A 119,042-nucleotide genomic window follows, 5' to 3' on the forward strand; every position below is an offset into this window, starting at 1 on the left:
GAAACAGCATAGAACCTTGATGGCTAACTGACACTCCAGCTGTTGTTGAACTACACATCCCAGCATTCTCTGCATCAGATTTAGCACTCGACACATCAAAAAAGGAGGACATGGTCAAGAGGATGGCAAAAAGGTGTATACGGAGAAAGGTCAACATGAGTTTTTCATTATTTTGTGTCTATGTGGACACAGGTCAACCAAGACACAGTATAAGTGTAACAGAACCACTCTGCATGCTTTGGGTACGGTGCCTTGCTGCACTTGGCACACTATTTTATTCTTCCTCTATGCACACAGGGATAGTAACGTATGAACATGTCATTAAAAAACAAACAAAAAAAAGAATGAAAAACTCATGTCGACCTTTTCATTCGTTGCCCAACAGCGGTCTTCCTTTTGACTAGCCAGAGTTGACCTGGCCAGCTTTTGGTGCAATCCCTTTATGGACGTTTATCCCCCCAAAGCCCGTGAAGCCCTGCGGTGGAAATATCACTATCTCCCCACTTGGGAAGCCCTGTCATCAGCTTGTGGAAGATCACAACCAGGGGCTAGGCAATGGAGAGCAGATTGTGTCAGCACGGTCTGGCTGATTACAAACGGACACATCTCGTGAGTAACGCTGCCAGAGGGAATATGAGCCTTAGTACTTAGCACCTGTACCGACTAGTACCCTACTGCACCACTTATATATATTCATCTGCCTATTGTAACCTTTGAGGCATCTTACTGCCATGTATAGTGGTCCTAAATGGTCAAGCTATTTACACAGATATAGCCTTTGGAGCCTATTTTTCCTCTTATCCCGGATTAATCACATTCTGTGCTATTTTCTGAACAAATTATTAAATAGCGGTACATATATCAATCTGGACATTATTCGCTCACTGTTCCGCATAATTCTTAAAGGGAAAGGGTCTATCTTTAAACTTTGCTTTTATAAATGATATTCATGATACTGTATATATGTTGACTGTCACTTTATTTAACCCCCAGGAGTTTTTTCTGTATATAAATGTTATGTTTCTCTTTCAATGGTCCTGGTGACACAGCTCAACATTGGGATGTAGGAGGGTCCGTAGGAGCCAGGCACCTATCCTAAAGCTTTTGGAGGGTAGGCTCCTCCATCTGCATCCCAGACTCTTCAGTTCGTGTTAGGTGCCCACTGGAGTGGGTGCTATTCTAAAGGGCTGCAGGAGCAGCCGAAGGATTAGAGTTAGTTAGGAGTTTTTATTTTATTAACTTTTACACTAGCTAGGTAGGCACAGTGTAAGGATTCTCATTGAATCCTCACACTGAAAGCGCAGCAGGAGCTGACAGAAGCGCGTCCTGTCAGCTCACTGCGCACAGGGGAGAAACTGTCTGGTCTCCCTGTGCGGCGCTTACAGCTTCTATTAAGCTGCCTGGGCTCCGGAGCGCTCTGAAACCGGCTTCACACTAGGTGGGGATCATGGGGGACAGGTGCTCCGTGATGGCAGCAGCCATTTTCTGCGGAGCTTACACACTGAGCTCCTGTGTGAGAGGACAGCAGTGGTCCCCAGCAGATGGGGAGACACTGGAACTTGGAAATCCTGCAGTGGGAGCGGCTGTCTGGGGGTGGTTGGCACCAAGAAGCTCTGGACCCCGCAGCAGCGACTTGGTCTCTTCCCTCACTCTGTTTGGCGCCATTCGGAAGACGCTTGTAGCGGAGCTGAACTGGCTGACAGATCCTGGCAGTGTGATTGGATTTCCTGGGCATTGTTTTCCCCACTACTGAAAGCTTCAGACAGATAAGTGACTGTTGTGCATTGGCTCTGTATTTAACGCCTGTACATCTTGCACTGTGACTGTGTTACCTTTTGCATCATGTCTGAGCAGCAGTCTGTGGCTTTGGGGGAGGGAGCCCTTATTGCATTGTGCGCTTGTAGTGTGTGTACACTAAAATTTGCCCCTGAACAGATGGCCAAGGGGGGCTTGTGTATTACTTGCGCTGGTGTGAGACCCATGGGCAGTGAACCCCAGAGGGTAGAGCAATTGGAACCTGCGTGGGCCAGTGCCCTGGGCAGGTCTGTAAATGCCTTAGTGCAATTGCTGGACAGGCAGAGTGATGTGTTGGTATCTTCCCCTAGACCTAGGTCATCATCTCAGCAGTCCTCTGGCTCCTTGCCTCTGACCTAAGCAGATCCTGGGCTCTTTCAGGTCATGCAGGGTACTGCAAAAGGGATCAGCAGATTTAATGATTTACTTGACAGATTTGATAGTGATACTGTGGGGACCCCTAAAAGGTCTTATTCAGTGCCTTTGCTTGCTGTTGAATCTGGTGAGAAGGGAGAGTGCACAGACATCCCCTAGGATCAGGGTGATGATTCTGAGGATTCCTCGGCCTCAGGGGTGGAGGATTTGATTACTGCTGTAAAACAGGCTTTGAATTTGTCTGTGGAGGATAAGACTCCTGCAAAAGGAGTATTTAAACGGCAGCGTAAGGAAACTGTTACCTTCCCTGCTGATGAAGGTTTACAGGATTTGCTGGAAGGGGCTTGGAAAACGCCCGATAAAAGGCTTCAGATGCCTAAGAGATATTTAAGTCTGTACCCCATGCCTGAGGCTCATGCGGACCTCTGGGAAAAAGTTCCAGTGGTGGATGCTTCCGTGGCATGGCTTTCTAAAGCCACTGTGCTACCTGTCCAGGGGGTGCAGCCTTTAAGGACCCCGTAGACAAGAAGCTTGAGGGTAACCTTAAGGCAATTTTTGAAGGGGTGGGTTTCACTTTACGCCCTCTTATAGCATCAGCATGAGTCTCCAAGGCCATGATTGTTTGGGCCAGTGACTTATGTACTATTTTACATGCTGACCCAGGTGTGTTACTGCTAGCTGAGAAATTGAAAGCAGCTGCAGAGTATGTGCTTGAGGCTGAGGAGGAAGCACTTAAGATGGCTTCCAGAGTATCCACGATGTCCGTCAATGCCAGGAGAGTGCTTTGGCTTAAAGCCTGGGAGGCGGATAACAAATCTAAAAAGGCCTTAGAGGCATTGGCTTTTAAAGGAAAGCGGTTGTTTGGTTCCGAGCTAGAAGAGATTATTAAGCAGGCCACAGGAGGCAAAAGTACTTTCCTGCCGGCTCCTGCAGCAAAACAGGCCTCAAGATTTTCTGCTTTTAGACCGTCCTTTCGGCCCTCCCCTAGAAGGGGTGCGTCCTTTCGAGTACACTCATTCAGGGGAAACTTCCAGTCCTCTAGGGGCAAGGCAAAATTTGGTTCTTTCCACAAGAAACCGAGCACCAAAGGTGAGGACAAGCCCTCATCATTACTACCTGGGGAGTCCCCCAGCGGTGGTCAAGGGGGGGGGCGCGTCTAAGAAGGTCTTCCTCCGAGAAGATTTCTACCCACACCAATGCCAAAGGAGTCACAGCTCCATTCTGTTCTTTTGGGGGCGGCTCAATCCCTGTTAAAAAAAGGAGTGGTGATCCCGGTCCCTCGAGTGGAAGAAAGGCTTTTATTCCACTCTGTTTTTGGTGCCCAAGCCAGACGGTTTCTGACCAATTCAGACCAATCTTAAATTTAAAGTCTTTGAATCTCCATCTGTGGGTAGACCATTTCAAGATGGAATCTCTGCGGCCTGTGCTGCTAAGCTTGGACCAGGGAGAATTTTTGGCATCCATGGATGTCCAGGACGCATATCTGCATGTTCCTATCCACCCGGAACATCAGGTTCTCCTGAGGTTTGCCATAGGAAACCTGCATCTGCAATTTCAGGCGTTGCCCTTTCGTCTGGCCACAGCTCCAAGGGTATTCACCAAAATTATGTCAGTGATGGCGGCTGCTCTCCGACTGAGGAGAATCACTGTGATTCCGTATCTGGACGACCTGCTGTTCAAAGCAGAGTCGGCAGGGATCTTGCAGAAACACTTGGAAGAAGCCATCAGGTTTTTGAAAGTTCACTGTTGGCTTTTAAATTTACAAAAGTCTCAGCTCTTGCCATCTCAGAGAATCCAGTTCCTGGGGGTTATCCTGGATACCCATCTACATCGGGTATTTTTACCAGAGACAAAGGCCAGGGACATGTCCATCTTGGTTCGGGATATTCTGGGGACTCGGAGTCCATTGGTTTGGAGGTGTCTCAAGCTGCTGGGGAAAATGGTGGCGACTTTCGAGACGCTACAGTTTGCCAGGTTCCACTCTCGAGTATTCCAGTGGAACATTCTGACATCCTGGCCAGGGAATACTCAGACCATGAGGTCAGAGCAGATAGTGTTGTCTCCAGAAACCCGGTCTTCCCTGGAATGGTGGATGGAGGTGGATTCCCTTCAGTGGGGTCGGTCTCTGCAGTCCTGGGACTGGCTGGTAGTCACTACCGACGCCAGTCTCAGTGGCTGGGGGGCAGTTGCTCTGGACCTACGGCTTCAGGGTTTGTGGACCTCGGAAGAGTCAGCCTTGCCGATCAATATTCTGGAACTGCGGGCTGTGTGGAAGGTGATATCCTTTTCAGGAGAAAGATTGCAGGGTCTCCCATTGCGGATTCAGACGGACAATGCCACGGCTGTGACATACTTGAATCATCAGGGAGGCACACGCAGCAGGCTGGCCATGTGGGAAATTTCCCGGATCTTATTGTGGGCGGAGCAGAAGGTTCCAGCATTATCGGCGATATTCATCCCCGGGGTGGAGACTGTCGAGGCAGATTTCCTGAGCAGGGAGGAGCTGCTCGAAGGAGAATGGAGTCTGAACTCACAGGTGTTTCACCAGATTGCAGTGAGGTGGGGAACTCCGGATGTGGACCTTATGGCATTCAGGTTCAATCATCAAGTACCCAGGTTTTATGCCAGGACAAGAGATCCATTGGCTGAAGCAGTGGATGCAATGACGATCCCCTGGGAGGGGAATCTGCTTTGTTTTTCCGCCATTCCCAATGCTGGCAAGGGTTCTGAAAAGAATCCAATCCCAAGGAATCCCGGTGATTCCAATAGCCCCATATTGGCCAAGGAGGTCCTGGTACTCAAGGGTTCAGAGATTGTCTGTGGACTCGTGGCGTCTACCTCTGAGGTCAGATCTGTTAAAGGCAAGGGCCGTTCTTCCACCTGGATTTAGCTCGGCTAAATTTGATGGCTTGGCTATTGAGACCGCCATCTTAAAGAACAAGGGTTTCTCAGAGGCTGTGGTAAATACCATGATAAAGGCTAGGAAGTCGGTGTCTTCGGCTAACTATTATAGGGACTGGAAGACCTATATTAGGTGGTTTGAAAGGCAGAAGTCGCATACATCTCGATTTCGACTTTCAAAGTTACTTGAGTTTTTGCAGGATGGTTTCTCGTCTGGTCTAAGCCTTCAGTCTCTCAAGGTACAGATCTCGGCTCTATCAATCTATTTTCAGAAGAGGATAGCGTTGCTACCGGAGGTGCAGACTTTCCTGCAAGGGGTTTCCAGATTGAAACCTCCCTACAAGCAACCAGTGGCTCCTTGGGATTTATCACTGGTACTGGAGTGTCTCCAAAGGGCGCCTTTTGAGCCGTTCCTTACATGGAAACTTGTCTTTCTGTTGGCTGTTGCCTCTGCAAAGAGAGTATCGGAATTGGGAGCATTGTCCTGCAAGTCTCCTTTTCTTATTTTTCATGACAGGGCTGTTCTTCGAACAGTACCCCAATTTTTGCCAAAAGTAGTCTCTGCTTTTCATTGAATCAAGAGATAGTTTTGCCTGTGTTTCAACCCCCAGAGGGTTCCAGGAAAAGGGACAAATTGAGGAATTTGGACGTTGTGCGCGCCTTGCGCATTTATGTGGACAGGGTGAAAGGTGTCAGGAAGACTGATACTTTGTTAGTCTTGTATGATGTGCACAAGATTGGTTGGCCTGCGTCTAAGCAGACCATTGCTAGGTGGTTGCGTTCTGTCATTGCCTTTGCATATACTAAGGTTGGTAGGCCTGTTCCGGCCAGGATCAACGCGCATACCACCAGGTCGGTCGCCACCTCTTGGGCGGTTTGAAATGGGGCCACAGCTGAGCAGGGCCGCCACTTGGTCATCTGTTCACACTTTTGCCAAATTCTATAGGTTCCATGAGTTCGCGTCGGAGGACGCATCATCCGGGCGAGCAGTGATGAGGGCTGCAAACCTCAGCGTACCCTCCCAAAGGACCGGCTCTTGAACGTCCCAATGTTGAGCTGTGTCACCAGGACCATTGAAAGAGAAAAAGGGATTTTTGTAAGAACTTACCATTCAAATCCCTTTCTCTGATATGGTCCTGGTGACACAGCAATCCCTCCCTTATGCTCAGTAAGTATGCCATTGTTCATGATGTTTCATGTTATATATGGTTGAAAAGTTAAAATTTTAAATTGTGCATATAATATGTGCAGGCGTTTGTACTGAGTTAATGTATTCCAGTGGCTTTGCAAGATTGAGCTGAAGAGTCTGGGATGCAAAGAGAGGAGCCTACCCTCCAAAAGCTTTAGGATAGGTGCCTGGCTCCTACGGACCCTCCTACATCCCAATGTTGAGCTGTGTCACCAGGACCATATCAGAGAAAGGGATTTGAACGGTAAGTTCTTACAAAAATCCCTTTTTAGTAAATATTCGGTACTTCTTTACTTCGCTCGCCCACGCTGCGGGCTCGGTGGCTCGCCACGCTATTTAAAATCAACTCCATGCCAACATGGATAGTGGAGGTATGAACTATCCATGTTGGCATGGCGTTAAGTTCCTTTATTTTACATAGTTTGTGGCGAGCGTAGAAGCCGGAAGTAGCACGGCGCCATGCTGGCGCCGTGAAAGTAAAGAAGTACCAAATATTCTTATTATTTACATACCTGTTTTATGTATCAATTGCCATCTGGATTGTTTTACAGTTGACCTAATGGCCACATTCCCTTGATGGAATGGTGGCAGCATGAAACCACTGTTCACTACTAGAGAAGAATATGATACGGAGAGTAGGAAGCAAAACTAAGCACAGCTTTCAATACCCAAGAAAGTTCTTAAAATTTAAATGTGGTGGGTGTTGCTCATAGCAACCAATCCATTTCTAGACATCATTTCTTCATTGCGCTTATTTAGTCAACCCTTAACTATGTATTTAGTCCTTTTTGTATTGCATTCCTTATTTCTCTGCAGAACGGCTTTAGAGAACAGGGCTGAGGGAAGCAAATATTTTTTTTTATTATTATTTTCTTAAACTATACCAAAAACTTATAAGTTATAGTACTTTTTGAAAAAAAAAAAAACAAACATTTTGCAATCCCAATTGATTACTGACAGATTTCCAATAAAATGGCAAAGAAAATAACAAAATTAAGAGAATCTTTATTGATCTTTAATTCCAAAAGGAAAGCATCAAGGAACATACATACAGTACTAGTTTGTGCTTTTTTTTTGTGGGGAAACTAAAAAAACTTGAAACTATGATAATTTTAGGAGACACAAGAAGTTTCCCATATAAACAGACAGATTTATGAAGCCAAATCATTTACTGGGACCAAACTTGTAAATCAGATAACACCAAAAGACACACACAAAGTGAACACGTTTCATAGTACATTTATATGTTACAAACAGAAACAAACATGACAAATATTTACATTTCTACAGGGTATTGATCATTGGATAGACAGCAACTAGGTCAACATGCAGGAAGGTTGACATGACTGAAGGTCTTACAAGCATTAGGTCGACATGGGTTTTTTCACTTTTTTTTGTCCTGAATTTCGACACTTACGACATGGACACTCGCTACGCTCGGCACACTATTTCATTCTCCCACCACGACCTAGTGAATGGTAGGGCATGAAATACAGCCTGTCGGCACATGTCAGTTCAAAAAAAAAAAAAAAGAAGTGAAAAACCTCATGTCAACCTAACCTAATATCGAACTTCCTGCATGTCAACCTTAATGCATGTCGACCTAGTGAATGTATCCCTTTCTACATCATTTCAGAAAAGCTGCCAGCAATATGCTTATAAAAAAAAAAAAAAAACTTACAATAGATACAATGTCAATACAATCTTAGTTATAGAAACTGACATATAAAAATAGTAAAGGCTTTATATACTATTATAGGGTAGCAATTTGCTAAAACATTTTAATTCTAAAGTTAACCAAATACAGATGGATGCCCCCACTGGCGAACGCCGGTGGAGAGGCGCTCCATCTGATTGGGACACGCGAGCGTCCCAGTTTCTGGGGCGGCGATCGACAGGGACTGGTGGGGAGCTCCTTCGGAAGGGGACGTGCGCGCGTCCCCCTCCGGCATCTGGCGATCTGACTACCAGACCCCTGACTGAATGACAGCAGCTCCATCTGAATATATATTTTTGAAATATATGTCTGTATGTTTACCAGCCTCTAAATGTACTACAAGGAAGTTAGTAGTACAATTTCACATTGTGGATTTGAGCCTAAATTGCTTTTTGTCTTAATGTCATAATGTCAAAGAAAAAATGTATGTAAATAAAGTTGAAGGCAAGGAAAATATGACATGTTTTAATTCAAATAATTGCTCCAACCACCACTATATTATAGCAACTTTGGGTGATGTTTTAACACTATTAGAATTATCTCAATCAACATCAAATATAGCTATATTTTAATTTTGGGTGGAGATCTTCTTTAATCGCCTGCTAATGCACCTTTATGATTAAAACACAATTTAAAAAAACAAACAAATATTTGTAGACGAGACCGTTAGTTAATAAATCACTCAACAAAATGCTAAATAGTACAGAGATGAGGCATTACAGAAACACTGCAATTGTTCCTTTAAAATGGTGTCTCCTCCTTTCCACATATTCAGAGTTTCTTTGCTTTAAAATTACTCTTCTCAACTAACAATTGTCAGTACAGGGTTCAAGGGTTCTCTGAGTATCTTATTCTCGGCTTTCAGCTTGCTAATCTCCTACAACGAAAAAGAAAAAGCCACATTACAACATGCAACAGAAGTACAGTGCTCACATATCACTACCCTTAAACCAATAATAACCACCAAAAGTTGGTATTATCAACATTATGGGGAAAACAGTTTTTTTTAAGATCTCTCATAAGAAGTCCTTTAATTTATAATCTGTATTTGTACACATATTTCAAGTACACAAATTATAATTAAAGACTGTTTCCACATTTAAAGAATTTAGGGGCAGATTTATTAAGCTCAGTGAAGTGTTTAAGTGTCTGGTTTTTATCACCGGCCAATCAGCTCCTAACTGTGAAGTTACAGGCTTGGTTTGGAAAATGGCAGGCAGGAGCTGATTGGCCGTGATTAAAACCAGACACTTCACCAAGCTTACTGAATCTACCCCTTAAACCCTTATAACATGTGTAATGTTTTTAAAAAAGCAATAGAAAGTTCTTATTTATTATAATGTCTTTTCAAAAGGTGAAGCTAATGGTCTGCAGTCTATGGAGGGGTATTCAATCCCGGACGCTATTTCCGCCGACAGTATTCAATCCCGGGCCATACTCGCCTGCAACAGGTTCACCTCCCAACAGAGGCGAATCTGTATTGTTGGAAACAGCCGCTGGTTTGTAAACTACACGGCCATTTTCGCCAATACCGGGACTTTCCGACTGGTGGAATATATCAGGAGAACAGAGCCCACATTGAATAGGCCAATGACATTCAACCTAATAATGTCGTAAACTAACGCTATTTCCACCTGGCGAAAAAAAGCCTTGTGGCTGCTGCAGAAGGGCACAGACTAAGTGGGGAAAGGCTATTCTGTCAAATTCTACTTTATCCTTATTTTAAGAGAGAGTTAAAAGCAGAAATACTAATCTATTCTCAAGAATGTTTGCAGCATAAAGTATTACATACAGATTGTTCTTTGTATTTGGCAATGAGGTGTGAAATTTTTATACTTTATGCCTTTTTTTTTTAATTGTATGTATTATAATTTCTTTTTTTTTTTATTTCATTATAAAATTGTTACATTTATAGCAGTGTGTCCGAACTCATTTCTTCTCGGTAGATACAATAAGCATTTACTCTCCCAGCAGAGCAATAGCATCCAATTGTGTCATTTTTAGTGTTAAAAACAGTCCCTAGAACAGCGGTTCCCAAACTAGGCTCAATTGAACCCTGGGGCGCTTTGGGGTACTTGCAGGGCTCACTTGGTTGGTGGTACAGGATTAATTCAATTTATTTATTGTCACTGTACTAGGATTTGCTTCTGTTTGTCCACAAGCACTGGTTTTGCCTCTCTCTCTCACCACATAGCTGGACCTAAGCATGACAAATAATTTGCTTCATTTAACAGTTTTTTTTTAATTTCTCAATAAGAAACTTTTGGTCTGGGGGCGCCCTGATATTGTAGATATTGTAGAGTGGCGTTATTCAAAAATGTTTGGGATCTTCTAGAATAAACAGCCATCAACATGGCTAAAGATATAATCCAATGAAAAAGCAGAGCAGATGGTCTTGTTGTAGCCGGTAGAAGGTTGCACAAAGTTAGCACAGCAGTCACTAGCATTGAAGATATTTGGCCATCATCAATGTGAAGTACATCCCCAGCTTAAGTATAGGTTATACCTCCACTAGTTTGTTGTTCTCCTTTTTAAGCTTCACTATATACTGTATTTTCTGCTGTGGGTTTTGGTGGCCCAGTAGTTTCCCATTCTCTTCCACAAGAAATGCAATGTGCTTTCTCTGCAGCTCTGCCTCCTACAGGAAATAATCAGGAAAAACAAAAAATTGATTTCATGAATCTGATAAAAAAAAACACAACTCTAATTAAATATTTTAAAGTTCAGAAAAACGTATTACAAAAATATTAGCAAAAATATTTAATGTCTTAAACCGGTAAGAAACCTAGTGGGGCACTTAATTTCCAAGCAGACAAAAAAAATGCATTTAACACAGAACAGATGATTTATGTGGTTTCTGTGAAAAGCAAAAACCTGTGGTTTTAATTCCCACAGAAGAGAAAGCTTCACATCTGGCACATGAAAAAAATTGATTGTGTGTTATCTCATCTGCCAGAGCAGTTTATATTGAAAAGATGCAGTTCATAGAAAATATGGTTTTAACTGACCAAGTTATGTGCTAAACAAACATGGAGGCTGGTAGTAGTAGGTATCTCTTATACTGACTGCATACATGCACATACGGTTTTGTGAAGATAGAGAAGGAGGCATCTTGCATAAGCCCTGTCCCCGATCTGGGCAAACCGCACCACCACCCCAATACTCGAGTCGCCACTCCCAGGCTCAACTGGTCGACCAAGGTGAGGTAGAAGTTATGTTTAAAAGGGTCAAATCCAGGAAAGCTGCAGGCCTGGAGGCAGTGTCACCAATTGCCTTAAAGACCTGCTCTGTTCAGCTCGCCCCCATCTTTACCAGGATCTTTAACACCTTACTGGAGACGTGTAAGTTTCCCCCCCTGCTTCAAATGCTCAAAATTTGGCCCGGTTCCCAAGAAATCTACCGCAAAAGAAAAGAAGGACTACTGGAGTTCACCTACTGAGCAAATAGAAGTGTTGAGGATGCAGTCAACCTAGGGCTGCACCACATCCCGCAGCACCTGGACTGCCAAGGAACTTATGCGAGGGTCCTATTTGTTGATTTTAGCTCAGCATTCAACACAATCGCCCCCTGCATCCCAAACTTTTCTCTGTGGGGGTCCCAGAATCTACATGTTCTGGATCACTGATTTCCTGACTGCAAGGAAGCAAGTGGTAAAAGCTGGGTCATTCTCATTCAGCGTGTGCACAACCAGTATGGGTGCCCCTCAAGGATATGTCCTCTCGCCCCTGCTCTTCTCAATATACACTAATGACTGCTCCTCGGCTGAGCAATCAGTCAAAACCATAACATTTGCAGATGATATCCAAGTCATTGGCCTAATCAAGGATGAAGACAAGTCTGCATATGGACGCGAAGTTGTCCGGCAAAAAGAATGGTGGGCCAGGAACAACTTGACCTTAACCCCCCTCAAAACGGTCATTATAGAAGACAGTGTGGTGTCGTGGGTCGACTCATTCAAATTTCTCGGGTCAAAAATCTCCCGAGACCTCAAATGGGGACCCAATGTAAGCGCCATTGTTAAGAAGGCTCAGCAGTGGATGTTCTTCAACTCAGAAAATTCAACATGCCCCAGGAACTGCTACTTTTCTTCTACACCACCAGCATAGAGACAGACAGTCCTATGCTCCTCGATCAGTCTGGTACGGAGCCGAATGCTTTGGCCACAGTACCTCGCTATGCTCGGCAGACAATTTTATTCTCCCATCATGCCCTAGTGCAGTGGTAGCCAACCCTAGCCCTCGAGAGCTACCAACAGTTCACATCTTCCAGACAACCTAGCTGCTGCACAGCTGCACTCATTAATCACTGACACATTTTAAAAGATACACAGATGGAGCTAATTAGCTCACTTGTGATTCTGTGAGGAGACCTGCAAAACATGCACTGTTGGTAGCTCTCGAGAACTAGGGTTGGCTACCCCAGCCCTAGTGGATGGTAGGGCATGAAATACCGCCATGTCAACCTTCTGTTGACCTAGTGACCGTATCCCATAAAATGCAACTGGGCTTGGTTCAATTATGACCGTTGCCATTTACTATTACCTGTAACTTTTTTTCAATCTCTTCATTTTTTGCTTCCAATAATGAACGAAATTCCTCTTTTTCTTTGAAGGTCTTGGACTCTAAAGTTCTTGAACGCTCATTTTCATTATGTAACTCACTCAGGCAATGTTCTTTACTCTTGAGCAAGTTTCTCACCTCCTCTAACCTATGCAGAAATACAATGCATGAGATGCAAGAAATTGCCATCTCCCTTAATCCAGCCCAATACACAATGTCAGAGACTAATTCTAGCCATAGAAAAACACATTAAGATGACGTTTGGGTCAGCGTGTCTAAATTCAGTTAAAAGTGTTCCAAATTCATAGTGTATTACTTCTCACTTTCCAAATAACATTACCAAGTACCTGACATAATGCAAAATATTGGATTTGTTCAATCAATAATTTGATCCACCTTTTAAATAGTGATGTTACATAATTGATAATTTTGCCACTTTTAAAAAAGAAAACTAATATAAAACTTACTCTGACTGTACTTTCAGGAGTTGCTCAGTTGCTTTACCCTATTAAAAAACACAATACTTTAAAGTGGAGTCTATTTAAACAAACAATTATTTTATTTATAGTGTGTTCTATTTCTCCAACAGGACTTAATTGGTGTTCTATTTCTCCAACAGGACTTAATGTGCTTTTAAAAACTCAATCTTTCAGCAACGGATACTAATTGTCAAATATTGACAACCCCAAGCACCGATCAAGAAGCTTATTTAGAGATTTCCTCAATGAGCTGAAATATCAAAATCACAAAGTTAAAATAAAACACCTTGCACAATAAAATTATTTAACTTTTAAAGAGTGTGCACTCGCTGGGTGAGACATGAGAAGTTTAAATACATAATTTATTTAAGGTGTGAAAATGTATCAAGTTTATATAGCTGTAACAGGACTGTATCAGGTTTCACTAAAATTATAAATAAAAGCTTTACAGAAAATGTATATACACATTACTATATACTGTAGTCTGTTTATATTAAAAACAATACACATATATAGTTAATGTTTTATAACTTTACAAGAGAAATAGGGGGGTATGCAATGTGCCGCTGCTATTTCAGACGTGGGAAATAGCGGCGGCTCCATATTCAATGCTGTCATTAACAACAGCATTAATGCGGGATCACAGCAGAACGGGCCCGACTTCAGAAGCTGTCAGGCCCGTTCTGCCGATAACGGCCGTGGATTGTCGTGATCCAGGCCGCAGATCGACAATCCACGGCCATTTTCGCGGCCGCGCCCCCCTTGCACCCATCGGTGCATTGAATCTTATCTGTCATGCGGTCGATCTGACCGCAAACAGGCCAGGATCACTGCTGTCGGCGGGGATCGACAGCCGTGATCCCAGATTGCATACCCCTTAGAGAGAAAATTGGTAAGTAAGTTCTTACAAAGTCAGTGTACACCAATTAGAGAAGGACAGTAGAGACCACTTAGAAATGGACTACTACTGTTCTTCCTACTAACATTATAATTGAAAGTGAAGATATAGATCTAATGGCACATAAAATTTGCATACTTAACATTATACAGTTCTATACGGTCTAATGTTAGACATTTATCACATAGAACTGAAAGAAAAAAGCCTTGGAATCTTGCCTTGATGATGGACAATTTTAAAGGTCTCCACAGTGTGAAGCCTCTATGGAAAAAATACATCCCAAGGGCTAGAATGGGGATTTTTTCCTAATGCATGAAATGATTGTTTGCATGCCAACCTTCTGAAAGCAAAACATTTTCATATACATTTTTTTGTTACAATTAATAGCCTCTCTTTGCCGGAGATTGCTATTATTAACATTGTGCTTGGGAGGTGACATGCCCAAAGTAGCAATTTGTTTGCCTGTGCATATGATGAAAAGAACCAAAGTGCTGCCTACACGATCAGTGTTCTAATACATTTATATATAAACACACCATGCTTGTATCAGTGAACAATTTTGTTCTGTAAGTGTTCAGTGATCAATTGGTTCCAGAAGTAGAATAGACATCCAAGGGTGCAATTATTAACGTGAACAAGCCCATTAGCTATGACAATACTTTGGTTAGTCACAATACAAATAAATTACCTTTTCCATTCGTTCACAAACTTCCTTTTCTATTTCTCTTTTCAGCTCCAGCATATCAGATTGTTTCTGTTCTTTGCTGGGAAAAATAGTAGCAATATCATGTGAGATTACAGCAACCTGTATTTCGTACCTTGGTCTCGGATCAATCTACATCAATATACACAAGGTCTTGAAATACATAGGGAACACATCTTTTTAGTCTGGTTATTTTATCACTGTGGCACAGTAATTAGTATTGCAACCTCTCAGCATTGAGACCATGGGTAAAATACACCTAGGGTACTATCTGTCTTGTTTGCAGGGAGGCCCAATTAGAATGACTAATTATTCTCAGTAAAGGGGCAGTGTAGTTTATTAAGATTAGCCACAGTGCATGTAAATTAGGTTTTAAACATGGCATAGAGTCATTAACAATTTTGAGCCAGTAGACACATTAGAATAACTGAATTTTGGTCTGACCTGTAAAATCCTTCAGTTTTTTCAACAGCTAGCCATAAAGGAAGAGGAAGAGAAAGAAAGGAAGCCATGCAACCGGAAGGAAGGATAAAGTTTCAAAGAACCCCCCCTCATTGTCAGAACACTGCGAGAGGGTGGGTGCCCAGTGTCCACCATGGATTCAGAAAAAAGGATTTTACAGGTAAGACCAAAATCCAGTTTTTTCTTTCATGGCTACTGGGACGTCCCATAGCTGTCCCTTTATGGGAGGGAACGCACCTGAGCTGCACTGAGGACATGGCGCCCAAAAGCAGATTTTGCCATGGCGACTGTGTCAAATAGGTAAATACGAAGGAAAGTATGCGACGAGGACCAAGTGGCCGCACGACACAACTGCTCTGCAGAGGCTCCCCCTGACGAGCTGCCCAACTGGGTCCCACTGAGTGGAATGGGCCCGAAATGAAAAGGGAACCACCGTATTTGATGACAAAAAACCTGTCTAATTGTTAGGCACAGCCAGCGGGCCAGAGTCACATCATATAAGACAAATAACGCATCCGATTCGCGAATGTCTCTTGTTCGAGTAACAGAGCTGCAGGATCTAACATCATCAAGAGAACACCACTCTTGATAATCCTCTGATGGAGAAAAGCAGGAACAATGATTTCCTGATTAATATAAAACCGGGAAACAACTTTGGGGAGAAAATCTTTAGGGGTATGGAGGATTGCCCTGTCTGGATGGAACACCAGGTACTGGGAAACGTGAGACAAGTCGGACAGCCAACACGCGAAGCCACTGCCAACAAAATAATTGTTATTCCATGTGAGCCACCTGACATCTACAGATCCAGGTGGCTCACTGGAACCCTAGGTCTGCCACTTCAGATCCACTGGAGAATGGTTCCATCGGCCTGTGACTGAAGGTCTGCGACTTCAGACCCACTGGAGAATGGTTCCATCGGCGGAGCATCTCCAATTGTAAGTGTCTGGAGTGTAGGGTCTCCTATACGTATTCCTGGGTATGCGTTTCCTGGGTCAACCACAACTGGTTGACATTGAAAGGTGAACACAAGCTCAAGTTCCATACACACAAGGTCGACACAAGTTTTTCATGTTTTTTTTTTTTTTTTGGTGTAGACCAACTTAGTTCATGCGTTACTATCCAAGTGGGCATAGAACGAGAATTTAATAGTGTGCCGAGTGCAGCGAGGATCCATGCGCAAAGAATGGCGAGCCACGCGGTAACACTTATATGGTGTCCATGTCGACAGAAACAAAACGGAAAACTTGTGCAGACCATGTCTGTGTCAACCTATGGTATGTCGACCATTTCAGGCGTTGACCTAGTCATCTGGATCCAGTCAAGCCACATCCATATAAAATGTGCCTGTATATTTGCTATAACGCTGTGGAGTGGGGAGAGGGGGGGAATCACCACTAGCCAGGAAGACACTTTTAATTTATCTCAATAATCAGATATGGTTTTTCCTTTCAGGGCTATCCTATTCGATCGCCTTAGGTATAATTGAATAGACACCACCCCCTATATTTCATTTGTTTCTGTGCAAGCTCAAAATGGAATTACATTTTAGTCTTAGCTCTTTAGAAAAATTGTATTAATAGTTCACAATTATTTCTAAAAGCTCAAAATCTCACCAAATCTGCTCTCCTTTTTTCCTGTTGTCCAGCTGCATTTTTAAGTCCCTGCACTGTTCCTGCAAGTTCTGGATCTCAAGGCGTAGATTTTCTGTTTCACATAACTGGGTCTGTAACAATTTAGCAATAATAAGAATAAAAAAAGATATAAAAAAAATCATAGGAAATTGGCTCATTTAGTAATGGAGCAGGAATGGCAGTTTAGAGCTTACCTTAAGCCTGATTATTTCTTCATTTTTGGTTATTCGTTCATTGCTTAGCTCAGATACAAGGTGTTCCAGTAGCAAATTTTTATTTAAGCAATGTGACAGCTCAGATTCAAATGGATTTGCCATTGGTGTTTTAGGGGTCTACAAATAGAGCAAAACATGCACAAAACAATACTTTTACACCGAGTTCTCAAATACCAGTGTACCAAGATTCCAAAAATGTAAAATGTAATCAGACATTGATAAGCGCAAAATTGAACAGCATTTACAATCAGAATCATGTCAGTATTAGCACTTCCTGGCAAAAGGATAACAGATTTATGGTGACATCACTGGAACACTGCTTTGTACAATCGGCTTTCAGCTTCCACAGATTGTGGGCCAGAACATATATGATCTGGTCACTGTATATACTGACTCATTAGCAACTGCAGGGAAGTTACACTTTGCTAGATATTGGTAGCAGGCTTAGCAATTTGCAGTGTCAAAATATTAAAAAAGTTGCAATGAAAGCTCAAATATGGCACAATAAATGCAAGACAGATGTATAATTTACTGATTGAATTCACAGCAACATGTTCATTGGTAAGGCGGTACTGTACCTGAAGAAGCATAGCAGGAGAACCCATGTTGCTGTTGGTCATCTTTCCTCCTTCATCCTCAGTATTCGTTATGTCAAGGTCCTGTTTTAACTTGAGACGAAATACAGTAATTTTTCTGCTTTTTTATTATTCACCACATAAAACCATAATAAGCGGTATAAATAGGATAGACCAAAGCCAAGCAGTTGTTTTAGTTTAGAAATTAAGCTATTAGGTTTTTTACATTTGAACACAACACCCAAAAATAGTTATTGATAGCAACTTGTATGACTCAAGAGGTGTACACATGGTGCGATTTCAGCTAATCGATTTTAACTATATAGTAAAAAAATTGATAGCAGGTAAGTGCAAATCGTAAGGTATTTTTCTGCACTCGATCCCGATGTGCGTGGGCCATTAGTCACAATGCAACATGGCCCCCACGCCGTCCCTCCCTGCATCACCGATATCGAATAGATATCAGCGGGCACCGGATGGAACTGTGTGTGCACACCATTACTTTATTACTTACACAACTATTTCAGAACATTTTTTCAAAATGATGTTAAGATTTTCAGATTTCAAGAAGGAAATATCCAATATAAAAAAACTGCTACTTTCTCCAGAAGGCCTACTAGATTAGTTTATGGTGTGTAGTTTAGTATTTTTGTGTGTAAAAAAAAAAACCCGAACACAAATCAATTTCTAAAGAGATTGGGACCACATTACAGCACTGGAAGAAACTAGTTACCTGGTTAGTCAGGCCTGCAATAAATTGTTCCTTTTTGAGCAACTCTTCCTTCTGGTCTTTAAGCAAAGCCTCTTGCTTGTTAAAGTCTTCCGTTAACTTGCCAAGCTGTTCAGTTGCATGAGCCAAATCATCGCATAAGAGCTCTCTCTGTTATTAAAATAAAAGCAATACTATAATGCTGCAGCAGTTCGTGCTAAAGTGCGGTTCTAGGTTTACATGTGTAGGCTAAAGGCTAACCATTCAGAATGGTGCAGTGAAAGAACCGTATACCTCAATGGTGTCAGCAGACCGCTTCCTTTCCAAGTTCTCTTTCAGATCTTCAATTAGTTTGTCTTGTTGTTCTAAAAGTGTTTTGCTTTCTTCTTTTGCAGTTATTAAAGAATTGTATTTACTCTGTATGCACAAAGAAGAAAATATTCAGGCATCAACCACAGGTTAAATGAGGTACATGAGGACTAGTTTTCGACTACAGCTTGCAAGGAGAAGCCAGCAAATGAGTGTCCACTCTTCAACACAGAATAGGTTTGAGACCATATACAGGTTACTTTGCCTCCTTGGAATACACATTACAGTTTAAATGGCACAGATGTGAGACAAAGACTGGTGCACATACATTTAGATCTTCCAGCTCCCTTGTAAGTACATCTATAGACTCCGTTTTGTGCATGATTGTTGTTCTCAAACCTTGAATTTGGTTCATAAGGTCACTCATAATCTCCTAATGTACAGAAGAAAAAAAGTTTAAATACCTCAGAAGTCATGACCAGTTTTATATACATACATATACACACACACACAAATTTTTCTGATTACACTTTGCTAAAATTGCTGCTAAGACTTCATGTAAATAGCACTTATTTTCCCATTACTTTAGATCTTCACAATTTTGCCAATAGGCAGAACTCTGAAATAACGACTCGCGTAACAAATCTGCAGAGATGGTACTGTGCCATTACCTGTACTGTGTTAAAACTCCCTGATGATGTGACTTTATAGACCAAAATATGAATCCTACCTTATCCAAAGAACTTTTCTTTTCCAATTCAGATATAGTCTCTTTGGAAGAAGTTAAATTGAGTTTAAGTGACTGAAGCTCCGTGACCTAGAGAAGATTAAACTTTACTAACAATATCGTGTTAAGGTACAAGACGATAACACTCATGTACTAAGAAATCATGGCAATACCTGCAGGTCACACTCGGACACTAGATCTGAGCACTGTTTCTTCAGATTCATATTCTCCTCTAGAACTTTCAGAAGCTGTCTAGAAAAAAAAAAAGGAATATTCCATGAATCATCTTCTGCTAACTACCAATGTGCCAAATTACTATGACCAATAATCTATGCTGGTGACTGGTTTACAAAACCAGTGTCCCGCTAAACTACATAACCTGGTAACATACTTGGAATTGTTCTCTTTGTCTTCATCCAGCTGAAACTTCAGGTTTTGTCTGTGCTCCTTTTCTGTTTCTAAAAGCTCCAAAAGATTCTGTTAAAGAATAAAGTTGGTTTTAAACAAATATGTTCTGTATGCCTGTATAATCATAACTATTCCTCAGGGAAAAAGCTACAGAAGAGAATTATGTACATTCCTTATAAAATGTATAATATAAAGCACATCTTACACCAAGTTCAGCTTTCACAGTCTCACTCTCCTGCTTGCTGCCAAAAAGTTCTTGTTTTAATTGATCAGTCTCAAATTTCGTCACCTCTTCCAGGTTATCGTAGGCATCTTGGAGCGATCGCTTCTCCTCTAATAAAGTTTCATGCTCCAGCCTAAAGTATTAAACAGGTTTATACAGTGCAAGATAATTGGAACAGCAATTTTATCATTGAATGTGTTTGCAACTGAAAGTATTTCAGTGAAACGTTAATATTAAATAAATATAAATTCACTTTAATATTCTTTCTTTCATTTAACATACAGAAACCATCAAAAGAAGCCATTTCATTAAATTCTTGGTCTTATATTAGTAGTGTTGAGAGTATGTAAAATGTTAAGTAATCGGTGTTACCATTAGCGGGAGAGGATTGAACATAATCAATATCGCATCAAGTAATCACTAAAGCTAGCAGAAAGGTTGAATGCTTACATATTTCATTAATTAATTCTAGTTTTTGTAAAGTTGCAAAATATTAGAAACAAACACAACAACTTAAAGTAAAGTAAAAAAAACAGTATATCATTAGTGTAGAAATTACCTAACATTATCTAGTTGTAGCTGCAGATTAATATGCCTGTCGGACAGTGCAGTCATCTCCTTGTCTTGTTTGTCCTTGAACAAGCCATACTCATTCTTCACTGTCCGAAGTTCACGGTCTGCAGACTGAAGAACCACTCGCAGATCATGGACTTCACTCTTTAAAACTTAAAATAGAAATGTGAATACAAATAAAGTTTGGCAAAACTAAATCTGCACAGTACAAGGATACATGCCAAACGTTTGTAGAAAAAGGACTCCTACATTTGAGCTTTTCCTTAATGCAACAGTGTCAAGTTTTAGGGCAAAACAATGGCTCAATCTTCAGTAAAACATGAGGATGCAAACCAATGGCAGCAGGCTGAGGAAGGGCCACTGTTTTGCACCTAAACAACCATTTTTTGTAAAATTTAAACAGTGTGTAGTCACTAATTTTGGACAAAACATACTAAGGTTTAAGGAGACCTAGATATAAGAGCACCACCCTCCACAAGGTTCATGCCACCATATCTTCTTTAAAACTAAAGCTATTCCATAGTTATGGCCTTTGTTTGCACAGTGTGTCTGAAAGGCTGTAAAAAAAGCAGATAAACTTTTATATTCTTATTTTCTCTACAGCTTTTGGGGACTCAGGACAAATTGTTCTCAGCAGGAAGTGGATTCTTAGTGGTTTCTGGCAAATAAAGAGCTGGGGATCAGTGGCGAGACAAGAGTTGGTGGCAGCTTACCATCCTCCCTACTCTTAAAGTCTTGTTGATGTTTTTCATAAGTATTGATTTGTTCAAGAAGCTCCTGGTGCTTGATATTCCAACTGGCCCTTTCTGAAGAGAAAAGCTGTGGGAACATACATAGATATGGTTAAGTTGCGAGAAAAGTCCGATGCACCAGTGCAAGTGCCTGCAAACAAAACAAAAGCTTAATACAGCAAAGTTTGAACCAAAGCAAACCGCACCCTAAATATAAATAAAGCAGCTACACTAATAATATTAATTTTTACCATTACACGTCAAAAGGACAACATTTGTGCATTTGGAAACCATTTTGCTTCACAATATACATGTGTAAAGCTGGATACATAATGAGATGGCGTCTACCAGGACGATATGGCGGCTAACATATCCTTAACGCAGTACACATTAGAATGATCTAATAAAGGGCGGAAAAAGGGCCATTGCTTTCTTGGTTAGCAAACACCATGTCACTAGTGTTATTGGAGTACCCTTTGTAGCGGGACCGACCAGGCGTCGTTGCTACGACAACGCATATCTGGCATACTCACTGAGCAATATGCCCGATATTTCATTACGATTTGGCTGGATACAACAGCACATACCAAGCTTAGGAGTTCTAAGCATGACCTCACCTCTTGCATCTGAGCTGAATGATGCTCCATCTTGTTCACTTTCTGTTGGAGCTTCAAGTTTTTACTCTCTTCTTCATCAAGTTTTGCTTGCAGAGCTATGACTTGGTCCTGTAATAGTTAAGCATATAAATCGGTTACAAAACTCAAATTCATATTCGTCCCAAAGGGTTATCACCTTTTTCTTCAAACATGCCTAACCAACCAAAATTTAAAGATTTACCACTGAACAAAAGGCTGAATACAGCTGGCCTAGCGTGGATTATATTCGCTCATGTGCACAGAACTAGATGTAAAACCCCAAAACATTCTAAAATACATCTCAACCTAAGCTCCGTGCTACTGGAGGCACCTTACCTGGAAAGCCTTCCATTGGACTGTTAGGGCCATTATTTTACTGGCATCATAATGGCCATATAGGGTGAGCTCTAGGTCATGTAAGGCTCCACACAATATATCTGCAGTACATCAAATTGATTCTGACCCCAAAGTGATACTATTTGCATCTGGATCTTGAATGTCATGTGTCTGAACTGTTAATACAAGTGCAGTCGGCAGAGCCAACATAGGGTACTTCTAGAAGCCAATATGCATCTAGTGTCAATTTTACATATGCATTGTTGTGTTGCTGCTGACTTCATGCATGGATGCCTTGCATTTATCGAATACAAAATGTATTCCTAAATGTAAGTTATGAGTCACTGAGTTCAAATACATTATGGGGAGTATTCAATGTTGGGTCACAGCTGTCGGGCTGGCACGACAGCCGTGACCCTGTCCTGTTCTCGGTCTACTCGACTGAATACCACTTGCAAATTCTCAATGTCCCGCCTGCTGTGGGTCAAGAAGGGGGGCGTGGTCGCGAGCTGCGGCCGGGAGATTGTCAATTCCCAGCAGAACGAGCCCGACTGCTTTTGAAGTTGGGCTCGTTTTGCCGAGATCCCCTGTTCAATGTTGTTGGGGAAGACAGCATTGAATAGGGCCCCGTAGCCATCTCCCACTTCAGGAATGGCTGCGGGAGGACTAAATATACCCCTAAGTATTGAGTCCGGATTTAGCTCCTGCCCACCAACTAAGTGAATTGCAGCTCACGTTCTATCCTTCATGAAAACATATCAAATTCTTCAAAATCCTCATGGGAATGGAGTTAGTCATTTTGATTTTTTATCCATATGAGCAGCTTGGTAGTAAAAGATTTTCAATTTACCTGCACCATTTGTAGTTCCTCAGCAATAGCTTCATAAGCTTGCTCACTCATCTCTGGAGGAATGGGTTCATTAATTAAATTGACATGTTGCTCCCTTGACTTAGGGGTTTCAGGAAACTCACTTTGCTCACAATCTGGGCTGGGGTGCGGCACAAGTCGAGATCTCAAGTTGTATGCTCTTGTCGGAGTAGTCATGTTCTGGGGAGAGAGAAAATCCTTGACTATGAAAGTCTGTTGCAAAATACTTGATTAACAAGGCTTGTGGCTGTGCAGTTTTTAGCATTTACATCCTAGGTACTTAAGCAACATGAATTTGGCAGCCTTTTTAGATTTGAACCAACCAAATACTAAATATTCTGTGATTCTATCATGAACATTACAATATTTTCATCTCGAAAGCTAGAGAGAGAGAAAATAAATATTAATTCTTATAATAAAGCAAAGAATGGACACTTTGAATCTGTGGGAAAAAACCTGCTGGCCACACAGTTAAGTGGGTGTGGTATGACTGGCCGATGATCCTGATCCAGACATTCAGTATACAGACAACAGAATCCCAGCTGCCGGTAATTCGACAGGGGGGTGAGCGCAAAAAAGCCCCTCGCTGCACTTGCCACAAGTTCTATTCTTCCTCTATAGGGGATGGACAATAGCCCTCTTAGATTTAAACGTTTGTATACTGGATACCAACTGGCACCCAGTTAAGTGTAGTATACCAACGGTCTTGCCCAGGAAAGCAAACTTGTCTATAATAAACAATGTGTACACATACACACAATGATTTTGGATTTCATCTAGATTTAAATGGTCAGTGAACCAATTGGACAAAGATTATGAACTATAGCTTCCCACTCAGAAAAAAAGTATTACAACACAGCAGAAATTTCTGAGTTAGGAGCTGATAAATAAGGGTTTATTTCACTACTGTTCAGAACCCAAATAAATCAGAAGAGGTGCTTGATCAGTCAAGTACACTATGCCTGGGTTAAGGGTTTATTTATTAATAGCTATCACTGCTATGTTATGACTAGTAATTCAAGTTGCAGATGAAGTATAAACTGCAAATGAGAACTGCCAATTGCAGTGTTCTAGAAAGTTTGAAAAAGTAGAGGGAAAGGGTATAAAACAGCAGAGGCACAGCAAGGAGGTGGTAAAGGGTGAAAGGGACAGCTATAAAATTTCAGGATTAAGTTATTAAACAGAAGATATTTTGCAAAATGTAACCATCTTTTAATGCGTTCTGAGCAAATATATGGTAATTTAATGACAAGCATAGTGTTTGGTCTTAACTGTGGCAGTATGCTAAAAAGGAACCAGGGGTGTTTAGCTAGGAAGCCCAGGAAAGTCATACACGTGAAAGATAAAATTCTACCTACTTGTTGATTTGAGGGCATCTTTCCTTACAGCCTGACTTATGTAAGCAGAACATGTATTTAAAGGCAAGGTGGGAGTGGGGTTTAACAGTCTGGGATGAAGAATCTAGCGTATACACAGTCTGTTTGGGACATTTGCCTGTAGGACCGGAGCCAGAACAGCCAGCTGGTGGCTAGAGAGAAGGTCTATGACAGCTAGTGAAAGGGCCATGTACAATTTACTCTAAAATGATTTCTGGTCTGCAGTCACCTTGACAAAATAAAACCACTGTGAATAAGTACAGAGTTTATGAAAAAAGGAATGATGCAAAGACGTAATGTGTATTGTTAAAGTATTAGTATGAACAGTGAAAGATATTTGAGGGATTTTGAATGCTCATTGATTAGACAAAGTGATGCTCAACTCTTTAGGCCGTGTGGTTTCTTAAAGGGAAAAAAAAACAAAAAAACAGGCCAATCATACAATTTTCTACTGATATGTCAGAGTTGTGTGCAAAGCTTAAACTTGCCACAATAGTTAAATATATTTATACAAGACAAAAGATCAGCATATTCTTTTGCCAACACTTTGATACATTTTGTTCCAATTGTAAGCGCAACAGAATATGCTGCACTATAGAAGAAACTGTAAATAAATGAATTACCATTATGTCCAGTAACCTTTATTTGAATATATGTACCTTTATTGTTTCCACGTGCATTTTATTCAACTGAGACACTTCATGCCTCGTGTGAGCTTGAATAGCCTCCAAAATATTTTCAAGATGATTGTTGGATTTGCGCAAAGACTGAAGTTCTGACTCCTGCTCAACTTGCTTCTTTCTGAGAAAAATGAATACAATTACAGTTATGTAGAATTGCATTACATGTGCCACTACCAAAAGAAGGAACCACAAGTATTCACTTTTTCCACATTTTGTTATGTTACAGCCTTATTTCAAAATTCTACACACAATACACCATAATGACAACATTAAAAAAAAAAGAAGTTTTGAGAGTTTTGCTAATTTATTAAAAATAAAAAACTAAGAAATCACATGTACAGCATTCACAACCTTTGCTCAATACTTTGTTGATGCAACTTAGGCAGCAATTACAGCCTCAAGTCTTTCTGAATATGTCATCAAAAGTGCGGCAGGTTGGGATTGTTTGGTCTACAGCAAGTTGGTCGACAGGTTAATACAAGTATTAGGTCGACAGTCAAAATGTCGACATGGGGTTTTTCACTGTTTTTTTAACCCGAATGTCAACACATGTGACATGGACACAGTTTACAGTGTACTGCTTTGCTTGCAATGCTTGAGGCACAGTGCCTCGCTGTGCTCGGCACACTATTTTATTCTACTACCATGCCCTAGTGGATGGTAGGGCAAGAAATACCGCCTGTCGGCACATGTCTGCTCAAAAAAAAAAACAGTGAAAAACCCCATGTTGACCTTTTGACTGTCGACCTAATAACTGTCGACTAACTTGCTGTAGACCCAATGACCGTATCCCAGTGCGGCACACCTATCTTTGTGCAATTTTGACAATTCCTCTTTGCAGCACTTCTCAAGCTCCATCAGTGTAGATTGGAAGCGTCGGTGCACAGCCATTTTCAGATCTCTCCAGAAATGTTAATTGGGATTAAAATCTAGGCTCTTGCTGGGCCACTCAAGGACATTCACAGAGTTGTACTGGAGCCACTCCTTTGATACATTGGCTGAGTGCTTAGCATCGTTGTCCTGCTGAAAACGCTCCAGTCTGAGGTCAAGAGTGCTCTGGAGCAGGTTTTTGTCCAGGATATATCTGTACATTGCTACATTTATCTTTCCCTGCTCTATCCTGACTAGTCTCCCAGTTCCTGCTGCTGATAAACATCCCAACAGCATGAAGCTGCCTCCATCATGCTTCACTGCATGGATGGTATTGGCCTGGTGATGAGCGGTGCCTGGTTTCCTTCAAACATGATGTCTACATTCACGTCAAAGGGTTAAGTCTTTGTCTCACTAGACCAGATAATTTTGTTTCTCATGGACTGAGACTCCTTCAGGTGCATTTTGGCAAACTCCATGCAGGCTATCATGTGTTTTTTTTTGTTTTAACTAAAGAGAGGCTTCCGTCTGGCTACTACCATACAGGCCTGATTGGTGGATTGCGGCAGAGAGGGTTGTCCATCTGGAACATTCTTCTCTCTCAACAAAGGAATGCTGTAGCTCTCCCATCAGGTTCTTGGTCGCCTCTCTGACTAGGTCCCTTCCTCCCATGTTCACTCAGATTAGACGGCTGGCCAACTCTTGGAAGAGTCCTGATGGTTCCGAACTTCTTCCATTTATGGATGATGGAGGCCACTGTGCTCATTGGGACCATCAAAACAGCATATATTTTCCACTTGTTTTCTTTTATAATATATTTTTCTGTACCCTTCCCCAGATTTGTGCCGCGAGACAATCCTGTATCAGAGGTCTATAGACAATTCCTTTGACTTCATGCTTCGTTTGTTCTCGGACATGCACTGTCAAGTGTGGGACCTTATAAAGACAGGTGTGTGCATTTCCAAATCATGTCCAATCAATTGAATTTAAAAGGTGGACTCCAATTAAGCTGTAGGAACATCAAGGATGATTATTGGAAACAGGATGCACCTAAGCTCAATTTTGGGGTTCATGGCAAAGATTGTGAATACTTATGCACATGTGATTTCTTAGGTTTTTTTTGTTATACATTAAAAAAAATCTCCCAAAACCTTTTTTCACCATGGTACATTGTGTGCATATTTTTGTGGGAAAAAAATAATTTATTCTATTTTGGAATAAGGCTGTAACATATCAAAATGTGGAAAAAAAGTGAAGCACTGAATACTTTCTGGATGCACTGTACTTGGATCATTTAAAGTTAATATTTGAGGAATTTTTTATTTTTTTACAATGATATTTCAGCTTTAATGGTTTAATTATATTGAGATTTTTAACTAACTTTGTTAGCTCTTTGAATTCCTCATATTCTTGCATTGCAGTGGCGAGCTCACTTTGAACCTGTAACAGCTTATCCTGCAGCTTTTCGGTAGAAACCAAATGGTTATCTGGATGTATTGGTGTGGAGTGCATTGGGAGAACTGGGGAACAAAGAAAACAAAAATAAAACTACATACCTAGAATACAATATAAAAAGAACAAAATTAAGTAGTACAGAACTAATCCTGTATGTGCTTAATTTTATTTTATTTTTTTTATAAATCCTAGTAAACAAAATTAAGCTCAATAACCTTCCAGCAGAGATAAAAACAAAAAGGAAATATAGACTCAATTAAAAAACGTGTTGTGTTTTTGGGAGCCCATTAATATAGCTTGCACCTTGTAAATGCCTACTTCACATTCGCTCAAAAGTCAGTATACCACACAATTCAGCAAAACTAAGGAGGAGTGTACGGATCAGTCCACAAGTGAGAGGTCTTGGTATATGCCGCGTCTTTCAGGTATTGTGGAACAGGAAGTTTTTTCTAGCTATAGAAACATGGCATTTAGAATCTCTCAAAGCCCATAACAAGCACAACTTGCAATAAAAGAACAGAAAACAAATAATTCAATTGCCCACAGAGCTGAAGTTTACATGAGAATGTCATATTTTACAACTCAAATTGAAACCATGTATTAAGGTAAAAAAAAAAAAAAAAAAAAAAAGCAGTTCCAAATGTGATAGCAGCCTGAACAGTGTCAAACCTCTAAATAAATTTACAAAAATGTATGCACAAAGTTAACCTAATGTTTTAGAATCTGACTCCATAAACATAGAAACCAAGTGGTAGTATGAAGCAGTGATAAAGGAGTGGTAGTGATAAAGTGCGTGGTACTTTATCACCGGCAATCAGCTCCTGACTGTTAAGTTACAGGCTCGGTTTAAAAAGGGACAGTTAGGAGCTGATTGGCTTGTGATAAAGTACCAGGCACTTTATCACTTCTTCATACATCTACTCCTAAATGTAGTCTCAATCCAGTATCTTAAAACAAAAAAACTTTGAAATCGAATTAAATTTAAAAACGTAAATGTACAATGAAACTTTAAGCAAACAATTTCATTTTGTGTTTTACGACAGTTTAAAATTTAAATACTATAATACAGTACTATTAAATATATCTGAAGTTACTCCATCGTCTTTTAGACAGTATAAAAAAAACAAGATAATTAAAAGAGATTCACTAAACAAAGTTACATTGCAAATGAAAATAATTAAAAAACGGAATGCATTAGGTCTATTACACAGAACCTAGAAAGCAATCAACACCCTTCGAGTGCCAATGCTGCTGTGACATGTGCAACCATGGCATTCTTACCGGATATTTTCCAAATCCCTCACAGCAGCATTGGCACTCAAAGGGTTAAATCAATAAAAGTGTATAAAAGAATATCTACAATACAGTCGGAGTTGCTCTGAGATCACCGGTTGCCAGTCATCCAATCCACAAAACCTATCTGCAGACTTGCAGTGCATAAATTCAGTCGTTCCTGCCTACTAACGTGGAAACAGTGATAACACAGTATTCCGGTGTTATTACAAGGTTTCGACTTATTAAGTATTAACAATTCAGGGGAGATGTATGAAACAGTGATCAGGTAGGAGAAGTGAGCCAGAGGAGAAGTGGCCCATGGCAACCAATCAGCTGTCCTGTATAAATTTTATATTATTCAAATTATAGATGTTACTTCAGGGTTGATTGGTTGCTTTGAGCACCTTCTCCTCTGGCTCACTTATCACTGCTTCATACATCTACCTCTCAGTTTAATATACAGCTCCATAAAAGGCTTACATACAGAGGATTTACTTGCTCTAAAATTCAAATGTTAGAATTGGTTTTTGGCATATTACCTCCATTTTTCTTCAACGAGGCAGTGGCTTCAATGAAAGCTCGCTCAAGGTCGGCCATCATAGAATTATTCATTTCATGGGCTCGTTTCACTGACTGAAGGGAGAGGAGGCGTTTATTCTCCTCTCTGAGTCCATGGTTTTCCAGTGCATACTTCGCTACACGAGGGTGATGCTCAACCTGACAAATTAGTATAGGGGAGCAATCAATCAAATATTCAGCAATAACAGATCTCATTCCAAACCATGCCCAGTTCTCTGTGGGAATACCCCAAGGAATTTTAAGCTGCAAAGGGAAATATATTTATTTTCTGGCTACAATAATCAAATGTAACATCATGGTTGACAGAGCTACCTTTAAGGAAGGAGCAGCTTGCTTAATACCACATTTATGTTAAAATCTCTACTTAAAAATATATATATATTACACACAGACACAAAAATGCTTTATTTACTAGCTTTGTACAGAGAGACATTTGTACCTGTTCTTTTAGAACAAGCAGCTCTTCCTTTAGCTCTGCTATGAGGTCATCTTGTTCGTTATTTAACAATGAATGTCGACCTTCTTTTTGAGCCTTCTCAAGACGGGCAATGTGATCTTCTCTGAATTTCACAATCATTTTGTTTGACTGGATAAATTTTTCTTTCTTGTTGCAGAGATCGTCAAATTGGGCTACTTTTTGCAACAGCGTCTACAGATTATTATTTAAATACATGGTTAATAAGGGCCAATATTTATTTAATTCACATATGGAAAACAAACAGTCAAGAACAGTGTGTAAAAAAAGGATCCCCTAACTATACAGGTTGAAACAGATGTTATATATATGCATAATCATTAGCTTTTCTCTTTGCATATAGAAATAAGTGCCGTCTTGTGTTACCCTGACCCGTAATCCTGAAATCAGTACTATGCCTACCCAATCAAGTGATAATAGTCGTTCACTTGCAGAAAGAATGGTACACTTAACATGTCATATTACCTTTTTCTCAGTGTCTGATTTTTCCAAAAGCATCATTGCCTCTAAAAAGTTATTCATGTAGTCTGTAAAGTTGTCATCGACAGACGGTGCTGGATTTTAAGATGAAAAAAATATAATAAAATATAGCAGAGGATTATATCTACATATTATATCCACATATTCAGAGTCATGTATTTGTATTAACTATAAAGAGCTTATACACAAGGAGTAGCAAATTTCCTTTGTATGCCCTTTCAATGCCGCTCAGGCTTCCCCAAATTTCATAAGACCCGATACAGTTAGGTCCATATATATTTGTACATTGAATCAATGTTGTCCTTTTAGCTCATTACCAAAAACACCAATTTCATTTAGCAATATTTTATTATGTAAAAATAATACAAAACTCCAGCCAAGTCACATATTGTACTCATTATAAAGATTTTATTTCCTATCTTATAAGTGTTCAATGTGGCCACCACCTGAAGCACGGCCAACATCAAGGCGATAAGAGAAATACTGCCAGACACGTATCAGCATATCATGATCCACGGAGTCGATCGCTGTTGTTATTTGATGTTTAAGGCAGTGGTTCCCAAACTGTGTGCCGTGGCTCCCTGGGGTGCCTCGGGACACTTGCAAGGGTGCCCTGGGTTGGTGGGACAGGACTAATTCAAATTTATTTATGGTTAATTATTTATGGACAAAACCAGTGCTAGTGGCTACCGATCATAAAATGTGTACAAACAGAAGCAAATCCTGCCTTTTTACGGCATAACTGACCCTACGCATCTCATATAAACCGAATCTACTTAATGTTATATTTATTCTTTGTGTGTGTGTGTGTGTTTGTGTGTGTGTGTGGGGCTGTGAAAAAAATTCTGATACTCTAGGGTGCCATGATTCAAAAAAGATTGGTTTAAGGTCATCGAGGTTAGTAGGTAGCGATGGAACAAATACCATCTTTTACATATCCCCACAAGAAAAAATAAAAATCACACACTGTGCTTGGCCTGCCAGATCCCCAGAGCTCAAAGAGCCACCTTTCCAACCAATCCATTACTGTGGCACTTTTCCATTCAGAAAAGCTTGAACCATCAGGTGCCAATGGGACAGGTGCTCCATCTTGTTGAAAATGAAGTCATGTGCTTGTAGTGAAGTGAAGAGTTTTGCACCATATTGAGATCGGTTTTCCCTGTAACAAGGTTTTCCTTGAAGAATAAGGGACCATAAACCTTGTTGAGACACAGCACAGAAGATGATGTTCAACTTAGCGGAATCTCTTTTGTTTCATGTGGGTGCCCTGTTCCCCAAATAAGCACATTGTAACGATTGACTTTGCCGCTCAAGTGAAGTCGCTTCATCAATCATGTCCAGTAGAATTGCAGAATTCCATCCACTTCCTCTTGTCATCATTGGTAAGCGCCTGAACGAGGTGCAGTCTGTATGGTTTCAAATGCAGGTACAGTCCTTTCCAGTATAAGGACTTTTGGGTTTATGACCAAGAATTCCTGCACATGAAGAAGCTATGGACAATACTTGGAGGGATCCATCATAGCTCCACCCATCCCCTATTGTGCAGGGCCAGTAACTAGTGGGATTAGTCACTGTTCAGTGTAATTGTGAACATCTAGTTGAGTGAGAAGTAGAACTTAATGTCTGACTGTGCATTTTTCCACACTGACATGCACTGCCCATCACAGGATGTGGGGATAGAAAATATATATATAATCTATTTATATCTTACCCCCTCGCAGAAAGGATTGGAGCCGGCACATGGTAGTAGGTGAAGAAAAAAAGGGTTTATTGCAATTACATCATTGCACAAAGAGACAGCTGCCGACCTGACAGCCGTTTCAACTGCATGTGAGCAGTTTTCATCAGAGGTTCACATGCAGTTGAAACGGCTGTCAGGTCGGCAGCTGTCTCTTTGTGCAATGATGTAATTGCAATAAACCCTTTTTTTCTTCACCTACTACCGTGTGCCGGCTCCAATCCTTTCTGCGAGGGGGTAAGTGCTTTCTATTAACCACATTATGTGCCTGGCACCGGAACAGTTTTATCTTTAACCAGAGTGCCAACCTGAGAACCCAACTGTCTATATCTATATCTATCTATCTATCTATAGTATAGGAGTGCGCTGATAGGAGTTTCACCAAGAATAATTTCACATCAGTATAAAAAATATAAAATGTATTTCATACAACAATAAAAACCGATGGTGTTACATACAAGATTTTCATATTGAATGGTCCTGTGCTTGATACCGTTTAGAGCCAATTTTCCTGAAATCACCCTACGCGTTTCGTCCCTTACGGGACTTCTTCAGGGGTATAAGGGTATCAGTATGTTACTAGCATTTCATAAGTTAAGGACCCAAGATGGGAAAAAAACAACGGATGAATATGGCCGGTGATCCGAAGAACAATCAGAGCATCATGTTCTCGGGGCAACTATATAGATCGCTTTCAAACTGATGTTATTTTTTAAACGGAGTTGATCTCATGTGATCTGTCCCCTTCCTGTAGATCAGGTGCAGCCTCAGCCCCACAACAAGCAGTAGCAGGCAGTATCGCCAGGTATACTGCCTGCTACTGCTTGTTGTGGGGCTGAGGCTGCACCTGATCTGCAGGTAGGGGACAGATCACATGAGATCAACTCCGTTTAAAAAAAATAAAATAAAAATAACATCAGTTGGAAAGGGATATATAGTTGCCTCGAGAACACGATGCTCTGATTGTTCTTCGGATCACTGGCCATATTCATCCGATGGCTTTTTCCCATCTTGGGTCCTTAAACTTATGAAATGCTAGTAACATACTGATACCCTTATACCCCTGAAGTCCCGTAAGGGACGAAACGCCAGGGTGATTTCAGGAAAATTGGCTCTAAACGGTATCAAGCACAGGACCTTTCAATATGAAAATCTTGTATGCAACACCATCGGTTTTTATTGTTGTATGAAATAAATTTTATATTTTTTATACTGATGTGAAATTATTCTTGGTGAAACTCCTATCAGCGCACTCCTATACCCTTTCTTCTTCATCCCTACTCTGTACCTCTAATAACTGCGAGGTACCTAGACTAGAAGTGCAGCTACCACAGCACAGTCACAACCCCTTCTGTTTGATATATATATATATATATATATATATATATATATATATATATATATATATATATATATATATATATATATATATATATATATATATATATATATATATATATATGTAGAGTCCTGAATAGTACAGAACAACCGGCACCAGGAAATAAGGAAGTCCAATTGAAATTTCTTAATGCATATTTAATGCAAGCAAATCTTCAAGCTCAGATCAAAAGATAAATGTTGGTATACATCACCCATCAGGCATTTCAGAGATATAAGGTAAATTCTCCCGTCTCCTCGACGGCCGTTTCGGTGCAACAGCACCTTTTTCAAGAGGGTTTGACAATAAACTGAGCAAAAGACCTGTGTAATATAGGGCATACAAGACACACTCACCTGCTCCCACTTGCGCTAATCACAGGGATCACGGGCGCCCACTCCATGTAACTCCTACACACCGCTGCTGACAGTATCCTTCAACGCCGCGCACCGGAAGTGCACCCGGCGTTGTGGAACAAATCTTCAGCCAATGTTGCAGGAGGACAGTAGAGAGGTTCCCCCGTCCCCGGAAGTGACGCAGGTGTACAGCAGTAACCATGGACGCCCAACAACACCATTCGTTTACACAAATAAGAACAGATCTGGAACACAAAACCGTATTCCACAAAATTACACATGCACATAATACAAAAAAGACATTAAAAAAGACAAAAAAGAGAGAAAAATGCCATATGTGAAAAACGGGATCGCATAGCTATCAACTGACATGTCACTCGCAAACAGCATGTCACGTGACCCACGTCAGAATATCATATAGCTTACCAAATACAAAACACATTAATCAAATATAACATTTATAGCAAAGGGGATTATTAGGAGCGGTGCAGCTATCTACCAACACAGTATATTAATGAATAAATGGAGAAAATGAAAACTCTTCATTTAAGCCCAGTGGTCGCATACAATTTAACTCATATATCCAATAACATTCCTTTTTCATGAGTATGGCATGTCTGTCGCCACCTCGCCTCAAAGGGGGCACATGTTCCAGTGGCATAAAGGCAAAGTCTCTAATCGAGTGTCCACTGTTCACAAAATGCCTTGCCACTGGGGGCGTGTTTGTGTCCATCTTGATAAAGGCTTTGTTTATAGAGGACCTGTGTACCCCTATTCTTTCTTTGAGCATTCGCATGGTTTTGCCCACGTACAGCTTGTTACATGGGCATTTTATCAAGTAAACAACATATCTGGTCTCACAGTCCATTGTATGTTTGAGATTATATCTCTTGCCTGTGATGGGGTGTATAAATGTATTTGTTTTTATCATGTGTCGACAGTTGACACAACCGGAACATTTTTGTGAGCCCTGTGATTAGCGCAAGTGGGAGCAGGTGAGTGTGTCTTGTATGCCCTATATTACACAGGTCTTTTGCTCAGTTTATTGTCAAACCCTCTTGAAAAAGGTGCTGTTGCACCGAAACGGCCGTCGAGGAGACGGGAGAATTTACCTTATATCTCTGAAATGCCTGATGGGTGATGTATACCAACATTTATCTTTTGATCTGAGCTTGAAGATTTGCTTGCATTAAATATGCATTAAGAAATTTCAATTGGACTTCCTTATTTCCTGGTGCCGGTTGTTCTGTACTATTCAGGACTCTACTTCTATACAATTGTTACCTGGCACAGAATCTCAAATACATGTCAGCGTGTGCGTTTGCTCTGTGGACTATATATATATATATATATATATATATATATATATATATATATATATATATATATATATATATATATATATATATATATATATATATATATATATATATATATATATATATATAAATAAAAAAAAAAAAACGCACAAAAGATGGGGGGTTGTTGTGACCTTTTCCTGCGCTGTTGGGGTAGCTGCACTTCTGTAGAACCTCGCTGTTAATAGAGGTACTGAGGATAGATAAGAAAAAGGAAGGTATAGAGGTGCATTTCTAAAGGTTTCACCAGAAAGTACACAATGGTAAATAATAAAATCTGTTTATTCTGAACAGCAATATAAAATATATCTTCCAACCGGTGGTATCACATAAAATTCAGTTACTTGATTCAATGTTTGACCAACGTTGCCCGAAATAACACTACGCGTTTTCAGGGGTAACTAAGGATCAATTTAGAATAAACCACTAGGTCTTCTTAGTGGTATAAAATGGTATAGGGATGCATCAAATTAGGACAGTATCAAAGCAATAGGCCATACGGCCTGATGTGGCTTCAATATTGATCAATTTGGGATAAACAACTGGGTCTCCTTGGTGGCTGAAAAAGGTATAGGAAATACCCTGGGGTACATCAAATTAGAGCGGAATCAATGCAGTAGGCTGTAAAGCCTAATGTGGCTTCAATATTGATTGGCAATTAAGAACATAATTTAGACAGCTGTCTAGAATTTAATATATCATAGAATTCTAATTTTGTGAGGATATCAGTTAAGGTGCCCACACACGCACCGATCCCGGCGTGCGTTGTGGGCTTAACTAGCACACATAGCATCGCATCGTTGTGCATGCGATGCGATGCTATGCTCGAAAAAGCTAGTACAAAAAGTATGTGCAGCACATACTTTTTGTACTGTACGATGAGGTGCCGCGGGAGCGCGCACCCCATCGTACAGCATCGCACCGCCGGCAACGGTGCGTGTGTGGGCTCCTTTAGAGTTGTGAGAGGTGTCAGTCACCAAGGAGACCCAGATGTTTATCCCAAGTTGATCAATAGTGAAGCCACATCAGGCCTTATGGCCTATTGCTTTGATACTGTCCTAATTTGACGCATCCCGATACCGTTTTCTACCACTAAGAAGACCTAGTGGTTTATTCTAAATTGATCCTTTGTTACCCTTGAAGAAGTCCCTATGGGACGAAACGCATATGGTTATTTCGGGCAACGGTGGTCAAACATTGGATCAAGTAACTGAATTTTTATGTGATACCACCGATTGGAAGATATATTTTATATTGCTGTTCAGAATATATGCATATATGTTTGTCTGGCAGCTCGGTTTCCCTACAGCGGCACAGTGCGCATGTCCCCGCTGGCTCGGATGTCAGCAACCCTGCTGTCCCCTTATTACCCACCAATACTTCTCTCCAATGTCACAGACGCATCCATTCATACAACTATCACTTTGCATTCCCTCTTGACCCCTCCATTCCCATCACTACCTTCCTGACCCTCTCCATACCAGCCACATTCTATTTGCACTACATTTGACCCCATCATGCCTACTGCCCTTATAGTGCTGCGGGACCCTGCATGACGTGGCGGCGGGCCCAAAGTATTTTCCTACAAAACTGGCAGCAGACGTCACGCACAATGGCTGTCGTTTCCCTTTTCAAAAGTGGCACCGCTATGCAACCCTAAAAATTCAAAATGGTTGCAACAAGTCAGTGGTGGCATATTGCATCATTACCCAGCCTCCTTATGTCAACTGATTACAGCCAGGTCCGAGGCAGGTGCAAGCAGTCCAACTGAGGAGGTGCTGACAAGACTTCCTGAAGAAGCTATAGTAGTCCTGGTGGGCAGTGCCCTCCAGATGAAGATCAAAGACGACGACTTGAGTCCCAGAGGAGTCAGCAGCCACGCAGAAAACTTCACATGCAGCCACCAACCAACTGAAGATGGAAGAAGAGGGCAATGCAAGCCCTGGGGAGGTAGCAGCCAGCATAAGGTTCAAAGGTTAACCAATAAGCCCTGATTAAGCCAAGGACACCCCCACAAGTGTTTATACATGCTACATATTGTACACATTAGATACAGGTTTATTTTCTTTCAGATATTTTTGAAAGAACAAAGGAACTTCCATTGATAATTAACCAGGCTGTCCTTGTTAATGGGACTCAAAAGGGAACAATAAAAATAAATAAAAAAAACTGAACAAACAAATACAAACTGGAACAAAGTAAATTAAGTTTTAGTAGACAATGTATAAGTTTAAAACATAAACTTAAATCCTACTTAATTAAAAAGTCAAATAAAAAGTCAGTTCCTAGGAATCTGACATTTACCGCTGTGACAAATTATTTATGCAGTGACAGCTAGAAGCCATCATTACCATGCCATGCACAGTGTGAAGGTGAAGGAGTTAAGCAGGTAATAGGAAATGCTTTTGATTTTTCAGCTCACCTCTGGCAATAGAAATATCCTGTGGCATCTGTCCGGAAAGAAGCTGAGAAAGCTGTTCCTTCAGCTTCTTCACCTCTGCTTGCAGCTGACTCACATTCCCTTGGGTGTCTTCATTAACTACAGCCTGGAGGTGTTTAATGATGAGAAAATTAGAATTAACTCTACAGAAGGAATGGACATAAATTTGCAGTTTGCAGGAATTCTTAGCTGTCTATATATATTTTGTACACATAACATTACTGAGCGAGATTACTATTTAAGCATATAATTGTGATGTACAGGTGAGGTAAGACATTAGAATATTGCATCCAGGTAGATATTCCTTATACATAAATTTAATTAACATCTCTGAAAGTTTTAAGACTAAAGTTATACAAATAAATGTTCTGAAATAGGTAAATATCACCTAATGGGGGAATGTAAATTAGAATAATTTTCTGCAATAATTTTACAATTTTGTGACCTGTACCGGGTGAATTACATATGCACGAGCGGGACCAATGCAACGGCTCCCTCCACAGCGCCCCTGCCCGCTCCCCCGGGAGGGAGGTCGGATACAGCTTGTTCTGCCTTTGTCCCCAGGGGTTGGGATCGTTGGGTCGACCACAACTAGGTTGACAAGCATTGGGTCGACATTTGTCAAGGTCGACATGGGGTTTTTCACAGTTTTTTTGACCCGAATGTCAACACAGTCGACATGGACACAGTTTGAAGTGCTACGCTCGGCACACTATTTTAGTCTCCCACCATGCCTTAGTGGATGGTAGGGCGTGAAATATCGCCTGTCATCACGTCAGCTCAAAAAACAGTGAAAAACCATGTCGACTTTTTGACTGTCGATCTAAAGCTTGTGTCGACCTAATGTCATGTCGATCTAGACCTATGTCGACCTAGTGGTGTCGAGCCAATGCTTGTCGACCTAGTTACTGTAGACCTAATGACTGTATCCCGTCCCTGGGAGTCCTCCCCCCACACATTCTGGGGCTGGCAGGGAGGCTACAATCTCCCTGCCTGCCGCTGTCCCCCAGCTGAAAGCCACAGAGGTTAAAAATCGCCGTCAGGGGCAGCGAGCCCCTGCGGCATTGAATAGGGTGACAAGGAGGGCTGGCAGTGAATGCTCCAGCACTCCGGAACGTGGTGAATCAAACAGGATTCACTGTACATGCCGAAAAAGGGCATTGAATACTTCCCTAAGAATTACCGATACCAATTCAAAATTTTTAATGTACATTTAATGAATAAAACATCACATACAATAATTCAAAAAAAGAATAAATTTCATGAAGAGAATTCTCTTGAGAATAAAAAATGTGTATAAATAGAAGAAAATTAAAAAAAAAATGCAAATTTGTTCCAGCTAGCATGAAAATTTCATGGAGAGTGTTATGGTGTGTACACACTTGTACAATGTGCATGAGATTTTGACTATATAATCAAAATCTCATCTGGATCTCATGCAGATTGTATGGGTTTTAACCCTTACGATCCAGATGCGATCTCCCGTATTGCAGCCAGAAAGTCTTGGCTGCATAGACTATATAGTGCAGATCTGCACTATATAGTCTAAATTGTATGCAGATAGTCTAAATTGTATATATTGAATGCAGATAGTCTAAACTGTAATATAGTCTAAATTGTACAAGTGTGTACACACCTTTAGTGTCGTGTCCATAGCACCTATGAATGTATAATTACCAGGTAATTGAAGTCTCCTTGCTGGAGATAGATTGAAAAAGTCATGGCAATTACCCAGTAAAGGATCCAAAGTCACTCAATCTGTGAATATATGCAGGCTTGGTGGTATATCAATACCTAGCTTTATTACTGCAGAGTGATCCTGAATTGTGGTATCCAATGATGAAGTTAGAACTGGTCCGGATAGAGTCTACAGGTTGAGTATCCCGTATCCGAGTATCCGTTATCCGAATTATTCCGAAAACCATACATTCCAGAAAGTGAATAAAAAATATTTTTTTTGCTAAAAACTCACTGGGGACATTTGTAACAGCACTCCTGGTGTCATGATATGTAACTGGCACTATATATGTGCAAGAAAATGATTGCTTGGCATTCAAATTCAATATCTGAGATAGTACACACATTTTGTTTCATGTTTTGAAACCTTGTTTTTTGAACAAATAAAATATATTTGTGTGTATTTTATGTGGTAATAAAATATATTTGTGTGTATTTTATGTGTTTATACAGCATACATGCAAGATACTTCAAAATACATAATTGAAATATTAAAATATCCTGAAATACAGAATAATCCGTTATCCAAAATTCTCCTGGTCCCGAGCATTTTGGATACGGGATACTCAACCTGTAGTATAATTTCTCAATGGAGCAGGCTGGAAGAATGAGGAGTATGGCTTCTCTCCAAGTGAAAGCTGGAACAGAGTTGATGTGGCTCAACACGTTTCGGCATGTTCACACGCCTTTATCAGGAGCTGAGATGAGGTGTCATTCATAGGTGCTATGGACATGACACTAACTCTCTCCATTTAATTTTCATACTAGCTGGAACAAATTTGCATTTTTCAAATGTTCTTATATTTATACCCATTTTTTACTTTCAAGAGAATGCTCTATTCATTAAATTTCTTCTTTTTTTTTGCATTATTGTATGTGAGGTTTTATTCATTAAATGTACATTAATTTTTTTTTTTTATTGGTATTGGTTTAATTCTTTCAGTCAAAACCAAGCACTGTATCATATATATCTTTATCTTTCAAAATAACACCTCATATAATAGAGGAAGAGAGAGGTTTCCAAAGTCGAAATTTTGCCCATTTAGGGGGTATTCAATGTCTGGGCATGACTGTCGGGCTGGCTTGACAGCCGTGCCCCTGTCCCATTCTCTGTCTGCTAGACTGAGATTTTGCAGGCGGGATTCAATGTCCCATCTGCCGCAGGTCGAGAAGAGGGTGTGGCTGCGAGAAGCGTCCGGGAGCTGGTCAATTCCCGGCAGAACAAGTCCGACTGCTTGTGAAGTTGGGCTCGTTCTGTTGAGATCCCCTGTTCAATGCTTTTGAGGAAGACAGCACTGAATAGGGCCCCGCACCCATCTCCCCCGTCGGTAATGGCTGCAGGAGATTGAATACCCTCTTATTGCATAAGAATAACAATTTTTGTAAAAACAATCTTTATAGACAATATCTTTAATGGTTTTCAATAAAGTTGATACTTGAAATCCCTACGTGTTTCATCTTCATGTCTTCACCAGGGGCAGATTCAAAGCAAATGACCGATTAGACTTTATGACTCCTTTTGAACAGGTTCATTAATATAGAAAAGAGGTTTTGTCTACTTATTGCGCTTCACTTATAGGTTGCAGCTTTTTAGAAACACCCGGAACTTTCACCAAGTACCAAGAAATATTCCCAAACAGTTTTACAATGTGTTCTAAATTTAAGCGCCACCCAACAGTTAATCAAACAGTGTAAAAATGAAAAAAACAAAACACTTTCCTCCCAAGAATCTCAATTTCTTTTTGTTCCTTTGTCCTTATCCTGAAATAACTTTTAGAGAAACAAAAAATAGTGCAATACTGTCTGTATCTGATGGAATTTTTTATTATTTAGTCAAGTTCACACTCACATGTGCCTTCACTTAAACAAGCATATCATTCCATCCATATGTAATTCAGATATTTTTCAATTCCTGGAATCCTTCACGATCCCACTGTAAAGAGCTCCAAATGCAGACAAATAGTGCAATAACGTTTTTATACCACACATAAAATGTATTCTTAAATGCACTCACAATTTAAAAGAAATGAAATCGCATATCACCATAACAATATGGTATCCAGGGGAAGCCAGAGTTCCAAGGTAGAGTTCCAGGTGATGTAAAATAGGGGGCACTTGTTTAGGGGGCACTTGTTCAGTTACTGTCCATGTGTTCCCCCGCCTGGTCTTACCTATAAGAGTCCTCTGGGCATCCAATGTTAGCAGTCTCCTGTGCCTGAGCGCTTTTGGACTTTCAGTAGTCCTTCTACTGAAAGTCCGAAAGCGCTCAGGCACAGGAGACTGCTAACATTGGATGCCCAGAGGACTCTTATTGGTGAGACCAGGCGGGGGAACACATGGACAGTAACCGGGACTGAACGAGTGCCCCCTATTTTACATCACCTGGAACTCTACCTTGGAACTCTGGCTTCCCCTGGATACCATACTGTTAAGGTGATATGCGATTTTATTTCTTTTAAATTGTGAGTGCATTTATGAATACATTTTATGTGTAGTATAAAAACTTTATTGCACTATTTGTCTGCATTTGGAGCTCTTTACAGTGGGATCGTGAAGGATTCCAAGAATTGAAAAATATCTGAATTCCATATGGATGGAATGATATGCTTGTTTAAGTGAAGGCACATGTGAGTGTGAACTTGACTAAATAATAAAAAATTCCATCAGATACAGACAGTATTGCACTATTTTTGTTTCTCTAAAAGAGATTTCATGATAAGGACAAAGGAACAAAAAAAATTGAGATTCTTGGGAGGAAAGTGCCTTTTTTTTTCATTTTTACACTGTTTGATTAACTGTTGGGTGGCGCTTAAATTTAGAACACATTGTAAAAGGTTCATTAATATGAAAATCAGGAAAAATCCCAGAAAATTGGTGAAAAAAAAGCTCTGAAACACTCCAGACAGCTTTTCTGTAGTCATGGAATAACAACCTTAAACAGGGTGGTACCAAAACTGTGGTCCTACATGCAAGTCAGGATAGATAGATAGGATAGATAGAGATATATATATATATATATATATATATATATATATATATATATATATAAATAAAAGACGTGGGTAACTGGCACTCCTTCGCTGAATGTGCAGTAAAGTGCCCTGGTGCCTTCCTGAGATGGAGACAGAGTTTGCTTAACACATGGAGGGAGATGAGGCAGCACTCAGGGATAATAAAGTTTAAAAAATCGTGAAAAATGTATTGCCAATAATACATTTTTCACAATTTTTTATTATTGGCAATACATTTTTCACGATTTTTTAAACTTTATTATCGTCTCTGCATGCCGCCTCCTCTCCCTCCAAACATATATATATATTTTTATCATATACCAGCATTATAAAAAATTACAATGTTTACAATTGAAACATGATGATATTTTACTGAATTTTCCACAGAAGGTTCTTTCACAGTCATGTGCTTTCTTCCATAGATTTATACAGATAGACAGAAGTATAACCCTACAGGTTTCGTCCTTAGGACTTCATCAGGGGTATGCTTTCAATCATAGGTGAATTATGATCTTAGAGACATTTCTTCTTTTTGTATAACTAATTTTCAACAATAAAAACGGACCATAACCAGAATCAATTATAGGTGATAATCTCATAAATTACATTGATGTAGGTCAGGGCTGGCCAAACCAGTCCTTGAGATCTACCAACGGTCCACGTTTTCCAAATCACCTTTCTGGTGCACAGCTGTAGTCATAACTAACTGTAACATTTTTAAACATGCTGCATTCATTCCTACTATACATCTACAGGTCGCCTGAAAAACATGCACTGTTGGTAGATCTTGAGGACAGGTTTGACCACCCCTGATGTAGGTCTTTGTTTATATACTGCAGATTTCGTTAAAAGGAAAATAAACCATGCCAAAAATCAATTGTAGAAACACACAATGTTATGGTATAGCGCAACCTCCTCAAAAATGTTCTGTACACAATTGAATGACAAATATGTATTTAATTGCAATATCAGAACAATGTGAAAAACAAACATGGATAAAAAAAAAGTACTGTTTTAGCACCAATGGGAACACCAATAGGATCGCATAGCATGTTATTTCATCTCTGGGTTGATCAATCAAGAGTGTAACACACAGGTGTATTAAAGCAAAGGACACCCACCCCTTAGATTACAAACTTTGGTTCCATCACTGTGCCCGGACCAGCCTCCGCAATTATCCCAGCAACCACAAACCATCGGGACACCATCTTCTCCCCTGCACCAGGTAGTACCCCTCACCTATAGGTGGTCCCTGGATAAGGAGATTTACATCCACTACATTGGTCCCTGCAATAGCATTTGGTTTCTTCAATTTGGGATACATCAAAAAAGGAAGCAATATAGGAACGGACACTGAACACCACCTTCCGGGACTTTGGGTGACTATCCTTGCTTACAAAGCTCTTCTTGGTACCAACCATTTTAAAATTGCTATTGAGCTCATTAATTTACCCTTTTCTAATTTTATTGTGTCTTTGTGGTACTTGTGAGTTATCTGGGCGCCCGATTTTTTGATTGTATGCCTTAAGTTAAGGCATACAATCAGATGCGATGCGATATCGCATCGCATCGCATGCGACCATCGGATGCGATGACCCGATTTTTCCATAGGAATCAATGTTAAAATGATTCCTATGGAAAAAGGGGTCCTTTTCATACCCCTACTATCCAAGTGGGCATGGAGTTGGATATAAACCTGTGGCGAGCGTAGCGAGCCACCGAGCCCGAAGCGTGGCGAGCGTAGCGAGCCCCGCGAGGGGACGGTATTCCGTGTCCCCTCGCGGGGCTTGCTACGCTCGCCACAGGTTTATATCCAACTCCATGCCCACTTGGATAGTAGGGGTATGAAAAGAACCCCTTTTTCCCATTGAATTCCATGTTAAAATGGACTCAGTCCATTTTAACATTGATTCCTATGGAAAAATCGGGTCATCGCATCGCATCCGATGGTCGCATGCGATGCGATGTGCCCGATCCGACCCGATTTCGAAATCGGGCGCCCAGATAACTCACAAGTACCGTCTTTTTTATTGCATTTATTAACTTTTCTTTCCATATATTCTACACCTGTTGCATGTGTATATATAGAGCGCAGTTTCAAAACCCCCTTTTTCTTTGTATACTTTATTCATTTTGGGCCTGACCCCCAGAATAAATTGAAACTGCAGCCACAGCAAACCCACTCTCCCTAGGCGCCTTCTCGGGACACTTGGTGTCCTAACCCCCCTGCTTGTTGGCAGAGGAAAATATATGATATAGAGGGAATATTTAAAAAGGAGCACTTGCGAAAAGTCCCGCTCGAACGGAGGTGTGGAAGTAGCGATATGCCCGGTGGAACGCAAACCGGAAGTGCCGTGTGGAATGCACGACATATCCGGTCCGCGAAAAACATGGAATTCTGATTGGATACAGCTTTAGAGAAGACCAAGGAAGTGGGTTTAAAAGGGACTTAGGCAGCAGTATGTGTATATATTCAGCTTGAAAAAGAAGACCTGTGTGTCTTCGAAACGCGTTGCTGCTACAGATTGGGACGAATACCGATTGACTGCCCATGTACTGTTTGCACTTTTCCAGCACTTGGACGCACCTCTGCACTTTATCCTGGGAAACTTCACCTTAAACAAGCCATCTGCGGTGGTGCCGCAGATCTTCATTTGAAGCCTAGCCCACACTATTCATTGATCAACCCAGAGATTAACTTACATGCTATGCGATCCTATTGGTGTTCCCATTGGTGCTAAAACAGTACTTTTTTTAATCCATGTTTGTTTTTCACATTGTTCTGATATTGCAATTAAATACATATTTGTCATTCAATTGTGTACAGAACATTTTTGAGGAGGTTGCGCTATACCATAACATTGTGTGTTTCTAGTAAATTTCTGTAGAGGTGGTGTACCTCTTGTGTTTTGGTAAGCAGCACCTCCCCAATTAATTGCGCCGAAAAATCAATTGTAGCCAATATTGATCTCTAATGATAGGACTTTATTTTAAAGGTAAAAAAATAAACATGCCAAAAATCATGTGCTTCAGTAAAAACAGTAAAAAGATATGCAGGCCCAAGTAATTTTAGCTGTAGATATTTTTCTGCCAGTGTAAAAATTCTCACAGTGGCTCTCTGATCCCAATAGGCTACTGGGATCAGAGAGCCACAGGGAGGATTTCACCTATGAATGAAAGCATACCCCTGATAAAGTCCTAAGGACGAAACGCATAGGGTTAGCCTGCCTATCTGTATACATCTATGGAAGAAAGCACATGGCTGTGAAAAAATCTTCTTTGGGAAAATTCTGTGAAATACCATGTGAAATCATATTTCAATTGTATTTAATGTAAAAAATAAACACACTGAATTTCTAAACATTATGATTTTTTAATGTTGTCACATGGTATATAATAGGTAAGCGCACTAATAACTCTGAAAGCCTGAGCTCAGACATGATTCACTTACACATGGACAGAACAGAGACCTCCTATCGCCTCATATGGGAACCAAAAACTACAGTTGAGCCAATGTTAAACAGGACAATGCAGTGATGCATAAGGGACCTAATAGTCCAATTGTACACAAGTCCAATACTATAAACACTGAGTGGGGGAAATTTAATAGGATGAGAGATTCAGAAAGTGAGAGATTAGGTTAGAAATCTCCAGGTTTTTTTAAAGCGGCAATCATATACACTGCAAAACCAGTTTGATTTTGAAGTGTAAACGATTGCCGCTTTAAAAAAAAAAACAAAAAAAACAAAAAAACCCATATGGAGATTTCTATTCAAATCTCTCACTTTCTGAATCTTTCATCCTATTACATTTCACCCTAAGTGTCTTTAAATACATAAATATATATAAGTGTACAACAGAAATAAACTGAATTTGTCACAAACTAAGAAAATTAAAGATAAAGTGCTACAGACAGATGCACAGTGCCCATGTTGTTGTGGCATGGCTGCTTTCCAGTCGCTCATGTCTGAGCCAAAATTAATGTGGTCTTATATTGTAAAAGGCGGCAAAATGATATGTTTAAGTCATGAATTGTTTACATTTTTTGAAGCATTTTATACATTACCTTGTTTTTAATTAACTTTGCCCGCTGTGCAAACTGAAGTGTGGATAATGTTTCCCCAAAACTCCTGGATCCAGGGTGAACATTTGCGATGATAAATGTTTTTGCATTACCTCCAAGTGAATCCTGTAAATGAGAGGTTAGTAGTGACTGAAAGCAGAAGTCTTCACAGAAACATTTATACTCAAACTTAAAACAGGTTTCTTTAATTCTTCAGAGAATAATGTGGGGTGAACTGTGCGCAGGGCACTAGTCAGTGAGGTGCGAACTTCTGTGCACGCTCCTGTAAAAAGTGTGTGCGCCAGCTCTAGGAGGGGGCGTGGTCACATTACATGTGCCCCCTGTTCATCAATAACCAAGGTGTGCTCACGGCACTTACTTACACACGCTGGGCTGCCCACCAAACTATCTCCTCACTGTAAATGGATGCCTTGCACCCACGCACAGCATCTATTCGCCAGTGGTGAGCGCTACACCTAAACTGTTGCCCTTAGGGTGGGGACTTAGAAAGGGCAGGCTGCTTTAGCGGGGTCCCACCTTAACCTTTCAGGTCCAACGTCTAGTCAGGCTCAACTACCCTAGCGATAGTAGCAGATCGAATGGTGAGCCACTTTAAAATAAGAACATTAACATCGTTCAACATTCAATGTAGACCATTTTTGAATAATAATAATAAAAAATTACAATTAATTACAAAAAAATTTGGACTGCAAACGTTTAAGAGCAGGATGCATTTTACAACTAAAATAGGGAAGGGTGTAGCGGATCCACTAAAAAAAATAAAAAAAAAATCTAATTTTAAATAAATGCTATTGTCCTTTTGAGATTAAGCTTTTTATTTCTCTAATTACATTCAGAGAGTGAAGAGATAACTCTTCCTTTGCAGCCAGAATAACAATATCTTAACTTAAAATGAAATTTTGGCACCACCTTAAGTTGAAAAGAACGAAAAGTATGAAAGTTATATACTAACAGTGTATCACCGGTATGGCAACATATTAAAGTAACAATTAATTTGATACAAGTATGCAGTACTATACTGGTGACTGCTGCTATTCAGATTGTCTGTATGAATCTTAATAACACATGAAAAGGTAATTACATATATATATATACACGTGGTCCACAATCTATGGATTGATTACATAATATAGTGATCACTTAATTGAAAAGGTGAGAAATAAGGCTTGCTTAAATTCAGGTCCTAATGGTGGCAACAAGTTCTTATTTGTCTCTGCTTAATATTCCCATTATGAAGCAGAGACTAATACAAACCACGTATATGTGTAATCACCTTTTCATGTGTTCATTATGATTCATACAGACAATCTGAATAGCAGCAAAATGCCCCCCTGGGCAATGAGCCGTAGAGGGCTGTCAACACTCTGCCCTGGCTCTGTCCAGCGGCTGTCAGCACTCTGCAGCAGCGGCCACAGGATCCCTGGCGAGATGCCAGCCGCCGCCCCAGATCCAATTTTTTTTTAAAGTGGTCAAAATTGAAAGCCTTTAATGCTGTATATAGATCTATAAATATATTTACATACCCGTAACAAGAACGTAAGTTTGGAGTCTCGGTAACAGATGTGTCTTTGTCTGCCATTAGCCACGTCCACCAAGGCCATTATTACCTGACCCAGGCAACTCAATGATCTGTTTATGCTGCCAGCTTCCTACATAACATCAACACATTTATATTACAATGCATATAGTATTTGAGTGTTCACCTAGGCTACATAATTAAGTTAATCACATCAGCATCTAAGTAAAAAAAAAAAAAAAAAAAATATATATATATATGTAGAAAGAAATTGGAGAAAAAGCGCAGATATGAGCAAAGTGTAAAACAAATTTTACTAAAAGTGCAGGCTCACATACATCATAGATAACAGCAAACAGCTTGCCACAGTGATATCCAACACGGTGCACCAACGACTTGAATAGCCGGGACCAGCCTTTTCGCCGCCGCCAGGGCCTCCGTGGTCAGGAACTCCAAAAGCACAACGTTGTCAGTTTAGGCCAGGGGCATGGCCTAAACTGACAACGTTGTGCTTTTGGAGTTCCTGACCACGGAGGCCCTGGCGCCGGCGAAAAGGCTGGTCCCGGCTATTCAAGTTGTTGGTGCACCGTGTTGGATATCACTGTGGCAAGCTGTTTGCTGTTATCTATGATGTATGTGAGCCTGCACTTTTAGTAAAATTTGTTTTACACTTTGCTCATATCTGCGCTTTTTCTCCAATTTCTTTCTACACGTGATTGGGACAATTAAAGCTAAGGTCTGGCTTTATTTGGAGAGAGCTGCACTACATCCTGACCCAAGGACGCACTCCTATTTTCTGAAGCTTGTGGCTGTGCGCAGTCTGGATCTACATTTTGTGTATATATATATATATATATATATATATATATATATATATATATATATATATATATATATATATATATATATATATATATATATATATATATATATATATATATATATATATATATATATATATATTTTTTTTTATTAAAAAAGTCAGGTTACCGCTTAGACTCACTGTCACCTAAACATTCATTTCCATATTAAAATTTTAAAGCCTATAAAATAAAAAATTATACTCTGCAGTTTACAACTCTTAACTATGGTGAATTGGAAAAAGTGCTCAATCCCGGGATTGGCAGAGCTGCACAGTTGGAGATGGGAGGAGCCAGACAGGGTCTGAGCAAACACCAATTTTGAACCAGGGATTGGCTACCCTAAGTATAGGATACATTCACCAAAAAAGTGAGTATTTACAAAAATGCTTAGCATATTTTCTTGTATACTGTATATGCGTCCTCAAATATTTCAATTTCTTTGCCGATATTGCATTCTAGTAGCAATGAAACTAGGACTCACGAGGAGACAGTGTTGGGTACTCGGCAGTTACGTAGTCAGCGTAATGTCCCTGTCAGAATCAGCAGTGTTCCCGCAGCCAGCTTGTGTCTGCAACTGTGTAGGTTCGCGCCTAACCGGAGCTTACAGTAAGCGTTGCGTCAACGCTTATTACATTGTGTGGGAACCATTGACAATTTCTCACCTGCCTGACATGACAGGTGTGAATGTGTTCCCCGGATCACCCTCAGTATCCACATCAGCCCAAAGCGTGGCGAGCCCCTTAAAGGGACGCAGACTACTTGACGTGTATTCCGTGTCCACTCGCCAAGCTTCGGGCTCGTTTTACGCGTCCCCTCGCTGCGCTCACCACGCTTCGGGCTCGCCTCACTTTATAAAATCAACTCCATGCTGACGTGGATAGTGGGGGTATTAACAGGTAGGGAGGACGCGTAATGCATCCGCTCGCCACGCTTCGGGCAGACGTGGATAGTGGGGGTTTGAAATGGAGGCACTTGCCAGTATATAATATGGAGCACTGGCAAATGCGTCTTTTATTATGCATGAGACGCACTCATCTGAAGCGGACACGGGCAGGGTTGCCGTACAAATTACTGAGATGCACAAGCGTACGAGAAGCTTGTGCGCCTCAGGCAGATGAAGTGCCTCTCTGCCGGCATCCGCCAGCACAGGGGATCTGGCAGTTATGCTGACAGCGTAGCCTATCCTGCTGCCGTGAAACTACACAAGTACCATTTTTTGATATGCAACACTTGTATATTGTGTGTGACCAAGTCTGTATATGGAGCATAATAGAATTAGTATTAGAAAAAGCTTTTGGTACATTGTAGCAGTAATGTTTGCAGACTCAAGACCTGTACACACTAGCCGCTATAATTAGCGATATTGTTCATTATATCGCCTAGTGTGTACATCTCCAACAACGCACAATGCGTGATCATGTGGGTCGTTAAGAACCCAACCCCATCGTCTGCATGTACAAAAGAGAGACCACACCGTTAATGAGGGCCATGCTGCAGAAAGGACATATTTGTATGTAAAAGGTGGCCGTATCAACACATAGCTTTTCAAACGGTCCCCAGGTCTCCTCACAGAATCAAGGGACATTTCTTAAAACGTGTCAGTTAGTAAAACTGAGTGCACCTGCTGAATGACTTGGGAAAATGTGATAATTTGGGGCGGAGGACAAAATTTGAGAACCATTACATTATAAGATAAAACTCAGTCAAACCAAACACCTGACATGTTGAAAAACATACAATATCTTTGCCATATACGGCCAGACACTTGGTATATCTGTGTCTGCAAGTATATCCAATGTCAAATCCGAGAACAAACAGAAGCATCAGTCGAGCATGTGAAAGATTTTTCATGTCTAACAAAGCAATAATTGGGGCTCTTTTATGGCCAAACACTGTACAAATAACAGGCAGATCAGCTGATAATTGCACAGTATATGGAAACTTCAGTGTGTCAATGTCAACAAGAGCATGAAAATGCTCTTGTTGACATTAAGGAACACTTTGTTCCAGTTGATAGGTCTACAGCATGGGTCTTCAACCTGTGGCCCTCCACATCTTGTGAAACTGCAAATCCCGGCATGACTTGCCACAGTTTTAACACTCCCTTATAGCAAAACTGTGGCAAGGCATGCTGGGATTTGTAGTTTTACAACATCTGGAGGGCTGCAGTTTGAAGACCCATTTTACAGTGTCTAAAAAGTCAATAGGTTGACACGGTCAAAATGTCAACATGAGTTTTTTTTACAATTTTGTTTTAGTTTGCGAACTTTTTCATACTTAACAGTTCTCAACTGTAGTCCACGTGTATGGTTAAGTGTGCCGAGCAAAGCAAGCCATGCGGCACACTAATTGAGGGACCATGTCGACATGGATACAAACAAAATGTGAAAAACGATGTCAACCTTTTCATGTTGACCTTTTGACTGTATGTAGACACTCTTTCTAATCTACACACTAGCATGAATAGCTTTCAGAACAAAATAAAAAGCATATATTGGTTCAATTGGCAACATACAGTAAGGTTTTCTTTGGCCATTGATATATTACAGTTAAAAGATTTGTGCTATATAAAAAAATATTTTGAACTCTGCTTAGGTGTTTGACTAGTGTTGGGTACCATAGACTCCATTTAGACATTACTCAGGTCACTAGCTCTCTTCTAACCATAGCGCCCCCCTCCAACAGGCATTAACAAGGCTGTAGGGTAAAATAAAAAAAGGCATGCAATTGAATAGCCACAGCCATTAAAGCCAGAGGCTATTTACCTTTTTCACAGACCACTGAATCAACCTTACAGTGTGTATATGCAAAAAGGTGGTGTGTGATTTATCTAGTGCGCCTCTATACCAGCAGCCCAAGAAAGGGTTCCCAGTCAGTTCAATCAGCCGACACAGTGTGTGTATAGAAGGATAGGGGGTTAGGGAACCATATAACTCAGGCGCTTGGAGTAAGATGTTGCAAAAGCCACTATCTCAATGGTAGAAATTTATTAAAAAATACATGTATAAAAAGATTGAAAAAAGAAGAAAAATTTGTTTCACTCACATAAAAATTCAAGTAGATTGTACCAAGTCAGAATTGTCCCGTGTGTATGCAGGGAGTGGAGGATGTTTTTAAAACCTCCTTCTATCCGGGCTTGTTTGTAATCCAAAGTGTCTGTGTAGACAGAAGCGTCTGTGTAGACAGAAGTGTTATCAGGCTCCCCGACAATTGCTGCAGCCGTGGGACCGGCTTCCAGTGTGAGTGAAACAAATTTTTCTTCTTTTTTCAATCTTTTTATACATGTATTTTTTAATAAATTTCTACCATTGAGATAGTGGCTTTTGCAACATCTTACTCCAAGCGCCTGAGTTATATGGTTCCCTAACCCCCCAACCTTACAGTGTATTCAAAGTTTTCCCTTATTTCCAATTTTCAGAAAATAGGGGATTTGACTATTCAATTCCAGCTGTTTTTTTTAATAGGGAGATAGCCAGTTGTTTGAAAAGCCGGTTGTTTGAAAAGCCGAATTTGCAGAAAATGCCCACTAAATGTTCAAATTTGAGTCCATTTCCGCAGAGAGAGATGTGTATTCGCAGAGCCACGTCTTTTAAAAATGTCAAAATGTTGAATAGATGGAATGCAAATGCCAATTTATTATTCGCGAAAACACCCGCTATTTTGGCCTTTTGTACATCGAATAGGAACGCTGAATACCCCACCATGTACACATTTTTTCTATATATTAAATAAAAAAGTTAACCATTACCTTTAGTCTCACACCATCAGTATGAGTGTCTCTTTGCCTCTCCGATCCTGCAAGGTCGACAAGATTAAGTTGTGAAGACCTAATGTTCACAATGTTATTTATCTTTTCCATTGATTCAATGGTGACAGTGAACACAGCATGAGATCTTGAGGACTCCCTGTTCATAGATGTTGAAGCCACACGTCTGTTTCGCCACCCAGTAGAGAGAACCTGGCAAAAAAATCAGCTATGAAATTAATGCCCAAAAGCAAGCAACCAGTTTAAGTAAAGCATTTAACTCACTGGGAGCCAGATTATCGAAGCTTCAAAAGTGATAAAATGCAGAGTGATAAACAGCCAGCCAATCAGCTCCTACCTGCCATGTCACAGGCTGTGTTTGAAAATGTCAGACAGGAGCTGATTGGCTGGTTGTTTATCACTCTGCATTTGATCACTTTTGAAGCTTAGAGAATCTGGCCCTGGATCTGATGCAAAGTTAAACACAAATCATCACCAATATATCTGGATATGCCTCCAGGCAAGCGTTACAAAGTAGATCAAAACTATCCATAGCCCATGATGTCACCTATAGGTATATCTTTATTAAACAGCCATAGACAAAACATACACACAACCATAAAAACCAACAAACAAAAGCAGTAGAGGCATACATACAAAAATGTGTCAGTTAGGAGTGTAGTTTTTTTTTTAAATGGCTACAACTATAAAAAAGCTCTCAAAAGGTCAGACAACCCATGGCATGCCCAGGGTGTGGACTACAGTGCCATCAGGAATATGGAACAGTTGTTTTATGTCACATTTCTGAATTCAGATTTCAGAGACTAGCAATGGGTCTCAATCACTAACCTACTCAAGGATTAGCGTTAAGGTCTTGGGATTTGGCCCCTAAAATGCTGGGATTTCAGGATTAGACAGCGCATGCTTCTTCTGTCCCGGCAGTGTGGCTCTGCACAGCGTGACTTCAGAGGTAAGTAAATATGCGGGCCGGCCAGGGCGGGTTTTTGTTTTATTTGGGAAGCTAATCCCAGAATCAGGCAATTTTCAATCCGGAATTCCAGGATTGAAAAATATGTCCCGGGACTGGCATCCCTAATTAGCTTATGTAAATAGAAAAAAAAAGTTCCTCCCATTAGTGAGGAGAGAAAACAGATAAAAAAGGTAGAGAGGTCAAAGCTGTCTGCATCTAAGGCTGGGTCCAATCATTTTGTGTAAAATCTGGGAAACCTGTCAATTGATAACATCAGAGTAGGTCATGTTTGAGGGGTGCCACAGGAAAGAATTCTGAAGGCCTTCAACCACTTTTTAAAAGGAAGCATTCAAATGTAACAACCAAGATTGAGAAAGATTTTAAAATTGGATAAGAGGCCATACTGTTGAGAAGAGAAAAACGGTTGTTTTAAAAACAATCTTCAGCAGATCTAAAAATAGTGCTAGTTTATGGTCAACCCTTCCCAACAGAAACACTTGTGCTATAATAGTTATACGGCCTACACACATGCCGATATTAAGGCATTTTCTAAGTGACTTTGCTTAGTTTGGCAAAGTCGCTTAGAAAATGCCCCCACATCGGTGTGTGTGTAGGAACTATAGCGACAGCAATGCGCGTCGCTGTCCGAGATTGATGAACAGTGTCCATCAATATCGGCAGGGTTCTCTCACCGGAGAACACTGGCACGGTCCACTCGCTCAGCACACAGAGCTCAAAGGTCTAGAGGTGCGTCCCACAGTCTACATGTACATTGAATAATGTAAACCACATTCTCCACATTGCATGGCATGGTCTAAATGTAGAATTTCTAATACACCACCCCCCCCCCCCCCCCCCCAAAAAAAAACCCTTTCGACATAGTTTCACTCGGCAGAAAGGCACACAATATTAAATTTGTATCAAGATTTGTAGTTTGTTTTTCTTGCATTCCACCTGGGTTAGGTATACAGTTTGATCGAAACAGTTCCATTTAATCTGTCTGAACTGGCCAACCTGCTATTGAATCCAGCCAATTTGGATGGTGGCAACTATTGGCTGGTATATATGTACAAGAATCAGTTGGTTTCGTTAAGCCTCTATGGTAATTGTTTGCGGTACAGCTACTTTAGGATTTCTCCATCTACTATTACACTTTACTTGTCTATACAAATGTTTGTCTATGAATTAAAACTGTACTTCACTATGTACATATCCCACTCATTTACTCCACATGGCATACCAATTAAAACAAAGAAAAAAACAAAAACAAAAAGGTGGGCAACACAAACTGCAAGCGCTAGTTAAGTTGAGTGTTAACTTTTGTTTTTCTATGTACAAGTAAGGATGCCAATCCCAGGGGATTTTTTCAATCCCAGATTCCGGGATTGGAAAAATGCTCAATCCCGGGATTCTCGGGAATTGGCATCCCTACAAGAGAAATACGCCCTGTCGACCCCTACATGGGCGGGTGCGTTGCAGCCGGGAGCGGGGCAGAGCAGCGCTGCGGGGGTGCCTTGTACTGCCCCACAGAATTACTTACATAGCAGGGCAGGAGCGGGGCAGACAGCAGCGCTGCCGTGGTGCCTCTGGGCATGTAGCGGCAGCGCTAGCTGGGCAGGAGGGGAGGCTAGGAGCGGTGACATCGGTAATCTGTTGCAGGACGCTGTGGCCTGCGCAGCGTGATGGTCAGAGGTCACGCTGAGAAGGCAGCATGCTGGGGTCGGGAACAGCCGGGCAGCTTCTGAGCGGGTGCTCAGAAGCTGCCCGGCATTAGACTGCGCATCCCGAAATCCCAGACATTTTGGGGACAAATCCCAGGATTGGCCACCCTATGTACAAGTGAAAGAGTGAGGTGATCCTTCGTTTACACACAACTATACAAGTTCCTGGTGGAAAATGACAAAAAGTCACAACTTCTTGTTGAAATAAATAATAACATTGTCCTTTTAGTCAGACACAAAGTATTATACAAATGTGGCCCTCCATTAGCTAACCAAGATGGATAAATAAACATACCTGATATGCCTCAGCAGCAGAAGTCACAACCTGTTCTACAGCGCCCACAACATAGACCCCCTTCTTTATATGTTCTCTGAGAAAAAGGCCAGCTGACGCAGATTCTAGCAAGTCAAATATCTGTTCATTGTAGATTTCAATAAATGAACATTTACACAAGAAGCTTTTCCCATCACCAGCCTGAAACGCAATAAACAGTGTTTAATATTTATTTACAGAAAGGCTCACATAAATTTCTAAACAATGTACACAAGCATTAACTAATAGTTTAAATTTCTCTGCAATAATATAAAATATTTCCCTAAAAACTCAAACACACGGGCGTGGCTTGGCCTGCTAGGTGAGAGGACGCGACTGGGGTGAGCTCCGCAAAAATCCTTATTTATACTCCTGCCCCAGGGACCCCGGTGACTTGCCTCTCGCCCGCTACCTTCTGGAGCCTGTGCTGCGTCACTTGTGCTGCCCGCTGGTCTCCTCAGATCCCTCCGTGTGCTGCTTTGCCGCGCCGGCCTGCCGCGCTCCGGGTTGCTGGGCGCCATCCTGCCTCCTGTCATCTCCCTGCTCCCCCGCTGCGGTGCTGTCTGGCGAGTGAGGCGGCGGGTGTGGTGGACGCTGTACGACCACCTGCTGGGGAGCGCTCATCTGCCCGACGGGAGACTCCTGCTGAACGGCGCGGAGGGAAACACCTGGTGCCCACTGAGTTGCTGTTGTGGCCGGAAGGGTGCTGGGCGCCATCTTATATCTCCCCTCATCTAAGAATCGCGCTTGCTACTTTGCCTGGTGGCAGTAGATGTCTATAATGCTGCTGAGGCTGAATCTGCACACAGGTCTGGCCTGACATACAGCTTCTATGATTTGCATCACTACCATCCTACTGTTTCTGGCGGTGTGCTAGCCACCGTCAATGTGCCCTGAATTACTCCTACAGTGGTGTCTGATTATTGTGCTGGACTTTGCTTGTGTATTACACCACCAATTGGTGCTGTCACCCTTAATACTGTGCTGCAGAGTCTGCATTGCTGGCTAAATAGCTTCCAGATGGCTTGCTTTATGCAGCAGATACTTCAGGCTATCGCTGCCTCCACTGAGAGACTTATCACTAAACTTGATACTATAATGACGGCTCCTACAAATGACTTGAATACTACAAATATGCAAAACAGATCCAGCATGCAAGATGGATATTCTCCTGAACCTGAAATCCCCATACTACATGCATGGCCTGCTCAGGTTGTGACATCCACTAAGATTGATGCTATGCTACCTGCAACCTCAGATGCTCTGGACGCTGTCTCCAGATCTCCTACAATGGTGGCGTCTCTGAGGCTATCCAGTACACTGGATGGATACACCCCTATACCTGAAATCCTTTCACTGAGTATCTGGCCACCATCTCCTATGAAAGCTCCAGGCCCCTTTTGTGTGACTGCTCAAGATGATTTCCTTTTCCAGGTGTCTTTCTCTGCCTACCTCCGAAATCCATGTATATATCCTCGGGCGCAAGATAAACCATGTGCTGATTGCTCTCCTGCTTCTTCTCATGTAAAATGGGTCACTACTGACTTTCTGTTTTTCTCCTATACTTATGCTGGACGTTGGCCAGATTAGTGTACGAATATACGTATATGGACTTGTTGCTACTGAGAACCTGATCCGTCTGCTACATCTTATATACCCATGTGTATTCCCTTAATTTTATGCTGGTACATTTGTGTTTTATGCTTTTGTGTAACAGGGCAATATTTGATTGCTCTCCTGTTTGTTCCACGAGGCTTAGGTCTGCCCTACTATATACTACGAGTCGGCTGCCCCTGGCAGCCCATATTGTTTAGGCTCCAAAATTTATCCTGGCCTTATTACGGCCATTAGCTTAACCCCCGTTAGTTATCCTTTATATATCCTTCCATATTTACATAGCCGGGTGAAAGGGTGGGTGGGGTGGGAGGGGTAGGTTAGTTATTTGGCGTGATTAGCTTAATTTTTAGCTGATGGCCACTAATCTAATCCCTCTCAAGTTAGTGTAGTTTAATATAGGTTTGGGGAAGGGTGCAGTTTATTGGGATCCAAGTATGCCTAGGGTTGGGTTAGGCCATACAGGGTGGGGGGTTCTGGGGTGGTTTGTGTTGGGAAGTTTGATTTTATTTAACTCTATTTTTATTCTTCTATCCGACTGATCAGACACGATTATGGTATATATTTTTGTATCTTTCTCTCTAATTGACAATATATATATTTAATAGCAATTGTAATGCTGATGTACGATCCTGTCACTTCTATGGCTATTCTCCTAACATTGGGGGTGGGTTGGGTGACTCAGAATGGCGCCTTCGGTCGCTCAATCCATGACCACTTCTTAATACAGTGTTAATACCCTTAATACTTTGGTATCTACCATGCTATCCTAATTGTCTATGACTGTGTCAATTGTGATACATACTTGCAATATGTGTCTGATTCTCCCCATACTGGCTCTGGGAGTTTTGTTTTGTCTTTTTCTTTTTCAAAAATCTCAATAAAAAATACTTAATTAAAAAAAAAAACTCAAACACACTATACATTAGTAAGAGAGACTGCACAGTGAATTTTTACATGAAGCTTTATTTTCCAGTCAGTTACCGAATAATTATATACAATTCATTTTATTCTGCATTTCATTACGAACAGTATTAAGTTAGTTAATAAAACTTGGAGTTTCACATAGGGCATTATGGATCATAGGATATACTTGCCTTTTCCTTTTCACGATTGATCAAGAAAAACAGATATTCAAAACTCCTAGGAATAACCCCTCTCATGTTATGAGTAAAATTATCAGAATCAGATGGTCCTTAAAAAAAAAAAATATATATATATAAGTAGTACCATAAAATAACAGGGCAAATGTAACGTTTGGTCAGGTGGAAAGGCCCATATTCAATTCAGGCTGAAATTTCCGGCAGGCGAAGACACGGCCAAGATTCGCCTTTTCAGTATCCAATCCCAGGAATTTTCGCCCATTACTTTTCATTTTTTTCTTGGGATAAATTCTTGGCATGGGTAAAAACGGGCAGGAATTTGCCAAAACCACGTGAATTTCGCCAATGCTGAATTTATCACCCAGGTAAAAAAAAAAAAAAAAATAAAATAAAATCAGCACTGGGTTTCTATAGGCGAATCGAATTCGCACAAAAAAGTTCGGCGGGGATTAAATACGGGCCAAAGAGTCTCACTATTTTCTATTTATCACCGGCTTACTGGACTAATGAATACAATTGCAAAATAGGCCATACATACAGATTCTATCGACAGCCCCCGCCAGGGGGTCCGCATGCACATGAGACGCCCACGCGCCCACTTACCAACAGAGCTCCCTGAACCCCCCTAACCCTGCCCGTCTCCCTGAAGCCGAGACGGGCAGGGTCATGCTGCCCAGCGAATGGGATGCGCGTGCGTGTGAGACGCACGCACATCCCAGTCTGATGGAGTCCCTCTCCTCCATCTGTATTAGGTGATACCAAATAGTAGATTGTGCACAATTACAGCTGCTAATCTGACGTGCAACAGTAAGAAGGATTTCCCAGCCCTTCAACACAACAATAGATACAAAAGGTTGTGCACTCTGCTTGATCAGCGCTTGTAGAAATAAGGAGGTCTCTTAATTGCTCCAATGTAGATTTATTTGAATTATACATGCAAAAAATAAATGTATATCATAGTGAAATACCATTTATTACACATCCGTAAAAAAGAAGTACAGTTTAAAATTCATATCCAATATAGAACATAATTAAAATATAAAGTGGGGATCCTAAAAACGGCTAGCAGTGAACAAGTACCGGTTTTGTTGGAACTGATCAACAAGTAGTTCCAAGAAGAAACCAGGATACAAAAACGTTGCACGGAAGCCGGTAATACAACGCCTCTTTTGGACCTTGATAAAGAATCCAGACCAAGATTTGAAACGCATGGGCAGGGGGACCCGGAGAATGGCATCAGTATCTGGATAAGGCTATTCTGGACATGAACTTGTGCGCAAATAGAACGGTTGATCAGTTCCAACCAAGCCGTTACTTGTCCACTTCTAGCCGTTTTTAGGATCCCCACTTTATATATTAATTGTGTTGTATACTGGATATGAAATTTAAACTGTACTTCTCTTTTATGGATGTGTAATATACATTTTTGTCTGCATGTATAATCCAAATGAATCTACATTGGAGCAATTAAGAGACCTCCTGATTTCTACAAGCGCTGATCAAGCTGAGTGCACAACCTTTTGTATAAGGTGATATGTATGGCCTCTGGTGTATAGCATCCCTGTCATTCTTATCACTTACTTGCATTATTACATACATAAAAGTGTGATTGTAGCACATTAGTTTCAGTTACCGGATTTGAAAGCGATCACTCCTTCATATATCTACCCCTCTGTCCAGTTAAGTGAAACCACTATATTGTCTAAATATTCGCTATAATACAATTTACTATGTTCATAAAAGGGCAGGAAAAGAATCCTTATTGTACCCACCCATCATTGTGAAGGTCTTCCCTGAACCAGTTTGACCACTACAAAAAAACAGAGATAGAAGAACTTTATTATCAACATTACATTTAAAAAAAAAAACAACCCACGAACAAACGAATACTACACCACTGGAAAATGCGGTTACATTATACATTAGTAATGAGTAGTGAGGTTTTTCTATAACTAATACCCCTTACACATCAAAAAGCTGGGTCGTTCCTAGGTGTGACGCTTTCACATTTAACCCAGGTCACATATTATACAGAGAGAAACCCAGGTTTAACCCTTCTTATAACCTGGGTTGAATTGCCGGGTTGGTCGACTCGGGTTATAAGCGGAAGCGCTTTCACATCGCACATCAACCTGGGTCCATATGTCATCAACACGGCAAAAACCCGAGTCAAAGACACTATTTTCCCCTTTCACATCGCAAATGCCAGGTCACAACTAGGATTTGGTCACGGGACACGGCTTCATTGGGATGGAGGAGCAGGGGAGGAGGCAGTGCTTGGAGCGGAAGCTGCCGCCTCCCTATAGTGTAAAAGGGACATGGATCACTTGACTTGGGTAAAACCCTGCTTTTAACCCGGGTCTGAATGCCGGGTTGCACCAAATGGCGCTTTTGCACCACACAGATCCTGGTTGACCTGGCAACAACCCAGGTTATTTGTGTGGTGTGAAAGGGGTAACAAAGTTGATAAAGTAGTGTATAGCAGCGCTCCCAAAAATATCTTTATTGGTGATATTGCAAATGGAATTGAGGGTAAAATGTGCCTTTTTGCAGATGACACAAAGGTATGCAACAGGGTAGACACACCAGGAGGGGTAAAACAAATGATTGATGATCTAGGTAGATTAGAGGAATGGTCAAGAGCATGGCAACTACAGTTTAATGCAAAAAAATGCAAAATCATGCACTTGGGTTGCAAAAATCCAAAGACTAAATATAGTATAAATGGCACTATAATGGAAACTACTGAGGAAGAGAGGGATCTAGGTGTCACTATTTCAGGGGACTTAAAGGCAGGTAGGCAATGTAACAAAGCAATGAAGAAGGCAAGTCAGATGCTTGGTTGCATAGGGAGAGGTATCAGCAGTAGAAAGAAAGAAGTAATAATGCCACTGTATAGGTCATTGGTACGACCTCATCTAGAGTATTGTGTTCAGTTCTGGAGGCCATATCTCCAGAAGGATATAAATACATTAGAGACTGTACAAAGAAGGGCAACTAAAATGGTGCATGGCCTACATCACAAAACGTACCAAGAAAGACTAAAAGATCTTAATATGTATACTTTAGAGCAGAGAAGGGAAAGGGGGGACATGATAGAAACTTTCAAATATATCAAGGGTTTTAACAAGGTACAGGTGGGAGACATTCTTCACAGGAAGAGGAGCAGCAGAACACGAGGACATGCACTGAAACTAGAGGGAGGAAGATTCAGGGGAAATTTAAGGAAGAATTACTTCACAGAAAGAGTAGTAGATAAGTGGAATAGCCTCCCATCAGAGGTGGTAGAGGCAAATACAGTAGTACAATTTAAACATGCTTGGGATAGGCATATTGATATCCTTACAAAAAAATAAGGATCAAATATGGTTTGAGGTAACATGTTTAAAAAAGGGGCAGACTAGATGGGCCAAGTGGTTTTTATCTGCCGTCAAATTCTATGGGGCAGATGTATTAAACCTTAACAAGAGATAAATGCAAGTGTGATAAGGAGAGATAAACGTCCAGCCAATCACCAGCTAACTGTCATGTTACAGGCTGTGTTTGAAAAAAAGTCATTAAAGGAGCTGATTGGCTGGACGTTTATCTCTCCTTATCACACTTGAATTTATCTCTTGTTAAGGCTTAATACATCTGCCCCAATGTTTCTATGTAGTAGTCACCATGCTGAAGGAATGCCAGCCTCCACAAAGGAAACAAAAGAACAATGGAGCGTGTGTGTGGGGGGGGGGGGGGGGGGGGGGGTTAATTTCTACTAATAAACAATTTATAATAAAATACATTTATTGAAAAAATACAAATACACCCCCTGAAAATTATTATTCCCATTGACCACGCCCCTTTCAGCAGCCCTGGTTGTATTCAGAAAGTTATAAGCTTTCCAACAACATACTTATCACAATGCATGAAAACAACAGAAATAGCATGGAACCTTATAACCTCGCCCTTAAAGGCTCGTCCAAACAATACAATATAATAGTCAAATAAATCACAATATTGAAATTAAATAATCAACACTTAGGCCCTTATTCAGATCTGATCGCAGTACAAGTTTGGGGCAGATGTAACATGTTCAGAGAGTTAAATTTGGGTGGGGTGTGTTGAAACTGAAATCTAAAAGTACTTGTTTCCTAGAACGGTGGACAGATTTTCTACGTACGCAAAACGTAGGGAAATCGCATCGCATGGGCCATTTTAGTGCCGTGCGATTAGATTTTTTAATGTAATTTATTCACTGCTCACCAGGAAACGCATCGCACCTCCAGCAAAATCGCATACGATTTTATAAGGTGTGTGATGCCATTACATTACCTATACAATAACATCATTGTATGACATACAATGATGTTTTACGCACCCCCCACTATCCACGGCACCCCGAAGCATGGTGAGCGGCGGCTAGCGGGTCCTCCAACGTTTTCAGTCCACCACTACGCAGATTACTTTACATGTATTCCGCTGCGCTCGTCACACTATATAAACTCAACTCCACGCCGACGTGGATAGTGGGGGTATGAAAAAGTCAGAGGACGCGTTCCGCTGTGCTCGCCACGCTTCGGCGTGGCCTGGAGTGGATAGTGGGGGGTGCGTAAAACCTCTTTTTATGACATATAATGATATTTTCGTATAGCTAATGTAATGGCATCGCACACGATTTTGCGGAAGGTGTGATGCGATCCCCTGGGGCACACAGAGCAGTGAATAAATTACATAAAAAAAAAAAAAAAAAAACGCATCACACGGCACTAAAATGGCCCATGCGATGCAATGCGATTTACCTACCCAGAATAGCCCACTAAGCAAATAGCTTAGTGGGCGCAGTTCTAGGAAACAAGTACCCTAAATTGCAGTGTAATAACTCACTCAAATCTGACTCTCTCTATACATGTTACGGTACTTATGTATTATCCGGGCATCTGGCTTAGGCTATGTTGTCATAGTAGCCATTGCCGGGCGCCCTGCTAATATGTAACTTACTGCGGTGGAGCTGCTTCGGCAGGCGGAGATCCCAGCGGGCTGAAGGGGCGGCCACTGGAGCTTCATCGGCGGCCGCCCAGATGGGGAGATCCCGGCGGGCCGGAGGAGACGCAGACGCGTCCTGGCAGCAATGTATGTAATTCACTGTAATGCCGCTGGGGGAGCATCACATGGTTTACCTGCTCCCCCAGCGGCACAACGCTAATTGCCTACATTGCTGCCTGCGGGAACTGTCATGGTGGACAGGGAGCCGAGTGCCGGATAAGGGGAAGGCTGGCGCAGGGGACATCATTGAGGTAAGTATAATGCACTACACAGGCACACCCACACTACACACACCAGCTGCTAACATCCCCACTATCCACGTCATACCCCCTTTATCCACGTGGGCATGGAGTTAATTTTAAAGTTTAAAATTTGGTGAGCGTAGCGAGCCACCGAGCCTGAAGCGTGGCGAGCCCCACGAGGTGAAGCATATTCGCGTCCGCTCGCCACGCTTCGGGCTCGATGGCTCACCACACTTTATAAAATTAACTCCACGCCCACGTGGATAATGGGGGTATGATCCATTATGTTTTAGCACGGCCCCAGTTACGTTAATTACGTAGTTAACATAAGTTACGTAGCCAGCACAGTGGTGTATTGGTATTCTCAATGCACCACTACGCAAACTACGTAATGGGCGCCCTGCTAATACATAAGTACCCATGTTACATCTGCCCCACCTGCAGTACAAATGGTTTTGCCCATTCTGAGAACAAATTTGTACTGTGTTCAGATCTGAATAAGGGCCTTAGTTCTTCCGGGATGCATCAATCAAAAAATAAAATAGAATAAAAAATAATAATAATAAAATAACACGAAAAAAACAGCCCAACTTGTGCTGATTAACCCCTTCCCGACATTTGACGTATATATACGTCATGGCCGGGATGTACTTCCCGACACATGACGTATATATACGTCATGACTTTAAACGGTCACCGCGTCCAGAGACGCGGTGACAGAGGGATGATGTCTGCTGTCCCTGACAGCAGACATCCTCCTTCATTGCCCAGGGGGGGGAGCTATGCCCCCCGTTATGGGCGATCGCTGTGATTGGCTGTTCAAACATGAACAGCCAAAATCAGCGTTGAAATGTGCGATGAGTAAAAATTAGACGCTGCTGCCCCCTAGTGTCCCAAAAAAAATAAAGGAGGTTAAAATAATGATTTTTTTTATAAAGTATAGATATGGTCTTTGTTAGTTATTAACTATTTTGAGTGGTATGATTATTTGTCTCACAAGCAGAAAATGTAACATTTAGCAAATAGAAAAATGTTCCATTTTTTTACGACATTTTGGTATTTTTCACAAAAAAAAAAAATTGTATCGACCCAAATTTACCACTAATTTAAAGTACAATGTGTCACGGGAAAACAATCTCAAAATCACTGGGATAAGTAAAAGCAAAAAAAAAGTTATCCCCACTTAAGTGATACATGTCAGATTTGAAAAAAAGGCCTCTGTCAGGAAGGCAAAAACATGCTGCGTCGGGAAGGGGTTAAGTCAAAAGGCCATATAGTGGTAATAAGCAATAGGTGTATATGGCTGGATTGTAACTGTACTTCATAACAGATTTTTCCTTTTATGTTAGAAATGTATACGGCAGGTACTTCAGCGGGGCCAGGCCCGCCCCATTTAGTGACAGCGGCGGCTGAGTGCGCCCCCTTTAGAGATGTCGCAGCTCGGGCATGCCCCTTTCGTGACATCGGCGGCCCGGGACCGCCCACAACGGTATTGTCGGCTGGCCCAGTCTGCCCCACTTATGCTGCCCCCAGTGCAGCAGTGCCCTGCACAGCTTAGTTCCTAGGAGGAACACTAGCTGCCTAGGTGTTATCCTTGACTCAATACTCGCTCCCATTACCAATTGCAGGACTTTCTTCCGGCTGCACCCACTCTGTGGGATGTCCTCCCAGGCACAATAAGACTCTCCTCCAGTCTCCAAACCATGGCCCTCCAGCTGTCGTGAAACTACAAGTTCCATCATGCCTTGCCACAGTTTTGCTGTTAAGGAATGCTAACACAATGGCAAGACATGCTGGGAAGTGTAGTCACAACAGCTGGAGGGCCACAGTTTGGACATGCCTACTATAAGTGTTCCCTGAAAACTCATCTCTTCAGGCAAGCTTATCAAATTCCAGAACTCAGCTTATTTCCCTATAGATTGTAAGCTTGAGAGCAGGGCCCTCCTACCTTTTGACTGTCTGTAAATACAAGGTTTGTTGTATAACGGTGTCCTTTTGTAAAGCGCAATGGAATATGCTGCGCTATATAAGTAACTGTTAATAAATAAAAATAATTCTCCTTCTCTTGGGCTTTTGTATGGGTATGTCTCCTTTTCCCTTCTAGTCACCTATATGCAGAGACGCGGTGACAGAGGGATGATGTCTGCTGTCCCTGACAGCAGACATCCTCCTTCATTGCCCAGGGGGGGCAGCTATGCCCCCCGTTATGGGCGATCGCTGTGATTGGCTGTTCAAACATGAACAGCCAAAATCAGCGTTGAAATGTGCGATGAGTAAAAATTAGACGCTGCTGCCCCCTAGTGTCCCAAAAAAAATAAAGGAGGTTAAAATAATGATTTTTTTTATAAAGTATAGATATGGTCTTTGTTAGTTATTAACTATTTTGAGTGGTATGATTATTTGTCTCACAAGCAGAAAATGTAACATTTAGCAAATAGAAAAATGTTCCATTTTTTTACGACATTTTGGTATTTTTCACAAAAAAAAAAAAATTGTATCGACCCAAATTTACCACTAATTTAAAGTACAATGTGTCACGGGAAAACAATCTCAAAATCACTGGGATAAGTAAAAGCAAAAAAAAAGTTATCCCCACTTAAGTGATACATGTCAGATTTGAAAAAAAGGCCTCTGTCAGGAAGGCAAAAACATGCTGCGTCGGGAAGGGGTTAAGTCAAAAGGCCATATAGTGGTAATAAGCAATAGGTGTATATGGCTGGATTGTAACTGTACTTCATAACAGATTTTTCCTTTTATGTTAGAAATGTATACGGCAGGTACTTCAGCGGGGCCAGGCCCGCCCCATTTAGTGACAGCGGCGGCTGAGTGCGCCCCCTTTAGAGATGTCGCAGCTCGGGCATGCCCCTTTCGTGACATCGGCGGCCCGGGACCGCCCACAACGGTATTGTCGGCTGGCCCAGTCTGCCCCACTTATGCTGCCCCCAGTGCAGCAGTGCCCTGCACAGCTTAGTTCCTAGGAGGAACACTAGCTGCCTAGGTGTTATCCTTGACTCAATACTCGCTCCCATTACCAATTGCAGGACTTTCTTCAGGCTGCACCCACTCTGTGGGATGTCCTCCCAGGCACAATAAGACTCTCCTCCAGTCTCCAAACCATGGCCCTCCAGCTGTCGTGAAACTACAAGTTCCATCATGCCTTGCCACAGTTTTGCTGTTAAGGAATGCTAACACAATGGCAAGACATGCTGGGAAGTGTAGTCACAACAGCTGGAGGGCCACAGTTTGGACATGCCTACTATAAGTGTTCCCTGAAAACTCATCTCTTCAGGCAAGCTTATCAAATTCCAGAACTCAGCTTATTTCCCTATAGATTGTAAGCTTGAGAGCAGGGCCCTCCTACCTTTTGACTGTCTGTAAATACAAGGTTTGTTGTATAACGGTGTCCTTTTGTAAAGCGCAATGGAATATGCTGCGCTATATAAGTAACTGTTAATAAATAAAAATAATTCTCCTTCTCTTGGGCTTTTGTATGGGTATGTCTCCTTTTCCCTTCTAGTCACCTATATGCATCAGTGTCCTCCCTCCTATGTGTGTTTGCACTAACACCTAACTTGCCTCCAGGCACCTGGGATGAAGTTACACCACAGTTTACTTGGGTATAGTCAGAGATTCCAGATGTAAAACATGCAAAAGACAAAACTGAAATTAAGTTGGATCACATTTGTCATTAAACTTACTAAGCAAAGATTGTTCCATTGTAGCCATTCATGCAGGATTCCACAATATTTTTTGCCACGTTTGAAAAAACGGATTCCTGGAAGATAGAGGTACATGTGTCACTTTTTTTTTAAAGTAAGTAGTCCCAAATATATCTGCAGAAAGCCATTACCTGGACACTAAAACAACATTTAGGTAAAAAAAAATAAAAAAAATAAGTGATTCTCAACTGGTAAGGTACATTATACTGATGTCAACATAACTTGTTGTCAAAACTGATGATTTGTTGCCATAAAAGTGTCGACAATATCTTTTAAGGTCAAGTAAACAACAGCGCTAATAGACCTAAATTGATGCGTTTATTAAAGCAATCAAAATTATACACAATTAAAATATAAACTGGCTGGCACATCAAATATTAAGATTATAAACAGACAAATGCTGTAGATGCAGGTCAGGCAATAGCAATAAGTACTTTAAATGGCTTGGATTACTTAGTTAAGTATGATCCCTCTCATTTTCACTGTCAATCAGTGTTAGTATAAAGGATGATTGGTAAACATGTAATAGTCTCTCAGGTATACCACAGTTCTCTCACAGCTGGTATCGGGTGACTAAACTAAGCACGGATGACTGCCTGTATGCCTCCCGACAACAGCTATGTGCGGTCCTGCGCGGTGCTATAGCCTGACAGCAGTCAAAATCTAGTCAGCTCCAGTGTTTTCTCTCCAGTGAAAGCATTGGCCGGTACTGATCACTCAGCACACGTGTGCTGAGCGATCCGTGCTTAAGCACGTCTCTCGGCACAGGCTCCAGTGTCGCCCCATGTATCCAGGGCCTAACTTCTGAATAAAACAGGAGAGAAATAGTCATCCAGTAGATAATGCTGCTAAAGCCCTTTGTCAAGTATGCGCAGTGAGAGCCAGGGAGAGGCGCGCACCACATGCTCAATTAAATCATCAGAGATATTGTATTAAGGACTCTTACACATTTGCCTGCATATACCCTTCTAAGTGATGTGCATCCATCACGCACAGGCCACGGTTTAAAATCACCATGAATAATGCTGTGGCAATATAACTGATCATTGGCAGATGACAGAGCTGTATGCAACCTAGCGATACTGTTACTGAGGCTCTCTCTCAAAATGGGGCAGATGGATTAAGCCTGGTGAAGAGAAAGTAGAGTTATCATAGAAAATGATAACACACCAGCCAATCAGCTATGTTTAAAAAATGACAGTTAGGAGTTGATTGGTTGGTGCATTATCTCTTCACCAACCTTAATACATCTGCCCCAATGTATCAACTACGTGGCACTGTTAAGTATTACTGTGTTGGCATACTGGGATAGAGATCACTGTAGGATGCTGGATTAACAGTAAAACTAAGAGGACACTAGCAAGCAACTGCACTGCATTACAAAAAGCTGGTATAGTATAGTAATAATGTGCTGCAAAATAAATGCAGAGATTAAGTACATTCTTAAGGTGGATACACACTATACGATCTTTATGAACATCGACAAGATGTTAATACATCTTGTTGATGTCCCTTCCTGCTTCGCCTCGCTAATGAGGTGAAGCAAGAAGTATTATTGCGGCGTGATAAGCACCGCTATAATACATCTGCCCCAATGTGCACTGGGCAATACTTTGGTTCTTTCACTAATTCTATATAGGGAACTTTATCAATTAAGAACTCTTTAAAATCTATATAGGTAACCCACCTGAGTTGCATCCGTATTTGCCACATGGTCAAACGTAAACATTTTCGGCTCAGGTTTAGAATGCAGACGGATTGCGTTGGTAGACAGAACAGAGAGACAGAGTCCCTGATCCCCATCACCGGCAACCAAACTTCCTTCCACAGGGGGTCTAATTCTCACAAAGACTTTTATGGCATCACCTTCAGGACTACACAGATTAATAGGGAAACTTATTAAGCATATTAATATCACCTTATATAATAAAAAAACTAAAAAAATAAATTATACTGAAAAAATAAAAAATGGACTAATCTGCTCCAATACATCACAGATGATTTGCAGATTTGTTTTCGTCCAAAGATTGGACCAGCAAATCATGGAAGTGCCCATACATCACATGGATTGTAATTTTAATAATGACATGCAGAACATTTAAATAATGGGCTGCACTACAAAATGAACATGGAGAGATGCCTACAATTCTGATTGGGCATGCAGACCCCCTTCACATTTTTGTTACCACTATATAATAGAGAAAGCATATGAATGACACCACATAATAGAGTGCACAATTAGTCCCACCATATAATACCGAGAGCATTTGAATTAATTCAAGTTAATGGAGCAAGCCAGTCAGGGCACTCTGCTACCTATCATAAAGGGGCAGTGGAAACACAAGGGCTGTGACTACAGGTGCCAGTGTGCTGCAAAAATGCCAGCTATTATGGGCACAGCACATAGGGCACTTTTGTCATGAATAAAGCATTAGCAAAACCAAACAAAACCCATCAGTGTCACACATCCCAAACCACACTGACTCGCGTTACCATAACAATTAAACATGTGCATGAAAGTAAGGAAATAATAAAAAAAAAAAATAAACTAGGTAGAACTACCTCCAGGCTGAATCACCTTGGGGATACACCGCATTGGGTACTTGTGCCATAAAATTAACCAGTCCTAAACTGGTCAGCACAGGGATGGATTTACTCGGAAAGTGGGTCCCAAAACATAAAATGGGGTCCCCTTCCCACACAACACCCAGAGACCCAAGGTTATGCATCTGGCGATGATTGTGCGGACTCATGCCATGCTAATAGTGTCAGTGGTGGCTCGTACCTTATGGGAGGAGGGGGGCTGCAGCTTGACGCGATGACAGCACCCCTCCCCCGCCTGCAGTATGATGACAGGCTCTGGGACTGGCACATGCACAGTACCGACCTCTGTATGCGCACGCGGCCAGCTTCTATGGGCTGCTTCGGCAGCCCATTACAGGAAAAGCAAGGATTATACTCACGATAATACCTTTTCTTCGGAATACTTCATGGCAGCCATTACATTGGGTTCATCCCTCTCTCCTCTCCAATTAGACAGGTAGTTTTTTCCCTTAGGATCCAGCCCCTTCCTCTATATAATCTGGCACCTCCCCACAGACCGTAGTCTTTGACTGTCTCCGTCCTGATCCTAGGGAAAAAACACAAACAGGGAGGGCCAACAAACTTTTGGGCTGCCATGAAGTATTCCGAAGAAAAGGTATTATCGTGAGTATAATCCTTGCTTTCTCCTTCATACTTCATGGCAGCCATTACATTGGGATGTACCAAAGCAGTAGGGTGGGTTATACTATACCTCAAGCCAAGACTTGTCTAAGAACTTCACTTCCAAAGCTTGAGCCCGCGACATCCAATGCATAATGCTTAGAGAAGGTATGCAAGGAAGACCAGGTGGCTGCTTGACAAATTTCTTTAGCCGAAACTTTGGCCTCTCTCGCCCAAGAAACCGCCATTGCCCTTGTCGAGTGAGCCTTAATGCCCTCAGGAACTTCACGACCCACCTTCTTGTAAGTAAATGCAATTACTTCCTTTAGCCACCTTGACATTGATTGCTTTGATGGAGCCAATCCTTTCTTTGCCCCCTGGGGAATCACGAATAATGCTTCTGATTTCCTGAACCCCGCCGTCCTGTGTAGATAAATCTTGATAGCTCTCAAGACATCTAGGGTATGCAATTTTTCCTCTTTCTTCGTCAGAGGATTTTGGAAAAAACAAGGCAAAACTATTTCTTGACTTAAATTAACTGAGGAAACCACCTTGGGTAGAAAGGCCGGCCTCGTCCTCAGCACTACCCGATCCGGGAAAATCTTAAAATACTGTTCTTTGATGCACAGAGCATGAATCTCTCCCACTCTTTTTGCTGAAGTTATTGCAACTAAAAATAACATCTTCCATGTTAGAAACTTTAACTTCGCTCTGTCCAATGGCTCAAACGGAGCCTCCATTAGTCCATTCAAAACCAAATTAAGATCCCACTGGGGGATTATTGACCTAACTCTAGGCCGGATCTTCTTGAGAGCCTGACAAAACCTTTTAACTAAGCTATGTTCTGCTAGTTTCTTGTCTAGCAGCGCACTCAGCGCCGAAATCTGGACCTTGAGTGTTGAAGCCGACAGCCCTTTGTTAAGCCCATCACAAAGAAACTGTAACACTTGAGGAATGTTTGCTTTAGGAAAGGTGAACTTGCCCTTGGACCAATTTGCGAACACCCGCCATATTCTGTAATAGATCTCTGACGATACCTTCTTTCTCGCTTGGAGAAGTACTTCAATGACTTCTGGGGATAAATTCTTGTCTTTTAGTTGCCGCCTTTCAATTTCCAGGCCGCTAAATTCAATCTGTGAGGCTCTAGGCAATAAACTGGGCCCTGCTTGAGCAGATCCTGAGTCACTGGAAGAAACACTGTGTCACAACTGAAGGGCTGGATGAAGTCGTGTGGTGTGTAGCAACCGGAGGCGGACCAGAGGAGGAAGGATTAAATCGTGCAGGTTTAATAATAGAATTCATCAATGGAAACAATACACACTTGAATACTTTCTTTAAGTGGCAGTTAGTGTTAAATAATACTTGAGCCAGCAAGGCACTTTTAGAAGAAGAAAGTTCATTTGAATAATGACAGTTCAAGAGCACAGGACGACAGGCAGGGGTCTTGAAGAATAAGAGGATCCGGAAAGAGAATGTACTTGATGGTAAATGAAGGATCCTTGAAGACTGGAAGAAGATAAATGATGAAATGAGGATTGCAGAATTGCTTGGAAGCAGGAGACTTGAAGAGCTAGGCCAGGAAGCTCAGGGATACAGGAAGAGGCCAGACTGTGGAGAGGCCTGGCAGCGATGGGGTTAAGCAGTAACCTAGACCAGCCACAGAGCACGAGCAAGGCACCAAGGTCAGGAGAGGTGAGTCAGAGAGCCGGAGTCAGCTGGGAGCTGTGAACGCCTCGGGAGACTCTTTGTACTGACACTGAACAGCCCTAGGCAGATCCCCTATATCCCAAGAGGGCGGCTGCCATTGGCTGTCAGGTCAGTAGGGGCAGAAACCTCAGACCTGGGCCAATCTGCTATTTGCCCTTAACCAAGATGGCGACGCCGGCCTCCCGGCACCATTACAGCACACTCTGCTACACCTGTCAGCGTCCCACGCTGCCTGCTGCCCACCAGACTGCCGCTGCCCGCTGCCGCTGACCCGGAGACCACTACACGCTAGCCGACGGCGGGCGCGAACGGGTGAGTAATATGCCCGCCGCGCACCGCCGCGGCTGCGTGTGACAGTACCCCCCCTTTTCTGGGTGACCCCAGGGCACCTACGCACCTTGTGTGGGTTCCTTTGGAAGAATTGCCTCACCAGACGGGGAGCATGAAGATCTGCAGCATCAACCCAGGAGTTCTCTTCAGGACCGAATCCAAGCCATTCTACCAGATACTGCAGATGGGCATTGCGACAACGTGAGTCGATGATGCGCCTCACCTCGAACTCTGTCTCTTTCTCTGAGCCAATCTTGGGCGGTTTGGGCACCTTCTTCTGATATAAGTTCAATCTCAAGGGCTTTAGAAGAGACACATGAAAAGAATTTGAGATCTTCAGGGAAGAAGGAAGCTGTAGTCTGTAGGCGACAGGGTTAATAACTTGAGTAATTGGGAATGGCCCGATGAACCGGGGAGCCAGCTTCATAGATGGTAACCGAAGGCGTATGTGGCGGGTAGACAGCCACACTCGATCTCCAACCTTCAATTTGGGAGCCGCTCTTCTTTTCCTGTCCGCCATCCTTTTGTATCGAGCGGATGCTTTGAGGAGAGCTGTATGAACGTCTGACCAGATTTTCGCAAACCGTTGTAAGGAAGCAGCAGCTGCAGGAACATCGGAAGAAGATAAGTCTGAGAAATCTGGAGATCGGGGATGTTTGCCAAAAACAGTAAAAAAGGGAGTGGTGCCGGAGGATGAATGATAAGAGTTATTGTGCGCATATTCCGCCCAAGGCAGAAGGTCTACCCAGTCGTCTTGTGAAGAAGAGACGAATAAGCGAATGAAGGCTTCCAAGTCTTGGTTGACGCGTTCCGTCTGCCCGTTGGTTTGTGGGTGGAAAGCGGTGGAGAACTTGAGTTTGACTTGTACAGCGGAACAGAGGGCCCTCCAAAACTTTGCAACAAACTGCACTCCACGGTCAGATATAATCTCTTTGGGCAACCCATGGAGTTTGAAGATTGTGGAAATGAAGAGCTGAGCCAAAACTGGAGCGGATGGGAGGCCTTTCAATGGGAAGAAGTGCACCATTTTTGAGAACCGGTCAACTACCACCCAGATTACCGTATGCCCTTTGGAGGGAGGAAGTTCGCAGATAAAGTCCATAGACAAGTGGGACCATGGTTCTGTGGGTATGGCTAGAGGTAGAAGAGGACCGGCAGGAGACGTTCTGGAGGACTTATGCTGGGCGCACTTTACACAGGAGGCGACAAAGCTGGTTACATCTCGACGAATGGTGGGCCACCAATATGAACGTAATAGAAACATTAGGGTCTTCTGTGCACCAGTATGTCCTGAGAAACGGGAAGCGTGTGCCCAGGACAGCACTCTCTTGCGAAGATTGAGGGGAACAAAGGTTTTGCCCGGAGGAGGTGAAGGTTGGACCGTAACTTGAGCAAAAACCAGAGGATCGAGGATTGGTCGAGGAGGAGTCTCAAGGTCTGCTGGAGTCTCGAAAGAGCGTGAAAGAGCATCGGCCTTGGCATTCATCGACCCGGGTCTGAATCTGATCTGGAAATCAAATCGTTCGAAGAACATGGCCCAGCGGGCTTGACGAGCAGTAAGGCATTGGGCGTGCTTGAGAAAAGAGAGATTCTTATGGTCAGAGTATACAGTGATCTTATGTCGTGCCCCCTCCAGGAGGTACCGCCACTCCTCCAACGCTGACTTGACTGCCAGTAACTCTTGCTCCCCAATGGGGTAATTCTTCTCTGCTGGAAGAAACTTCTTGGAGTAGAAGGCACAAGGGTGAAGTTCCTGGTCCTCCCCTTTCTGCGACAAGATTGCCCCGACTCCCTCTGAGGATGCGTCCACCTCGAGAATGAAGGGTTTGTCGAGATTTGGCTGAAGAAGGATTGGAGCGGAGACAAACGCATTCTTTAGTTGTTGGAAGGCTAGAGAGGCTTCGGGTGGCCACTGACTTGGATCTACTCCCTTACGGGTTAGAGCAGTAAGGGGTGCAGCAAGGGTGGAGAAGTCCCGGATGAAGCGACGATAATAATTTGAGAAGCCCAGGAACCTCTGGATGCCTTTGAGTGTGGTAGGCGCTGTCCAGTCTAGGATGGCTCTTACTTTCTCTGGGTCCATCTCTATCCCGGTGCTGGTGAGGATGTGGCCAAGGAATGGAATGGAAGTGACCTCGAAAACGCACTTGTCTAGCTTGCAGAATAATTGATTTTGGCGTAGACGCCGCAGGACCTCAGAGACGGTTTGACGATGGAGATGGAGGTTAGGGGAGAAGATGAGGATATCATCGAGATACACCACGATGGAATGATACAGTAAGTCCCGAAATATGTCGTTTACAAACTGTTGGAAGACGGCCGGGGCATTGCAAAGACCAAATGGCATCACCAGGTATTCGTAGTGGCCATCTCGGGTGTTGAAAGCCGTTTTCCACTCGTCACCGGAACGAATTCGGATCAAGTTGTATGCTCCTCTCAGATCCAGTTTGGTAAAAATAGAAGCCCCTCTGATCTTATCGAAGAGTTCGGTGATGAGGGGTAATGGGTAGCGGTTCTTGACAGTGATATCGTTTAGGCCCCTATAGTCTATACATGGCCGGAGAGTTCCATCTTTCTTTTTTACGAAGAAAAACCCCGCTCCAGCTGGCGAAGTGGATGGACGAATGAAGCCTTTATTCAAGTTCTCACGAATGTAGTCAGACATAGCCTTGGTCTCGGGTAGAGATAAGGGGTAGATACGGCCCCGCGGTGGGAACTTCCCGGGTATCAGCTCTATCGGACAGTCCCAAGGACGATGAGGTGGCAGAGTATCGGCACCTCCCTTGCTGAATACATCAGAAAAAGAATGGTATGGTGTGGGTATAGACACGGGTGAAGCTGGAAGACTGGGACCTCCTTCTTGAGGATTAATTTGATTGAGTGGAAGGATACGAGGCATGCAAGTGGTTAGACAGTTCGTACCCCATGCTTTGATCTCCATGCTGGTCCAATCAATATGAGGATTGTGTTTAGCGAGCCATGGTAGGCCCAGGACCATCTGGTGTGATGACTGAGGAAGGACTAAAAACTCTAGAGTCTCTTGATGTAAAGCACCGACTAGCACTGTCACTGGATTGGTTTGAAGGGTGATTTGCCCACTACAAATACGACTCCCATCCACTGCAGTGAGAACCAGGGGATGGACCAAGGGTTGTACTGTCAAGGAGTGTTGAAAGACGAAGGAAGAAGAAAGAAAATTTCCTGCCGCTCCGGAATCCAATAGGGCCTGGACTTTGATTTTCCCTTGAGGACACACAAGGGTAACTGGAATGGTGGAAACAGTTGAGGAGGGAGATGAAAGCAGAACTCCTAACCGGGCCTCCCTCTGGGAGGTTAGGAGCGTCCGTTTCCCGGACGCAATGGACAAGAGGACAGCAAATGGGCGGAAGAACCGCAGTACATGCAAAGATTCTCCCGTCGTCTACGGGACTTTTCTTCCAAGGAGAGCCGAGAGCGATTGATCTGCATGGGTTCATCAGGAGGTGTAGTTGTGGAAGAACCTGATCTAGGAACGGGAACAACATTGGTGGTAAAGCGAGGGCGGAGGCGATCGGAGCGGTTTCTCTCTAGTTGGCGCTCCTGCATCCGTAGATCTACTTTGTTGCACAGGGAGATGAGCTCGGCCAAGGTAGCAGGAAAGTCACGAGTAGCTAATTCATCCTTGATACGACCTGCCAGCCCATTCCAGAAGGCGGAGACGAGAGCCTCTTCGTTCCATTTTAATTCAGAGGACAGGGTCTGGAACTGCACAACATACTGTCCCACAGATCGGCTACCCTGGCGAATCCTCAGGATTTCAGTGGCGGCAGAAGCCACTCTGCCAGGTTCGTCGAAGATGCGACGGAAAGAGGTAATGAAAGCTTCATAGTCATTGAGCAGGGGGTCAGAGTGTTCCCAGAGAGGGGACACCCAGTCCAGAGCTGACCCTGCCAGGAGAGACACAATATATGCCACCTTTGCCTTGGAGGTTGGGAAGTGAGACGACTGCAGGGTGAAATGAACATCGCATTGGTTCAGGAACCCACGGCATCCCTTTGGTGAACCATCAAACTTGCTGGGAGTTGGCAGTTGCATGTGATGAGGAACTACGGATCCTGGTGTGGAAACAGGAACTGGAATCACTGGTGCGGGAGCCACCGACACTGAGGGAGCCGCCTGGGGCGGGGACAAGGCCTGAAGAAACTGAGCCACTTGGCGTTGGGTAGTTTCCACTTGTTCAAGACGAGCCACGATGCTTTGAAAGACGTCCGCTATGGAAGCCTGTTCAACACCCGACTCCATCGTGTCAGTACAAACTGTCACAACTGAAGGGCTGGATGAAGTCGTGTGGTGTGTAGCAACCGGAGGCGGACCAGAGGAGGAAGGATTAAATCGTGCAGGTTTAATAATAGAATTCATCAATGGAAACAATACACACTTGAATACTTTCTTTAAGTGGCAGTTAGTGGTAAATAATACTTGAGCCAGCAAGGCACTTTTAGAAGAAGAAAGTTCATTTGAATAATGACAGTTCAAGAGCACAGGACGACAGGCAGGGGTCTTGAAGAATAAGAGGATCCGGAAAGAGAATGTACTTGATGGTAAATGAAGGATCCTTGAAGACTGGAAGAAGATAAATGATGAAATGAGGATTGCAGAATTGCTTGGAAGCAGGAGACTTGAAGAGCTAGGCCAGGAAGCTCAGGGATACAGGAAGAGGCCAGACTGTGGAGAGGCCTGGCAGCGATGGGGTTAAGCAGTAACCTAGACCAGCCACAGAGCACGAGCAAGGCACCAAGGTCAGGAGAGGTGAGTCAGAGAGCCGGAGTCAGCTGGGAGCTGTGAACGCCTCGGGAGACTCTTTGTACTGACACTGAACAGCCCTAGGCAGATCCCCTATATCCCAAGAGGGCGGCTGCCATTGGCTGTCAGGTCAGTAGGGGCGGAAACCTCAGACCTGGGCCAATCTGCTATTTGCCCTTAACCAAGATGGCGACGCCGGCCTCCCGGCACCATTACAGCACACTCTGCTACACCTGTCAGCGTCCCACGCTGCCTGCTGCCCACCAGACTGCCGCTGCCCGCTGCCGCTGACCCGGAGACCACTACACGCTAGCCGACGGCGGGCGCGAACGGGTGAGTAATATGCCCGCCGCGCACCGCCGCGGCTGCGTGTGACACACTGGACCCGCAATCGCCATACTCTCTAACATGGGGAACCAAGCCCTCCTGGGCCAGTAGGGAAGGATAGCTATGACTTGGACCCCCTCCGTTCTGACTTTCCACAATGTCCTGTGAATGAGGGAAATTGGAGGGAACACATACCCCAGGTGAAACTCCCAACTCTGCGATAGGGCGTCCACTCCGCTCGACCCCCAAGCCGGGTACCGTGAGTAGAACTGTGGCAACTTCTTGTTGACTGCTGAAGCCATGAGGTCCACCTCTGGTTGACCGAATTGCTCTACTATTTCCTGAAACACTGAGTCCTTCAGCTCCCACTCGCCAGGCACCACGCTTGTGCGGCTCAGATAGTCTGCGAGCTGATTGTCTTCCCCCAGCACATGGAGCGCTGATATGGACAACAGGTTTTCCTCGGACCAGCACATGATGTTTCGCACCTCTTCTAAGAGCCCGTGACTCCGTGTACCTCCTTGTCTGTTGACATAGGAGACGGTAGTGGCGTTGTCCGAAAAAATGCGCAAGTGCGCCCCTCGGACGTCTTCGCTGAAGAATTCTATTGCCTTCCACACGGCCCTTAGCTCTCTGTGATTGGAGGAGAACTCTGACTCGTGCCGGGACCACTGACCTTGACATGTCTTGCCCAGACCATGCGCCCCCCAACCCGTAGCGCTGGCGTCTGTGGTGATCACCTTGTAACGGGGACTTGCCAGTGAAGATTTTCTTGGTACTAGCTGATCGGCCTCCCACCATCTTAGGGATTCTTTGGCTGCCTCTGAGATCTTTATCCTTCTTTCTAGTGGCACCAGTCTTCTCGAGTAACCTAGAAGGGACCACTGGAGAGGTCTCATCCTCCATCTGGCCCATGGGATTATGTCCACCGTGGACGCCATCATCCCTAAGAGACTCATTGCTGACCTGAGGGGTACCCGATCTTCCTCGTAGATTCTTGAGATTAGCTGCTGGATTTTCTCGCACCTCTTTGTGGACAAGGACACTTGAAACCTCACGGTATCCACCAATACTCCCAGAAACTGGAGACTCTGTGTTGGCTCTAGACAACTCTTCTCCCAGTTTAACAGCCACCCGTGTTCTTGAAGAAACTGAATGGTGTAGTCTCTTGCTGTGACCACCTCTTCCTCTGAAGGTGCCACGATCAACAGATCGTCTAGATATGCCCATATCATGACTTTCCTTTTCCTCAGTTCTTCTATCAAGACCACCAGAACTTTGGTGAAGACCCTTGGTGACGAGGTGAGGCCGAAGGGCAGACAGGTGAACTGGAAGTGATCGTGACCTATGCAGAATCTCAGATATTTCCTGTCGTCTGGGGAGATGGGAATATGGAAGTAGGCGTCTTTTAGGTCGATGGAGACCATAAAATCGTTTCTTTTCAACCCCATTAAGATCGACTTTGTAGTCTCCATGTGGAACTTTCTTTTCTTTATGCGCAAGTTTAATTTTCTTAAATCTAATATAGTTCTGTAACCTCCAGAACTCTTGCTGACTATGAAGAGACGAGAATAAAAACCGGCTCCTTCCTCTTCCTCCGGGACTCTCACCACTGCTCCTGATGCGATGAGTCCCTTTAAACTTAAATTTAGAGCTTCCCTTTCTATCTTCGAAACTGGGATCTCTGAAACACAAAATTTCGCCATTCTTGGCTTTGACATGAACTCTAGGTGATAGCCAATCCTGACTACCTCCAGAACCCATCTGTCTCGGACGGTTTGTTCCCAGACGCGAGCAAAGCCCAACAGCCTTCCCGCTACCTGGGCCTGCTCCACCATGGGACCACCGTCACTGTTTCTGTGTGGTTCCCGAACTTTCGCCTCTTTTCTTGACGTATTGCCGAAAAAAGGCTCTGGACGTCCCTTGCGCGTATCTGTCCCGGACAGACCTGCCTGGCCTGTAGGACTTGGCCTGTCTATACGCTTGTCTGGAAGAATATGAGAAAAATCTCCCTCTTCTGTCCTGTGGTAATCGGACTGATTTACCGCCTGACATTCTTTGAATCATCTGATCCAAACAACTGCCGAAAAGGAAAGCACCCTCATAAGGCAATGTTGCTAGCTTGTTCTTCGAATGGGAATCTGCCGCCCATGATTTAAGCCATAAAGCCCTACGGGCCACCAACCCCGATGTCAGGGATTTTGCTGCAAAATCAAGACCATCTAGGGAGGCCTCACACATATAGTCCACTGCCAGCTGCACCTGGGTAAGACTTTTGCCGATTTGATCACGGGAAACCTTTTCCTGTATGTCTTCCTGCAATGCCGAACACCAAATTCTGAGCGCCCGAGAAAGGGAGGCCATGGCCACCCCTGATTTCAGTGAGACTGAGGCAGAGATATGTAGTCTCTTTAGAGCACTCTCCATTTTTTTATCCATTGCGTCTTTCAGTGACGCCCCATCCTCAAGAGGAATGGTAGTACGAGTCGTCACTTCTGACACTGCTGCGTCGACTTTAGGTATATTACACCACTTAATGAACTCTTCATCCTCAATGGGAAACATTTTTTGAATTCTCTTAGTCGACCCCACTCTCTTGTCGACACCCTGCCATTCCTTAGCTAGGATATCCTTCACAACCTTATGTACTGGAAAAGATCTCCCTTTTTTAGAACGATCCTCAAACAATGCGTCAAATTCAGACTTTGCAGGCTGCTTATAGTTAAGTGTCCTATAGAGATTTTTAAGCACTGCTTCTACCAACTCCACATTAAATAGACGCTCGTCCTCCAATACTTCGCCTGACTCAGCTGATGAGCCCCCAGACTCCTCCTTGTCCGCATCATCATGCACTGACACATCACCGTCATCTTTATCAAGGCTAGTCTGGGACCTGGACCTTTTATTCCCTGCATACTCCTCTTTGGAGATAAAGTTTTTCTTCATCCAGTCTCTCATTTCAGCTAACTGGGCTGATATATTCATCCCAACATCCTTCTTTGTCAGACACTCTAAACATAGTACTGTCTCTCCAACAAAGGCTCTATCGCATCCTGGACAGATTTTAGTATTCTTGGTCTTAGCCACTTTCTTTCTGGGCACTGAAGGCACACTACAAGACAAGAAAGAAGATACTAACTACCTGACTGCAAACATGGCATGCTGTAACAGCGTGTCCTCATTAAGAGGACTTACCTGGGCGGCGGTGTAACCCCCTTCTGAGAGGCATCATCCATGGCAATAATCCTGGCTTGCTACCAAAACGTTCTTGCAGCCGAACAGCCTTGCGCCTGTAACACCGACCAGGCGCCTTTTAATACACGCTGCCGCAGCCGCCAGCGTCCCCCTCTCTGCCGCTGGCGCCAACCCGGCGCGCACTTCCGCCTAGCTGGAACGCACGCGGCCGTGACCCGCACGCCGCGTGCATCCGCCGGAAGTGACGCGCGCGTCACCAACGCCGTCCTGACTGCCGGGGAGACTCAGCGCTACCCAGGAAGGAAGCCGGAGCCTGTACCCGGACACTGGAACACGCAGGAGGCGGCAAACAGGTGATACTTACATGCGCTATGCAGGGAGGGACGCCATGGGTTCTTACAATGTCCTTGCCACCGGCCCACGGACACACTTTTAGGCTTAGGCACCGCCAGCCTGCCTGCCCAGGTCTCCGGTCGCATAACCAGCCTACCGGGTATATCAAAAATAACAAACTAACTCTAACTGACTACCTGTCACAGACAGAAGGAGACAGGAAAAAGACTACGGTCTGTGGGGAGGTGCCAGATTATATAGAGGAAGGGGCTGGATCCTAAGGGAAAAAACTACCTGTCTAATTGGAGAGGAGAGAGGGATGAACCCAATGTAATGGCTGCCATGAAGTATGAAGGAGAAATCACTGTCCCGGCGCCTGTATAATACAGATGACAGGCACTGTGAAGGGCACGAGTGCAGTATGATGTAGGTACTGTGCATGCAAAGACCCAGTATTTCATGGGTTGCTGCTCAGCAGCCCATAAAGAGGCATCCCAGAGGGAGGGAACACCTCCCAAAGGGACCTCGGTTGGGTGACTGGCAGGTCGGACTTCCAACAGTAAGTCACTGCCAGTCACAGTGAAGCCAGTGTAGTCTCACAGACTGCATCTGGCTACACTACAGTGATGGATTTTACCTGGGGGGGTTTGCAGCCCATAGGTAAAAACCACCACTGAATATTGTGCTTTAAAGGGCTACTACAGGTCTCACAAAGGTATCCCAGCACTAAGAGAACAAGTGCCAGCATGCCCACACATTACAGGAGCCTGCTGACAATTTTAATGAAAATATAATAAAATATTTTATTCAGTGTCTCTCCATGCTTCGTTGCGTCCAGCTATTGTTAACCATATCAGCGGTGTAGAATGTAGCACGCACACACTTAACTAATTCATTCAGTGATGTCACTGGGAGACACACCAGACATGCAGTTGCTGATAATGTTGTCAGATTGAGCTGCATGCACAGATGATATGGGGGAGGGGTCATTAATGACAGTGTACCATTAAGGAGCATGTACCGTTTGGAGCATACCCACTGGGCGATATTGTGAACAATATCTCTCAGAGGGGCCAAAATTAGATATATCATTCATTATATTTATTTTAGTTTCCTTTATAGCGCAGCAGATTTCGTTGTGCTTTAGAATAGTAGACTGTGATAAAACAAAACTTGGTAACAACAGACAGACTTGGAGGTAAGAGGGCCCTGTTGCAAGATTACAATCTAATCTGTGTGTGTAAAAGTGCCCATACATGGTGGCTTGGCCTGGCTTGTGAGCGGATGTGGGTTCCCAGAGCTCCGCATTTATCCTGTCCTTACCTCCTGATCCGGGGACCCTGGCTGTCTCTCCTCTCTCCCCCTCATGCAAGAACATCTCCTGCGGGTCCTGAGCTACTGGCTGACCGGCTACAAGGCTCCCGTGTCGGCTCTGGCCTCCCGTGTGCTGAGCGCCATTTTGGATTCCTCAGAACCCTCACGTTTAAGCTGCGGTGACGGCTGGGGGTTTTTCGTGATCGGTTTGCTGGAGGCGACTCCTCTAGCTCTCTCTGCTGTGACTGCTGAGGCAGCCGGAGGGTGAAGATTCCGGTGTCTGAGTTTCTGTTCGAGCACACACCCGGTGGAGACGGGTGCAATTTTGGATCTTTCCACCCTTCATTTGCGGCTCTGTGGCGGTGGCGTTAGACGCTACAGGGGATATTGATGCTCCCATATTTACAGCCCCTGGTGCCGCCCTATATCTGGAAAAACCCTGCCTGAACATTCTGAGTTTACCTTAGCGGTGCTGTTACCTGGTGTGTTTGGATCCGTCTGCTGTGCACTGCTAAGGCTGCAAAGAGACTTGCTCCATATCCTGTACAATATTGGAGGCGTGCTAGCCGTCTCCATATTTATTTGTTTTTCTCTTCTTGAGGGTGTTTGTCTCTGCGCCTTTGCCCCCTCCATTTATTAGGTGGAGGATCCTCTTTATCAGATCCTCTATGCCAATTGAGGCCTCTGCAGACAGACGTATTGCTTTACGAATGGATACCCAAGGGGACACTACCTCTTCCTCCTGTATTCAAGATACATGTGTGGAGATGTCCGTGGTTCACCCTCCTGAGTGCTGTGCTGCTGTGACCCTTGCATCTCCTGTGGCTGTAAATTTGCCCTCAGAGATATGCATGCACATTCACAGCCCCTTTTAATACCCTGCCTCGAGGTCCTATACTAGCTGATGTTAGCCCAGGATTGTCCTGCCTATACTCAAAGGTCTTTGCTCCACCTGGCAACTGCTGCTTTGTTTTTTGTGGACGCCATCCTGATGGAGAGGAGCCTGTCGACATACCCCCTGCTCACACTGGTCTTGAGGACTGGCCGAACTAATATTCTGCAGTTCATTACTGAAAAGAAAAGGGGTTTCCTTTGCCGTCCTTTAACCCAATCATAACCCTTGTTCTTTGCATTATTTTTCATGTAATTGCTGATTTAGCCGTTACTCTGTAGCCAGGTGTTTCATATCATTTATATGCCGTGCATTATATCCGTATACTCTGACGGGGGAGATAACTACCCTGAGATTGATGTCATACATAGTAACCTGTTTTTCATATACCTTTATTTCTGCAATTTGATTTCAGGTTATCTGTCCGTCTTCCCATTATATTGCTTTTGCCACTTCATTCTTTGAATATATCCTGCTCTGTATGCCCCTGGTAATTCTCCTTTTAATATCCTCTATTTGGGTGGGTTAGTATGTGTGGGAGGGGATAGATAGTGGGGTAGTTGGGTAGATGGGGGGGGGGTTAGGGTGGGAGTGATAAATTCGGTTTACTGTGGGCTTAGGGTAGCTGCTTTAATCAGCTATAGGCCACCAACTTATTTTCTTCCGTAGTTAGTGTAGGTTTAGTGGGGGTAAGGTTATGGGGACAAAGTACGCCTAAGTTGGGGGTGGGTAGTACAGGGTGGGGGGTTCTGTGGGTGGGTTGCTTTGGGCCTTTTGGGAGGTTTTTTATTTTCTTTTTTACATTTATGCTACTGGGGATAATAGGTTTATTTAATCTAGGCAGTGGTGCTTTTGTCACCTGATTATTCCGGGGTACGGACTCACAAATTTTTGGTATATTATGGTTCTGAATGCGTTATGTCCCCATGTCTATACCGCTCTACTTTTTATGTGCTTGACTGCTCGGATGGCGCCTCCGGGTAGCTATGTGATTGTGTACCTATACTTATTATGCAGCGGTGACAACCATCCTACTATTTGGGTGTGTAACATGTGTGTATACCTTTCCATATGCCTGTATATATCCTACTCTGGTTACCACATAACCCCGAATGTGCCTACTGTTATGCTGCACCTTTACTGCCTATATAAGTATTGTCTTTTGGTCTGTCTTTTTTTGTTTTGAAAATTAAAAAATATTACTCAATTTAAAAAAAAAAAAAAAACGCGCCCATGCAGGGTACAATATTCCTGTGCGTTTTGAACTAGATTGCATTGCATGCGATCAAACCGCATGCAGTTTGCATGAGATTTGCGTGCCATGTGATCGGGACCTAGTTCAAAAAGCATCAGCTGTACAGACAATGGGGTGTATTCAATGCCGCGGCGAGCGAGGGGGTTAAACAGCGAGGATTGCAGAAAACCAGTGATCCTCGCTGTTTAACCCCCGCGCCAGCCACTCGCTCTATTCAATGTTCTGGGGAAATCCTCGCCATCACAGGACGGCGAGAATTCCCCAAAACAGCGAGACCCGCGGCTAATGCAGGAAACTCGCTCTATTTAGCCGCGAGTCTCGCTGCTTCTGGAGCCGCATACGCCAATTCCCCCTCACTCAAAAAATGGAGCGAGGGGGAATTGGCGTATGAGGGGGCTGCGTTGAATACTGTCAGGGTGAGTGGGGACAGTGAGCAGGAAGCTCTGCTCACTGTCACCGCTCGCCCACAGCATTGAATACCTGCCTTTATGTGCTGTGCGATGGGATGCCCAGGAGCGTGCATTAACAATTCTGATAATCTTTTGATTGTAACCACCAATCAGGGAACCATTGGCAACAGTGATATTCTGCTGTGGTGTTTTCTTGGATGCACCACTATGCCAGGAGTAATTTCAAAGTTTGAACATTGCAGTAATGTTCAGCATTACTGTGATTTAAACAAAGTTTCCAGCAGTGACAATCTGCACCAATCACATTACCTCCCAGCACATCACTCAGTGTATAATTTCCAGTTACATTGCAGAGCAGCAACCAGTCAGATGCACTCGCAGACTGAAACCATCAACCATTTGTGTGCGACAATGACACTGAACATTCAGGCATTAAATTAATGCAGATTACAGCACTGAGACCGACACAGTACTGTTATTGTGCAATGAGAGGAGATCACATCCTTTTTACCTTGATAAACCTGATGAAACATCAACTGGGTCACCTACAAAAAAAATATATATATATTTTATTTTGTGGCTAATACAAAATAAATCACAATAATACGAGAGAGCAGCTAATTATACAATATACAGCAGAAGCACTACAGATATCAGCATGTCTCCCCATTACCAGCCTTCAGTCACACAGTGCCAGCGCACAGCATACACATACAGTACACATACACGTACCCTTCGTGCCCGGTGCCATAGTTATTGGACTTCCGTGACCCTTATTTCCCGGCGTATGGATTTGCCCGTCAGCTCCGTAAACAGACTCCAAAACCAAAATGGCGGAAACTTCAAATTTGGCGCTTTAGCGAAGAGGTAACACTCAGGCGCTGTCACACGGCCACACCCACTGGCGGGGACGTCTCAGCACCGGGCCAATCGCTGCACAGTGCACACAAGCTTTGAGGCTGTGTCGGCCATCTTTTTCACGGCCGCCCATAGACTGCAAATGGCTGTGTATGATATGACCCCTCTGAGCCGCCGTCCTCATCTTAGTAGGAACATCGCGAGGCATTGTGGGCATATGAGCTGAGTAGTTGTTATTATATAGAAGGTAAGTTATTATGTTATATCTCCCGGTATCTGTGTGCCGCGCACTCTCTGCTTTTGTGCACGCTTTCAGTACACCTCTCTAAGCTCTGGGTAGTGGCGCATTGCTGGTTGTTGGCTATGAATAACCTGTTTACTATCTATCTATCTATCAATCACAAGGTTGCCTGCCTGCCCCTCTCCTTCAGGGAGAAATGCTCTGTTCCTGGACTTCCCTGGTAATGTATGATTGCCAGCACCTGTGGTGAGACACTTTTCTTATCAATTACCTAGCTCACCACAGGTGATGGCAATCATACATTACCAGGGAAGTCCAGGAACAGAACATTTTCTCCCTGAAGGAGAGGGTCAAGTAGGCAACCCTGATCTATCATCTAATATTTTGTAATATCTATTTAAGAGGGTAGGGTTACCACCACCTCATCCCATTCTGGACACATTAGTTACACAGGTTCTGTGGCTGGCTGGCTGGCTGACTTCAAGACTCAATTTCACCTGGTTTTAATCAGCCACAGAACCTGTGTAATGTGTCCAGCATTAAAGGGATGAGGTGGTAACCCTATAAGAGGGAGATGTACCAAATCTTTGACAGAAGAAGTTGCCGTAGCTACCAGTCAGTCTATAAAGTGACAGGTTATCAGTTGCTATGGGCAACCACTTTATTGGCCTGATTCTGATGTACACGCAATGCTAGTATTCACGTAGGTGATTTGCACAAGTTCTGGACTCCCCTATTACACATGTGTTACCCTGATTGTATGCCCCAGGTAGGACATTTAGCTGCACGGAGGTAACCATGAGAATGAGTTATAAAGTTGCAGATGGGTAAATCCCACTAGACCAGGCATTCCCAACCACGGTCCTCAAGGCACACCAACAGTGCAGGTTTTGTAGATATCCGGGCTTGAGCGCAGGTGACTTAATTAGTATCTTAGGGATTCTGATTAAACCATCTGTGCTGAAGCCTGGATATCACTAAAACCGGCACTGTTGGTGTGCCTTGAGGACCGTGGTTGGGAATGCCTGCACTAGACACTATGGTATATACATCTCCCCATATGCATTGGATAAATGTTATATTCAAGATGAGGTATGGGTAAAAATCGGAACCAGGCATAACAATGGGTTGGACAGGCTCCATTCATCAATTCCAGTCATTACGGAGCTTGTATGTCCAGGGGGTGCCTATCCAGGTGGGTCGGAGAGGAGAGGAGAGGTGAGGTGAGGTGCTGGAAACAGCACCCAAATTAAACCGATCTCTCACCCTTCGCTGGGTCGTACTAGTTTAAAATGACTTGCACACCTATGGAGGTGCGAATTCTTTTAAGCAGATTTGCAAATCATCCGCACGGAATAGAATCACCCCTTAGTCCAGCAGTTCCCAAACTTTTTTGAATCACGGCGCCCTAGAGCATCAACATTTTTTCAATGCACCCCTAGGCCAAATGTTTCTTATTGAGAATTTCAGAAAAAAATTATATGTTCTGTGGTGAGGGACAGGATGATCTTCTGTTTGTCCACATATGTTATGATTGGCAGCCACCAGCACTGGTTTTGCCTGTTACGTTTCCCATTTATAATATGAATTGATCCTAGTCCACCAACCCAAGGCACACAGTTTGGGAACCACAGCCTTAGTCCCTTCAAGATGATGGGCAAAATTTAATAGGATGAGAGTTTCAGAAAGTGAGAGATTTAGTAAGAAATCTCCGTGTTTTTTTTAAAGCGGCAATCATTTACACCGCAAAACCAGTTTGATTTTGAAGTGTAAATGATTGCCGCTTTAAATCAAAAATTGGAGATGTCTTACCAAGTCTCTCACTTTCTGAATCTCTCATTCTATTAAATTTCACCCGAGATGTTTTCACTTTGCTTATTTGTCACAGGCCGTCAAACATGCTGATTACAAACTGTAGTGCTAGACACTTTGTGCAAATACTTATCACTATCTGAGTGACCGAAAACAGACAACACGTACGGACTTATTCCAAAGCATTCTGCAGGAGACTCCCTGAAATAGCTGCAATCTCCCTCATTAGTCTAGCAATCTCCCTCATTTCACCCAGCCCACATTACACTGTTACATTTCTGTGGAAAAAAATGGAATAAGATATAGATACATTTACAGTGAATCATCTGCACGATTTCCCAGCACTTTACTAAGTATAGTATCTCTTACTAACTGCTTTGGGGATCATCTACATTTGTATATAAGTCATTTTAAAAGATTCCTGTCAGATGTAGCAGTATACACCCACGTTTCTAGGTGCCACAATCACAATCTAACCATACTGTATATGGAACTAGACATGCCCTTTAAGTGGAGCATGACATGCCCCCTCAATGGTACGCTTTGCAAAATTCTACTACCAACTATAATCTCGCTGAAACAAGTTTTCAAAAGTAGGCAAGTATGACCAATTTTGTGTGTTATTAGATGCTGAGATACCACTTGGTGCATGTTTAGATTGGTCGCATAATTGAGACTTGCACAAGCGCTACACTAGATGCCGATTCTCCAAAATGACCTGCAATGTGAGTGAGCATCCACTTCAGTGACACTACCCTAACATGCCAACAAAATGGCACATATGTGTGTCTGAATAGCCATTGCACACCATTGCCTAGTAAATTTCTGGGACCATGCGTCTCAATCAGTCCTGCAGCTTTGTACCCTGACACCATGAGATGCATGAGCTGTGCAACTTTTTAACAACTTAGATGCAGGTGCCTTCTGTCCAATTGAAGCTGTAACTTGCCAGAATCCCATCCGTTACATAATTTGGGAACCTATGACATAACCGCCTATATCTCATTGCTATGCAGAATGTATGGAACAGTGATCGCCAACACCAGCCCCCAAGGACACGAACAGTGCATGTGTTACAGATCTCAGCATCACAAGTGAAATAAATAATTAATCATGTAAAATATGTCAAACGGTAATGAATAAAGCTGTGCACCAACTGGGTACACAACTAAAGATTTATCTAAATCTGGTAATGTAGTGGTTTCCAAACTTGAATCATGGCACCCTCGATTATTATAATTTTTTCTTGGCACCTCCTAGGATAAAAGTTTTTCTGGATACATTTTGGGAAAAAAATATCACATTAATTATATTGTGTCTATCTGTCATCCTTACAGTTGTGCATCGGAATGTGTACATGATTTGTAGCCACTAGCTCTGGTTTTGCCTATCCCTAACAATTAAATACAATAATAATCAATAAATAAATAATTGAGTTGGTCCTAGATCACCAACCCGGGGAACCCCTGCAAAAGCCTCACAGTACCCCAGAGTGTCTAGGCACACATTTTGGGAACCAGTGGAAAACAGAAAATGGTCATTCACATATATTGGTTAAATCTGTTTAATGTAACAAATTTATGTGAACAATAGTTTGTGCTCCTTTTCCAGGGTTTGGGAGCAAATAGATGATTGGGTATTTGTATATTATCACACCCATTAAGCAAATAACATAGTGTCAGAGTAGTGAGTTCACATCGCATGCAATTTGGGTGTGATGGTACTTGTTCAGTTTCACTGCACCCCTGCCCGCAGATCGCATTGCATGCAATGCGATTTAGCACACCCCCACTATCCACTTCACCCAGAAGCATGGCGAGTGGACGCGGTATGTGTCTTTCCGACGCTTTCATACACCCACTATCCATGTTGGCGTGGAGTTGATCTTATAAAGCGTGGCGAGCCCAAAGTATGGCAAGCGGCCGCGAAATACAGGTCAAGTAATCCGCGGGGCTCGCTGCGCTTGCCATGCTTCGGGCAAGGTGGCTCGCTGCACTCGCCACACTTTATAAAATCAACTGCACCACGACGTGGATAGTGGGGGTATGAAACGGTTGGGAGGAAGTGTACCGCTGCGCTCGCCACTCTTCGGGGTGACGTGGATAGTGGGGGTGTGCTAAATTGCATCACATCGCACGCGATAAAATCACATGCAGTGCAATCAGCGGTCAGGGGTGCCGGGAAACTGAGCAGGTACCATGCGATGTGATCCCTACACTGACATACGTAGTTAAGTTGGGCGCCGTGATAATACACAAGTACCGATGATTGTAATTTGCACCCATTACCAGATATTTGTTCCCTCCCGATAGAATGGACAGATAAACAAAGTCTTTACGCTTAATGGCCGCTATCACTAGTGCTATACAGTATGGGCACTTTTCATGCGATTCTACCACATTGTTGCGACAGATCGCATCAAGTGGCATGTCCTTTTCCTGTGATCACAGATCTCAGTGGCCGCCACAAGGATCTATCAAACCCTGCAGTGACTGGTATCGCATATGATACATTGTATGCAAACCAGCTGCCCTGGAGCTGCCAGATGAGTTGGTGGGGTTTTGCATGCGTGGTACCACATGCGATACCTCACACTAATGAATGGGGCTTTAAGTCATTCTTTGTTATGGGTCCTAGAAACATGTTTATTTAAATACCAACCTTACCCTTTTTCACAGAATGCTATTATTTTTCATATTTCCTCTCTATCTTTAGCTATGTAACCACCTTAAATTGCAGTTTACAAATAATGATTTCCACTATTATTCAATGCCGCTGGCAAGAGGGTTTGTGTGGCGAATATGGCTTGCTTTTGGCGAGGATCGCCAAAAACAAGCCACCCTCGCCGTCAAAGTCCTTCGCCAGCCGCTCGCCATGTTCAACTTTCAGGGGAAATCCTCGCCGTTGGAGGATTTCCCTTAAGCGACGAGGTTTGCTGCAAATACAGCGAGTCAGGCGCATTTTGTGGTGAGCCGTGCTGTTTCCACCTCGCCTCAAGGAGCAGGCAAGGTGGAAACTACGAGTGGCAGGGGGGTGATTTGAATACTGACGACCAGCTATCGGCACTGCTTCCCGTTATAGCTCGCCATCAGGGCATTGAATGAATATACCTCTTTGTAGGCTACATGCACCCTGCAAGGAAAAATATATTGCCCACCCACACATGTTACTTCTGTCCCACCTGAAGTGTAACATGGTTTTGCTTTCTTTTTTTTTTTTACTTATCAATATAAATTTGGCACTAGATCCAATACCTTTACTTCCTTTTCAGCCATGAGTAAAAGGAATCCAGTATCATATGTGAAGCCTGCAGAGCCCTCTTTCCTCAGAAAATTCAAGAAGGATGTTGGCTACAAAGAAGGTCCAACTGTAGATACCAAGGTATAAATGCGTCTATCTATCTATATTTATTTATTTATTTGTATTTTCTACAAAAATACAAGCACACTTAAGGCGCCCTTACATTATGCGATTTGGGCAAGATTTTGCCCGATTCGGATGAATCGGGCCGTGAAATCGTCCCAAATCGTATATGGAGACATCCCCTCCGACCCGATGCGCGGCCCTGTGCGCATCGGAGTCGGGAGGTCGGACGGGCTGCACATAAGATTTGCTAAATCTTATGTGCTGCCCGGAGCCGTGCTCCCCTGCAACGGGGGACCTACCAGAGCCGGGCGGAGGGATCAGGCGCAGAGAGCCGGGCAAGAAGCCGCTGCCATCAGCGGGAGCAGCGCAGAGTACCAGGGAGCCGTGCAGGAGAAGACGCAGCAGCAGAGCACTTCCAAAAAAAGAAAAGCCCATACAAACACATAGGAAGCCATTCATTGGTTGAGACCTCTCTCAGCCAATCAGCGATTGGCTGAGACCTCTCAATGACCAATCAATGGCTTCCTATGCTTTTTTATGGGCTTTTTCTTTTTTTGGAAGTGTTCTGCTGCTTGCGCTGCTGCTGCATCGTCTTCTCCTGCCCGGCTCCCTTGTACTCTGCGCCGCCCCCCCGCTCCTTGCCCAGCGGCTTCTTGCCCTGCTCCCTCCGCCCCCCTCCCCGCTGCTGTCCCCCGCTCCCATTGTCCCTGCAGCTCCCCGGGAGTTGCATGCGATTTATCACATGCAAAACTTGGCACTTGAAGTGCCATCGCATGTGATCCCTCCCGGGGAGCTGCTGGGACAATCGGGACTATGACAAGTCGGACAAATGTAAGGGGGCCTTTACACTTGAATTCATCTTTGTTTGCTATCCGTATACATTGAGAGTGTTCCAGTGTCTTCTACAGCCATGTTCAATGGGAGCAAATTTTCCAAATCTATCACATCATAGGGTATTTATCACAGGTGCAAGAATTGTGTTATTCAGTTGGGTGCAAATGTTTTATTTTATTTCATGCAGTACTAGTTTTGTTTCTGAGGTTTTTTTTCCGTTTAAAAAAAAAAAATCCATATCTTAAGGAACAATTGTTGGTACGTACTTTGGAGCCCCCTAATAACTGATTAAGCACTATACTGCTCTACTGCTCACCCTGCACCCCTTCCCCACACACACACTACACTACTGCTCACCCTTCACCCCCTCCCTGCATGCACTACATGATTGCTCACCTTGCTCTACCTCCCCACACACACTGTCACCCCGCACACACTACAGCTCATCCTAAACCCCTTCCCCACACACTGCATTACACTTCAGTTCACCCTGCAAACCCTAAAGAGCTTAAAGGGGAGCTGGTAAAAGCAATAACAGAATTATTCAACCAGACACAGAGGACTGGAAAACAGCGAATGTAGTCCCACTGCACAAAAGTGGAAGCTAGGAAGAGGTAAGCAACTATCGACCAGTGAGCCTTACATCAATGGTAGGGAAATTGATGGAAACACTCTTAAAACCAAGAGTTGTAGAATATCTCAAAAACAGCAATTTACAGGATCCAAAACAGCATGGGTTTACTGGGGGAAGATCATGTCAAACAAATCTTATTGACTTTTTTGACTGGATGACTAAAGTAATAGATCAAGGTGGGGCTGTATATGTAGCTTATCTAGACTTAAGTAAAGCTTTTGACACTGTCCCACATCGCAGACTGTTAAATAAACTTGAAAGCTTGTGATTGGATTCTAAGATAGTTGAATGGATAAGAGCGTGGTTGCATGACAGAAAACAGAGAGTTGTAGTAAACGGAGTACAGTCAAAGGAGGGAAAGGTTACAAGTGGAGTATCCCAGGGATCTGTACTTGGTGATATTGCAAATGGAATTGAGGGTAAAATGTGCCTTTTTGCAGATGACACAAAGGTATGCAACAGGGTAGGCACACCAGGAGGGGTAAAACAAATGATTGAGGATCTAGGTAGATTAGAGAAATGGTCAAGAGAATGTCAACTACAGTTTAATGCCCAAAAATGCAAAATCATGCACTTGGGTTGCAAAAATCTAAAGACTCAATATAGTATAAATGGCACTATAATGGAAACTACTGAGGAAGAGAGGGATCTAGGTGTCACTATTTCAGGGGACTTAAAAGCAGGTAGGCAATGAAGAAGGCAAGTCAGATGCTTGGTTGCCTAGGGAGAGGTATCCGCAGTAGAAAGAAAGAAGTAATAATGCCACTGTATAGGTCATTGGTACGACCTCACATAGGGTCAGATGTACTAAGCTTCAAAAGTGATAAAATAGAGAGTGATAAACAACCAGCCAATCAGCTCCTGCCTGACATTTTTCAAACACAGTCTGTGGCATGGCAGGTCGGAGCTGATTGGCTGGCTGTTTCTCACTCTCCATTTTATCACTTTTGAAGCTTAGTAAATCTGGCCCCTAGAGTATTGTGTTCAGTTCTGGAGGCCATATCTCCAGAAGGATATAAATACATTAGAGACTGTACAAAGAAGAGCAACTAAAATGGTGCATGGCCTACATCACAAAACGTACCAGGAAAGACTAAAAGATCTTAATATGTATACTTTAGAGCAGAGAAGGGAAAGGGGGGACATGATAGAAACTTTCAAATATATCAAGGGTTTTAACAAGGTACAGGTGGGAGACATTCTTCACAGGAAGAGGAGCAACAGAACACGAGGACATGCACTGAAACTAGAGGGAGGAAGATTCAGGGGAAATGTGAGGAAGAATTTTTTCACAGAAAGAGTAGTAGATAAGTGGAATAGCCTACCATCAGAGGTGGTAGACGCAAATACAGTAGTACAATTTAAACATCCTTGGGATAAGCGTATTGATATCCTTACAAAAAAATAAGGATCAAATATGGTTTGAGGTAACGGGGGAAATTTACTAAAGGAAATTTGTAAAAAAAATAGGTGTATTTGTATCCAGAAATACACTTATTTTTGACATTTACTATGCCGAAAATACGGCAATTCGTATTCGTAATGATGTGCTATCAATACGAATACGAATTGCTGTATTTTCGGGATAGTAAATGTAAAAAATAAGTGACTTTCAGAATACAAATACACCTATTTTTTTACAAATTTCCTTTAGTAAATTTCCCCCAACATGTTTAAAAAAAGGGGCAGACTAGATGGGCCAAGTGGTTCTTATCTGCCGTCAAATTCTATGTTTCTATGTAACCCACCCCACACACTAAGCTACCACTCACCCTGCACCCCCTCCCCATACTACACTGCCACGCACCCTACATCTCTCCCCGAACGCACTGCACAATTGCTCAACCTGCATGCCCTCACCACACACAATGCACAATTGCTCAACCTGCATCCCCTTCCTTCCCTCCATACACTGCACTGCGCTACTGCTCATCCTGTACACATTACACCACACTACCACTAACACAGCATCACCTCCCCGCACATGTTTCAAAACACTACACTACCGCTCATCCTGCACCCCCTCACCACACGCTGCGCTTCACTACTTTTGTTCATTGTATCATCCTGCACCTTTCAAAACCCATGTAGTTCCTGTTTCCTACCTGGGGTGTCACTCTCTGCTACACTGCTTCTATAACATACTGATCTGTATTTCAGTGCTGAAGTATAGACAAGAGTGTACTAGAAGCACCAACGTAAAGAGCAAAACTCCAGCCAGGAAAGAGGAACTACATGGTTTTTGAAAGGGGCAGGGTGTTAGAATCAACAGTAACTACCACTCACCCTGCACCCTACTTGCACACTACTGCACACATTGCACCCCCTCTGTACAGCACTACACTACTACTCATCCTGCACCCCTCCCCAAACACACTACCCTACACTACAGCTTGCCCTACGCACACATTGCACTACATTACCACTCACCCTGCACCCCCTCCCCACACACAGCATCAGCTGCCTGTGGATGGGCTGCATGCTGATTTGAAAGAAGAAAAAAAAAAAGGTACTTACTTCCTAGCACGGCGCCCATCTCGTTGATTGTATGCCTTAAGTTTAAGGCACTTAAGGCATACAATCAACGCAATGGACCCGATTTTATGTCAATCACCAGCTAATTTGCCGGTGAAAGACAAAATCGTGTTGATCGCGTCCATCCTGGCCCCTAATAAGGGGCCGCGATGCGACCGACGCGATCAACGCGATTTTCCCATAGGGAACAATGTTAAATTATTTTTAAAGTGAAAATCAATGAGATCAACCCGATTTTACATATGTGACAATGTGAAATGGGCCAATATGGCCCATTTCACATTGAACATGGTTAAAAAGTATGTTTAATGCCCCCCCCCCCCCACTATTAACGCCAACCCGAAGCGTGGCGAGCGGCAGCGGCAGTATGCGTCCTCCGACCTTTTCATACTATCCACGTCGGCGTGGAGTTGATTTTATAAAGTGTGGCGAGGGCAGCGAGCCACCGAGCCCAAAGCGTGGCGAGCGGACGCGGATACCTGTGAAGCCCGCGAGGGGACGCGAATACCTGTGAAGGTATCCGCGTCCGCTCGCCGCGCTTTGGGCTTGGTGGCTCGCTGCGCTTGCCACACTTTATAAATTCAACTCCACGCCGACGTGGATAGTAGGGGTATGAAAAGGTCGGAGGACGCGTACCACCGCCCCTCGCAAGTTGGCGTCAATAGTGGGGTGGCGTTAACAATGGGGGGGGGGCATTTAAAACATTTGGGGGGTTTGGTATTAAAATGGGGGGTTTTGGGGCTTTTTACATTGAAATCAATGTAAAATCGGGTCTCAGGGACCATTTTATATTGATTCCAATGTAAAAATCGGGTCGATCGCATCGCCTGCGATTTTAGTTGGCATGCGATCGACGCAATTTTTCCGACCCGATGGATACCATCAAAATCGGTACCAAAAAAACCTATCCCAAGGGATTGTGCGGGGTCCGAAGATCGTTTGACTGTCAAAATCTTGCATTTAATTGAATGACTACTAGTGTTTGTAGGTTGAGATACTACCACTGGATTTTCTTATATTTAAGTTTGATTTTAAATATGAAAATCACTGGCTATCAAACACAACTGTAATAGGCCCTACACACATGACGATATTAAGGCATTTTCTAAGCAACCACCGGAGAATACTGGCGCTGTAAGCCCGTTCAGCACACAGCGCTGACAACTCACTCTGTGTGTTGGCTGTCGGCTCTGTGTGCAGAGCGACAGCGGCACAGCACTGCCTGACCTAGCATAGCTAGGTCACCATACACACACATTGTGTGTAGGACCCATTAGTAAAATTCCTAGTACTGTAAAGCCCTGTACACATGGGGCGATTGTAGCCCATACCGCCAGGGATATGGTCGCTAAGCGACCATATCCACGTTGTACAGCGCAACTGTCGCCGGGAGCGCACTCCCGCGACCAGCCCTGGGGTGGTCGCTGGTTGGAGGAGCATCTCTGGTCACTGATGAAAATGGGACACAGTGCAATATATTCCTGAGCAATCTATTGCTCCGTGTGTACGGAACTTAAGGCGGCAGTTTTGCAGTTTTTTTTTTTTTTTTTGAAGTAAACCTTTTACTATACATAGACTACATGTAGGCATTCTGACCTGAGTGAACATCCATGAAAATGTCCCCTATGAATTAATAGTCACTAGCAGGTGAATATGTGGCCATGAGGGTTATCAGATCTATCACTAGTATCTTGTAAGTTTATAAGCTGCAGTCACACAAATATTTTTTTCTATCGGTAACTTAGGTCTGAAAATACTGGAAAGTAAACAACAGCAAGATATTAGAAACATCTATAACCATTTTAAAAAAACACGTGGACATTTAGGCCACAATAACCCCTTTTTTTTGGTGGGGGGGGGGGGGGGGGGGGGTTACCCCTCCCCAGCTTGATAGTATAATTTTTAAAATGTTTATATGTTTTCCCTCACAGGGACTAGCAGAATTATTTGGTAACCTTTACTGAGTTATGCTTCAATGTTTTGCCCCTTCAGCGACAGGAGCTTCCTGCTACAGCAGATGACAGTGATGGCAGTGATAAGGAGGATGAACAGCCGCAGGTCGTAGTGCTTAAGAAGGGTGACCTTTCAGAAGATGAGGTTTTAAAAATTAAACAACAAATCAAAGGAAGTACAGAAGGTTTGTAAATTAGCTGTTCTTCCCTTGGGAGGTCAATGCCATTAGCTATGTCTCCTTAAGGCTCAAGTGCGGCTTTATATGTCATACCATCAGACATGTCTTGGAGTAGGTTATCCATATACTTTTGTCAGAGACTTGTTAAATATTTCAAATCTGTACATTTATGACCTAATGTCCGAGTATTCAAGGCATATTTATGGACACACAGTACTTTAATATAACAGAGCATAACATACAAGCTTACAAAGCAAATGGATAATAGTGGAAGGAGAGTTTTTTAAAGTAATCTATTGGTCTACTCAGTTGTAAGTAAAAAAAAATAAAAAATGAAATAACACTTAATGTATCACATTAGGTTGTATTTTAACTGCATGAGCAGAATATGGCTGTTAAGTTAGTTATCCGCTCGTCCTTAGCATCATTAAGCAGAATATATCAATGTATAAAAATTAATCAAATAATGTGACACACATTTCCTTGATGGTCTAAATAATTCCTATGATGATGTTCATTAGGCAAACCCCATGTGTCAGCAAATCTGTGCTCTGGAGTGTAATCTTGTGGAAAAGTTCCTCAGCCGCATTGTGGGATATAAAGAGTTTCTGCTCCAAAGAAAAATGACCTAACCTAAAACAGTGTAACCACATAAACAGCTATAGCAGAATTACATATTTTTTAACTGGTTCTGGTATACTTACCCATTTGTAAACCCCAGTGTGTCATAATATAAACTTATGGGGCCTACACATATAGTGATTCCTCAGCGACTCCTGCTTAAATCGATTAGAAAATGCCCCTACATTGCTCCGTGTGTAGAGGCATAGCAATAGCAATGTGCAGCCACGTGCGTTGCTATCGCCCCATATTCAGCATCCTGGATAAATCTATAATCACCGGTGTCAGGGCTAGTGTTCCCTGTGAGTCTTCTCATGGAGAACACTGGCCCTGACAGATCACTCGGTTGTGCAGCGCTGTGTGCTGAGTGATCTAGCATTGCTCAGAACGCTCATCTCCCTGTGTGTAGGCCCCTTAACGCTTTCAGGTTGTACATTAGATTATACCAGATTTTGATGTCCGATAACAACCACTTGGCCCCCTATATACACACACTAATGTCGTGTATACACGGGACTCTGCCCTGGCGATTTTGGCTGAGCTCCGTGTATCAAGATGTAGTTAAGCCAACTGCTGAAAAGTCTCTAATTTTGTAACTAACAATATTTTGCATGAAAAAAGTCATAATACAGGTTGATTGAAAAGTTGCAGTTCACCCTAATGTTTCAAAAACTGCAGGAAATGGGAAAACTGAATACCCTAAAAGACATACCCTAAAAGATAGCCCACCTCTCACCCAGACCTTACTGGTGTATTCATTATTCCCATTTCCTGCACAGTTTCTAAGACAAAAGGGTGAACTGAGACTTTGAATCTCCCAATATATTCCTGAATAATGCCGAAATTAGTCTTTTTGTACCTGTCTCCACCTGAACGAACATTTCTATACTGTATACTAGAGGTGCAGGTTCAGATTTACTCGGATGTCAAAGCGGAACCTTATTGGCTATCCAACTCTCACATGTTTTGGAGCCAACATGTGACAGCCGATAGCCGATAAGATCCAGCTTTGAGATCTGAGTAAAGCCAAACCTGCACATCTCTTCTATAAACTGTCTACATTAAAATACCCCAGCCCCACTTATTCAGGCACATACCCGCGTACATAGCTGTATCGCTGAAATCTGCACGGCAGGGTTATGGGTATGTGCGGAGCTTTTCACTTAAGATATGCTATTCCTATCAGTGTGCTTCCTCAAAATCAGAATACATGTAGATGTACTGCGCTCTACTACTTGAGGTTTTTAGTGCAAACCGTAATTCGTTGTAATGTTGATGCCTCAAAATCAGGCCCTTTTTTTTTTTTTTATTGAGTAGTTTTTAATGATTTTTTCAAAGTAACAATACACCCAAACAGGCAGACACGTCAAAAAGTAATTGGTATACATCAAATTTGTAATATAGTACAACATGAGCATAGTATCAAGCACACCTGTTGAAAGAGTTATGAAAATATAGTTCCCGACGGCGCCATTCGGGTAGGTGGTAAGTATAAAGAGCAGGAGTGCATATGGTAACCGTCTTATATGTAGGATATATGAAGGATATGATGTAGCTATGTCTGCAATACAAACCGTGTGCTGTCCCTGCTCACTCCCGGGGCGCTCCACACAAACAAGGATATAACTTAAATTCTGATCCCTTATCCAATAGTGTAATCAGAACAGCCGGAGGTCTGCACCCTCCGGAAATCCAGCAATATAGGTATAGCAGGGGGGAGTATGTGTTGTGTAGCAGGTTGTATTTCACCCAGGAATGTCACTACTCATAAAAGAGCCCCAAGATGGCAACCAATGCAACAGCCTGGATAACGCAGCCCAGGCAGACAGTGCCTCCCGGAACGCTCACTCAGACCCCCAGCAGCAGGCTGTCAGCAGATGAAGCAGGGCTGTACTCCGTGAAGTGCCGCAGAGAGGTCCCAGACAGCCGGCAGACGGCCGGCGGGTGGTGCAGATGCTCCACCGGTCAGGATTTTCCAGATGGCATGAGCAGAGACAGGATCAGCATGCACCGCGCCAGGAGAGCGATCGCAGCTCCACCAGGCACCCCACGCAGGTATCGGGCAGTGTAACAGATGCAGGGGTCAGGGCTTTCACCGAGGGAGAGTGATGAGTATAGTTTAGGGTGCCCAGAGCCCACATGCAGGATGTTTGCGGAGCTCACTTACCCTTAGTCTGCTCACCTCTTGGCCTTTAATGTTTTACTGTATTTGTATTTTCAATAGTTTATGTAAAATATTTTATTTTCAAACGTATTTGCATATTTAATTATTTGGAGACTTCATTACAGTTGGAAAGTCTGAAATTTAGTCTGTTTTTAGCTTGCGGTTGCAGCCTTGAAATTAGATGGCAGCAAATCCTTGGAAGCCATTTCCAAACTTACATGGCCTGTTATGGAATTAGAAACTGTCATACCAGGATGCCTACTGCACTCAATTGCTGCTCACTAATACCCCTTTCACACAGCACAAACCCTGCTCAGTGTGAAAGGGCCTTTTGAAAAATCCTGGGTCCAGCAACCCGGCAATCTGACCCGGGTTTTAACCGGATGGGGACCGGATTGCTGGGCAGTGTGATTAGTTGAGCAACCCAGGTCCTGTTCACACTATAGGGAGGAGGCAGAATCAGCTCCTAGTGCTGCCTCCTCCCCCACCCCCGGTGATGCGCCGCAGCCCCGCCCTCCCGATGACATCAGCTACCCTTCTTTCTTACTTTCATTTTTTATTTATTTATTTATTTTGAACTATTTCTTTATCGCTTCATTTGTATCTGCCTTCCCTATTCATACTTTATCTCTACTAAATACCCCTCAGAACTTTATCTATTCTTATACCAACAAGCGCCTAGTAAACCTTGCTTTTTAGCCCATTTTACTACCGTTAACTCTATCAACGGGTAGCTCACACATTAGCGTAGACCCGTTTTAGGATATCATCCTAACATCCCATCAGCTACCCTGAGGGAGCTTCACCTTGCAAATGCCGTGTCGCTCTCCCAGGACGAACCCGTGTCCAAATCCCAGGCATGACCCAGCATTTGCAATGTGAAAGCGGTATAAGAAGCATTTAAGCTGCTGAAACGAATACCAGCTCCACATAACTTAATTCATCTTTATTATTTGTATAGATGAGAAACCAGTACCTGCTGATGGAAAGATCATGTTTAGAAAGCCAGTAAAACGATCCACTGGGGACAAGTTTTCAGGTATAAATGCAGCTTCCAGTAAGAAAAAGAAACCAGAAGAAACCACAGATCCATCATCTGTCAAATCCAGCCAAAAACAAGTGAAGAACAGTAGTTTACTCTCTTTTGATGAAGAAGATGAAGATTAGACAGTGGCCTTCAAGACTACTGGATTTTAGTTTTATTAAATTACTGGGACCTATACTGCTACTGTACTTCCATGTACTCTGCTGAAACCACAAATGACGTATTCAATTCTGCAGTACATTTTTTTTATATATAATAATATTTTTTTTTATACTATTGGAGTGTTTATTTCCTATGACCTGTTGTTATTATAAGTGGACTATAGGCTCACCTTGAAATATAAATACAAGTTATTTAATTCGGAGCTACATTTGTAATGCATTCAGCTAGAGGAAGTGTAAAAAAAAAATGCAATGAAAAAATAGTTTGATATGTTGTTGGAGCCATGTCTGTGTTTTTTTTTCTTTCCTTAAACGAGAAACTAATTCTACCCCATTCACACCAGAAGCAAATTACCAGGTTAAAGCTTTGCAATCTGGGAATTTGTTGAAAAACCCGCGTTTTTCAGCAAATTCTCAGGTTGCAAAGCTTTAAACCTGGTAATTTGCTTCTGGTGTGAATTCGGGTCAGACTGCACCAGGAAAATAACCCTGTACTCAAAAATGCTGGGTAGGTGGTATGAATTGGTATAACGGTTTACACGTGTCAAGTCCATCACATGTTCGAAGTGGCTACTGTAAATCACTGTCACCTCTGAAGGTGACATTAAGTTATAAACTTTCATGTTAGCTGAAGCTCAGTACAGCAGATATACTGGTAAATTGCCTCTTAACGAAACATAACTTTTCTTTACATGTTTCTTAAATGGATCTTTAAAGAAATAGGTTTCATTATTTTCAGTTTGTCTACATCTATTTAAACCGCTCTGTGTAAAGTTGAATGGAGTTAATTTTCTTTTGTTTTGTATTCTCTTTTCTGCATTTGAGATGCATTTTGTGTATATAAATGAAGTGATAATTGTACCCTTGATGGCATGCTGTTCTCTGGCTAATAGCAGCCAGTAACAAACATAATGAATAAACTCAATCTTTTCTCTAAAACCCTCTTCCCTATGTGATTATTGTGTAAGTAGTTTAGTACAGAGGACTTCGTAGATTATTATATATATTTAGCTGTCTGCTTTAAATCTGTTGGAACATTTTATAGACAGAATACCGTATATAGGGCCTGATTGAGAAATGGATGCAAAGCCAATATTCACAGAACTGAGCGATTTATCTGCATTGCACATGTATCAAGGTACTGCAGCATGCCAGCACACAATAAGGATGCCTCTGCAAAGTGATTGACAGGAAGTGACCATTTTGGGGTGTTAACATGGTGTTAGCAGGGAGTGGTTGTAAAAACACAGTTGTCTCATTGCCATTTTCATGGTGTGTATCTGATGTCAGCTGCAAATCTAAGCATACAAAAACATGGCGTCTGTCTGCATAGACTAGGGGTGGTCAACATACGGCCCGCAAACCAATTCTGTCTGGCCCGCTGCCCCCTACTGGTGCCCAATGACAAGCAGCCTATCTGGCAGAGCTGGTTGTCATTGCGTTACAGCAAGTGGCGCCGCTGACGACACCTTGTTTGCATCAGGGGGGTGGCTGGCCGGGATTTCCTGTGTAATGTCAGACACTGGATGGTGTGGGGGTGGAGCCACAGGCCTACGGCTCAACATTGAACTACTGACCAGCCAGTGGCAGCTTTGGCTCAAAATACAAGACCTGTTCAGCTGCAGGGGCTGATGGCAGGAGACAGTGTGGTGTGGAGACACCCGGTGTGGCAACCCGGTGGTAGCCCAGCACTGGTGAGAGGAACCCTAGTGCTGCCAGAGGTACGTAGTGCCATTTGCCTTGGGGCAGTTGGGGAGGAACATAGAGGCACCTTTTCCCGGGAAGTGGGGTGAAGTGGGAGGAACACTGTATCATCTATACTGGGGGGGGGGGCGGACCCTATTCCTGCTCAATCTCCGGGCGGGGCTCCTATCCTGCTCAATCTCCCCTGCTCTCTCTTTCATCCTGCCTCCGCTCTTTTTCTCTCAACTCAATCCACTCCACCTCTCAACTCTTTTTATCTCTCTCTGCCCTAGTCTTTTTTCTCTCTCTCTCCTCCCCACTTCTTTTCACACGCCCCCTCCTTCTCTTTCTTTCCTCTCTCTCTCGCCCCCTCCGTTTCTCTCTTTCTCTTTTCCTTCTCTCTTTCCCTCTCATTCTCTCTCTCACACTTTATCCATAAAGGACTCTCCTCCTTTCTCTCTCCCCAACACCTTTTTGTATCTTACTTTATCATTCAAGGACATTCCCCTTTTGAGTGGAAACACCCCTTTTCTGAAGTGCGGCCCTCGAATATTTACTGGAAGTGTTAAGTTGTCCCCCAGCTAAAATAATAGTCCACACCTGGCATAGACCTACTCAAGCAGTCAAAATTTAGTATAGGCTGCATATGCAAATGAGTTGAGGTTGCTTTAGTGGGCATCTATTTTAATATTTGGGCAACAGCTTCACTTGCTGATATCAGCAGCTATGTTACAGATAATATTGCACTTGCAGCTGTATTAGCATCCATTTCTATATTTGGCCCACAGTTACATATTTTGTAAGCCTTGGGCCCAAAGAGAAATATTCCTGTTTAACCTGAAGAGCTGTCTTTGAACCATAAATAATTTTAAATGAAAACAACATATGCAATTTACTTACATTTTATATAGATTCATATATTTTTACATTTTATATGGATTTTTGTAAAAACCTTAAAAATTAATTTTAAGTAAACGTAAGCTATTTTGTATAGCACCTTTTGGTTATCCATTGTGATGCAGCAATTTAGGAGTATTTTATAACAATACAGTCCTGGCTGCATTACAATATTAATGAGTACAGTCTGGACATGACTAGTTAACATAAGAAACGTGTAGATGGGTCTGATATTCATCGCTTGCCCAATATATTTGAGGAGTCACCCTAGGTGTGACCAGCATACATCTAGAACAGTATAGCTGAGAATACAGACTTGGCCCTTATTCAGATCTAATCGCAGTACAAATTTGTTCTCAAAATGGGCAAAACCATGTGCACTGCAGGTGGGGCAGATGTAACATGTATAGAGAGAGTTAGATTTGGGTGGGGTGTGCTGAAACTGAAATCTAAATTGCAGTGTAAAAATAATACAGCCAGTATTCACCATGCACAGAAACAAAATAACTCACACAAATCTAACTCTCTTTATACATGTTACATCTGCCCCACCTACAGTGGTTTTGCCCATTTTGAGAACATCATTGTACTGCAATCAGATCTGCATAAGGGCCCCTGTGAACAAGTAAGTATATCCCTAAAACCTGGACAGTCGGGGTGCCTTGAAAATTGCTTTTGAGAACCATTGTTCTACAGAAATCCTGGTTACAAGAATCAATCTCCTGATAAACTTGAACCTTCAGGAAATATATCTGATACTCTTTTCACACTGCATTTATAATCTGGGTTGTTGCCGGGTAAAAATTTTTTATTGTTTTTTGTTACTGACATAATATTATTGTCTTGTCACAAATTGCTTGTTTTTTAATATTTTATACAAATTAAAATTGTGATATCCAATTGATTCACATAGCGCTCCACCTTTTTTTCCCACTTTTGTATCCTCAAGAGGGCTTTACACCCCTCAAGTAGGAGCAGCTTAGCGACACACCCCACAGGGCGCCTATTTCTACTCTGAGTTTCCAATCTCGAGTATACCACCCATTCTATTGTTGCCGGGTAAACCTTGGTTGAGGTGCAGTGTAAAACCACCAAAGTGAATAACCTGGGTCAATCAACCCAGCAATTCAATCCTGGTTATAAGAAGGGTTAAACCTGGGTGACCCAGGTTCAATGTGAAAGAGTTGGACTCGGCTCTAACCCGCCATAGCGATGTGAAAGCACTATTAGAAGTATGGCCCAAAATCCTGTTTTAACAGTATGAAGTTTCCTTTTTCATTCAAGATATTTTGTATTATGACAAAATGTAATTTTAAGAAAAAAAAAATTAAAAAAAATTTGTGTTTAATGATCTATAATAAAATATAGCATACTACATTTTAGTACATCATTTTTAACATAAGGACTGTATTCTGGGATGTAAAAAAATTTTCAAGGCACAATATGGTTTTAACTATTTTACATGCAATTCAATAGTTGTTGTTCAATAGTTATTTTTGGTATTATTATTATTAATGATAATAATAATAAAAAAAAATGTTTTCATATAGACTTCAGTTTTGTAGAGAAATGGTTCATCTAAAATCATATTACGTGGCCAGAAAACATAGACTCGAGGTCAGCCGGGGCCTTTCTTGCTGCTCAAATTAGAAGTTCTTCAACCTCTAACTGCAGGTTGTTAAAATGAAAACCTTCAGCCTGACATAGTGCTGCTGCTTCATAAATATCTGATAGTCTAGTTCTTAGGGACTTTTTAAAGTTTTTATAGGTACTTGTTTCCTAGCACGGCCACAACGATCTTGATCTGGGGCATCGCAGGTAAAAAAAATCGCATGCGATGCGACCGACGCGATGGCTGCGATTTCCCATAGGGAACAATGTAAAATGACTCAATTTAACCAAATCAACATAGGGAACAATGTTAAATGGGCCAGACACCCCAAAAAAAACCCCTGACCAGTGAAATGGCCCCCCAAAAATACTTAACGCCACCCCACGATCAACGTCAACCCGAAGCGTGGCGAGCGGCGGCGGTACGCGTCCTCCAACCTTTTCATACCCCCACTATCCACGTCGGCGTGGAGTTGAATAGATAGTGTGGCGAGCGCAGCCGGATACCTTCACCGGTAAACGCGTCCCTTCGCGGGCTTCACAAGTATCCGCGTCCCCTCGCGGGGCTCGCTACGCTCGCCACGCTTCGGGCTCGGTGGCTCGCTGCGCTCGCCACACTATCTATTCTCATCTCCACGCCGACGTGAATAGTGGGGGTATGAAAAGGTCGGAGGACGCGTACCGCCGCCCCTCGCGGGCTCGCTGCGCTCGCCACGCTTCGGGTTGACGTTGATCGTGGGGTGGCGTTAACTATTTTTGGGGGGCCATTTCACTGGTCAGGGGGGTTTTTTGGAGTCTGGCCCATTTAACATTGTTCCCTATGTTGATTTGGGTAAATTGAGGTATTTTACATTGTTCCCTAGGGGAAATCGCGGGCATCGCGTCGGTACCATCGCATGCTTTTTTTGGCCGCATACGATGCGACCGACGCGATTTTGACTTTTTCAATGCATTTCAATGGGAAATAACGGGCATCGCAGACCATTAAAAATTACCCGCGATGCCCGTGATTGTGGCCGTGCTAGGAAACAAGTACCTTTTTATATTATAATGACACTGCTTGGCTTTGATGAATTTAAACAAATAATCTCTTTAGGACTAATTTTTATGTGTTCGTCACAAATCAATAAGAGAAAAATTTTGCAGTCATTTCCTTCATTAACCAATGTATTGGTCACATCTGAATGTGCACAATGTATTATTAATTTATTTATTAACAGTTTCTTATATAGCGCACACATATTCCGCAGCGCTTTACAGAGAATATTTGTACATTCTTATCAGTCCCAGTGGAGCTTACAATCTATATTTCCTACCACATGTACACACACACACATTAATTTTAGGGTTAATTTTGTGGATGCCAATTAACCTACCAGTATATTTTTGGATTTCGGGAGGAAACCGAAGTACCCAGGGAAACCCACACAAGCAGTCATAGGGGTCAATTGCTTTATGACTGAAGTTGCTTGAAACAATCCATAAATGCAACTAAGATTTCTCTGAATATTTGCTGCTTGTCATGCTCAGGGTCTGTTGTGTTCCCGGCAATGACACTGGTGGGCCAGTGGAGGGCGCTGGAAACCTGAAGGTAGGAGGCTTAATGAAGTGTGGGATTATACACAGGCTTTCCACTACTCTTGATGGATGCTAGACGATTGAAGATAAAAAAACAGGTTTAATGAAGAATGTTGGTAGTTACAGGTAAGTATAACTGAGTTCTTGAGCACACAGAAATATATATATATATATATAGAGAGAGAGAGAGAGAGAATCAATAAGTTCAATGGGAGAAAACCAGTCACTGAGAAGATTAGCAAGAGTCCTGGTTACCACTGTGGTGTGTTCTCAAGAACAAAGATAAAATGAAGCAGATGCTGCCTGAAAGCCAGTGACACTGGAGCAACAAAAAGTATATAACAATATAGGTAGGTGCATGGTGTGCAATTATCAGCTGCTGGCAAGGGGTGGTCACTCCCCTAAATAATGCAAAGTAGAAATGGGTATGCCAGCGCTGGCTGTATTAAAAAAATTAGACGGTTCACAATGATAAAATCATATTTATTAACTATAATCATATATAATGAAAAAAATAAATAAAATATAACTGATAAAATTGTAAAACAATATATAAAAATCAGAAAGAATTGTTGCAAGTGTCACATCTGTGACTTCGATTGTGGTATCTATTTGTGATAAAAGTTCAGTAAAATGGAGTCACAGACTGAAAAAACTGGGTATAGAGTGTTGTCATATTACCATTTGGGTGATCCACTGATGATTGAAGGAATTTGGGAATTATGATGTAGTCCTTTTAGTTATTGCAGATGGGTAAAAGTGTTCCCAATTAGTTGGCTCTGTGCTTGCAAGAGCTCAAGGTTTCCGGATGGCAGCCACTTGTCATCTGGTGTGCTTTTAGGGATTGGGCTAGATATCCCAAATAGATGGTCGATCACTTTACCAATTTTCTGTTGACGCTCTATAACTTCAGGAGATGGAAACTGGATCACCGATAGTTAACAATGTCCCAACAAGGACTGAACAGCTCAACGCGTTTCCCTGGATAATTATAGCTTCCGGCTTCCTCAGGAGCACAGAGCCAACTAATTGGGAACACTTTTACCCATCTGCAATAACTAAAGGGACTACATCATAATTCCCAAATTTCTTCAATCATCAGTGGATCACTCAATTGGTAATATGCCAACAATCTATACCCAGTGTTTTCAGTATGTGACTCTATTTTACTGAACTGCAAGTGTTACTGAAGTGTTTACTGACACTTGCAAAAAAAATTCTGATTTTTATATATTGTGTTTTACATTTTTATCAGTTATATTTTATTTATTTTTTCATTATATATATATGATTATAGTTAATATATATGATTTTATCATTGTGAACCGTCTAATATTTGTCATACAGCCAGCGCTGGCATACCCATTTCTGGAGCAGCCTAATAGCCGGTGGAGCGGGTGCACCTTAGTAGCTGGTAGCCCTAGTGTGGCCTGATAGGCAGTGGAGTGGATGTGGCCTAGGAGCTGGTGAGTGATGCGGCTCTCTGATACCAGCGTGCTGGGGAATGATGCATGCTCATAGCGCGATTACTGCTGTTCCTGACACTGCTATTATTTAGCTGCAATGTTTATTGAGATTACTGGGTATATTAACTAGAGGTCAGTTTGTTTCTGGACATTTTTTTTGTTTTGCAAAATGACAAATAGCTGACCAAATGACTGACTTTAGAACACATAGAACATTGGACCAACTATCGATTACTACTGCAGATTTACTGAGCAACGGTTTACAAAATCATTAAAAAAATTGTAGTGGATTTGACAGCAAGAAGGTTATTCCTGATTTCATTGAGAGCAGTTTCTGTGGAGTGGAGAGGATAAAAGCCAGATCAAAATGGGTCCACCAGGAAATAGAAAGAAAGATGGTAAGGCAGTTGTTTACAATCTACTCAAGGTATTTGGAGGCAAAGGGAGGGAGAGTGATTTAGTGATAGAGACTGTAAGGATCAAGGATGTATTTTTAGATGAGGGAGACGAGAGCATGCTTGAATGCAGGGGGGCACTGGTGTAACTAGGGCTCCGCATCCCAAGCAATGGTGAGGGGGGGGGGGAGCAGGCTCCATAGGGGCGCAGGGTCCCGGCGCTGTAACCTGCGGGAGCCGGAGGATGGATACAGGGGGAGGCGAGGTGGTGCCTGGGCAGCGTGAAGCACCCGGGGGCTGTGGGTGCAGGGACTGGACACTATTGTCTCCCATGCAGAGCATCTCTTCTCCGTCACCTGCAGCTACTCCCCAGTCACTGCGATGAACTACGCCCGTCCCTGACTGCCCTATTGTTCTCACTGCTTATTACAGATTATGCCACACACCGTAATGCCCATTACACAACACAATATGCCACACACGGTATTGCTCATTACATATGCCACATAAGTGCTGCTACCTACATTGCTAGGGGTTACCTGCATGGGGTTACATGCTCAGGGCCCGGGGTTACATGCTCAGGGCCGGGGTTTACATGCTCAGGGCAAGGGGTTTACATGCTCAGGGCAAGGGGTTTACATGCTCAGGGTAAGGGGTTTACATGCTCAGGGCCAGGGGTTACATGCTCAGGACCAGGGGTTACATGCTCAGTAAGGGAGGAGGAGGGGTGAGATGACTGGAGGGGGGTGAGCTGACAGGGGGTGAGATTATAGGGGGGGCAAGAGGGTAATGGGCCTGAAAGGGGGCGAGCTGACGGTGCAAGCAGGGGTGATTTGCAGAGAGGGCATGAGGTGACGGTGTGTTAGAGAGGGTGGGGTTGTGTGGGGTGAGGTGACAGGTGGAAGTGGAGAGGGTGGGGAGAAGGCTGGTCTCGTTCTTACCATGCTAGTCTCCTATTCCATGTCTCTCCTGCTTTCCAGACGCCACTGCTGCTCTCTTGTTCCACGGCCACTAGTCTTCTGTGCCCCAGTTGTGGGAGGCCGCTGCTCTGCTGCTCTTCAGTCCCCGGCTGTCACTCTCCAGTTCACTCACGAGCCAAATGGAGCTCTCGTGGTTCGGCAGACAGTCAGGATCAGGCACTGCCTGATTGGCTTGCGAGCTCTTAGCTCCGATTGGCTTATGGACAGTGCCAAATTTTAAGTGTAATGGTGCTGTCTGTGTTCTGCTGCATTGATTGCTGCCGTCGGTGCACCTGATAACCATTGACTGTGCTTTACTGGTAATGGGCCCCATACATCAGCAATTAATTGTGACAATTTTCAGATATGGAGATGATTGCCACAATTAATTTTAGATGTGTGGGCTCCCCCTTTTGGCAATCCCAATCAAAATCGCCAATCGATTGCTTAATCAGGATTTTAAACATGTTTAATATTCTGGTATTATCTGCAGATCTTTTTTAGATGTGTGGGCATTCCCAATTCGTCTTCTTCATCTATTTACATTATGAACAGCTGAAATGACAATCGATTGGGGCAATTTCCAGATATGAAGATGCAATCTTTAGATGGAAAAATCTGCCGATCACTGAAAAAATCTGTAATGTGTGGGCAAAGTCGGATAGATCTGAAAATCCATTTATCTGGCCAAAATATCCCAATATCTGAAAATCCATAAATTGTGATTGCTGATGTATGGGGCCCATAAGCCGGCTCTGAGCGGGGCACAGTGAGTGGACAGAGGCGGAACCGTTCCGCCTCCAAAATGGAACTGACGGAACGCAGTTCCACCCCGTTCCAGCTCACTTTAACCCCTGTGTCTGTGTATAATACATATTGCATATTAAAATGTATTTATGTACTGTTTCTTATTTACTTACATCAAATTAAGCACCAATTTGTTGTTTATTGTTACATTTTAATAGATAATAATTCATTCAGTGCTACCTACATATTTTCCTCCCTACTCCCCTCTCCTCATCCTCCCTGCTATCCTTCGCTCTTTCTGTCCTACTTCTATCCACCCCACATCTTTTCTGCTATTTATCTCACCCCCATTCTTCCCTGCTATCTCCCACTGTCCTTAATGCTATCCATCTCTATCTTGTTCCTCCCTGCTATCCTCTCCCCCCCCATTCATCCCTTCTATTTCCTTCCTGTCTACCTGCTATCCATCCTCCTTGGTATTTAACTCCCTCCAAACTTCTGTGGTACCAAATACCCTCCAAGGATGGATTGATCAAAGGGTTATCCCCGGTGGGCCGACAGTTATATGATGCATGTTTTGTTTGATGACATGTGGTCCCACCTTCTGCAGACAGCCAACTGTACTTATTACACTGCAATGTTCTGTTATTTCATCTCTGCAGTACATTAACTCTGCCATCCAGGGATGCTGCCATGGTTACATGGCACTTTATACCTCTGGTGCTATCCATGTCAGGCCTCTTCTATAAAATTTTCCAGGGCCACTGTCCGGTACCAATCCGCCCCTGTTGCACGATGATGTAATGCTGGGTACCCAGCAGAAAAACCTTGCTTGTTTTTAGTCGCAGCCCATATAGGTGCTGAAATAATTAGTATTGACCTCACTATTCATGTTGATTAAAAGTATATTTATTTATTTTTTTTCTTTGTTTTCTACCATAATGGTGGTCTTGAAAAATAGACAGTAGACAAATCCAGCAGATTAATGAAATAAGAAAGAGGTGATAGGAGCTGATTGAATGCAATTTGCCAAATATGGAAATGGTAAAGGTACAGATGTGTATTACATGATAGGTGTATAATAGGAAGCGGTGGTGTTACGGAAGAATATAAACATATCACACATCACCCGATATTATCTGCTCTTCTTTATGGAATGCAGATCACGAAAGGTCATACAGTGATGTCATGATGATAATTGCCTAATGTCCTTCATGCAATACTTTTCCCCAATTTTCTCCCTGATATCCTCACCATAACTGCTATTAATCTCCCCGTCTTCCACTCTATCCTTTCAACCTGTCCTCCTTGCTATCCAATCCCCTTCTTCTCCTCTTTACTTACCTTAGTCACACAATGGGATTGGTAGTTAGAAGAGGTCCTCTTACTGATGCTTTTCTTTCGCTGCCCCATTCTTTTTGGCAGTGTCTGCTCCTCTCCAGACCCAGAAAAGCTGAATCCCATGATGCGATGACTTGAGAACTTCTGCATTTTGTGGTCTTCTACAAATATTCCAGCATTTTACTGCAGCTGCCAGATGACCGGATAATGTGCCCTCCACTGAGACCAGTAGCACTTAATTCCCCCATGCCCAGCAGATACACATGTCTGCATTCCAAGCCCATTTCCTGCTTTTGTTTGTAAACTCATTAATGGTTATACGGGTTGAGTATCCCTTATGCCATCCACAGTGTCCATCCTCAGAGGCATTTGCGGTCCCAATGAGGCATTGTGTGGGTGCGCCGTGACAACATGATGTCATCTGCCCAATAAATCTTTTGGGATCAGAGATGCCTCTGTAGATGGATGCCAAATCTGGAATAATCCCTTATCTAAAATGCTCCTGGTCCCGAGCATTTTGGATAAGGTATAGTCAACCTATAATACCTTTCCACCAACTCTCTGGGTTCCTGGTATTCATATCATTATTTCCTAGACCCATCTATATACAATTGCCTTAGAATTATTTATTTGCCCACTATAAGGGTATGCTAATAATGTGACAATGGGTAGTGTTGTATTGGAATGTTGGAGCCTCCAAGTATATACTAACTTTGTGAAGAGATTTTTATAACTCCTCAATCTCCTCATGGTAGGCTATAGAAAATATCATTCCTGTCATGGACTTCTTTATCATGTGGTCTACTTCAACTTTTCCAGCATTTCTACAGCAGCTGCCAGACAACCAGATGATGTGCCCACTGATGAGACTGAAAGCAGAATCTAGTCCCAATTCACGTTCTGGGGGGGGGGGGGGGGGGGGAGGACACATGCCTCTCTCTCCCAAGCTAAGTTACCTCCATTGTTTGGAAATTCCTTAAGGTAGATCTGGAGGTCTAACCGCATTACTGCTTCAAAGCACTGAGGTCATGGGTCTGATTCCCACCATGATACAAACTGTGTGGAGTTTGTATATTCCTTCCTCACTCCAAAATTATACTGTAAGCTAATTGGCTCCCAATACTAGAAGGGCCAAGTGACTCTTATCTGCTTTCACAATTCTGTGTTTCTATTTTCCTTTTGGCTTAAATTCACTTTCTATCATTTGCATACCAATTTGTTTTTCTTTTATGAAGGAAACTTTTACCTTATTTATCTAAACGTTACTGCAGAAGACCTTGTATTGTGTGACTTGTCTTCCATAATGCATATATATTTATATCTATGGCTTCCATTGTGGATGCAAGCTGTCGGTGCTACACTGCATACATATTTAAGAGTGCTATTTTTGTGCCATTTTTTTACATTTGATTCGAGAATGCTAAACCTGCCAATGTTTATTAGTTAAGATTGTGCATATTTTGCTTCAAGCTAAAGAATTTCACATTTCTTAATTGTGTACTATTCCAGTAGATAATTGCTTTTTAAAAGCTTCATAATAGAGCTGATGAAAATTGCTGTTATTGACAGCTGTTTCTATTGATTGCAAGGTTGCAGTGTTTTTTTCATTATGTCATTGAAAAGGAAAAAAATGAAAAATATGACAATTACTCTGCACATTTTTGCTTGGGCTGCATTATTTAAGCAATTTATATTATTAGAAACATACTGTGAAGCTTATAATAGAATTCTTTGCCAAGGCTTTTAACTGTGAATGCAGACCATGTGCTATTTTAAGAATAATACATTTTATCATTTTTGTTAGGTTTAGCTAATCTCATTCATTAATTGTTTAAATGTTGGAACCTTGCTAATTGGCATTGAAGAAGTCTGACTGGATTGCCAGTTTTAAAATTTTAGAGATAATATTTTATAATAAAAGATAAGATAATGACTAACCCAGTAAGAAATATCACCTATCTATTCTTAAGGAAAGCTCCTAATATGGCCTGCTTGAAGTACTTATAAAGCACTATTCATAGTTCCCTAGCATATTTAATTCTTATTTGTGCCTCCTATACTGCCTATCCAAAGTTTTCACTGTTCCGGTTACATCCACAACCAAAGAAATTGAATTGTAAGGATTTGAAATGAAAACTGTTGGTTAGCGGTTCCCTTTGACATTTCTCCCAACACCCCTCCTGTCACTGACTGTAATCTCCTCTCATATATTTAGGTTTGTTTTTAGAAAATATCAGCATGGGGTTGCGTGTTTCAAAACTCAGAGATACGTAAAATTGTGAAAGATACAGTAACAGTACAGTACAGTAACCAGTTTCTGGCTTACATTTTACAGACTGTGTTTTGAAAAATGACAGTTAGAAGCTTATTGGATGGTATCCTATATCTCACAATTTTATATTTTCTCCGATCTTTGCTAAATACAACAAATCACACAAATTAAGCATAAGAGCAACTGACGACCTATAGAGAAAATTGTGTTCACATCTATGACTTGCACAATTTTTTCCTGAAATTTTTTATTAGTTTATCAATTATATTTTTAAAACTGATGCTTCTACATTTATGAATAATGTTTAAAAACATTATGTTCTCAAGGGCGCTGTTATGTAAGGAATTTATGGCTTTCAAAAAAAATAAAAAGATTTATATAAAAAGTGTTGCATCCGGAAATGTGAATGACTAAAATTGTGGTTATTCTATCAATCAGCAATATGTAGATTATATTGTGCTGATCATTTCTGTGGCACTGTAAAACAGGAAAGTATATAAACAAAGGCAGTCTTGCAAAATTCAAGTGTAGTAACATTTAAGTGAGAAAGCCCCTTCATTGTTTTGTCAAATGGGAATTTACCAGTCTCTGATAAATTGTGGGCACTGCAAAAGGTAGCCAACTGCTAGAGCCTCGCAGATATGTGTAGGCTGGGCTTAACTGTGGAAAGCTTAGTAGGATAGTACATACATTCTTTTTTAACTACCGTATATCCTGTGTTGTATAGGAAGCCAGTATACAAACTGACTAGTAGAGATCAGAGATTGGACGTGAACAGAGATCATACTGTATTCAAATGTTTAATTTATGCAGTGAACTTATGTTGTTGCTGTGGAAATGTTGACGAGGATGAAGTGTTGAGATATTAAAGGATTAGTCCATCCAACACTAAAATGTGAGGAATTATATGTGATATGTGATAAAATGTAATTTACCTCCTCTTGCATTTTTTGTAGGGTCCTTTGATGCCCATATTGAGGCAGGCTTTTTCAAAGTACCTGCAACATTATTAGCTGCCACTTTTAAATTATAGACACTGCGTGACGCATAGGATGAGGGAAGTGCAACTGAGTTGTTTTAAATTATATCATAATCCCCCCCAAACTTTATTTTGCAATCGGGGGGCAATCATTTTGAATTGCTTATATTTTAAGTCACCATATGACATCCTAGCCCATATTTGAGTATTGCTAGTAGATATATACATATAACCCCAGTATCTAGGCAATAGTGAGATTTATGGTTTATAAATGAACCAATGTTGGAAGTATGGATAAGAAAACTAAACCATTTGCCGCAATTTAAAACTGGAAGGAGTGTTGTAGCAGGAAACATGCTAATTTATTTAGATCATTGACAAATGAATTCGCTTTAATAAATATGTATTGTGCAGTACGGTGATATACTGTATCACAAAACCCTTTTTGACTTATTCTAAGTAATGTCCGTGTATTTTTTAGTTTGCCTATTTTGTAACTTTATATATAAAGCATAATCAAAAAATAGATTGATACCGAAGTAAGAACTAATGTACATTTCTGTGAATACACAATGTAGATAAATACTACTAGCAATAATAGCAGATGATTATTTTTGAGTTTACGTTCTTATTTTCACTGCGATCTCTTACTTCGTACATCCTCCCTTGTCTCCCACTTCTTTAAATTTTGTTCTGTACACATCCCTATATTCCGTCATGCAGGTAAACATTTATAGTTAAACCCCATCGTTCAATAGATGTGCAATTCACTGAATCATTTAATAATAAGCTTATACTTAAATCATTTGGCGGTTATGCATAAAAAGCTATGGTTCTTGAGTCGGCAGTATGCTACATTGTATACATCTCCCACTACTTTGTTGTGTTTTTATTTTACACCATCTCTTTTGGGGCGTTTAGGTTCAAATTAGCAGTAGGCAATCTAATCTATATCGCCTATTTTCTTGTGCCATTCATTGAAGCTTCTCCTGCTGTTTGTCTGGTCCTGCTCTTTTGTTCCTGTTGATAGCTTGCTCTGCTCCCCCCCTCTTCACATTTCCCTCCATGCTGAGCTTATTTTTACGCTCCACAGTTTAGCAGCTCCGTAATTGGAACATTCTCCAAATAATACCATATGATCGATAGGAAAACAGCAGGGTGGAGAGCCACGGCTTTCTACATTGTATCATTGTCATATGATGGCGAGCAGCAGCCTGTCCTCCCTGTTAATGGGCAGCACAGTACAAACATACAGCGGGATATATTTTTTGTAATCGATGTTGTATGTACATAAAATCTTTGCTATATTCATTCCCTGTAGTTATTAAATCTTGTTTTTTAGCTGGAATTGCAGTGCTTTTGTACATTAACTGTCCCTATTGTATAATACTAGGCAGCAAAACATGAATGTGGTAAGGAAAGGAAATACATCTGTAAATGAGAGAAAACAATACAAAGGATCTCTCATTTTGCACAAGGACTGCCAACCTGTAGCCCACATGACCCACAGAGTCCTTCTAAGGATCTGCAGGAACCAACTGTACATAATGGGCCTGATTCTGAGATGGATGTAAAGCAAAACAGAACAATAACTGTGCACCTTGGCAATATCATATTGCACCACAGATGGGGCAGATTTGAAACGTTCAGAGAGATTTATGCTGCCCATACTCTGTATAGTTATCTGAATCAGCAGATTGCGCAGATATTTGTACAATGTATTGCTGCGACCGACCTCTACAGTTTATCAAACCTGCTGAAATATTTAAGCATGTCCTACAGATTTGATAATTAGTATGCCAAAAGTATATGAGCTACATAGGGGAAGGATGGGGAAATGTTTCCTTCCTTGTGAAAGAACGCAGATATTCTGGTCACACACTAAGGAATCTCACATTGTATCACAATATCTGATGTTTTCAGCTTGTAAGATAAAATGTCGGTCAGTCTGATGCCAACGCGGCCATTTCCCCAGCATTTGCACATGCTCAGTAAGAAAATCACTGGGGAAATGGCAGGTGCACCATTTTCCAGGAGACCTGGGCATGCACAGTAGACTCTGGGACAGAGCTCGGGAGCCCAGCACTGCTGGATAGATAGGGGGAAGGAGCAGACAGAGTCTGCACATGAGCCTTCTCCTCTCAAATGCCTTGGACAAAAGGCATTTTATTTGGCAGTCTGTAACTCTTCATATATTAAGGACATACACTGTTAACTCTCTCACCGTGTATTGGCTATGATATCAGCGCCCTTGTCCTGTGGAGGAGAATTTCCACGTTCCTTCCCATGTAAAGGAACAGAGGAAATCTTAGTTGGTTGGCTGTGGGAAGGCACATGAGCCTTCTCCTCACAAGCGCCTTGGCCAAAAGGAATATTATTTGGCAGTCTGTAACTCTTCATATATTAAGGACATACACCGTGAACTCTCTCACCGTGTAGTGGCTATGACATCGGTGCCCTTCCCCTGGGGAGGAGACATTTCCCCATTCCTTCCCATGTAAAGGGACAGAGGGAATCTCAGTCGGTTGGCTACGGGAAAGTTATAGATTGCTCTATGCAACAAACTTTGCAAATAACAGAACATTTAAAAAATACTGCATTGGGCAGACATGCTGGATGATGTAGCATGACAGATTGATCAATATTTTTTGATTGGTCTCCCATATACATGCTACAATTATCTAGGTGGTCTGCCAATATCAGATGTGTAAAAATGAAGCTGCCCGGCATTTATAGGGTTACATACAACTGCTGCCAGTATTTACCATGCTTGCAAATATAACAAAACTTATATTTGCACCCTTTGCATTACTACATGGTTTACCCAGTTGCAGCGTTCCTTGTTATTGCTTTACTCCAAACAATGAACCAGCCCCAATTGGTGGTCACACTTCCTTAGTTGTTTAGGGTTTATTCTCATTTGGTCACATAGAAAAAAAACTGCACACTGAAGTGACGATGGTGCTTCTATAATCTCCTTTATTGGAACAGAACATGAGCTCTTGTGTATGCATTCTGTTTATGCTATTTATCGAAGAGAACACAAAGAAAGAGTTTTACCCACAAATTTAGAAAAACTGATATAACACTACTTGGTACTGATGAAGTTTTTTATGGGACATTACTCAGCTTTTATAAAAAAAAAATGTTTATAGCCAGGTTTATTCTGCATACCAAAGTTAATTTTAATATATTTATTCCTTCATGCTCCATCTTTTTAACAGCATCCACTCCATCATCACTAATGACAGATGTAATTTTGTTTCAACCGGCAGTATAACTCCAGACAATCCAGTAATTAAGACCGCAGTCGGGAAGAGTGGCGTTCCCGGACTATACAGCTACCTATTACCGGACATGGTATAGCGCCACACCTCCGTAGTCCGGCCGCCGGTCCTAATCAGCTGATTATCCGGAGTAATCCTGGACAGCTGGTAACCCTAGTATAAATAGAGCTTGTTGTATGTCATGATAAAAGACAACAACAGTATGATGCCTGTTAACAGACAAGTCTATTACATGATATTGACTGGATGCCTCATTTCAAGACCTGGCTGTAGCTTTGATAACACTTAAGGTTAAGCTTGCCATTATATTTCCTTTAATTCGGGATGCCTATGATTTATACAGATTTTGTTTAAACCAGGTGATATGCAGGCATGAATTTAGCCAGTCACATAGCCTGTGTAAATCATAGGTCCCGGATTAAAGTGATATTATGGTTAACTTATTTAAGGGTAAATTGTGCGCTCTGACCAATAACTGCACCATTCTGGTTTAGCTTTTATATCTGTCGTGTCTTTAAAACGATCGGACAAAA

The 119,042-nt window shown here is 42.5% G+C and overlaps 2 protein-coding genes across 2 annotated transcripts; one reads left to right on the top strand and one right to left on the bottom strand.

The window, feature by feature from the left end:
* Positions 1–7,248: 7,248 nt before the first annotated feature.
* Positions 7,249–85,809, bottom strand: KIF15 (kinesin family member 15). The gene is made up of 35 exons (XM_083188562.1): positions 85,625–85,809; positions 85,404–85,437; positions 68,831–69,017; positions 67,123–67,199; positions 59,933–59,970; positions 58,155–58,252; positions 55,426–55,605; positions 52,443–52,652; positions 47,839–47,964; positions 46,298–46,420; positions 37,466–37,589; positions 30,199–30,287; positions 29,698–29,907; positions 29,219–29,396; positions 27,331–27,469; positions 25,056–25,197; positions 23,003–23,200; positions 21,799–21,906; positions 21,164–21,269; positions 20,437–20,602; positions 19,860–20,010; positions 19,638–19,723; positions 19,420–19,498; positions 19,250–19,336; positions 18,848–18,952; positions 18,505–18,627; positions 18,235–18,381; positions 17,505–17,594; positions 16,906–17,043; positions 16,694–16,803; positions 14,601–14,676; positions 13,003–13,040; positions 12,518–12,683; positions 10,483–10,614; positions 7,249–8,853 (listed from the first exon to the last, which is right to left on the bottom strand). Exons 1-35 carry the CDS (start codon positions 85,641–85,643, stop codon positions 8,779–8,781), a joined length of 4,155 nt encoding a protein of 1,384 aa, XP_083044688.1. The 5' UTR covers positions 85,644–85,809; the 3' UTR covers positions 7,249–8,778.
* A 29-nt stretch (positions 85,810–85,838) lies between these two features.
* On the top strand, positions 85,839–102,233 carry KIAA1143 (KIAA1143 ortholog). The gene is made up of 4 exons (XM_083188563.1): positions 85,839–85,997; positions 91,075–91,184; positions 97,165–97,309; positions 101,050–102,233. The coding sequence occupies exons 2-4, from the start codon at positions 91,077–91,079 to the stop codon at positions 101,253–101,255; spliced, it is 459 nt and encodes a 152-aa protein (XP_083044689.1). The 5' UTR covers positions 85,839–85,997; positions 91,075–91,076; the 3' UTR covers positions 101,256–102,233.
* The last annotated feature ends 16,809 nt before the right edge of the window (positions 102,234–119,042 follow it).

Source organism: Crinia signifera, chromosome 5 (assembly GCF_055691185.1).
Source record: "Crinia signifera chromosome 5, ASM5569118v1, whole genome shotgun sequence".
Taxonomy (NCBI): Eukaryota; Metazoa; Chordata; class Amphibia; order Anura; family Myobatrachidae; genus Crinia; species Crinia signifera.

Coding starts and splice junctions, on each gene's coding strand:
- KIF15 (XM_083188562.1), bottom strand. Junction 21,270..21,798: donor ATTCAGCTCAGATGCAAGAG/GTGAGGTCATGC, acceptor ATGTTCCCACAG/CTTTTCTCTTCAGAAAGGGC. Junction 13,041..14,600: donor TTTGTGAACGAATGGAAAAG/GTAATTTATTTG, acceptor GTTTTTTAATAG/GGTAAAGCAACTGAGCAACT.
- KIAA1143 (XM_083188563.1), top strand. CDS start 91,077: ATGAGTAAAAGGAATCCAGTATCATATGTGAAGCCTGCAGAGCCCTCT. Junction 91,185..97,164: donor GTCCAACTGTAGATACCAAG/GTATAAATGCGT, acceptor TTGCCCCTTCAG/CGACAGGAGCTTCCTGCTAC. Junction 97,310..101,049: donor AATCAAAGGAAGTACAGAAG/GTTTGTAAATTA, acceptor TTATTTGTATAG/ATGAGAAACCAGTACCTGCT.